General features: G+C 46.8%; 1 protein-coding gene across 1 annotated transcript; it reads left to right on the forward strand.

Moving 5' to 3' along the window:
* Window positions 1-4,593: 4,593 nt before the first annotated feature.
* LOC144790872 (uncharacterized) lies at window positions 4,594-104,588 on the forward strand. The gene is made up of 5 exons (XM_078665528.1): window positions 4,594-5,167; window positions 5,438-5,812; window positions 29,048-29,189; window positions 29,493-29,558; window positions 104,339-104,588. Exons 1-5 carry the CDS (start codon window positions 4,762-4,764, stop codon window positions 104,586-104,588), a joined length of 1,239 nt encoding a protein of 412 aa, XP_078521654.1. The 5' UTR covers window positions 4,594-4,761.
* The last annotated feature ends 39,591 nt before the right edge of the window (window positions 104,589-144,179 follow it).

Here is a 144,179-nt window from a genome sequence, read left to right on the forward strand (position 1 = left end):
AGCAGTCAATGGACACCACCCTTGTGGTAGCTGCGCGGCTTGTCCACAAACCAAGAAAACGCTTACCATTGACATTGGTACCGACAGACCTTGGCAATTGAGGAGGTTCACTAATTGCAATAGCGCGAATCTCATTTACTTAATAACGTGCCCCTGCAAGCTGAATTATGTGGGGATGACCACCAGAAAAATTAAAACCAGAATTTCTGAGCATAAGAGTTCAATCCGTTGTGGCAAGCAAGCAACGAAAATGACAAACCACTTTTTACAAGTTGGTCACCAGCCCACTGACATCTCGTGGACTGTTTTGGACCAACCATGGATACCTCCCTCTGTTACTGACACTTCTAAATTCCTCTTTAAGTGTGAACAGAAATGGGTGTATAGGCTTCGTAGTGATGAATGTGGATTAAACGATGACATTCCGTGGATGTCGTTATAGACATGAGGCATCCTTTCATATACCTTAGAGCTGGATCAACACATCTTTATGAACCTAGTTGGCCAAGTCTGGAGTATGCTCCTGCACTAAAGGAGGAGTGAGCCTGAGTGCATGCGTCATCTGACACATATGTTTGAGCATTTCTCCAAATTACTCCTCAACAAACGTTACGGGGTATCCCCACCTGGAGTACACCTAGCATCCAGTACCATGAAATCCAAGGTGTCACAGTAGCTTTGTTGCTTCACTCCTTGCCCCTAGACGCATTGTGCCCATTTGTACACTCTCTAAAATCGTAGCGGTGCGTTCCTGATAAGCTCAGCCGGGCGTTGATGGGATGCATTCGCAGTGGGGATTACTTGCTCTCCTCCTTCAATCAAGGTGGGCAGACTCACTCCTTTACAATATCACCGTTCAATTTGGGCTAATATGACCACATTATCAGAAATTAATAATATGGTAATGTTACTGATGGCAGACGGTGTTTATAACACTAGCGCTGATCGTTGGGCTAACATGACTAACCATGGAAGACTGCGTCGTCACTCCTTGATAACATCAGCGCTCATGATTGTGCTAATCTGACCATGGTACCAGTAGTTATTAACATAAGGATGGCAGTGTGCGTTTTTACAATATTAGCGCTGAATATTGGGCCAGCATGATTACAGAATTATAATTTACTAATACTGTTACACTGTGTTGTAATAGGGATCCCGGCTGGGATTCGAACCGTGTATTATGCTCTATAACGGGTGTTGAACTACATTTCCCATGCAGACACGCATCACGCTGGGTGTGATGTCATCTCGGCAGGCGGACGCCTGCACACGCCCCCAGCCTCACGCGGAAGCAGTCTGTTTACTTTTAGACCTCCCGGTACACCGAGTCGGTTCCTCCCCCAGATAGAGCTCAGAGGGACGACCGGTGTACCGACGGACAGGTGAGCTGTCCAGCTTTGATTCCTTGTACTGGTTGGTACTTGTCATTTGAAAAAATGAATTAGGCGATTTGGGTGAGCAATGAGAGCGATTGAATTTGGCAGCGCATTCTCGCCGTTGGTTCACAGGAACGGCTGTGGACAGAAACGAGCGCTTGTAGCCCTCATATGTGTCCATATATATTTCAGCATCTCGGCCCTCAGACCTATGGGGAATACGGCTATAGTTGTAAGGTGCAGCATCAGAGATGAGTATAATTACAAAGCCACCTGTGCATATATTAATAAAATGCTTTAATTTGAAAAGGGAAAGTAGTGGATTTTTACAGCCCTTTTGAAGACACTCGTGTTAACACTGAGATGTAATCAGCCAGATTGTTGACTGTTTGGGTTGTGCTGGGTGGTGCTAGAGGTGGCGCACGCCTGGGCTGGTTTGCCTGGGAGTACTAGCAGGTGTTATTTACAATAATGATTATTTATGTTATCTTTTTTATAGTGCGGTGCATCCATCTACCTGAGCTCGCGCCAGGTGAGGTGGGGCTTTTCCTTCCCATCGAGTGGGTGAGTGAACCTTCTTTAAGATACTCAATTGGTTGAGTGGTGACTGATTTAGACAGTCCCTGAGCCGGTCAAGAAGTTCTTGTGACTGGTTTTATACGTCATTGTATGCGTAAATTGCATGCTATGTATATACCTCACACAGTACTCAGTTACATTTTGAATATTTACACGTGTTCTTCTTATATTTAGGATGGGAAGATGGTTACACAGTTACCTACACTACTCAGGTGATATGGTTTATTTAATTTTTATGTAGCAGTAGCATTATTTGGTCCTGAGGAAGCAGCACGAGATCTCGAGACTCTTTTAGTCTGCAGAAACATGTTGACCTTATACAATCATTAAGTGGTTATTTGTTATGCCATTTATTTGCACTGTTTTTATTGATTTAGGAGTGTGACGGTGGTTATTAAATTTGTTGTCCCTGAACACTACCTAATTTTAGAACCCCTTTTCTTATCCTTTCTTTTTCACCCACACCTTTTCACTGCACTGCTATTCAGTATTCCACCAGACACGCCTTTTTCACATCATATACAATTGCTGTGGTTTTTCCTGGTACATGGCGTGTCATCAGGCCAGTACAGGTTTTTTCACCTTTAACAGCAGAAGGCAATAGTGTCCAATGAGATCCCAGATGATGAAGGGCGGTGTCGATGGTGTACTGATGGGAACTCATTTATAAGATAGTTCTCCGTAATATTGTGTAATTGCAGCTGGGTACTTTGTTTGTGTCTGTAGACTCTCTGTTGGTTTATGTTGGTGTCAGTTCTGTTCAGGGGATCCAACATTCAGAGTCTTTAAATAACCCCTGGGACCTCCATTTGTGTTTAGGGGTAATCTCTGTAACCACAGCACCAATCACAACAGTCAATACAGTGTTGGAAAGGGCAGTTGCAGCAGAAGGACATAGGCTATGCAGACGGCTACCATATATATATATTTTTTTGCAGAGTTTTATATAGCGCGAACTTGACCCGAACTGAATCAGGTATCAGAGTGCTTTACATAGCACCAGTTACGTTACATGAGGAAACACATTAATTTTTGTTAGGCACGGGGAGATTAAGTGATTTGCCCAGAATCATAGGATGTTTGTGTGTCGTTACCAAGACTCAAACCCAGATCCCCAGGTCCGAGGTCGAGCACCTTAGCCGTTAGACCAACTCCTCTACACATTTAAAAGGTAAAAGAACCGTGCCAGTAAAGTAGTCCCTGGTGGGCGTGTCTGCGTTGTGCTGGGGGCGTGTGGTACGTCCATCACATCGTAGGCTGTGGGCGTGTGCTGTGGGCGTGACAAACGCTGGGGGCATGACAAACGCTGGGGGCGTGTGTCCGCCCTTCATGCCATGTGAGTCGTACATACAAGCGCCAAATACGTTGCTGCGCAGCATCAAGGAGCACGCTGGGGACGTGACATGCTGGGGGCGTGACATGCTGGGGGCGTGAGAAACACTGGGGGCGTGTGTCCGGCCTTCATGCCATGTGAACGCAATTGCGCCGCATCCAGGGGCACGCTGGGGGCGTGAGAAATGATGGGGTGTGTGCTACGTTCCGCCCTACATGCCATGTGGGTCATACATTAATCAGAAGATCGTCTGCTGTGGCCGTGTGCTGGGGGTGTGACAAACGCGTTCACCTGGAGGCCTGGTAAGTAACAATACTGCAGCCTCTCCTGCGCGCTGTTACTGAACTCCCTCATTCAGCGAAATTACACGCGCCTACTACCATCAACCAGGGCTCTAGCCGGGCTCAGGCGGCGGATCAGTACACTAATTACATGCGCCTGATAACATCAACCAGGGCTGCAGCTGGGTCTCAAGCGGGGGAACACGCGCCTGCTAACATCAAACAGGCCTGCATCTGGGCCTCCTGCGGGGGAACACGCAAATGAGCCTGTCTGCGGGGACAATTACTGCAGCCTCTCCTACTCGCTGTCACTCAACTCTCTCATTAAACGGATTTACCTGCGGCTGATAACTCTCTCATTCAACGACATTACACGCGCCTGCTTACATCAACCAGGGCTGTAGCCGGGCTCAGGCGGCGGATCACTACACCATTTACACGCGCCTGCTAACATCAACCAGGGCTGCAGCTGGGCCTTCTCCGTCCCTATTCTAATGAAACAAAAAATTTTGTCTACCACGAGATTTTAAAATAAATTGCCCTTGCCAAATACACACATTACACACATTCTATTTCGTACCCGGACAACGTCGGGACGGGCTGCTAGTGAGTACTAAAGTGGTAGGATGACCCAGTCCCTATACACCAAGAGCCTATAATCCTGCACATAGGGCCAGATGTAGGTAAATCCATTTTACCGATTTTTAAATACCGAATTTTACCGATTTTTACAGATTCGGTATTTAAAAATCGGAAAATGATATGTAGGTAAAAAATCGGAAAAATATACCGAATCGGTAAAAATCGGTAACGGGTGATCTGTATTTACCGATCGGTATTACCGATCGGTATTTGCCGATCGGTATTACAGATCGGTATTTCAAATGCATTCCTATGGGCCAAAAGTCCCATAGGAATGCATTGGAAATACCGATCTGTAATACCGATCGGCAAATACCGATCGGTAATACCGATCGGTAAATACAGATCGGTATTACAAACAAACGTGCAGCAAACAAAAGTGAAACTGAACACAACAGCCAATCAGGTGCAACCACCCTCCCCCTTCCTCCCAGGAAGTGCCTGCCCAGCCAGGTGCAACTCATTAGAAAGTTCTGGAGACAGGCAGAGCAGAGCACACAGAGAGAGGAGCAGGGAGAGAGTTGTTTGTGTTGAAAACCCAGGAATAATGTCAAGCAGCAGTGAGAGAAAGAGAAAAATTAAGTTCAGCAACACTGAGCTTGAACTCCTAGTCGAGGAGGTGGTCAAGGTGCACACCCAACTATTTGGGAAGCTCTCCCTCACCATGGCTGAGTCAGCTAAGCGAAAGCTGTGGCTGCACATAGTGGAAAGGGTAAATGCAGTGGGAGTCACCAGCAGGAGCATGGAGGATTTAAAGAAAAGATTCTATGACCTCAGGAGCCAAACCAAGAGGAAGCTTGCAGAGCTGCATAAACAGGCTGGTGTCACTGGAGGAGGCAGGAATCCAGCACCCCCCCTGACTGAGCTGGAGGAGTTGGTGGCGTCTACCATCGAGCCAGACAGTGTGGTGGGACTGGGAGCAGTGGACAGCTCAGCCCGAGCCAAATCAAAAGGTAAGATGCATGCGCAGCACAACACCCCATACCAAGCAGCATCCCTTAAACCTCTGAGCACAGGCCAAGCCCAGTCCAGTACTGCTAGCACTATACAGGAGCAATGCATAATGGGAAATGTAGTCTGCTAATATTAGACCATGTATAACTGAACAGACATCAGCAAGGCAGTGAAAGTATTGCAGAATCATGAAAGTTAAATGTGAAAGATTTATTTATAGTCACTGTGACACAGTAACAATCAATGTACATACGCTTATTTACACCTAGGGGCACCATCAGCCAAGCAAGGCACATCGACACCAGGGACTGCAGCAGCGAGGGAGGAGAGTGAGGAGGCAGGGCCAAGCCATGAGCAACCATCGCAAGATGAGGAGGACACAAGTGGCATTGCACAGGAGGAGGAGACAGGCCTCACCCCCGACCTTCCACACTCCCCACACCTGTCACAATCACCTGCATTGGTATTCTCACCGGAGACTTCCCCAGTAATGCAACAGGCTGCACCTGCAACACCACCAGCCAGGAGGCGACTCGTGGCCACACTGCCCTTGATGGAGGCAGCATTAGATCAGGCTGAGCAAACTCCACCTATGCCTCATGCTGCACTGCAGGCAAACACTGATGAAGACACCATGCCAAGACGTCGCCGCATGCACAGCACTGCAGGAGGCACTGGAGAAGGCACTGTCTTCCGGGGGCTGGAGGGAAGCATGGTGCGCATCCAGCGCATGCAGGGCAGATCCATCCAGGCCTGCCACCGGCAATTCCGTGCTCTCAATCAAACTGTAGGAGAGATGGGGAAGGGCATTACTGATATAGCCAATTGCAGCAGGGACATGGTAAAATCAAATGACAACCTAGTTGCTGGTATTACGTCTGCTATCACGCAGCTGTGCGATAAGATGGACCACATAGAGAATACAAGGCGCAGGGACACCCGCGCTACCAACAGGGCGCTGAATCGCCTTGCCACTGCCACTGCACAGCTATGCAGGAGAGGAAACAATATGCAGGAAAGCCTAACACAAAATACAGCAGAGGTCACAAGGGGCATAGCCAAAATAACCAGTGCCCTAGAGGCAATGATGATCAGTAATGCTGCTCACAATCCTGCCCTGGATGTGGCTGAAGGGGAGGACAGTAGTAGCCGCAGCAGCTTGGGTAGTGCTGTGGTGCCTGCTCGTAGGGGCCGGAGGCGCACAGCTGAGCCTTCAAGCCTGGAGGAAGGCAGTGGGGATACTCCCAGTGTGTCTGGGAAGCGGCAGAGAAAGTGACTTTAAAAGTTTGGGTGAAGTAACCCTGGACATGTTGTCCCCACCGTTGTACATGTTAATTTGTTGCACCTAAGTGCTGTAAGTTCGTGCCAACAGATAAATACTTTACTTCCATTCACAACCTGTCTGTGTGTCATTACTTACTCAGAAATAGTTGGCTGTTATTTCCTCACGCCTGTATCTCCCATCACTTGGTGTTGTGACTCCAGCAGGTTGTATGTCAGGCACGGCATTGTCGTCATCATGGTCCTCGTACTCCTCCAACTCCACCTCTGTACCCTTTTTGACAGCCAAGTTGTGCAACATGGCACAGGCAGCTATGATTTTGCAGCATGTTATGGGGGTATACTGCCTTGCGCCTCCACTCTTGTGAAGGCATCTAAATCGGCTCTTCCAGATGCCAAATGTCCGTTCAACCACATTCCTTGTACTTTTATGTGCCCGGTTATACCTCCTTTGGCTGGGTGTGGAGGGGTTGAGGTAGGGAGTGAGAATAAAAGAACGTAGGGCATATGCACTGTCTCCTAAAAGGGAAATGGGAGTACATTAGTCACATGTATACTTGTAAGTCTCACTGCAATATGTGTGAATGCTGTCGCAGACTCTGTCTTACCTAGGAGGTATCCTTCGCCAAATTCCCCTGCTGACAGCCGTTCATAGATGCCGCTGTTCTGAAATATATAGGAGTCATGTGTACTTCCAGGGAATTTAGCTACAAGGTCTGTGATAACGTACTTTGCATTGCAAATCACCTGGACGTTGATGGTGTGGCTTGACTTCCTATTGCGGTAAATGTATTCGGTGGCAGCAGGGGGACAAATGGGGATGTGTGTCCCATCAATGCATCCGATGATATGGGGAAATCTTGCCATCTGGTAAAAGTCTGATTTTGTTTGTACCAGTTCAGCATGGGTGGATGGAAATGAAATATAATGCTCCATCCTGTGCAACATGGCGTCAAGGAATCTGTGGAAGAACCTTGAGAGGCTGCTCTGGGTCACCCCTCCCGCCACAGCAACCACGCTCTGGTAGCTCCCTGACGCCAGCAGGTGGAGGCTGCACAGCACCTGCACATGTGCTGGTATTGCATGTGCCCTTGGGGTGGGGTGCTCCAACAGTGGTTTAAGGTCCCTGATGAGCTCCATGATGGTTACTGGAGCCAACCTGTACCTTTGTACTATCTCCTCCTCTGTCAGCATCAACAGGGTGACCCTCTGCCTGTAGACCTGCTCCTGTCTCAGCCATTCCCTCTCTCCTTCCTCCCGTAGCCGTAGACGTCTTGCTATTACATAGAATGCCGCCATTGTGCAAACTGAATTGCATTTTGGGTCCTTTTTTATAGGCTGCACCTGGTTACCACCTGATTTGAATCCATGGTAAATTCCGACTCTCAAATACCGATTTTGAGGCAAAATCGGTATTTCTGGGCCTCCCTACATCTCGATTTTCAATTTTACCTACTTTTATTTACCGATCTGTAACATTTCCGATCGGTAACAATACCGATCTGTGACATTACCGATCGGTAACATTTCCGATCGGTAACTTTACCGATCGGTGACATTACCGATAGGTAAATTTACCGATAGGTAACATTACCGATCGGTGACATTACCGATAGGTAACATTACCGATAGGTAACATTACCGATAGGTAACATTCAATTATCGGTATTTTACTGCTCGGTAATCATACCGATCGGTATAATTACCGAATCAGCCTATTTTTGGTCACCTACATATCGAACGCTCACTACCGATCGGAAACGGACGGAAATCGGTATTTTCGGCCGATTCCGATCGGTAATAGCCTACCTACATCTGGCCCTTTGTTCTGTTCAGTATGGGTATGTCTGCAGTAAGGAGCTGGACACTGCTTTCTTATCCTAAGAACAGAATTCTCATTGCATCCATATCCTCAATGGGTTACAGATGTATGTATCTGTGCCACAGTTAGCAGCCAAATGCTGCTTGGATTATTTCTTAGTATAAGAAAAAATGCAAACAACATCAAGCTTATCACAGAGATTTCTGTGCCCCAGGAAGAAGCTGGATGTTGTGTGGACTTTTTCTTAGGCTAAAAATAAATCCACACAGCAAATAGTACCTTACTGTTGCACAGACCGATATGTGGGTGCCCCATGACCAAGTGCTCATTGTACTTTTTCTAAGACTAAGCAAAACTATACACACAATCTAGCTCCTCGCTAGAGTGCCAAAATGTGTGCCTGTGCATCAGTAAGGAGGCAGATGCTGTGTGGATTTTTTCTTAAGCTGAGAAAAGACCCAAACAGTGCCAAGATCCTTGCTGGGCAACAAACATGCTTCTGTTAGGTAATCTATCTGTGCTTACGTTTAGTGAGAGGCCTTTGATTCTGTTCACGAAAAAAGTTGTAAACTAAGGGCTGAGATTCAAATCTTCATCTAAACTTAGTTTTACAGGCTTTTCTAACAGATAGGCAATACCAAGGAGTAGGCCTGGAAACACCTCAAATCTCTGTGGCATTTTCAAACTTCCAAAGGAAACCACAACTTGGTACACCCACTTTCCACCCTTTAAATAGGATTTACTACTGTGGATTTCTCTGCAGTCTTGGCGGAGAAATTCACAACAGTAAAATATTTTGTGTATACTTGAAATGCCCTTGAGAATTCTAGGCAGGCATAAGAAAGTTAAATACAGTTGTAAACATATGTTTATGACTAAATTCACTTTTGTGACTTGGTCCAATTCTATGGTTTTCAGTTACCTTCAGGGGATTTGGGGAACTTATATTCGCTTGAGTCACGATTCTGCCATCATTAGAAATGTTTGTCAATAATTTATTTAGGTAGAACAGCTTACTGGTAAACACAACTAGACAATCAATGATTGGTGAGTAAGGAGTGGTGAAGTGACTGAAACATAAATATACACCACAGGAATCGTTCTGTGGCAGTAATTTTGTGAAAGCTTTAAAATATCAAAATAGTGGCTACCTAAATACTGTATGCATTTATCCCTCGGAAAAAATGTTTACTTTTCTTTCATTTTTCATACATGTTGATTTATGTTAAAAATACAGTGCCAGATTATTTCTTAATTATCACATTTCTAACACTAACTGCTATATAAAATAAATAGGTCCTGCCCCTAGAGAAAAACAAAACTGCTGTGTCATCTACAGCAACCATTTTATGATAAAGTTTTACTTTCTCTCATGCCTGCCATACTTTCTTGCCATGCAACATGGACAGAATTACGGATGAACCAGCCACGAGCTGAAATCTTTAACCATAATTACTTTGTGAGGGAATGCGATATTTCTTTTCACAACATCTTACTTGTTCCTATGATTAGTGATATTAAGTGACATTTCTTATAATTTCTCCGTTCCCATTACTGTAACCTTAAATCAACTTACCCCAGTGCTCAATTTCGTCAGCATTACCCATTTCCATTTCCAAAAAGCTTTATTCTACGTATAAAATCATAAAAGCACAAACATACACGTAAGTCCTTTCGCATGGTATCTATGAACAAATCATATATACACTCTAGTCGAATTCGATACATAACCCCTTACTTGAGGGAAAAACAGAAACCTAAAATCTATGTACAAGGCTAAAATGTTGTTAAAAGTTGATATACTAAACGCTTTATAAACATACTACAATACAAGCTACCAATAATACCAATTAGGTGTAAGGGAGCAGAAGGGTATACAAAAAATCATCAATGCCTGAAAATAAAAACGCTAATGGACAGAAACTTCATCAAGGGACCTTGCTCTTATCGCCCACACCAACCCCAGATATTTAGCCATGGCTATAGTGATTGCTTCAGTGGTGTCTCTTCTTAAGATTCTTTCCACCTTGTGCGCCCTTCTTGTTCCCAAGAGTTTGCAAATGGGAGTCAACCAGGCACGGTGAGGAGCTTTATACCCAATGCATTCGAACAGTACATGGGCCGTTGACTCTTTTCCAAACCCGCACACCGGACACAGGTCATTTCTAGGTATAGACCATTTACTAGTAAACACTCTTAGCGGCAGGGTGTCCACCCTGAACTGGAAATATAATTTCCGCTCGAAGGGTGTTGTGATGAAGTTCCAATATTGCTCCAGCCCAGGAGTCAGTTTACAATCCAGGGAAAGCCCTGTAAGGGTAGAGGCCTCACAGCTTCTCTCTATGTTGGTCTGGGCCATTTCCCAATATTAGACTTTCAATACCTTTTTTGTGGGAACATTTTTGTTTTTGGGATCATCCCACAGAGAACTCATGCCCATTTTTGTTACAGTTGTTCTAAGAGGTCTAAGCCATTGTATTTGGTGCAGTGAATCCACCCTTATTACATCTAGGAAGCCAGCCGCGTACTCTGCAAGTTCTGGAGTAGACCAGAGTCTACACCAGTACAAGATGGGACGTAGTTTGGCAATTTCTGCGATTGACTTTCTCCCAAGGTCATTCAATAATGGTTGTGTTGGGGTACTCTCGGGCAGGCTGGTTATGTTTCTGAGGAACTTATTTTCTGAGATAGTAAGTTTAGATAAGTTCCCATAACCCCAGAGTTCAGCACCATATAAGGCTGAGCTGATGACTTTCAGATTGTAAATCTCCATAGCAGGGCTAATTATCTATGTATAGGAAGTAATGTATTCTTTTTGTAGCACCCCAGCCAGTTTTTGATGTTTTAGGGAAGCTATATCGACCTGATGTGACCAATTGAATCCCTCCTGGACACTCACCCCATAATATGTAAACTCCTTGACCTGATGCAGCAAGGCGTTATTTAACCTAATGCCCCCCTTAAAGGCCCTGTGTGGATGAAAGGCCATCAGTTTTGTTTTGGACATGTTGACCTCCATTCCTCGACTAGCACAAAACTTCTCGAAGATTGTTAGTGCCCACTGAAGACCACTTGGTGTTTTGGAAAGGATCAACGTGTCATCCGCAAACATTAATATGGGGACTTTTTCACCTGCTAATATCGGTGCATCTGTGGGGGTTAACCTCATACAGTTCACTATCCCATTGATGTACAAGGAGAATAGGGTTGGGCCAGTACACATCCTTGCCGGACTCCCTTCTCAATTGGAAGAAATTCCGTGACTTCACCCTGCTTTCCCCATCGGATCTTAGCCTTATTATCCTCATGTGGCCTGATGATGAGTGTCAGCAAGTCAAGTGGTAGCCCCATTTCATGTAATGACTGCCAACGTTTGTCAGGCGGTACAAGGTCAAATGCTGACCTAAGGTCTACAAAGACTGAGTACAAACTGCCCTTCCCCAGGTTAACCGTTTTCCAGCACAGCAAAATAAACCTAAACACTTGGTCGATTGTGCTGGTAAGGGCACGGAACCCTGCTTGAAAGGGTGATAAGATGCAGTATTCATTGATCCAATCTTGCACTCTATTGAGCACCAATCTGCCTGTCACCTTTTGTAAAGTGTCAATAAGGCTGATCGGCCTATAATTCCCTGGGCATGATTTGTCCCCTTTCTTAAAAACAGGGATAATCTCTGCCCGTGTCCAGGATTCTGGAACCGGCGCGCCCTGGCCAATAGCATTTGACAGTAAGTGGATGTGTTTGCTCCATCTCACTTTATCATAAATTAATATATCCCCCGGTATTCCATCTAAACCCAGAGCCTTCCCAGCCATAATTGATTTCAGGGCCACCTCAACATCTGCCTTACTGAAGACTGCATCCTTGAAGAATTGCTTTACAATTCTACCCTCAGTTTCGTGCTCACCTACTGCATATTGTGGTTTAAAATGGTTGTCCCACTCCATTTGAGAGACATGGTTTGGGGGCTGGGCCGCCTGCCCTCCTCTATCCCATTTGTGAACATTCCGGAACTGCTTGGGATTCCTGCTAGCCCTCCCTCAGCTCATCCCACCTCTTACTGTCCCAGTCCCTTTTTGCCTTAAACTGCGCCCTCCGGTATATGGCCCTTGCTGCTCGTACTACCGCGAGGACACCTTGTTTTATAGCTACCCCTAGGTCTGCACAAGCCTTTCTGCAATCTAGGTTAAACCATCCCTGTATTATGGGTGTTGCAACAATATTTGATTCACCCCTTTACCTAAACTGCTTAAGCAATCTACCAATAAATTTGTCATGTATGCAGGTGGATCGCTTTAAATCTATCGGATTAGTTACGCTGGCCTGTAAATCACTAGTGGCCTGATCTAACTCTTTATTGATCCTGGCTAGTGATAGCGGTAATTCTTTTACCTTAGCCCATTTTAATAGCCTTAAATATTTCGATGGAACAACATCAGCGGTGATATAACTGTCTGGCTTAACCACTGGGGCTTTGAGGTGTGAAAGGTCCAGATCCACACATAGAGGGTTATGGTCACCCTCTAATCTAGCCTGAATCCTCATTTCCCTCACTTCATGCCAAAGTGATAAGCTAACCAGTACATAATATATCCTGCTGGAGCTATAGCCATTGTTGAATGTGTAAGCTCCCAATTTGTCAGACTCTGTGCGGCCATTGAAAACCCGTAGTCCCTTTTCCATGCATATATAATTCATTTGAATCACAGCGTCTGACCATCTTTTTATTGGGTCTAACTCCAGCTTTGGGATACCCCACTTTAGATCTTCCTCAATAAACGGGTTACCCCCTCACTCAGCAATGGCTCAAATGTCGCATTAAAATCCCCAGCGACAATATTATTTGCGTCTGTATGGCTACCCTCAAGAAGGTCATCAAGAGCCGCTAAAACTCCTGACTTTTTTCCCCTGGAGCCTCGCTCATAAATATTATATATTTGTGTGATCCCACTAGTACCTCTAGACAGTCTAACGGCCTGGATATCCTGACTATGGGTAGGGAGAACTTGAATATTTAACCCTACATCTTGCTTCACCCACATTGTTAGGCCCCCTGATGGTCTCCCTTTAGGGCCTTTAACGGCCCGGATGTAAAAGTGTAGATAACCTAGGCGATAGAGGGGGGCTTCTGCCCAGGTCTCTTGGAACACACAGATCTCAAATTCCTAATTAAAATGGATGTATTTATTTATAAGCGAGTCCTCACTTTCTGGTCTTCTTGTGTCATCTAACTTTGGTACATTTACCATAAGGATTTTTAGAGTATTAAGTATTTCCGTCAGATAGTGGACTGGGAGCATATTTCTATGTTCAGCCTCTTGCTGGGTAGGTTGTGGAGCTATGTTCAAATTATGCCATACCGGGGCCCTCATCTGATCTGCTATAAAAGTGATTTTAATTTGGCTGTTGGGTAAATTTGGAATGGGTCAGAGCTTTGATAACAACCCCGTGTTCCCTGACCCATGTCTTACTAAATTAGATAAGGCCCCATCACCCTGACTTTTTTCTACATGAGGGGCAGTAGTTGGTAAAGCCCTGGGTGTTACCTGCGTGGGTATAATTGCGCCCTGTCGGTGACCCGGGCCTCCTATTTTTCTTGACTCTCCGGAAAGCATGGGGGATAGTGTCAGTGATTTTACCAGCTATATCAATCCCTCTATCTGACCTCTTATTAAGCCCATTTCTTGCCTTAGCAGAGTAACTTGCTGAAGCAACTCTTGATGTTCTTTTATTGGAACTGTCCCCATAGCCTTTCCCTGCTCAAGAGGGGTTGGTAGTTCCTGTGTTACCTGTAGCCCATCTTCTTTACTGCTTTTGGTATCGGCTATGTCCACCAGTGGGAGGAATCTGTTAGTACAATGCACCATTGTGGTAATGTGACCTGTCTTAACTATACCCCCTTCGGCTGTTTCGCCTCCAGCAGTAGTTTTGACCACATTCTTTTTGAGGGTTTTCTGGAACATTACTGAGATGGTGAGAGTAGTTAATTTAACAACAGGGGACAACCTGGGGGAATCGGGTCACCAATAGATTGCAACAAGGGTTCCAGCTCTAGTATGCCCTCACACTCCTCAATCAGGGTGTCTATCCGATCTAGGACGCAGTTGCTTCCTGCATGCAATTGTAACTTCCTCGCCTTCCTGCCCTTTCTACCACGGTTTAAGCTATTTCCTCCAGCCTCCCCACCGCCTTCTTTGCCGTCAGGCAACTTCCTTTTACCCATAGCTATTAGGCAGTATGGCCTCTTCTCACAATCAGTGCTAAGTGCCTGCTAGTTACCTCAAACATATGCTACCATACATACATACACTATCTCCTATAAAACATCACTAAAAGAGAAAGAATTTTTAAAAAAAGGGGAAGAGAACCTTTCACCCTAAATAAAAGGCCAGCTATTACTTCCAGATAAGGACACCAAAGGCTTTACAATCAGTCCCAAACAGGAAAGTATAACTGTACCTTTGGGGTGTAATTTGTCTCTAAGTGTTCTCAAGCACGGGTCACCGTCCCAAACAGCAAACGATAGGGGGGCGGCCGTGCCCTGCCTCTTCCTGGCAATGACAGGCAAGCATGGTCCCGGGCTTTGCCTGGGCATGGCCAGCACTGCGGGTTGCCGGCCGCAGTTTTATACGCCTCCTGGCACGCTGCACTGGCGCTGGTGCTGCTGGACGCTGTAGTCCCCTTCGCGGCAAACAGACTGGTGGGACAGGCTGGAAGTGATGACTCTCCCGCACTGCAGGACGCCGGCTGTAGTTTTATGCGCCTCCTAGCACGCTGCACAGGCACTGGTGCTGCTGGACGCTGTAGTGCCCCTTGCGGCAAACAGACTGGTGGGACAGGCTGGACGTGATGACTATCCCGCGCTGCGGGACGCCAGTCAGTTTTATGCACCTCTTGGCACGCTGCACTGGTGCTGGTGCTGCAGGACGCTGTAGTCCCCCTCGCGGCAAACAGACTGGAGGGACAGGCTGGACGCGCTGCCTCTCAGCTTTACCCAAATTCCTACTCCCTGGCCAGGTTCCATTTGCCCACTACCAATTGGCACAATCCCTCATTTCATCGTGCCCAACTTGAGGAAAAACATGATGATGTTCTCTAAGGCTGGCCAACCCTTTCTACAATTCTGGCTTATTCACAGGCCTATGTAAAATATTCTCTTGCATGGAGATGTCGCGCCACATCTACTCTCCGCTTGTGTCAGCCTACCATTCCTTACATACTCATTCCTGCACAAATGTGTATGCTGAGCTTTGAGTAGTTCTTTGGGGTTCACCAAGTGAAAAATTGGCAAACAGAGTGCAGACATGTTGGTGACATGATTTGGAGGTCTCTCCACATCTTACAAGTGACTACACTTCCTTACCCTAAAAGCTTCTCCTCTTGTAAAATCTTTAATTCACATCTCTGAAACCACCGAGAAAACATGAGAATGGTTGCTTGTTTAGCAAAACCAGTTAGCTTGCATATACAACCAGTGTGCCATTAATTCATCCAAGTAATAAGATAGATTACTAACATTGAAACTATCAAACCAAGACTGCCAGAACTATTCATTCTGCCTGAAGACAACTGGTCATCTGCCCCAAATGTTATCCTCAAGGGGACATCTGTTGTGAAACCATAATTTCTACTTTGATTTGTACTTGGCCAATGCCTAGCCTTCTGGGGGCATGTACACCTCCTCACTGCCTAATTTCCCCACCTTTCTGGGAGCAAATGTGCCTGGTGGCATGGCTGTTTCCTCCTTTGAGAGGCAGCCCGGATGCATATCGGAGGTGGTGTAAACTTTGAAGCTTACTGCCTCGATGTGTCACTTCACTACCCATTCTGTCTGGTAGTGAGGTGTCACCTCCTTCCTGAGAAGGTCTTTGTTTCTGACTCCTAGGGGTGTTCACACCTCCTAGCAGGGGGTCAAATTCCTGTCTTGCTGGCAGCAACTGCAGACTGTCAACAAGGGCAGAGGAAAGGCTGGGGCAAAAAGGTGGGCAACTGCTCTACAAAACTCCCTTGACCCTGTTCCCCCGAAATACTTTAAAGAAATTGAGCACCCCCAGAGAGACCTATTGTGGAATGGTGGACCGTGTATTGCCCTGAATAAACTCTTACTGAAATAGTATGATGGTGGCATCAGTCTCCCAGATATCAAGAAATATTACTGGGCTGCACACCTTGCAGTTATCAATCATTGCACATATTGAGGCATTATCGACCCTGGCTACCAGATGGACAGGTGGCTCCTCCCGGGAGGGAATTTTATTATATCACTTTATTCCAAGACCGCCTGGTCTAGACTGACAGGCCCCACCGGCCACTCAGTCATGGTATGGCATGTTGCAAATAGATCATTTGGATGGGAACATAAGCTGACACTCGCCAACCTCCTGTGTGACTAGGCACAACTGGGTAATCTGTGGACATCAAAGGGATTTCATAAGTGGGATTTAATTGGCATCTCACAAATGAAAGACATTTGGGAAAAGGGAGGGAGTGAAACCCTCTGCCACTCTCCAGAGCCAGCATGACCTAGCCGACACTGAGATTTTCCGCTACAGACAGATTAGTCATGCACTAAATTCCACCATCCCAAAAAACACACCCCTCCCAGAGTCGTCCCCGTTAGAGGATAGAATTCTAGATGGCCACATCCCAGATAAGACTATTGCATTAATTTACAATAAATTGATAAAAAACATGGAAAAACCCCTCACAGTGCTGCGGCAGAGGTGGGTGGCGGATGGCATAGAAATAGATGACGAGGAATGGCAGGAGGTGATATCCTCCCTCCGGGTAGTGGCCATTCCAGCCCGACTACGACTAGTTCAGCTAAAGATGCTACATCGGGTATGCATGACCGGGCCCCGGTCGCTGCTAATGAGGAGAGCAGACTCAGGCGAATGCCGCAGAAGATGTAGACAAATCGGTCCATTTATGGACATTATATGGGAATGTAACCTCATTCATGCATACTAGGGGGAGGTACATACAGTAATGAGCGAGGTCCTTGCTGTTGACATTTTCCCTGAGGCGCACAGATGCTTGTTGAATATTTGGGAGCCGACTGATCTTAACACTCATCTTACGCAGTGGGCTACTTTGGGATTGCTATAAGGAATATTGCGCAGGCCTGGGGAGCAGCAACTCCCCCCACCCTGGAGGTTTGGGAAATAAGTATGGTCTGGTGTATGTTTAGAGAAAAGATAGTGCACACTGCCCGAGTCTGTCCCAAAAAGTGGTCCCGCATATGGTCACCGTGGAACTCATATCGTGGAGAAATCTGTGCCCTCCCACAGAGTCCTGAACTGGAGGGTTTACTACCGCCCTGAATGACCCACACTGTGTACAACGTGAAGAGAAACTGCCTCTATTTCTCATGCCTGTAAAGATTCTAAGCTGATTTGCTGATTGCTTGTATGTCGATGTTTGTTTTTTTGTTTTTTTTTGTTTGAATATGTTTATTGCATTTTGTCATTATACAACAGTACACATATGCAGTGATAGTAAAATAAAAGGTGCTGTTACTTGAGGTATGGAGTCCTAATTCTCGTGGACCATCCCACCCTCATGGAGGTATGGCAGGAGAGAGCAAACTAAACAAGTGCACAGGTAAACAGCATTACAAAGTCGTATAGCACCAGCTGTTGTGTGATACATTCATGGTCAGTAGTGGCCGTGCCCAATGTTGGTGCAAATAACTTCTATAGTGCAACTGCATATCCTAGAAACATTCCTCATAGCGTTCAAAGTATATTATGACCGGAAAAACAGATCAGTTGTTGATATGGGCAATATAGTACACATTCAATTAGCTTTATTTGAAAAAGAAAATCCTACTACTACTAACTATAAAGAACAATTCCAGAAATATGGAAAACCATAAACCAGGTGGTGTCTAACCGTGTGCTCGTGTGTGTGTGTGGAGCCGGTGGTGCGGTGGGGAGCATGAGTCGAATGTGACATGTCATCGGTAATGCAGTAATCGTAGGAGCCTGCACGGGTGCAGTAGGGTGCAACGAAAGGAGGAGAGAAGGAGAGGGGGGGAGGGGAAAGGGGGGGAAGGGTGGGGGAGGTTGGGAGCGAAAAGAGTTCTAGGGGGCGTCGTTAGAGTGTACCGAGGAAACGCTCACGTAATACTATTCTGCAGACACACCTGGTGGTAAGCCACCAGGACACCATCCCACTCCAGCGCAATAGGGTACATCTGGAGCCCTGCCGTTTCCTCCCGGTGCAGTGCTACACTCTCAGCCCTCGCCCAGTTATCCAGTGAGTGCCGCCACTGCACCGTTTGGGGGGGGAGACTATGCTTCCAACGCTTGGTAATGAGACGTTTCGCCGTAATCAGCCCTAGGTCCCAGAATCGTGCCTGGACTCTCGTCTGCTATATGTCGATGTTTGTTAATAAAAAGATTTATAAAAAAAAAAAAAGGTGGCCAACTTCTAAGGTAGCTACCTGTTGCATATCCTATCAAACCGGACATGGTAATCATGGTAGGTTTGATGAGACAAGTGGTTTGATACCAAACATGACCATTTTTAGTGGAACTGTTAGACCTGGCATCCTTGGCATGGTTTCCACTAACTTTTTCCATTCTGACCTCCCGTTTTTGACTGCTTGCTGACATCGTTTTTGCTGGTTTTAGGACTCTGAGCATTTTACCGCTGCTAACCAGTGCTAAAGTGCATGTGCTCTTTATCTTAAACATGGTAACATTAGGTCACCCACAGTTGGTATGTTTAATTTACTTATAAGTCCCTAGTAAAGAACACTACATGTGCCCAGGGCCTACAGCGCTGCTTGTGCCATCCACATAGGCAGCCCTTTAAACATGTCTCAGGATTGCCACTGCAGAGCCTGTGTGTGCAGTTTTAAACTGCAATGGCGTTCTGGCAAGTTAACCTACTTATCAGGTCCAACCCTTCCTTTTTATTATGCATAGGTCACCCCTAAGGTAGTCCCTAGAGGGTTAACATGTTCATACTTAAATCATTTGGTGCCTGCCTGTCTCTGAAATAAACATCTGGGTGGGTTACAGCCAGCTTCCTGCATTCCCCCAGACAACCACACAGGTTGAAGGGTAAGTGTACCTGAGTGGTCATCTGCATGTTGATGGGTCTGCCTGAGCAGAACGAGGGGGAGGAGCTGACACTTCTACCTGAAAAGGTTGTGTCCTGTCCCCACACGAAGGGTTGCATAGCCCCATGTAGTGAATCTGGAGCTAGGCAGGGAAGGGCTGGGTCTTGTGCACTACAAAGGCTTTTCTTCGAATTCTCCCTACTTAAAAGGCTAACAATGGGTAAAAGGACTGGACCTCTGACACCATGTACTCAGAACACTGCTGGAACTAAGGACATTCTGCCAGGAAGAAGAGGTGATGTGCTGTAGGAGGGACTGCCAGTTTGCTAACTGCTTTCTCGTATATGTCCATACCTTTAATATAATGTGCCCTACCTCCTGAGCTCAGGAGGTCTAGCTTAAGGGGGACTGACATATATTGAAAATAATGCTGTGACCTTGCCACGCATAGTGAGGCCAAAGTTGAGTTTGATCAGTTTGCAGTGTTCATGCAGTCTGTAATGCAGGACTGTTGTCATCAGTTTACTTGATTCTCTCAGGGTGGTACAGTCAGTGCTTCAGGCCTTGATGATTCCTTTAACTTCCATGCCACGGGTACCAGTGGTACAACTTACCAGGGACTTAGAAGGGGATAAAGTCCTCGACATTTGGGGTTGCCAATTCACATGAGTCATATTTAGGGAGAGAACACTGGAACTGGGGCCTGGTTAGAAGGCTCCAGTGCACTTTTAGAGTCATAACCATCAGCACTGGGGAAAAACGTGTCGGTATGACATACAAAAAGGGCACTTTCCTACATACTGTATTTATATTGTATTTTCAGTTTAAGAATTCCGTGCATGGATGTTTTTTGTTGATAATAAATCTGACAAGTTTCTGTAAGAGATGCCTGCATCTCTTTTGACGTTCCCGTCTACATTGTTCTTACTCCTTTTCTGGTAAAAACAGTACTTTATAAAAATATTAAGTAAAATGAAGTAAATATTTCTGTCAGAAAGAAGAAAGTATATTGCCTAAAGTTAAATCCACAAACGAGGTGATGTGAAAGCTTGTACCAGTGAAATTTACATGCAGTAGTTGGTCAAAGTTGTACATGAAACGCTTTTTTGAAAGGCGCAAACAATAAAATCAGCAAAATCAGAGTACAGGAGAATTATTAATTAATTTCAGAACGCTTTTGCTTTAACTACATTGTTGATAAGCATGTCTAGCATTCTGCAAAAAAGTACATTGACAAACTCGCAAATCTACAACAGCTTTAGCTGTCTGTCGCAAACAGCTTTGTAAACAATAATTTAGCATATACTTGGGGTTTGATTTGTGTCTGTCTTTTGCCTGTGATTGGATGGATTTCTTGTCTATTTCAATTGACCATTCGTGAGTCAATAGCTCTCCTCCCTAGTCTTGTGCATTCCCCACCTGTGGAGCACTTGGGTTTCACTCTGATTTTTGATTGGTTTTGTGCATCCTTTTTTTGCTGCTGTTACGTAACTACTTTTAGGTCTAGTGTTAGAAAAGATATTTTGATTTTACTATAAATATATGCATTGTATACTTTCTTTGGGGTCTTCCGGCCTGCCTTCTTCATGCATTGGTCTGTTATGGATCACTGACACAACATCGACAGACAAAATATTGAGAGGACAAAATATAGAAGTAAAAATATCAACTGCAAAAATATCGACTTCCTATCTTCAAACAGGTAAGTACAAAAATATCGACTCCAAAATATCGAGTGTAAAAAATTATAGACTGTCAAAATATCGATTTTTTTAAATGTCTTAAAAGTAAATTAAAAGTAATATAATAATAAATTAAATTAATTTAAACATATTTAAAATACTTAAATAAACGTAAAATTTAGAAATAATTAATGTAACTAAAAAATATATATATATTTTAAATACATAAATATATATATACATATTATTTACAAAACATATACAATAATTTTAACGTAGGATAGCGTAGGGGTAAAAATGACTATTCCCACTCCAAAGAGTGCAACAGTAGGGAAAGCATTGGATAGCGTAGGGGTAAAAATTGCTATTCCAACTCCAGCGAGTGCAACAGTAGGGAAAGCGTTGGATAGCGTAGGGGTAAAAATTACTATTCCCACTCCAGCGAGTGCAACAGTAGGGAAAGCGTTGGGTAGCGTAGGGGTAAAAATTACTATTCCACCTCCAGCGAGTGCAACAGTAGGAAAAGTGTTGGATAGCGTAGGGTTAAAAATTACTATTCCCACTCCAGCAAGTGCAACAGTAGGAAAAGCGTTGGATAGCATATGGGTAAAATTTACTATTCCCACTCCAAAGAGTGCAACAGTAGGGAAAGCGTTGGATAGCGTAGTGGTAAAAATTACTATTTCCACTCCAGCGAGTGCAACAGTAGTGAAAGCATTGGATCCCGTTGTGGTAAAAATTACTATTCCAACTCCAGCAAGTGCAATAGTAGGGAAAGTGTTGGATAGCGTAGGGGTAAAAATTACTATTCCCACTCCAGCGAATGCAACAGTAGGGAAAGCGTTGGATAGCGTAGGGGTAAAAATTACTATTCCCACTCCGAAGAGTGCAACAGTAGGGAAAGCGTTGGATAGCGTAGGGGTAAAAATTACTATTCCCAATCCAGCGAGTGCAACAGTAGGGAAAGCGTTGGATAGCGTAGTGGTAAAAATGACTATTCCCACTCCAGCGCGTGCAACAGGAGGGACAGCGTTGGATAGCGTAGGGGTAAAAATTACTATTCCAACTCCAGCAAGTGCAACAGTAGGGAAAGTGTTGGATAGCGTAGGGGTAAAAATTACTATTCCCACTCCACCGAATGCAACAGTAGGGAAAGCGTTGGATAGCGTTGGGGTAAAAATTACTATTTCCTCTCCAAAGAGTGCAACAGTAGGGAAAGCGTTGGATAGCATAGGGGTAAAAATTACTATTTCCACTCCAGCGATTGCAACAGTAGGGAAAGCGTTGGATAGCGTAGGGCTACAAATTACTATTCCCACTCCAGAGAGTGCAACAGTAGGGAAAGCGTTAGATAGCATATGGGTAAAAATTACTATTCCCACTCCAAAGAGTGCAACAGTAGGGAAAGCGTTGGATAGCGTAGGGTTAAAAATTACTATTCCCACTCCAAAGAGTGCAACAGTAGGGAGAGCGTTGGATACCGTAGGGGTAATAATTACTATTCCCACTCCAGCGAATGCAACAGTAGAGAAAGCGTTGGATAGCGTATGTGTAAAAATTACTATTCCCACTCCAGTGAGTGCAACAGTAGGGAAAGCGTTGGATAGCGTAGGGGTAAAAATTACTATTCCAACTCCAGAGAGTGCAACAGTAGGGAAAGCGTTGGATAGCATGGGGCTAAATTTTAATATCCCCACTCTAGTGAAAATAAATCAATATAAATCACATCATTATAAATTAAACAATTAATACATTTTAATTACCTCCTAGTAATTAATTAATTACCAATTAAAAATTAATTAACAATTTATTTAAAATAAATACCAATTACTTAATTATCATGTTTAATTAATTATATTAAATTACTCCCACCCTATTCCCCTATAAACCCGCATCCCGCTACTAAAAATAAAATAATATTATTCACATAATTATCAATTAATCAAATAATAAAATGTAATTATCAATTAACAATTTATTAATTACCAATTAAAAATTAATTGACAATTTATTTAAAATAAATACCAATCAATTAATTAATTAACATATTTAATTACTTATAATTAAATTACTTCCCACCCTATTCCCCTATAAACCCACAACCCGCTAAAGAAAATAAAATATTATTCACATAATTGTGAATTAAACAATTAATTAAAATTAATTCTCAATTAACAATTAATTAATGTTCAATTAAAAATTAATGACCAATGAATTCAAAATAAATACCAATTAATTAATTAACATATTTAATTAATTATACTTAAATTACTTCCCACCCTATTCCCCTATAAACCCACAACCCACTACAGAAATTAAATTACTTAAATTAACAATTAATCAAGTACAATTAATAACAATTACATTTTAATTAATTACCAATTAATAATTAATTACCAATTAATTCTAAATGAATAACAATAAATAAATTAACATATTTAATTAATTATAATTAAATTACTTCCCACCCTATTCCCCATAGACCCACAACCCGCTACAGATTTATATTACACAAAAAATAAAAATTAATATTAACTTACCCTAAATCGATATTTTTGTTGTCTATATTATGTCTAGTCGATATTATGTCCATTCTACATTTTTGATTCAATATTATGTCCATTCTATTCAATATTAAAATTTTCTAGTCGATATTTTGGTAGTCTATATTATGTATAGTCGATATTATGTCCATTCTATATTTTTTACTCGATATTATGTCTAGTCGAAATTAAAAACTCGATATTTTGACTCTACACCATCTGTTATTGAGTCAGTCACAGTTTGCTTGCTCCAACTAAAACATATAGCATGAGGCAGTGGTTTGTCCACTGCAGCCATGGCTAAGTTCACTGTGAGTGATGACATTCTGCCGTTTGACAAACAGCAAATCCACACATAAAGTATTTCTCCTAAGCGAGATGGCAGTGTCTTATTTTTTAGATCAAAATATGTTTACTGTTTGCCAATAATTATTTTGTTTAGATTATTGAGAGCTCAGTTACTTCCTCAACAGCAAAGTTTAGCCAAAAACCATGACAAAACAAACAAATCAAGCATTGCAAAGCCAAAAGGCTGACAGCCTATGCTACACCTATTGGCTTTGTCAATACTTGTTCCATGTCAGAGGTTCCCAGTTCATTAGGGTTTTAGCACTCTATTGAAGCACATGGCTTTCCTCTCTCTTGCCCTGTACTCTAGATCCTTTTATTTTCTAAAGGAAGCAGGATAAAGATGGCTCTCAAAGTTTCCACAGCCTCCTCATCCTTCAGAGATGATTAGTCCACATGTCTGTTGGATCCCCATACACATGCGATGTACTCAACCAAACAAAGAGGAGGGTCTCAGGCTTGCATGCTTGAGATGTCATAGAGGGAGCATGCAGCCAAATAAATTAACAAAACTCACAGTGTAGACTCCCGCTTCAGAATCAATATGGTGTATGTCAGCTTGCAGGAGGATGATATTCAGTTGGCTATTTGCTCCGGGTATACCCACCTTACAATGTACAAAATTATTGATAATGAACTCATACGGGTTTTCAGGCTCATCAATTTGTGTTAAACGGTGAGTCAGTCCAAAGAGTTCAGAATACATATACCTAGGCCATGTTGCAAGCTAGGGAAAAGGCACCACCCACTTCCAACTTCGTTTGTAATACCCGTGTCTATGTACAGGGTGCCTTGTGAAACTTCCTTGCCCAAGGAAAGGTTCTTAGATTGAAAGGTGCCGATAGAAACTATTTGGGTCCTTTCATTAATAATGTTTTATAACCAATGAAGGGCTGTTCCCTGGATACCTATCTTGTGGAGACGTTGAATCATGATGAGACAGTATCAAATGCCACTGACAGGTCAAGAAGTAGTAGTATTGCTGGAGTTCTAGCATCTATAGCTTGTCTGATAGAATCTACTACTGCTAGAAAGGCAGTTTCAGTAATATGGAAAGCTCTGAAGTCAAATTGTGGAGGATCCATAAGATGAAGGTTCTCTTAATAAGAGGAAAGTTGTTTATTCACATATTACTCCAGAACTTTGCCTTACAAAGGAAAAAAAAGAAATAGGGTGGTAGTTATCTGGCTCATTTGAATCTGCATTCGTTTTTTTTTAAATGGGAGTAACCTGTCAGATTTCTACTCCTGAGGAACAGCAACTAGGGTATGTGATCGGTTGCACAATGATGTAATGGTAGGCTTGAGAAGAGTGGGTATCCTGCGTGTCTTTGATGTGTTACAAATCTATCTTCTCTAACTATTCATGAGGCAGTGTTGTTTAAGCACATTGATGATGCTGGCCACCAGTGTCAAGTGACTCCCCCCTTCTATTTAAGTTTGCCCTGACTTTTGATTCAGAGTTTTCCAGAAGTCTGAATCAGAAATCCTTTCTTAGGTTTTGTTTGAGCTAAGATGCCTCCTGAACATAGGGTCACGTTTGCTGTGAATGTGGAGGGCTGCAGCACATTTGCTGTTTGCAGTTTTCTTCTGAGCAGGGTATTTTCCAACAATATTGTTAAAGCAGATATGGTGACAAACATGATCCTATGAGAGGGAAATAGAGACACCAGGTAAGTGTGCAACGAAAGACATTTAAGTGAATGCTGAGAAGACAAGACCGTGCACAGAGGGGAGGTTAGGTAAATAGATTGATGCTGTTAAGAGATAGGCAGAGTTTAGGGTATAATCAGATGGACAGACAGGTAGAATACATATGTTGTCATAGATAGCTGGCAAGGCATGGGAGGCAAATGACTGAGCTCCTACGACAGTGGGCTCCCGAGGAAGGGAGCCCTCCTGCAACACGAGCAACATCCTGCAGCACAGTTACCCCACTGGCATTCAATATAATTAATGAAGTCCTCCATGATGACTCCGAGCAGCAGCAACCCCCTCTGCATGATTAATGGACAACAAACAGCAATCAAGCTAACCTCTGTGAGCTGCTCGTGTGCAGCACCCAACCACTGGCGTAACGAAAATTGAGGGGGCCTCCCTGCAAGGTATGTAGAGGGGCCCCCTCCGGGCTCAATTAGGAGCTCCCTGGACAGAGTGCAGTACCGAGGGGGACTCCTGGAGCTTCAGCCCCCCCCGCACCGCTGCGGGGGCCTGTGTTACACCCCTGTACCCAACATGGATGCGATCAGCAGCCCTGTGTTCGGCATGGTGGCTGTAGTGTCCTGCAGGACACGTTCTAGTGTTTGGCAGGCTTTGATATTCCCAGCCACTCCCTTGAGAGCTGGGCACACTTACACCTCCACCCATCCATCACTAGTGTCACGAGTGACATAGCCCCGCTAATAAAAGGGCCCGGTGCACATGCTCGTGTCCAGTTACTGTACTATACCATCTGGTGTCTGTGTCCTTGATTACCATCATGCGGACCACCCGATAGTGGAGCTGTGGACGGTGACAGGTGCTAGCATTAGCCTCCCCGTGCAGTGACCCTCATTGGGAAACAAGTGCAGCATCTCATGGGAGTCCCTAGAAGGGTGGTGGACCTGGGACCCAAGGTGCTGGGGAAAGGGGGAGAGATGTTAATGTCTGACCCTCCCTGAAGGGGACCCCGACAGTGAGGAGCTGGCTGGGGCCCTGCAGCGGATGTAGCGAGCGGTCAGCACCATTGGATCTCCATGCTCAGTGAGGTAGTGAACCAGAGAAGGAGTTTTTGGCCTTGCCCCCTACCACCATTGGGTGCCTGCAGGGAATAGCAGCCCTCTGCTGAAACATAAGAGTGAGACCTACACCTGCGGCTAAAGCCCCAGCGATGCGGTGCCCAATCAGTGTACTGTGCAGTACAGCCAGAGGCAATAGGGGCCAGTGAGAGGTGCTCCCCTGGAGCGATGGCAGCTGGGGTCTGAAAGTCCATGAGGGAGGACAGATGAAGTGTCCCTGCCTCCCAATGTGATCCTTGTGACTTTATTGGGGGTCGGCATGCCTGCCGGAGGGACACCAGAAGTGACCATTTCCCATTTGGAGCCTGAGGGTTCTGCTAGGGACTGTTGTGAGGCCAACACTACTGATACAGAGGCCCTGGAGCACAAGGTGGTGTGTGCACCAACTTCAACTTCCCCCCTGTACGTTGAACCAAAGCCTCAGGTCTAGGTGCACCCTACGAGATCTGAGTCATAACCTGCCTTGGGGGGTGGGTCGGATACTTGATAACTGCTGAGCCATTGGTGGGAGGATGGACTTCTAACCACTGCAGGAAACCTGGTGCAACATGGAGGTGCCTGCAGTAGGTGCGAGTTTAAAAGAGGAGGTTTAATTTCTGTCTTTTTTTGAGCCATAAGCCGAGACACCAGAGGAAGCAGGCTGAGGGGAGCCCTCACCACCTCCATCTCTCACAGCGATACAGAGGAAGGCCCTTCAGACACCAGCAGGCACTCTACTCCCACATAAGATTCCATTGTCCTGGCTATTAAGGACACTAGGGAGGCTCTGGAGAATAAAATTAGCACAGTGGTGGCAAATCTGAGCATCCTAAGTAATGACCATTGATGGCTGGAAAAGCGCTTCACGAAAACTGAGCAGACTGTTGGTGATGTTCAACCAGCAGTGGGAATCCTCACGTCCCAAATGGTAGAAATGATGGGGAGGATACACACCCTGCAAAATAGTGCAGAGCACATTCAAACAATATCCACATAGTGTGCTTGCTTGGACACCCCCTCGTACTTGTGTCCCCAGCAGGCGCCTTAGGAGTGAGAACTTGGAGGACCAGGTGTTGCACAAGACTATTGTGGATGCAATAGGCAAATATTTCATGGAGAATGCAGGCACCCCAGCATCTACTAATTTTAAGACTGTCATTCCTGGACACTGCATAGCTTAGGCGGGTGGAGTATGGAGATCACTGCTTGTGGAAGTACAGGTTCAGGAAGATGCACTTAGGTCATTGGAGCGCTGCAACCAATCAAAAAAAGGAGGCCCCCTGACTAAAATGAAGGATAGAATAACAGGGGGAATAAACCAGGAAATTCTTCAAAGAAAAATTCTCTACCGATCTTTTTTTAAGTTATGCACATAATCACCGATGTTATCACACAAGAGACAGAGCAAAAAACAAATAATATAAGTACAAATGTAAGTGAACCACAGAGGAAGAAGGAAATATATCAAAATATTTTTATTAAATGGATAAGATAATTAGAGAATCAAAACATAATAAATCAAGATATCAATAGCATCCCACCACTCATTCATTCATATTACAGGGAAACCATCTCAAAAATTCAAATTTTTCTTATGAGATTTCATTGGAGAGCTGCAGACACACCGATCCCTCGGTGCACCGCTCCTTGATGTCAGAGAAGGAGAAGCTTGCTGTCCTTGTGGAGAGGTTCCGCTGCTTTGACTATTGGGAATATGTGGTCAGGGCCCATACTGAGTAAGACAAGGTGGGAGCATTACTAGCTTTCCTTGCCAACCCTGCTAAACAGGGATAGCAGATCCTGGGAATAATGGCTGGAGACAGGGACTAGATTTATGACGCTGTTGGTATTAAGAGCCCGTTCCATGAATATGACTCTGCCCTACATGCACCCCACCTCCTGGCAGATGCCGACTTTGTCACTTAAATCAATGGAGGAGTTGGGTGCAGAGATCTCGCAGGAGGAGATCGTTAATGGGATTGAAATTATGGCCCGAGTAGAGCCCCGGGGTTGGACGAACTACTGGTGGAGTTCTATGCCATGTATGTTGCCCAGCTAGCCCCCCATCTTGGGGAGGTATATCAAAAGGCAAGTGAAACCTGGGTCCTGCTGCCTACTGCAAAGGAGGCACTGATTGTCCCTCCCCTCAAACTAGGTCACCCCATCAGGAGTTGACATCGAACAGGCCAGTGACAATGATCAATTTCAAATACAAGCGGGAAGATTTACAATCCCCTTGCGCCGCTTTTGCGTCACTTTTCCCATGTTCTAAGGGACTCAAAAGTGGCGCAAGGGGATTGTAAATCTGCCCCAAGGTCTTTAGCTGGGTGGTGGCCATGACATTACTGCTCCATATGCATCATCTTATTGATGTAGATCAAATGGGCTTCATCCTGGAACGGAACACAGCGATGAACATCAGTCGTTTGACTATAATAATGCCAGCTGCAGCTCTGGTTAATGAGTTAGCTGCAGTAATGTCCCTGGATATCGAAAAAGCATTCAATAGTCTGGACTGGTAGTATCTGTATGCAGTGCTGTGCTGCGTTGGACTAGGAGAGGGGTTAATGGGTTGGGTTGGACTGTTATACCCAGACCCTACTGCGAGGGTTAAGACGGGGGGCATAATATTGGAATCCTACAGTACAGAATGGGGTACGCTCTAGGGTTGTCCCATGTCCCTGCTTCTCTTTCCCATTGCGGTGGAGACCCTGGTGTGCAGGCCACAGGACGGCACCTGTTACAAACGTTTCACATTCTGGGGAAGTATGCACCATGTCGCATTCTATGCTCATGACTTGTTATTTTTGCTTGACCACAGGGTGGATGTTCCCCGGGCTACCTCCTGGGAAGATTTTGGGGCTCTCTCGGGCCTGAGCATAAACTGGTAAGAAGACTATCATGTTCCCGGTACAGGAGAGGACATTAGGACCGTTTTTCCCATACGGGTCTTCAATGTAAAAATACCCCCTTTCGATATCTTCGTGTCCAGTTCTACCAAACAGAGGCTGCTTTATTGGATGGTTTTCTGGGCAAAGTGATTACAGCACTTCGAGGGTCAGTTATTTTCTGGAAGAATCTCCCCATCTCTGTGAGGGGCATTGTAACAGTAGCCAAAATGATAGCTCTTCCTAGGATACTAAATTATTTCACTAGCCTTCCCATCGGAGTCCATAGTAGCAAATTTGATGAGACCCACTCCATGCTTACAGATCTAATCTGGGAGATGGGTAGATGCTAGGTAGCCTTTGCAAAACTTCAAAACCCCATGCAGGATGGTATCTTAGTGGCTTACGACTTTGAGGCATGGTATCTGGCAGCCGAGCTGCAGTAGGTCAATAGATTGGTGGACAGCAGAGCAAGGAGCGGCCCACTGGAGGTGGGATGCCCTCTCCCACTACTGTATCCGTCACGTCTACTGTTGGAGCGTAAATCAGTTTAGGTTGAACCTTCTACCATACAACCTGTTGCAAAGAATTGCTGGATAAGATATTTGCAGAGAACTGGGGTATCCGCCCCTTATTACCCTGTCATACCCCTTCGATGCTGGCTGGTTTTAGCTGGGCGGATAACACTCATCTGCTGGGGAAATGGGCAGTCCTCGGACTAGAAGCCCTTGGCAATCTATATGAATCTGGTATACTGAAAACCTTTGAGGATCTGTGGGTGGTTTATGACCTACCAGTAGGTAATTTTCTTTTCTATGGCACACTAACTGCACTGATCAGTCAGAGGTGGAGTGTCGTAATTGCATATGCAGCTGATGTCGTGCCATCTGGTAACTTCAAACAGGATCCATTAACCCATAATTCCCCATCTACATTCGAAAGAGGCATATCTTGTAGGTCGATGCGACCCTTTGTCTGTTCCTCAGTAAGGAATATACAATCATGACATTCCTGCGACTGAGACTTAGTAGCTGGGAATGGCAATAAAGTAGCTGGATTAAGAGTCAAACACCTTTTCAAAGTGATATGAGGGGCCAAAAGTGTCAATTCGTATCCTGTCAAGCAAGCACTAGTTAAATGCTGCATTTCTTTTTGGTTCAGAAGGGCATCAACTGCATGGGGTACTTACACCAACAATCTATGTGACAAAACAATATCCTCACTCTGTTGTATAGACACAGCTGCCGCTGCCACAGAGCGAAAACACCCAGGCAACGCGTGAGCAAACGGATCAAGAACAGCTGAAAAATATGCATATGGACGCTGCTTATCACCATGTGTCTGTACTAAAACTGAAAGAGCGCAACTGTCCCTTTCATGTACATAGAGTGTGAAGGCCTTAGTGTAATCTGGAGTTCCTAACACTGGAACAGAGCATATCCTTAATGTAACTGTTGAAAAGCATTCTGGCATTCAGTAGTCCATGGAAGGGGCATTGGAATGTCTTTAGTCAAAAGAGTCAACAAAGGTTTTACAATATGTAAAAAACTAGGAATCCACTGCCAACAGAAAGAGGTAGGACCACTCAACGCACGAACCTCCTTCTGAGTGCAGGGCACAGGAGTGTCTAAAATAGCTTGAATGTGATCTGGTGTGAGTGCACGTCCCTGCTTAGACAGTAGGGGACCTAAATAAGTAACCTGCTGTCTACAATATTCAATCATTCAATCATAGCATTTGTATAGCGCACTACTCACCCGGAGGGTCTCAAGGAGCTTGGGGAGGGGGGGTCCGCTACTGCTCGAACAGCCAGGTCTTGAGCTGCTTCCTGAAGGCGAGGTGGTCTTGGGTCAGGCGGAGGTGGGTCGGGAGGGAGTTCCAAGTCTTGGCGGCCAGGTGGGAGAAGGATCTTCCTCCTGCTGTGGCTCTTCGGATGCGGGGGACGGCGGCGAGGGCGTGGCTGGTCGATCGAAGGTGGCGTGTGGGAGCGTAGAAGTTGAGGCGGCTGTTGAGGTAACTCGGGCCTTGGTTGTGCATGGCTTTGTGTGCGTGGGTGAGGAGGCGGAAGGTGATTCTCTTGTTGACCGGGAGCCAGTGCAGGTCTCTCAGGTGTCTGGAGATGTGGCTTCGTCTGGGGATGTCGAGGATGAGTCTTGCTGAGGCGTTCTGGATTCGCTGGAGTCTCTTCTGGAGCTTGGCGGTGGTTCCGGCGTAGAGGGCGTTGCCGTAGTCCAGACGGCTGGTGACGAGGGCCTGGGTGACCGTCTACCTGGTCTCGGTGGGGATCCACCGGAAGATCTTACGTAGCATGCGCAGGATGTTGAAACAAGACGAGGAGACGGCGTTGACTTGTCTGGTCATGGAGAGGGAGGAGTCCAGGATGAAGCCCAGGTTGCGTGCGTGGTCTGTTGGTTTGGGTGCGGAGCCCAGGGCGGGTGGCCAGCAGGAGTCGTCCCAGGCGGAGGGCGAGGAGCCCAGGATGAGAACTTCCGTCTTGTCTGAGTTCAGTTTCAGGCGGCTAGTCATCATCATCCATTCGGCTACGTGTTTCATCCCTTCGTGTAGGTCGGCTCTGGCGGTGGCGGGGTCGTTGGTCAGGGAGAGGAGCAGCTGTGTGTCGTCGGCGTAGGAGATGATGTTGAGGTTGTGTTGGCGTGCGATGGCCGCAAGGGGGCTCATGTAGACATTGAAGAGGGTGGGGCTGAGCGAGGAGCCTTGAGGAACGCCACAGATGACTTCCGTGGCCTCTGACCTGAACGGGGGTAGGCGGACTCTCTGTGTTCTTCCAGCGAGGAAGAAGATGATCCATTCCAGTGCCTTCTCCTGGATTCCGACGTTCCTGAGGCGTTGCACTAGGGTGCGGTGGCAGACAGTGTCGAATGCCGCGGAGAGGTCTAGGAGGATGAGGGCCGCTGTTTCTCCGTTGTCAAGCAGGGCACGGATGTCATCGGTGGCAGCGATGAGGGCGGTCTCGGTGCTGTGGTTGGCCCTGAAGCCCGACTGTGAGGGGTCGAGGGATCCATTCGTCTCGAGGAAGGCGGCCAGCTGCTTGTTGACTGTCTTCTCGATGACTTTGGCTGGAAACGGGAGGAGCGAGCTGGGGCGGTAATTCTTGAGTTCGGTGTTGTCTGCTGTTGGTTTCTTTAGTAGAGCGCTGAGTTCGGCGTGCTTCCAGCTCTCAGGGAAGGTTGCGGTGTCGTAGGAGGCGTCGATGATGTCCCGTAGCTGGGGTGCGATGGCGGCGTCGGCTTTGTTGAAGACGTGGTGAGGGCAGGGGTCGGTTGGAGATCCGGAGTGGATGGAGTTCATTGTGCGGATGGTGTCTTCGGTGTTGATAGGGGTCCAGGCGCTGAGGGTGGTGGTGGGGGGCGTTGGTGCGGTCGTGGGGAGCGTTGGTTGTGTGCTGAAGCTGTTGTGTATGTCAGCGATCTTGTTGTGGAAGTAGGAGGCGAGGGAGTTGCACAGGTCTTGTGATGGAACGATGTCGTTGATTCCGGCGTTGGGGTTGGAGAGCTCTTTCACGATGTTGAAGAGTTCCTTGCTGTTGTGTGCGTTGTTGTCCAGTCTTTCCTTGAATGCTGTTTTCTTGGTGGCGCGAATCAGTTGATGGTGTTTTCGAGTGGCGAGCTTGAGGGTGGTGCATATTGCAATTTCTTCCAAGAAATCTTGTGATTGTGAGATGCAAGAAAAGAAAGCAAGGACTGTGTTCCTTCTTCACATTGTTGAGGGTTATCCGCTGCCAACAAAATGTCATTGACATATTGTATGAGAGCCACTCCTTTTGGTACAAGAAAAGAATCAAGTTGTCATTTTAATGCCTGACTATAAATGCTAGGACTCTCTGTATACCCCTGAGGAGCTCTACAAAATGTAAAAGATCTATTATTCAAAGTGAAGCTGAACATATAACGGCTGTCAGGATGAATAGGTATCGAAAAGAAAGCATTTTTCAAATCAATTACACTAAATGTGGTGGCAGTGGGCAGGACCATAGTCAGAAGTGTTGTGATTTCAGAGACTACTGGATATTGGGGTACGACGATCTTATTAACCTCTCGTAAATCAATGATAAATCTGTAGATTATGGTATCAGTATCTTTCTTCAAGATAGGAAAGATAGGGCTATTACAAACTTTGTAAGGTACTTCTTCCACAACTCTTACAGCAATCAAATCTTGAACAATGCATATCAGTGCCTATTCACCTTCTCGCGATATTTTGTATCGAGGCAATCGAGGCAATGAAACACCCACCTTCACTTGAATATGGACTGGGTGAATAACCATTTGCCCCACATCAGTGTCCGATATGCCCCACAAAGTAGCAGGCAATGATACTAAAGCAGTATCTTCTTTAAGAAGACAGGACCTCTCAACCACAGGATAGTTGTCATTTAAAATAACACGCACACCATCAGGAGAACAGTGTTTCGTAGTACAAAAATGTTTAAGCATATCAAGAATCACAATGTTATTGGGTGTGTTAGGAGAAAGCAAAAATGGACATGCAACAGAAAAGTTATCAACATGGAACGCAAGTGGTTGTGACAGTGGGCTAAGGGAAGGTGTCCCATCGAACCCTATCGATACTATTGTTAAGCCAGACAGGGGAGCCATAGGAACCAATTGTTTAGACAGGGCGCTACGGGTAGCTCCTGTATCAATCAAAAACCGATCAGTAGAACCCAAAACATAGGGACCCTTCTGATCTACTGGGATTTCAACGTATTCCTTACCCCATCCTAGGCATTCCAATGCATAAGTAGAATCTTTCAAGTCATCAGGCAAATAATCAGACATCTGATACTGATTTCGTCGATCAAAAGAATTCTGAGCATGTTCCACTGTTTCAAACCTAGTTCAATTATCCATACCTCCCCTAGTTCCCAAGTACCCTGGGCGACCTCTCATTGGTACCCTACCACGCTGAAAATTCTGACCACGTAAAAAAGGACAATCAACACGCCAATGTCCAATCTCTTTGCAATAAGCACATTGATCAAAGGACAAAGTTGCATGAGGAAAACAGGGTGCACCGGGACGAAACATCGCACGTCCACCTCTTACGCCCCCCTTTATAAGAGGGGCCATATACCTGAGCTAAAATAACCTTCATCTTTACATCCTTCGTCTTTGTATCCTCTCTAACTTTTTCCTCTAATTCCTGACGTTCATAATACTGAGCCATAGCCAACCGAGAAACGGGGGAAGACGTAGTCCATGAACTCTCTCTGGCCTTTAGGTGACTAGCTTTTCCTGGTAACATGTTTGCGACAAATTTGTCAACAAACAGATGTTTGCCCGTGTCATCTGTCAATGATTGCCCACTAAAGTCATGGAATGTCTCCTCGAAACGAGTAAAGAAATCTGAAACTGACTCATCTGCCTTCTGCCTACACGAGGCCAACATAGTCCAATCTATCTTTTTAGGAGGTATGAGAGTTTTCAATTCAGTTATTATAGCCTTTGGAAGGTCTAATATCTCTTGCTGTGGTTTCTGCGGAGGCTCTCTTTCTGTATCTATTCTCTCTAGTTCCTTCCAAGTATCTCCCAAAAAAGTTCCATCATCTATCTTACAGATAGATCTCCACATATAAGGGGGTAATACAAGCCCAAAAAACATATCTATATCAGGCAAAGTCATAGTGCAAGAACTAATAGCCCCTTCAATTTCTTCATAAAAAGCAGCCGTATTTTTCCACGGATCAGGCAAAACAGCTTTTAGAGCCATGTCATCTGCTCTACTCCAAGGAGTATAAACACAATTATAAATAAAATATCCCTACGCATCAGTTGATAATTTATTGTCATCCGTTCCCACACCCTAGGAGGGACATATAAAGGTGCAGCTTCATGCATTGCTTCCCATGACCCACATTATCCTTATCTATCTCTGAGTCTGTCTCCTGCAACACGGTGGTCTGAGTTGTTTGTACAGGTGCAGCAGCTGCCTTTTTCTCCACTCGCAAACAGAACGCATCATCTCGTAATTTGACCGCGCATTTAATTAAGTCGGCCACCTGGGAAGGGAGAAATAGACTGTCACTCAGTTGTTTATGATCATGTTTTATATTAGGAGGCTCTAATTCATCGGCATATTTTCTAAATTTCGCAATTGTAGCTCCAGTAAATTCCTCTGTAAAGCATAACTGCTCTGGATCCGCCAATCACTTAACATCGGCTATAATTTCCAAAGCAAGAATTTTACCAAAAGCCGCTTTACGAGCAGCAGATCTAAGAGAGACTGATAGGTCAGCAATCAAAAACGAGCGAATATTTAGTTTGGAGCCTCCATCTGCCCCTTTCTGCCCCAAGCCAGATTCATCACCATCCGAATCAACCTCGGGGCAGATGGGAAGTGATATGGAGGGGGGATCGATCTAGTAAAATTAAATCATCCTGGGTTTATATAGCAGAGGATAAAGGGGGCGTCGGACAGGGTATTGGCCATTTACCTGTAAACAACGCTCCCTATCCTCCGTCTCTTTTAAATATTTCATTTCCTTATTTTTCAATTCAAGCACCTTTGCATAAATATTTTTGCGCTGTTCTTTTTCCACTAGTGTTTGTTCTCGTCTCACTCTCTCATGCGCCACTTTCTCCCACATTCGCACACAATCAAACATATCTTGCCTACTTTTTCATTTAAACATACAATGTTCCACATACTGAATTTTTCTAACATCAAATGACCCATGTATTGGCCATAGTAAATCAGGATAATTCCTATTATATTTATTCCATAGCGCACTATACATTATGGAAGAAATACCATGATTATTGTACATATCTCTATTTGGTGTCCCCTCGGGGGGAGCAGGCTGATTTCACTCTATATCCATATTGGTACCTCCAAGAAAGCAACACATCCTTCGGAGCGTGCTTGAAACAGGCATGCCAAAAATATTAAAGTATATATCATATTATATCAAAATGGTGCATAGCTCAATGTTCAAGTTTTAAAGTTTAGAGAAAAATCTCCTCATTACCTGCCTATATAAATTGCAATTGCTTTATTTCCAAATTCCAAAATCTTTGGCCAAACACACAAGTCAAAAGTGTTGCATTCAACAACCTTACCAACCAAGAGTTCTTGGAATACAAAAGCTGTGGTGCCTTTATACCAAAATATCTGCAGTGTAATCATGCAAGCTCAAAAGGAGGCGGTACAAATGTTCAGAAGAATAGTTACATGTACATATATGGTCAAGATAGAATTGCTTGGTCAACAAGATGGGAGGAGCTACAACACTGCTAACTTTAGCTAAAATAGTCTGACAGTTACAATTGAATACTAGCGATTACACATTGTTTTGAGCATGCACAAAGCTCTAACTGAGTGCTGCCTCTACCAGAATAAAAGGGCAAACAACAGTGAAGACGGAAAAGCATTTGGTGAGCACATGGCTAACTAAAATGGCTGCCGTGAACTAAAATGGCTTCAGCTCATGCTAACGACGGCCACTGCCAATTTTCTACATACTTGGGACACCAGGTAGGAAGCTGCCGGGTGGCGCCCCCTACAGCCAAAGATTGATACCATTCTGGCTTAGGAACCCCCCCAAGACCCAGACAGAGGTGAGATCTTTCTAGGCCTCACCGGGTATTACAGGAGATTTGTCAAGGGATATGGCACCATTGTTGCTCTCTTGACTGAGCTGACTTCCAGGAAACAGCCAAGAAAGGTGAACTGGACTGATGCCTGTCAGAAAGCTTTTGATGCCCTGAAATCTTCCATGTGCATGGCACCCGTGCTCCTGGAACCCAACTTCTCACAGGAATGTGTGGTGCAGACAGATACTTCAGAGCATGGTGTGGGAGCTGTGCTCTCACAACTTAAATGAGGAGGGCCTAGACCAATCTGTAGCCTTCATTTGTAGGAGGTTACTTCCCCAGGAACAGAGGTGGAGTGCAATTGAGCGTAAGGCTTTCATTGAGGTCTGGGCGCTGAAGAAGCTGAGGCCCTACATGTTTGCGACTCACTTTCAGGTTCAGACCGACCCCAGGTCCCTTAGATGGCTGATGTAGATGAGGTGTTAGAACCAAAAGTTGTTGAGGTGGTCCATTTCTCTGTAGGGGATGGACTTTACGATGGAACACCGCCCTGGTGCAGAACATGCTGATGTCCAGTCCAGATTTTTCGGCCTTAGTGAAGAGAACTCCCAAGAGGGTGGGTAGTTCTCCCCACATTTCAGCTGGAGGGGACACGTGTTAGACCTGCCATCATTGGCATGGGTTTTCCCTCTTTTTTGCCTTTGCCTCCTGTTATTTTGCTGTGTGTTGGACTTTGTTTTTGCTGATCAAGATGCTTTGGGCACTTTGTCACTGCTGATCTGTGCCAAAGTGAAAGTTCTCCCTCTGTAAATTGTCATTATGTATTGGTGATTCCATGAATTGCATATTTGATTTACTGGTAAGTCCTTAGTACAGTGCACTGTGTGTGACCAGGGCCAGTAAATCAAATGCTGCTAGTGGGCAATGGGAATTGGTAAGAGCAGATCTTCCCAGAAGAGAATTCAAACAAGATTTGTTGTCACAATGGGGAATGAAACCAACTCAAGGGCATCACAAATGTGGGAATTGCATTGCTTGTGATAGCACTATAGAAGGGACGGAATTTGTACATGAGAATATTAATGGAAACACCCAATGTTTACTAACTGCAGGACGAAAAATGTCATATATGCAGTCATTTGTCCCTGCGAAAAGATTTACATAGGGAAAACCAACCAACAAATAAACCAAAGAATAACATAGCACCGTTCACGGATTAAACTGAAAGTAAATACAGCCCCTATGGTTGACCACTTTGTAAAAGAGAGCCACACTGAACACGATTTCAAATGGACAGTATTGCTATCTATGAATGCGTCCAAAATCACTGCTGACATCGATTCAATGTTGTTGGCGAAGGAGGCGTACCTTATAATGAAATTCAACAGTGTTTTAACAGGCCTCAATGAGATGTCAGAGTTGTCAAGAGCTTAAGAACATTTCAGACAATGTCACTTATCTAATAGGCCACACATCAAATAGCCACTAGCCTTTTATTAATTATCAAAATCCCAAGGAACAGAAGTAGCTCCCCAGACATTTCTAGATTATGAGGTGAGGACAAGACGACAAGACGGCAATAGTTTGGCCATTTTTTACGAATAAGATGACATAATGATGATGTAATATATTTTTACTCTTTGCGATTAACAGTAGTCGAGACATTTAAATATGGAAATTTGCGAGGCCACTTTAACACCCTTGCATGTGGATGTTGTATATTTCATCAACTTAAGTGTTTGTGCCCAAAATAGGTTTTTAAACATGGTCCTGTGAATTCTTTGATGAAAAACCACAGGCCCCAGACACCAATGGGGCGCTATACTCTAATGCCAAAGAAATTATTTAACAACTTCCGGGTCATCCCGCCGACGTCTTACAACCACTTGATGGCGGTCGGCGTGGGAGCTAAGGAGTAATACGGCTTTCGCCTTGCTTGATTACGATACCTAAACCGCAGGTGAGACACGCGGCAACGCTTTAATCCATTCTCGTTTGTCCGCATCTATGTCAAAAAAGACACTTACGAGTCTTTTTCTCCTCCACAGTAAATCATTACATGATTACTACAAAAGACTTGCACCATAGGAGACGATATTCCGCCAAGAGACAGGACGGTTTATTCAGGTAGGATTATCCCTACATCGGGCATTCTTTAATTTTTTTAAAAAAGAAACCCCAGTCGCTGCTCTGTAGCCGTGTCTAATAAGCAAAATGCTCCCTTGTTGTAGGACATCATTTTGAAAAATACGCACACCCCCATAAAAAAGGAGAGAGCGAGGTATCCACCCGAAATAAGGTAGGCCCTCGATTGAGTAGATATTTCTGTTTCATCCATCACAAGTGCAGGACAGCTCTTTATGTCGTACAATTGGTTTATTTTTGTAGTTAAGTCCAGGCCCCGCCTCCCCAGGATTGATTCAAATCATTCTGTTGTCTTCCGATAAGAAATCTTCAGAAGGTATGAGTTCTATTCCAACTTACCAAATGGAGAACGTTAAGGGCTAATAGGAGCTAAAACAGTGACGAATATATATATTTTTGTTGTTTTAGATTGCTTCAATATGCTTGCACTAAGGAGCCCTGATGAAAGCCCACAAAGGAATTAACCGTGGCCAGAAACGCGTCGGCATATTCTTTAATTGATAGGCATATTCTTTAATTGATATAAAATAGTTCAAATTGATAAATCAGGATACCTAGATTGAATGTTTCTATGAATGGTTCAGTGTTTCGGTTGTACATAACAATTATTTATCATTTGTATAACCAAATGTGATTTGCTTACTATTTACATTACGCATTGTGCAATTTATTAATGTTTTTGGAGTATTATTGATTTTGTCTATTGTAAAAGTCCTTATGTGTTTAATGTGATTAATGTGATGATAACTTGTGTACTTTGTTCATGTTTCTTTTGGAAATAAGAGAGTTTCCTACTCAAATTAAGAAGTAACTTAAAAAATAAATGGGTAAATAAATAGCCCGTACCACTAAAAGTATATAGAGTGGCTACATTTTTTCATTTTTTCATTAATAGTTTGGATTCCAGGTACTTTTTTCTTTAAACAAATTGATTATTGGCCCTACCTGTTTCCAGTCATTCGGGCCTAACCCCCCTTTTTCAACTACAATTGAGCGGGTGTTTACTCGCGAGGGTCTTTGACGAATTTAAGCAATCAATAACAAATAAGACGTTGCTTCTTCGTCTAGGTGGGTTGGTATACCCACCCACAGTAGAATGTCAGCAAAGGACACTCTCTCGTTCACAGAAAAACATATCCAGAATTTAGTTTCGGCTCCTTCTCCCTTTTCAGCCATATCACTAAGTACAGAGGCAAAACAACAGACCGAAGTGGATAGTCTGGTACGTCTGAGCAAAAAACACATAAGAACTGAGCTGCACGGACATTTTTTATTGCAACATCTTAGAGCAGGCACAATCCCTTGGGGACTACAAGTTAAAAATACTCCGGTTATCTTTATTGATGACCCAGACTACAAAAAAGGCTTCAGTGGCATTAGCACTAAATGCAGAAGGGACCTTATGGTCCACACAATCGAAACAGCAGGAAGATTATGTAAAAAAGAACTAGATGAATTAGAGAAATTGACTGAGGATTTAAGAATAAAACATTCTGACAGTGAGGCAAAGGCGTTGATGGACAAAATTGAAAAGGAGATTACCACTTTTAAAGATAACACCATCAGCTATAAAACATCTAAGTTTGAAAAAGATAGTAAAGCCTTTAGTTTGGAAGGCCAAAGGCCAGGCCAAAAACAAAGTAAGGTTCAAACAGGTCCCTTGGGAAATGCGAACAAGACGGCAGTTTTACAAGTCCTGAAAGAGAGCTCAATTGTAAATTTGTCAACGAAAATATTGACTAATAGTGAACAATCAGTATTGGAATTAGGTTTAAAATTCGTTCCAAATAGACCTACAGATTTCACAAAACTAAAATTGGAGGCGCTTTAGTTTTGTCGAAAAATATGCCTTAAAGCGTTTTTTGCTGATAAAGAATATAAAGGGAACGTTGAAACAACAGGGCTTGCAAATAAGTCTAAATTTGTTCCTCCAACGTACGGTGTTCCAAAGGCAGTCATAGCATTTGAGCAGGCAGTGATGTCTTCACTCACACAGCTAGAAAAACGAGGCAAATATCTAAAAAGGAATGTATCGCCTTCCCAGTTTAAAGCATTGACAGATGTTAAAAATGACAACTCTGTCGTCATCAAACAGGCAGACAAAGGGGGAGCCCTTGTCATTTGGCCCAAGGAGATGTATATGAAAGAAGGTACATCCCAAGTCAACAACATAGAATGTTACAGACCAATTAATGAAGATCCAACCAAGGCAATATAAGAACAGATTAAGGCACTTGTTAACCCCTTCGACGCTCATGACGAGCTGGGCTCGTCATGAGGTAGCCTCCTCGCACGCTCATGACGAGCCCAGCTCGTCATGACACATGCACTTTACAGATTCCCAGCGTACGGGCGGAATTCCGCCCGCACGCATCAGGTTAAGGAAGGTTTTGAGCAAGGATGGGTGGGCCCAAAAGAGTCTGAATATCTAGTCAAGAAGTTTCCTAGAATACCAGTGATATACTTCCTCCCGAAGATCCACAAAAGGATGGAGTCACCCGCGGGACGTCCGATAGTCTCGGGGTGTGACTCTGTCCTTGAGCCAATATCCAAATATGTGGATTTATTCTTGAAACCGTTTCTTGTTGAGGTCCGGTCCTATTTAAGAGACACGACTGATTTTATCCCAAAAATTGAGACAGTTGAATTTGATGAACAAGAACAGTGGATGGTGACCTTGGATGTCACATCCCTATATACAAAAATACCGCAGGATGAGGCCCTTGAAGTTATTGAGTATTACTTGGAAAAAAGAGAAAGACCACACCGGGTCCCAACTGAATTTATACTCAGTTTGGCGGCGATTGCCCTAAGGAAGAATTACTTTAAATTCAATAACTCTTTATACCTCCAAATGAAGGGGACCGCCATGGGATGTCCTTTTGCCTCAGAAATGGCGGTCCTGTTCATGGCTCAATTTGAGGAGAGATACGTTTATGGCAATAACCCATTTCGGAGCCATATCACCCAATGGCTTCGTTATATTGACGATGTCTGGTGCCTTTGGTCTGGAACAAGTGAGCAGTTAGACCGATTTGCAGAGTGGTTGAATTGTAGACACCCAGATATAAAATTTTGCCATGCCCAAAGTCAGAGTAAGTTAACGTTCCTAGATGTAGATGTGATTCCAAATGATGGATTCCTTTCGGTTACATTGCACCGTAAAACAACAGACAAAAACACAATTTTACATTTTGGGAGTTCACACCCCAAAAGCCTTAAAGAGAATCTGCCGTATGGCCAACTGCTCCGCATTCGCAGAAATTGTACATCCAAGGAAGATTTTGAGATGCATGCAGGTACTTTTTGCGACCAGATGCAAGCAAGAGGGTACCCTACAAAGATGCTTAAACATGCCAGGAAAAGAGCGTGGTTTACTCCAAGGGAGACACTTTTACAAAAGAAAGAAAATCCCGCCTTGAACAGATTGGTCTGTGTATCCACTTTTGGACCAGGGACCAATAAATTCAAACGGATAATAATGAGTAACTGGCATCTATTTGAAAACCTAGAAGTAAAATTCACACGACCATTGTTTGCGATGAGAAAAAAACAAAAGTATTGGTCAAGAATTGGTAAGAGCAGATCTTCCCAGAAGAGAATTCAAACAAGATTTGTTGTCACAATGGGGAATGAAACCAACTCAAGGGCATCACAAATGTGGGAATTGCATTGCTTGTGATAGCACTATAGAAGGGACGGAATTTGTACATGAGAATATTAAATGGAAACACCCAATGTTTACTAACTGCAGGACGAAAAATGTCATATATGCAGTCATTTGTCCCTGCGAAAAGATTTACATAGGGAAAACCAACCAACAAATAAACCAAAGAATAACACAGCACCGTTCACAGATTAAACAGAAAGTAAAAACAGCCCCTATGGTTGACCACTTTGTAAAAGAGAGCCACACTGAACACGATTTCAAATGGACAGTATTGCTATCTATGAATGCGTCCAAAATCACTGCTGACATCGATTCAATGTTGTTGGCGAAGGAGGCGTACCTTATAATGAAATTCAACAGTGTTTTAACAGGCCTCAATGAGATGTCAGAGTTGTCAAGAGCTTAAGACCATTTCATACAATGTCACTTATCTAATAGGCCACACATCAAATAGCCACTAGCCTTTTATTAAATATCAAAATCCCAAGGAACAGAAGTAGCTCCCCAGACATTTCTAGATTATGAGGTGAGGACAAGACGACAAGACGGCAATAGTTGGGCCATTTTTTACGAATCAGATGACATAATGATGATGTAATATATTTTTACTCTTTGCGATTAACAGTAGTCGAGACATTTAAATATGGAAATTTGCGAGGCCACTTTAACACCCTTGCATGTGGATGTTGTATATTTCATCAACTTAAGTGTTTGTGCCCAAAATAGGTTTTTAAACATGGTCCTGTGAATACTTTGATGAAAAACTACAGGCCCCAGACACCAATGGGGTGCTATACTCTAATGCCAAAGAAATTATTTAACAACTTCCGGGTCATCCCGCCGACGTCTTACAACCACTTGATGGCGGTCGGCGTGGGAGCTAAGGAGTAATACGGCTTTCGCCTTGCTTGATTACGATACTTAAACAGCAGGTGAGACACGCGGCAACGCTTTAATCCATTCTCGTTTGTCCGCGTCTATGTCAAAAAAGACACTTACGAGTCTTTTTCTCCTCCACAGTAAATCATTACATGATTACTACAAAAGACTTGCACCATAGGAGACGATATTCCGCCAAGAGACAGGACGGTTTATTCAGGTAGGATTATCCCTACATCGGGCATTCTTTAATTTTTTTTAAAAAGAAACCCCGGTCGCAGCTCTGTAGCCGTGTCTAATAAGCAAAATGCTCCCTTGTTGTAGGACATCGTTTTGAAACATACGCACACCCCCATATAAAAGGAGAGAGCGAGTTATCCACCCGAAATAAGGTAGGCCCTCGATTGAGTAGATATTTCTGTTTCATCCATCACAAGTGCAGGACAGCTCTTCATGTCGTACAATTGGTTTATTTTTGTAGTTAACTCCCGGCCCCGCCTCCCCAGGATTGATTCAAATCATTCTGTTGTCTTCCGATAAGAAATCTTCAGAAGGTATGAGTTCTATTCCAACTTACCAAATGGAGAACGTTAAGGGCTAATAGGAGCTAAAACAGTGACGAATATATATATTTTTGTTGTTTTAGATCGCTTCAATATGCTTGTACTAAGGAGCCCTGATGAAAGCCCACAAAGGAATTAACCGTGGCCAGAAACGCGTTGGCATATTCTTTAATTGATAGGCATATTCTTTAATTGATATAAAATAGTTCAAATTGATACATCAGGATACCTAGATTGAATTTTTCTATGAATGGTTCAGTGTTTAGGTTGTACATAACAATTATTTATAATTTGTATAACCAAATGTGATTTGCTTACTATTTACATTACGTATTGTGCAATTTATGAATGTTTTTGGAGTAATTTTGATGTTGTCTATTGTAAAAGTCCTTATGTGTTTAATGTGATTAATGTGATTATAACTTGTGTACTTTGTTCATGTTTCTTTTGGAAATAAGAGAGTTTCCTACTCAAAATAAGAAGTAACTTAAAAAATAAATGGGTAAATAAATAGCCCGTACCACTAAAAGTATATAGAGTGGCTAAATTTTTTCATTTTTTCACTAAATAGTTTGGATTCCAGGTACTTTTTTCTTTAAACAAATTGATTATTGGCCCTACCTGTTTCCAGTCATTCGGGCCTATTCCCCCCTTTTCAACTGCTAGTGGGCCTGCAGCACTGATTGTGCCACCCACATGAGCAGCCTATAAATGTAACTCAGACCGGCCACTGCAGTGTCTGTGCGCAGTTTGATACTGCTATGTCGAACTGGAAAGTGCACCCACTTGCCAGGCCCTAAAGTTCCCTTTTCATACATGTTATTCACCCCTAAGGTACACCTAAGGTACCCCTGTGGGCAGGGTGCAGTGTATGTGAAAGGTAGGACATGCCCTGATGTGTGTGGCATGTCTTGATAGTGAAATACTGCCTATTTTGTTCTTCACTATTGAAAGGCTATCTGTCCCATAGGATAGAATAGGAATTTATTTATAACCTCCCATAAATATACCTTCCCATTGGGACCAGATGAGAAGGGAAAGATTAGTATGCCTTAGCTCAGAAAATAAAGATGCATCTTTTAATAAAGATGATTTTTACATTCTGTGTTTGACAATACTACTTTTAGAAGGTGTTTCTTTTCTTGCTTAGCCATCCTGTGTGCCTCTGCTAGGTTTGTGTATTGACTGTCTGGCTTTGGAGTGACAGGGTCTGGGATATGCATTCTGTTCAGACATCCATCTGATGGTTGAGGGGTGTCCTGCCTTTCCAGGGTGATTCAGGGCTGGGATGAATAGATCTGGGCTGTATTCAGAGTATGAGGGGGAGATTTCTTTCACACCTAGATGGGCCTGGTCTGTTTTGGACAATGCTGTCTCCACCACCTACCAGGAACCTGCGCCAGATAGGACAGAACTGGTTTGGCTGGGCAAAGACCTTATCTGCCACCAGAGAACAAAGGAATTTGTTTTATAAATGTTAGAGCCAAGACCTCAGACTTTTAGACTACTTCTGGAATTCAAGAAGAACCTCTGCCAAGGAGAAGAGTTGGGAAAAGCTGAAGGAGAAGTAATTCTCCTTTGCTGTGTGCTGCCTGGGGTTGGCCTGCAGTGGCGTTTTTTGCCAAGGAGAGGACTGTGTGTATTCTGCTTGTAAAGTGTTTCCAAGTGGAGCTTGCCCCCTGTTCGAGTTCTCAGGAACAACAAAGACCTCACCATCCTTCTGGGCACCATGTGAACAGTTGGTTTCAGTCACCGCAGAAGAAAGGAGCAGCTGACTATGTCACAGAGTCGGTCGCAGGTTTCCATGTCATGAAGACATTGTAGAAGGCCTGCCACACTTTGCACCGCATCCTTGGTCTCACAGATGCCATCCGAAGGATTGTCACCAAGCCATTGGTTGCACTGCGTCATGTGGGCACCACACTCCGCCTCATCCTACCTGGACGTCACCGACTCCATTGCTGCATGATCCGAACATCGACTGGCTCTGTCACCTGCATCACAACCTGCCAGCACTACATTGAGCACCGCCTCACCTGCACCGTAAGCCTTGGGCTAACTGATGCCGTTTGGATGATTGTCACAGAGTCGCTGCCTGCACTGCGACATGAGGGCATGGCACCCTGCACCGCTTCCATTTTTCAACGTTACCGCGACGGTTGCCCTGACTGACTCGCACCCACGTTTTGGCTGCAACAAGAAAGGTACTGTTCATGAGTCTGTCAATGCTTTAGCTGCCCCGTACTGACGCGGTCGGCTGGCACTGTTGGACTCTGTTGTTTTCAGCATCGAAGTAGCCCCAGATGGAGCTACCGACTCAGAAAAACTGTGTTTTATGAATATTTCTAAAATGTTAAGGTTTTCTAGCAAACTGCATATTTTCCAGAACTGAATAGTGGATGTTTGTTGTTTTTGGTCTTGCTTGGTTTAGATAAAGAATTGCTTATTTTTCTAAAGTGGTGTTCATTTGTAGTGTTTTTACTGTGTTACCGTATGCATGCACAAATGCTTTACACACTGCCTCTGAGATAAGCCTGTCTGCTCATGCCAAGCTACCAATGGTGTGAGCAGGGGTTATTTTAGAAGTGTATCTGCCTTACCCTGACCAAGAAGAAGGGTCCCTAATTGGACAAAGGTGCAAACTATTGCCTACTAGCGACCCCCATTTCTATTACAGAATACCACACTCAGGTACTGAGGTAGAAGAGCTGCAGGACATGATGTTTCCCCATCACTGCGAAAATAAGGGGGATCGTTACAAGAACGGGACATCCTGGGCTGCTGGAAGACCAGACCTCCAATGCAGCACCAGCCCATCTACCAAGTCTTAGTCAGATGGCTAAACAATTCCGTGCCATGCAGTGATTTTGATTTTTGTTTGCCCTCTGCATACCTGTGAACTCACCTGCATCTGGAAATTAATGTGGGTGCAAGAGCTAATGAACAGTGCAGTATAGTACTCCATAAAAACTCTACTGAAAGGTAATTCCCTGGATGGATGAAAGCATAAGAGGTTTTCAACAGCTGCCTCTTCAGAGAGGCACCTTTGGAGTCCAAACTCTGTAGGTCACTTGCGTCCAGCATTAGCGATACAGGCAGGTACAGGCAGGGCCAGTGAACTTGATTGTTCATATTTGCAACCACTGGAGTATCATTTTTAGCTCCTTGATTGCATAGCATGCTGACACCACATAATGGTAAATTAGGAGAACTGCCTGTCTGTGCGAAATCTGCACAATCCTTTAGTTTCTGTGTGAACTGCATGCACTCAACTTTTTTTCAAGTAGTACTGTTCTCATCGCACATCATGCAAGGTAACCCAGACAGGCTAGGTTGGGTATTGGGTGCCTGTAAACAAATCTATGGGCTTTCTGCTGTCTATTGCCACTTCATTTCTCAATGACAGATCACCCTAATGCAGAAAAGGGTACTTTATATGTATAAATATAATTGAAACACTTTATCCTGATCCAGATCAGTAGGTTACAATTTCACTGTAAAGGACAGTAACTCAACGTCATGACACAATACTCCTATTGTTTTCAGGATGGCAGGAATTTGGTGGAAAGTTCCATTTTACCTTTACCAGATTGTTACCACTTAATTCACTTGGGGCAAGAATCCCCAAATTCCTCACCCTCCCAAATTCTCCATTGGAAGAATCACAAATCTCTGCAGGTGTTCAGGCTAATGCTTCTCCCCCAAAGTGCTCTTTTTAAAGTCCAAGGGCCTCATTTATGTTTTTTTTGTCTTAGGGCAGAGTGGCAGGCCTTGCTGCCGCGCTGCCCTATAGCAAAAGAAAAGGGCATGACTACGCCTTATGTATTAGATACAGCGCATTCCTGTATTTTTCCCCTGTGCCGGTGCACAATGGGCTGCCGTGTGCCAATGCAGGCACCTTTGCACCGAGGTACAAGGGTGCCTGTGTTACGGGGATGATTTTTTTTTGTACATGAAGGCAAACTTTCCTGCACAAAAACAATCACAAGATGCTTTTTCCTCTGTCCATACATAGAAAGAGGAAAAACAAGGAGAAATATAGATATTTTTCCTAGTTGTGCCTCCCTTACACCTCCCCTGGGGAGGAGTACATTTTTGGCACTGCCTCAGACTTGCAATTACTCTAAATCTGGGGCAGTGTTAAAAAGCCATGGATTTTGCTGGGAATGCCACCAACACATATTTATAAGGCCATGAAAAGCCATGTAACGTGGCTTTATGTGGCCTAATAAATATATGCTAGTAGCACATTCCGCCACCGGAACATCAAAAAGTGAAGCTCGGCAGCGCAATAGTGTCAGTAGGGCCTCATAAATGAAGCCCATAATAGGTTCCAGATAGATATTGCCCTTCAAACCTATCTATAAAGAAATAAAAGCAAAGGGGGAAAGAGCATTTGAGTCCAAAGAGTTTTTTTTAGTAGAAGACGCATAATAGCAGTTTTAAGTATGGTAGAAAAGATCTTAGAATAGAGAGATACATTAAAAAGCGGTTCTAATTAGTAGCAGAAGGGAGAGTGCCCGCTTGGGCAACACCAAAAGTAGAGGGTCGGAGGGAGCAGTTCCATCCTAAGCCAGCAAATCTATCAGATTCAGACGAGGTAAAAAGGACTGAAAACATTTCAGAGTGGGCTAGAGTCCTATAAGGTCCTTGAGACAGCCCTAAGTAGTAGGGTAAGAAATCTGGGAGAATGGAAAAGATAGAATGGAGGCCCGAATGTCATCCAATTTAGTAGTAAAGTATTAGCAAAGCAGCATGCCGAGCAGGATGAAAAGAGTGCTAGATCAGGAGACAGGAGTGGGAGACGGCATCAGGCGAGTATGAATGAATAAATGAATTTATTGTTTTAATTAATTAAAAATGTTATAAGAGGGGGCGTGGCCGGCTGCCAAAAGAACTGGCCACCGCCTTGTAGAGCCCGGACCTCCTGGGGAAAAACAACATAAATCTGACACATTAATCCGCACCTTTCCCACTGAAAATAGCCTGCTGGTATGTCGGAACTCTGCTTGCACCCGAAAAATGACTTGCCAGAGCCAGCATTCCTGCCGCCCGTCACACCATCACTCTGCCCTCCTGTTGGTTCACAGTCCATGGGGGACTGCACCGCTACATTAATCAACAAGGGGACTCCAGCTCCAGAGTCCCCCTGTGGCGACTGTTGCCTGCGTCATCTGCCAGCACCAGGAGGCACGGTTAAACCGGCCCAGGGCTCCCGCAGCGCGGGTTCCGAGCCTGCCTTCCTGCCGCCCGTCACGCCATCACTCTGCCCTCCTGTTGGTTCACAGGCCGTGGGGGACTGCACCGCTACTTTAATTAACCAAGGGACTCCAGCTCCCAGAGTCCCCCTGAGGCGCCTGTTGCCTGCGTCACCTGCCAGCACCAGGAGGCACGGTTAAACCGGCCCAGGGCTCCCGCAGCGCGGGTTCCGAGCCTGCCTTCCTGCCGCCCGTCACACCATCACTCTGCCCTCCTGTTGGTTCACAGGCCGTGGGGGACTGCACCGCTACTTTAATTAACCAGGGGACTCCAGCTCCCAGAGTCCCCCTGAGGCGCCTGTTGCCTGCGTCACCTGCCAGCGCCAGGAGGCACGGCAAAACCGGCCCAGGGTTACCGCAGCGTGGGACGCGAGAGGGCGTGCCCGGGCGCTGCCCGGGCCAAGGGCAGGCCCGTCTGCGCCCGTCCATGCCAGGTTGTGGTAGGACAGGGCCACATTATTTTACGTTTGAACTCCGTGCCCATAGGAACATTTCGTGACACCAAGGACTACGTTTCTCAAGACTCTACAGGAACTTTGGGCAGTCAATACAATACAAACAGTGTGCGTAATCAGCGAGATTTGAGTTACTGATATTTTTGCACTACCCAATGGACATCTACTCCCTGGTGGAACAGAAGAAGTTCTGATCATTTCGACATTTTTATTATAACAAGTTTTATTTGCTTTTAGTTTTGTTTCAGAATGTAAGCAATTATAGCGTATGGTGGTTAGCATATTTTTTTTGCGGCCGTTTTAATATAAAGTATTCATGCCATAGTATTTGAGTTATACAAGATACTTATATAGTTCTGTTATAGTGGCCATTAGGGACAATATCGATAGTATTAGTTTGTCTGGTTTCTGCAGTAGCCTAGTGTTTGGGAGCTCTATATTAAGGCTATGTTTAGGGTCAGGATGTCTAAGCGTAAACATTTGAAGACCCCAATAAATAAGGAAAGCCATGGCCCAACTATAGATGACTATTTAGTTAAGGTTGTTAGTGCCATCAATGTGAAAATTAATCGGGCAGAACGCCGTCTGTCTCTTGGAGTTGTTAATGGTCTAGAGAATCCATCTGCCCCCGTGTTAGATGTTACATCAGTTAATGCCCAAGATTGTATCCCCTTAGTGCATTCTGAAAGCGCTTTTCTTCCCCAAGCCCTACCGATGCAAACTGTGATCCCTCAATCACCTTCTACAAGTGGATCCCCGGCCCTGAAAAGGAAAAGAAATTGTAGGAAAGATCAAACCAAGACAGGGTATACTTGTGAACTAAATAAAGGGGCTTCTTCCCGCAACACAAGTAAGGAACCTGTAAAAGAGAGTTTTCCAAATCCACTGCCGGACGAATAAGCTAATTTTATTATATCCACTCTAACACAAAAAATCGAATCAACCATTAAACCATTGGTTGATAAAAGAAATAGTTTAAACGCTGAGGTGTCCAAACTGGGCAATATCCTTAAAGGTTACCGATGAGTGATTGTCCAGATGGGCGGAATTTAAATTCAATAAATGATGCATCTATCCCATCTACTAGTGGTAGAGCTACATCTCATAGTTCCATTAGGAAGATCCATGATTCAGGGACTATTAATCCTACATCTAAGGCAGGCAATAATTCGATAGCAAGAGTGGACAGGCCGATGGGCTTACAGATTAATGAAGAGGCAATAAATAATAAATATCCAACCCAGAATAAACCTGAAAGGAGGGAAGAACCTGTGGGACCTTCAGTCACATCTATTAAGCTACCGCCAGAATGTAGTCCATATGTGGCAGTAATGGTTAATGTCCCACAACTAGAGGCCGAACAAAAAGAAAGCTATGATAAAATAAGGTGGTGCACTGGTTGCACCAAAAGATTTCCCAGTGGGGCAGGCGGACCAGGTACTTTTTACTAGAAGGGTGAACTGGATAGGGCCCTCTAGAAAGACTCTGCACGGGGACTGCATTATTATCAACTTTGTTGGACCTGGCCCTTTTTGGCAGGTTCACCCCAAAACTTTTTGCTTTTTCCTAGCCTGTTTCTGGAACCTGGTGTTGGTGATTTTAGGCCTCTGTGCACTTTTTCACTGTGGTACAGTGTAAAGTGCGTGAGCTCTCTGTGTATGTGTGGTGAGTGACCTGCCCTCCCATAGGAATGCATGAGGACTATGTGTGACCATGGTAGTTCCTGATGTGTGGGGAGTTCAGGGTCGAGTTTGGTATGTGCGAACTTGTGAGATTGAATGCTGCGTAATGATGTATGCGGCATGAATGTGTCTAGTGTAGAAGTGCCACTTCTAGACATGGGTGTGCGTGTGTAGTGAGTCTGCTGGCACGTTATTGGCTGGAGCCTGGCTCCAGGAGTGGGCCTGGGCCTGCTTGTGGATTGACTGTCTGGTTTTAGGGTGACAGGGGCTGGGGAGCCCCCAGGAGGTTGTCTGAGTCAGCCCGTGGTTGAATGACTGCATCTGCAACTAGAGTGGTGGGAGGAGATAGCACCTGGGAGTGAATAGGGCTGTGCCTGCCTGCCACAATGCTGGCTCCACCTCAGACTGGGCGACTGACACCTCTGCCCCTTACACTGAAAGGAAGAAAGAAGCCAGGAAGCCCAAGCCCAGCAACACCCAGAACTGGTTTAGACCGGGCTCAGGGCCCACTTGCACAAAGACTTCAAAGACTTTTTGGGGTATAAGAGAAGGACCCCTGACAACAGATTTTCAGATTCTACAATCAAGAGGAACCTCTGCCAGAAGAAGGACCGTTGAAGGAACGGAAGGAAGATTGCCTTGCTGTGTGCTCTAAGGGCTGACCTGTTCTGCTTGACCTACAAAGACTTTGCTGTGTGTTGTGTCTCTGAATCTCCAAGGGCCTGAGAAGAGTTGGCCTCCTGTTTTGCAACCCAGTGACAGAAAGGTTGCCAAAGACTGAAAGACTCTGCTGTGTCTCCTGAAAATGCTGTGTGCCGCAGACATCGTGGGCTACGTGACAGAGTTTCTGCCGTTGGCCCCATGTAGCGCGCTGGCTGCTCTCTGACCCGATTGAGAGTGCCGCGCTGACAATTGCCTGCTGTGACAGAGGATCGGCGTGCTCATCGGCACGTGATTATCAGTGGCCGGGAGATCGTGAGCCTTTCCAGCGTGACATATCCCCCTGAGAGAGCGAGTGACTTCAGGAGCGGCATGCTTGCGAGTGGCGCTCTGAGTTAGCCGTGCCACGTATCACCGCCGCTGCCCGGGGGCCTGAGATCGACCAAGAAGGTGCCGTTCCCCTCTCCAGGGCCGCGGACAAAGAACCAAAGGAGCCGCGCTCCGATTGGGCCGTTGCTGAGGGCCTGGCCGTGGAGCCGTGCTCCGATTGGTTGATCCACCCATAGAAGCTGCCGCGTCAAGAAGGGCTCGTCCAGGAGCCGCACTGGGATTGGCTGACTCCTCGAAGAGCCGAAGCGCCACGAAGGGCACGCCGTGCGAGCCGCGCAGGGATTGGTCCAGCGCTCGCGTCTCGTCCTGAGAGGTGCCGCCGCCGCAGAAGTCGTCCATCAAGTCCCGAGGTGCCGCGTGACTGCCCGCCTGCACAGAGGAACACCCGGTGAGTGAGGCCCGTAGTTCAGTATCGGGGAGGAGGGCGTCGGGGCACATTGCCGGTGCCCGCCCCTCCCCTCCAGTGTGGAGAGCCTGTTGAGGCTCCAGGGGCAGTTGGTTCTTCTCGAGTCCCCGTGTGGGACTCCAACAATGCCTCATTTTGTTGCAGAGCCCTGAGAGGCTTGAGGGGGCATTTCTTTGTTTAGAGCCACAAGAGGCTCTAGGGGAATTCTTTGTTGTAGACCCCCGAGGCTCCCTGCCCACATGGTTGCTTTAGAGCCCAGAGAGGCTCCCTGCCCATCATTGTTGTCACAGCTCCCCAGCACTTCGTGGGCAGCTGCCACATTTAGGCCCCTGACTTTTGGACACAGGGCGTCCTAGCCCCATCAAGGCCAGTTGGCCTAGGGACTGCCACAGGTGGTGGTTTATGTAAGTTTTTGCACAATTGTGTGGTTTTTCCTTGCACCTCTGAATGTTTTTAGGTATCATGTGTTTTTGCGCTATTGAGTTGTGTTCTTACACCTCTGAATGTTTTATGCATCATGTGTTCTTCCTTGTTCTTACACCTCTGAATGTTTTATGCATCATGTGTTCTTCCTTGTTCTTACACCTCTGAATGTTTTAGGCATCATGTGTTTTCTTTCCTTACACCTCTGAATGTGTTGTTTATACATCATGTGTTTTGTTCTTACCTACACCCCTAAATGTATTTTTTTCTTAGGTGGTTGTTCTTTCCAGTACAGGTGGTCCTAGTGAGGTCCTGGTCCCCTGCGTGACATTCTCCTAAGGTGGTTAGGTTTGCGTAGGTGGTACTTACCTGTTACCAGTAGTTACTGGTTGTGTGCTATATTTGCTAATTTGTGCTACAGTGATTTTATATCCTACACTTATTCTAAGTTCTAGAAGTGCTATTTCTAAAAGTGTTGATTCTGACAGTGGCCCATATGGCCCTGTCCTGTAAATAATCCCTTGTGAATATTGCCCGTGCCAGTTGGCACAATGTACATGTGTGATTTCTATCTGATGTGTTTTGACAATACAGAAGTTATTTTTATATAACCTTGTGTGGAGTTCCTTTTGTGGTGTGCCTAGGATGTTGTTGCTGTTGTGTGCTGGCGCAAATGCTTTACACATTGCCTCCGGGATAAGCCTGTCTGCTCGTGCCAAGCTACCAAGGGGGTGACCAGGGGTTATCTTGGCGTGTGACTCCCTTGCCCTGACTAGAATGGTGGTTTCTGCCTGGCTTTGGCATCAGCCTTAGCCAACCAGAAATCCCGGTTCTAACAAACTTTAATAACCCGTCCTAAGAGCAAACGTCCCTTGAGAGAGTAGCCTTAAGTCCACATACCGAACGCCGTGTCTCGTTCTACCGCCTTGGTTATTTTTATAGATACCTAAGTCACCTACAGTTTGGTGACAGGAACCCCAGTGATTGTAGTTCTCATTCAGTATCAAATCCACAGAAATACCCCGGTCTGCCCTTACGTAATAGATTCCAACCTCTCAGTTCCCTAGACTGTAATGATTGACTGGATTCAGCTAGTATATATGTAAGGGGGTTGGAAGTTACTAGGTTCTTGGACGTAGATTTGCTCTCAGGAAAGGAGTCCACCAAAGACTCCAATGTCATCATCATGTCGAACTGTGTAGTGAAAAAATTGCACCTACATATCAAGGAGAGCAAAAACCTTCCAAAAGGGGGTTAATATAGATTTGAGTAATGGACACAGTACAATTGTAAATTTCTCCAGTAGTGTACTATTAGACGACAGTACAGAGGTTCTAGGTGGAGCCACCATTAGTGATCCTATCCGCCAAGGAACCTTTTTACCCGTATTACAACAGGGTACTCACCAGGCTGATGGATATTCAATCGTTAATTGGAATATAGCCGGTATTGCAAGTAAGTCTGGTGTGTTAGGATGGAAGGAATCTGTTAGTTCATTTGATATAGTATGTTTACAGGAAACCTGGAGTACCGTTGATGTCTATTTGGTTGTATGACATTACAACAAATGCTTTTACCGTGCATGCCATTACAACGCAGTTTTTACAATGCAAGTCGTTACAACGACTTGCGTTGTGGGGCGCTGGATAGTGGAATAGTTTAATTTTCTATTCCAACTCCAGTCCCCGTGGATAGTAGGGAAGGTGTTGGATAGAAAATTAAGCTATTCCCTATCCTACAGCGCATGTCGTTGTAATGACTTGCGTTGTAATGATTGCGTTGTAATGGTAGTGCGGGGTAAAAGTTGCTTTGTAAAGCATGTTCCCCGTCTATTTTGATGGATATGTAGCATTTAATCTGCCCGCTACTTCTTCCCCCCGTGGAAGGGCAAAGGGAGGTCTGTTAATTTTACTAAAAAATAATTTACCGGTGAAAGTCAGGAGAAGCACCAACATAGAGCATCATTCACAGTTACTTTGGCTGCAGCATAGGGAGGCCCAGGATGTGTTATTGATTTATTTCTCTAATAATATTTTTGATTCCACCCGTTATAATGCAGTTTTAGAACTGAAACTGGCATTAGATAAAATGGCCAATAGGGAAGAATTTTATTCGAATATTGTTTGTCTAGGTGATTTTATTGTTGTTACATGTCCCTTGTGCATGACTTAAGTATGTGGATGTCAAAACGAAGAGGGTAATAATTATCTACACTTTCCACATACTATCTATGGTAATACTTTGAATGCAGTAATGACAGAATTTGACCTGGATATTTTGCAGTGTGCTAAGGATGGGAGCGGACAAGAGATCCCAATCTTTATAGGAAGGTCTGCGCACAGTTGTATTGACCATGTCATAGTTTCTGCCAATATTGTAAATTTATGCTCTACCCCGCAGGTTGTTGAATTGTCTATGAGTGACCATAATTCAATCACTATGTATATGAATATATGGTGGCGCAAGACAGCTGAACCATGTACAGTTGTGAATGACATCTTACCAACACGCCCTAATGGTACAAGATTGAAATGGAGAGGATCCAGCTCCTGTGAGATGCAAAAAAAGATTGTACAGACATGTAGCAATGAAATTGATGATTGTTTATCAATTGTACCGAGCACACAAATGTGATATAATAATGTATTGAGAAACGAATACATGGTTTATTTATACATTTGTAGAGACAAAAGGTATAAAATGTATATAGTATAAGATATACTTACTGCTGATTCATCGTCAGAGGGATACAAAGTCATGTGGAAACTTACTGTGACATTATTATAAGTTTATTTCAGTTTATTTTGGATATAGTGTAAGAGACCCATTACTCAATGTGACGTATTATATTTTCAGGAAAAATTATCCCCTGATGAAGAGCTGTTTTGCTTGAAATGCTTTGGGATTTAGTTAAATGTGAAATAAAACACATAAATTAAAGAAAAACGAAAGACAATGATTGAATAACTCGCTACGCAACAAATATTTGGAAATAAATTTACAAATGGCTAAATAATTGTGGTATAATTGAATGAAAGGAGAGAGGAGTGCAAGGAAGGAGTGGTCCCTGTGCCTACAGGTAACACATGTTCAACAACCATGTGTATCAATTGGAACAGAACCGCTACAGATCATGTCCAATTTCCTTAAAATCACTGCATGTATCACAAAATTATTGACCGTGATACCATCTAGGAATCCAACACAGGCTAGGGGCTGGTTTGATCACTCTTGTACTGTTTCTCTGAACCATCTGAAAATAGCCCTCTCAAACAAACCAAGGGATAGTTCAGTTATCCATTTGCTAAGAGTAGAATACAATCTTAATATAAAACGAAGGAAGAAAGAGCTCCAACAAGAGGCATGGGACAACTTTGCATTCGCAGCAGAAACTTCAAATAATAAGCTATTCTGGGAAATAGTGAATTCAAAATTACTTAAAATCGAATCAGTCCCAGAGCTTTTAACTTATGTAAGCTGTGAAGAATGGATGGCCCATTTTTCTAGTATTTTTAGCCCCAGTTGTATTCCCTTAGTAAATTCAAACATCCAGCAACATTGGCCAATTAACCCGCTTAATATAACTCTGGACGAAGTCCTGATTGGAATAGGAAATAGTAAAGGAGACAAAGCACCAGGTGTTGACAGTGTCCCCATTGATGTGTACAAATCAATACCAGAATTGTGGGGACCCATACTTACTAGAGTTTTTTATGCAGCTGTAACTGAGGGTTGCCCTTCCTCATGGGGGGAATCTGTTATTATTCCTATTTATAAAAAAGGCAACAAATCAGAAGCGAAGAATTACCTCCCAATCTCCCTGCTTGATTCTTCTGTAAAAATCATGAGTAGGGTTTTATTGTTAAGATTGGAGGAGGGGATCTTGGATAATGAAATTATGACACAGGCACAATATGGTTTCAGAAAAGGGTTAGGCACGTTGGAATAGTGAATTAATTTGGAGCTTTTAATTGGTAAATATACTAAAGCCAAACAGGGTCGGCTTTTTTTATGTTTTGTGGATTTAAGTAACGCTTTTGATTTGGTAGATCATGGAGTTTTATGGCCTGTTTTACTTAATCTAGGGGCCCCGAAACCTATAATTTATTTTCTGGCCAGGTTGTATGAAAACCTATCAACCAAAGTTAGATATGGACAGAAGGGTGAGTGCACTCCCAATTTTAACGTTAAACGCCGCATTCGCCAAGGCTGTGTACTAGCCCCACTACTTTGTACTTTATTTATTAACGAAGTTGATGCTATACTTAAGAGGATGCAGGCGGATTCGCCGATAGTGGAGGAAAAGGAAGTACCAGTCCTGCTTTACGCGGACGATGCCGTGCTTTTATCAAGAACACCGGTTGGCCTCCAAAGGTTAATAGATGGGTTTGGAGCTTTTACTAACCAGAGGAAGTTGGTAATAAACAAAACTAAAACCTTCACAATGGTATGCAGCCCAAAATATAAAAGCGTGAAACCGTTTTTTATCGAGGGTAATAGAATAGATAATGTGGATCATTTCTGTTATTTGGGTATCTCTTTCTCATCGGATGGGAAATGGAATCATGAAATATCCCAGGTTCGGGCTAAACTGAGGAAGGGTATATATGGTGTTTTTAAATTTGCCATTAATTTGGGGGATCGCCGTATTAAAGACATGATTGAGATCTTTAAAGCAAGATGTACATCGGTCGCCCTTTACGGGGCTGGGATTTGGGGAAGAGAACCTTGCCATGATCTATAAGTGGAAGAGAACTCCTTTTTAAAAAAGCTTTTATGCCTTCCTGTTTCAGCCCCCTTTGAACTCATCCATTGCAAGGTTGGTCTTAACTTTTTGAGTGATTTAATAGCATTGAGACCGCTTCAGCTTTGGCGTTCGATATGGTCTAAAGACGAGACAACTTTTACTAAGTCTTTCATAAACGATTGTCTACGCCTGGAAAATTACATTAAGATACCTTGGCTGAAATATTTACCTAAAACTTATGGGGACATTTTTGATCAATCTGTTCTGGGAAAGCATAATGAGACATCAGTAACATCTAAACAGGAGTTAAAGAACACCTTCTTGTCACATAAGAATGCATGTAGGAAGGAATTAATTAAGAAACAAACCACGTACCAGTTTTACCATCTATATATGGATACGGCGGGGTTCCAATCCTATCTCTCATTAGTCACAAGATCTTCCCATCGTTATGTATTAACCAGATTGAGGTTAGGCCTTGTGCACCTTCTGGTTGCGTTTCCTGTGATGAATCAGCACCCAGTTATCCCTTGTCCTTGTGACGGGTCCACAAAACAAAGCACTCTGCACTTTTTTTTATATGATCTTTTCCTGCCTTTAAGGATTGTTTATCTCAAGTCCTTGTTTAAAAAGTATGAAACCAACACCATCTATGCTGCTATGATCCTAGTTTTTGCGCTCAATGATCCCGATGTATGTTTTTATACTGCCACATTTATTTTAAGTGCAATTAAGATAAGAACGAGTATGCTGTTCTAAGGTGAACTTTTATCTTCCATTCTGCTAGGGGTAGCCCTATTGCTTCTGAACTTTGCACTTTAGCATTTGCACTTTTTTAAGTCATTGTGAAATGATTCATTGCTACTAATATCATGTTATGCTGCTACAAGTCTATTGTTAACGTCTGGAGTTATGTTTTAAATTATGCACTCTATACTGCATTTTATTTTAGTGCATTTAAGATAGAATGGGTGTGCTGTTCTAAGGTGAAATTTTATACATGGGGATAGTCCTACCAATTCTGCACTTTGCACTTTAGCTTATGCACTTTTTATGCCTTTGCTAATCGATTCTTCACTATCACTATCAAAAACAGGTTATGCTGCTATGAGTCCATTGTTTACACCTGGAGTTATGCTTTAACTTATATATTATATACTGCACTTTGAAGAGCCCTGATGGTCCTCCCTAATTTAAATATGCAATGCTACTCTATGCTCACTGTTTATTTTAAGAGAAGATAAGCATCGTCTGTCGTATAATGTAAAATGATAACCGTATGTGTTTTAAAAATGTATGTTGATTTGTACCATGGTATTTTAGTTTGTTACGAGATTATATTGTGCTTTTATGGTTGTATGTCCCAACCGAATAAAGCTTATTTTGAATTGAAAAATTGAATTGACTTGCCCGGCTCCTGGCGCCTTCTCTGCTACCTGTGGCCGCATGAAACCCCTCGCGGCCTAACTTTGCACCGAGACCGGTGACTGGCGTATGTCCGCGCCACTGTGTGCAGGCGCAGGCCCGGCGGAACTCTGCCCGCACCCTAAAAATGACTTGCCCGGCTCTTGGCACCTTCCCCGCTACCAGTGGCCTGATGAAACCCCTCACAGCGACACTTCATGCCGAGACCGGGGACTGGCATAGGTGAGACATCCGGCACCGCCATGTGCACGCGTGGGCCCGGCGGCGCTCACATACCAAGCGCACCTTGGGATCTTACACACTCATATTCACTTCCTTGAACCGTGGTGCTGCTAAATGGTGGTTGCAAGGGTCCTGCGCTATGATTACACAGGGAGCTGGACTGGTAGTTCTACCCTGAAATCTGAGAGACATTGCCATCTATGTCTGCGACCTGTACCTGGCCGGACCCAGACCTCACGTGTGCATAAATTGAGGCTCAACCCAAGATCAATGTGCTTCATGCTCTGTGCTTGCCCTTACTCCTGCCTTGTACTCCAGCTCCAGTCCAGAAACTACAGTAAAATACACCAGATAGCAGGAAAACCGACAGGCCGCTTGTGCCATTGGGTAACATGGTCAGGCGGCGATTATTGCCTCTGGACAGTTGGTGCCCATGGGAGTGGACGTGGGGGTGAGGCACTTTGCGGGGGCCGGGGTCAATGAGAGACCCAACAGAACAAATTGGAGAAATACGCTTATTCTAAGTCTGACAAAGAGGTGAACGACCGAACCGAGACGGGAATGTCCCCTGTAAACTAGACTACCCCGGAGAAAGAAATCACACTGCAAGGCATCATGTCAAACGTAAATAAAGTCCATGCCTCTCTGGAGTCCCGTATTGATACTGTGTCCACTGAACTCTCACTTATCCACGCCGATTTGCGGAAATTGAGCTCCCATGTACCAGAGGTCGAATCCATAACAGCCAACATGAATGCAGACACAGCCGCACTGAAAAAACAAGTGTAACCTTTGGAACTCTAGAACAAGGCCATGGCAGCAAAGCTGGATGATCATGAAGGCCGCTCCCGTCACAACAATTTGGGCCTGGTGGGAGTGTCGGAGGATGCAGGAGGCCCAGCACTGGATCTCTTTGTGGAGGATACCAAAAAGACTCACCTTCAGCCTTGAGGTTTTTCCAATTACTTCTCGGTCGAGCGAGCCCATCGAGTCCCCGGGGGTATACGCCGACCTGGGGTGCCTCAGCGGCTAATACTTGCATGAATTTAAATTTTTTGCCACCGAGACTTTATCCTTCAGACGGCGACCTTCAGACGGCGAGAGCAACCACACCACTCCGATTTCAACAGAGTACAATTTCCTTTTTTCCAGACTACACCGCGGCGGTGGCCAAAAAATGACGGAATTTCCTGGCGGTGAAACAAGAACTCAGAAACCGTGAGCTTAAATATTCTTTGCTCTTCCCAGCAAAATTGAGGGCGGAGACAGATGGAAAGGCATGGTTCTTTACCACTCCAGAGGAGGCACAAGATTGGCTGGAGGGATGGCGCCCGGTCCAACATCGGGGAAGACCCGGTCCGGACAACGAGCTAGATCACTCAACACAGCAATCAATGACTCAAACAGCGGTCTCGTCGGAAACAGAACACCGGCCAGAGGAGGACTGAACTACTCCTGCTGAACACTTACTTTGGGACAGGTTCTGCACAATTCATTATTCGTTAAAGCCTGTTCGACGTCAACGACAACCAAAGCCACAGGGGCACAACATCAGGACGTAGCCGCTAGCAGCGGTGCACAGACATAATATCGACTCCAAAATATCGACTGGAAAGAATATCGAGTTGTAAATATCGTTTGGAGAAAATATCGACTAGACAGAATATCGACAGTCAAAATATCGTTTTTAAGGTAAGTGAAGTAATATCGACTGTAAATAATATAGACAGTGAAAATATCCAAGTATATAATCTAGATAGTAAAAAATATAGTTTTTTAAATAATATTTAATTATTTATAGTGTTTTATGTTATATTATATGTGAAAAGTGTCATTTTTTTTAATTATTATTTTTAATTAATAATTTTTTTAAATTATTGTGTAATTTTATTCTGTAGCGGGTTGTGGGTTTATAGGGGAATAGGGTGGGAAGTAATTTAATTATAATAAATTAAATATGTAAATTTATTAATTGGTAGTAATAATTAATTAATTGGTAATTAAATAATATATGTTAATTATTTACAATTTAATTGGTAATTAATTTAATTTAATTGATTAATTGCTAATTATGTAAATTAAAATAATGTATTTTCTGTAGCGGGTTGTGGGTTTATAGGGGAATAGGGTGGGAAGTAATTTAATTATAATTAATTAAATATGTAAATTTAATAATTGGTAGTAATATTTAAATAATTGTAAATTAAAAAATATTTTTTAATTAATTAAAATGTCATTGGTAATTACTTTAATTTAATTGATTAATTGCTAATTATGTTAAATTAAAGGGGTATTTTTAGGGTTCAGGGTCAGTTTTCAGTTTTTGGGCAAAGGGGTATTTTTAGGGTTCAGGGTCAGTTTTCAGTTTTTGGGTAAAGGGGTATTTTTAGGGTTCAGGGTCAGTTTTCAGTTTTTGGGCAAAGGGGTATTTTTAGGGTTCAGGGTCAGTTTTCAGTTTTTGGGCAAAGGGGTATTTTTAGGGTTCAGGGTCAGTTTTCAGTTTTTGGGCAAAGGGGTATTTTTAGGGTTCAGGGTCAGTTTTCAGTTTTTGGGCAAAGGGGTATTTTTAGGGTTCAGGGTCAGTTTTCAGTTTTTGGGTAAAGGGGTATTTTTAGGGTTCAGGGTCAGTTTTCAGTTTTTGGGCAAAGGGGTATTTTTAGGGTTCAGGGTCAGTTTTCAGTTTTTGGGCAAAGGGGTATTTTTAGGGTTCAGGGTCAGTTTTCAGTTTTTGGGTAAAGGGGTATTTTTAGGGTTCAGGGTCAGTTTTCAGTTTTTGGGTAAAGGGGTATTTTTAGGGTTCAGGGTCAGTTTTGGGTTTTTGGGGTACATATACAATATTGCCTATTATTTAATTAAATTTTGTTACTATATATATATGTTTTAAGAAATATGATGAAAAAAAAATTATTTTTTTACTTTCATTAATTATTTAATTATTAAAAGTTATTTTAAGTATTGTTAATTATATTTTAGTAATTAATTTTTTATATTAATGTAATTAAACATTGTTTTTAGTAAAGTCGATATTTTTTACAACGATATTTTTGTAAACGATATTTTGTACTCGATATTTTTGTACTTACCTGTTTGTAGATAGAAACTCGATATTTTGACTGTCGATATTTTCTCAACGATATTTTGGGTAGTCGATATTCTTTCAGTCGATATTCTTTCAGTGATCCGCTAGCAGCAAAGACCCATTAACCACCTTGTACGTCTGCTGCAACAGAACACTAAAGATGGGTAAGTGACTATTGATCCTTTTATAAGACTATCTGTGTGCTAGAGAACTATGACATCTCAAGACTTTACTTCCATACTAGTTGAAAGGGTAATTTATCCCATGTTTGACCCCCAGAGGGACACACAGAGGGCTCCATCCCCCCACACATAGGAATCGGTTAATGGGCACTAGGCACTCTGCAAAGTTGGGGTGGCGGGAAATTCAACATCCGTCTTGCAGGGAGGCAGGGTGTGGGGAGGGAGTTGGGATGTTCTGGGACAGTTCATATTTCTTCATTGTTTTCGTTTGTATTCGCTCTTTGGCACATGATCTGACAATGCCTACCATTTATGCAATGTTTGACTGCATTCTAACAGAAACTGCGCAAGCGATACAAGAGCCCCATGCCATAGTCATGTGAACCCATAATCCCCATGACATCCTCCAAACAGCATTGACGGCTCATCTCCTGGAATGTCAATGGTCTTCAGGATAAACTAAAGAGGGGACTAGTTCTACAATATCTGAAACATAAGGCGCCAGCGATTACCCTACTGCAAGAGACCCACCTAACGGGGACTGCAAGGGCCTGGACAGATGGGGTTTTAGATTGGCTGTCCATTCAGAATTCACGTCTGGCTCGAGGGGGGTGGGAATCCTCCTAAAGAAACAATACCCAATGATAATCCAGCGCACATACACAGACGACCAAGGCCATTTTGCCGCGATCTCGTGTCAATGGGAAAGACGAATAATCAACATAGTCTCTGTATACATTCCGCCTGCTTTCCACTCCTCAGCTTTTGCAGCACTTAGCGATTTCCTCCTATGCCTCCCACATGGCTCTTTAATAATAGGTGGCGACTTCAACGCCACTTTGAATGACATTCTAGATCGCACACCCCCATGGCAGCAACACCGCTCACACTCGGCACTGACTGATTTCCTGAATGCGATAGGTATGGTGGACATTTGGCGCACCATTTCCCCTCGATGAAACAATACACTTACTACTCGGGGGTGCACAACAGCCTTTCTAGAATTGACTACTTACTGGCACCTGCAGCCGAACTAGGGAACTTCCAATCAGTAACATACTTGCCAAGAGGCATCTCTGACCACTCCCCGATTAGTACTCTACACTTGGCACTCCACAGCACAGAACCGTATATTCCCCATATATGCTGGATATTTGAAGTCTCCAGAGATAGGGATGGGGCTAACTGACACTACAGAATACTACTTCACCAAAAACGTAGCCTCTGTATCCTCCCCAACCGTCCTCAGGGAGGCATACAAAACAGCGCTTCGCTGGCAAACTACCACGCTAATCACCCACCATAAGAGAGAGAAAGTCAAAACTGTTGGGACACTGGAAAAGGAAGTGGAAGACCTAGAGAGAGCCCACAGTCAGGATCCCTCTGACGTAAATGCCCACTTACTGCAGCTAAAGAAACAGGAGTATAGGGAATTTCTTTGGGAAGCAGCAAGAACACGACACTCCAGAACCTAAAATGCCATTTATGAAAATGAGGATAAGGCCAGAAAGCTTCTGGCCTGGCTTGATAAAAAAGAAAAGGCGGATAGGTGGGTGACAGAACTCCAGCTCCCCATGGGTGGTTCAACTCGAGATCCCCAGTGCATAGTGGACCTGCTAGCGGACCATTTTGAACAGGTCTATGCTTCCATAATAACACTCACGCATAGAGACGCGGAGCAGTTCCTCCGAGATATTAAGCTTCCTCAACTGGATTAAGCTGAGGATCAGACCTTAGAGGTAGAACTCTCCATGAAAGAAATTGCGCTGGCAATCGGCAAATTACAGTCTGGTAAAGCGTTGGGACCCAACGGTATTCCCATCTAATGTTATAAGCATAACACGACAACACTCACACCGAATATGGCAGCAATGTATAAGGTCTGTTTGAAAACCGGGGAATTGCCCCGTGACCAGAGGACGGCGACGATATCAGCCTTCCATAAACCCAGGATACCGGCAGAATACTGTTCCTCCTACAGACCAATATTGTTGATCAACGCTGAGGCCAAGATATTGGCAAAGGCCTAGGCTAAAAGACTTACACCGCACCTAGAAAAATTGATACATACGGATCAATCCTGATTTATACCCAGGAGAAACACGGCGTTAAATCTTTGGCGCCTTCATAATGTGCTTGACCGTAGTCATACTATCCGGATGTACGTTGTTACAATGCATGCTTTTACTACGCATGCCTTTACAACGCAGGTTTTTCAACGCAAGTCATTACAACGACTTGCGTTGGGGGGTGCTGGATAGTGAATAGTTTAATTTACTATTCCAACTCCAGTCCCCGTGGATAGTAGGGAAGGTGTTGGATAGTAAATTAAACTATTATCTATCCAGCACCCCCAGCGCAATTCGTTGTAAAGACTTGAGTTGAAAAACCTGCGTTGTAAAGGCACTGCGTGGTAAAAGTTGCGTCGTAAAGGATGTTTCCCTACTATCCAAGAAGAGGCTATAGTGCTGTCTCTAGGTGCCTGCATGGCTTTTGACACAGTCGAGTGGCGGTTCCTCTTCGCTGTTCTCCAGAAATTAAGCTTCGGATCAAAATGTTGCTCCTGGGTTCGTTTACTATGCACTGATCCAGTGGCCGAGGTAGTGGCCAATAGGAGTAGATCGAGGGATATTTCACTACACCACGGCACAAGAGAGAGCTGCCTGCTTTCGCCCATCCTCTTTGCCTTAGCTCTGCAACCTCTGGCGGCCTGGGTACATCAAGACCCAGTCATCCGGGGACTTAAATGGACTGAGGACCAGGAGGACCGCTTATCAGTATATGCGGACGATATCCTCTTATATATGGCCTCCCTGAGATGCTCACTGTCCTGTCTTTTAGATATTTGTAGCTCCTATGGCTGAAATTCAGGGTATACGATTAACTGGGCAAAGTCAGTGCTATACATCCTGAAGGGACCTCCTCCACTTTTCCCCACTGGCTGCGCAGTAAAAGCGGTGGATGACATTTATAAATATAAATACCTGGGGATTCACATCACCCGAAACCCGGAAATATTCATGACTCTAAATCTTCAAGCTCCTTTTAAACGACTACAAAAAGATACTAAGCACTGGCAATCACTGCCTTTATCGATACTAGGGAAAGTTGCCCTTTTTAAAATGATGCGCTGCCCCGGTTCCTTTACACCCTCCAAAACACGCCCTCCCCAGTCCCACAAACATACTTTTGGGCCATTGAGGCAAAAGTGACTAAATTCTTATAGGAGAATAAACCATCCCGAATAGCTATGGTAAAATTATATCGCTCCTGGTACGAAGGGGGCATTGCACTCCCTAACATGCAATATTACTATTGGGCCCACCCAACTAATAGTGGTGAACCAATGGACTCACCAGCCCTACACAGACCCTGCCTATGCCCTCGATAGGCTACAGCTAGGACCAACAGGGCTACATCGAGCATTTTACAGCAAATCCCGTCGAATGATGGGCCCAACGAACCATATACTCCAGATCAGGGCACAAAAAGTTGGGGTGGCACAACACACTCACACGAGCAAAATCTATATGGGTTACAGACAGGCAGGGAAGACTGGAAAATAGTAAGGGCTTCCACAAATGGGACCTTATCGGGACATCGAAGGTGGGCGACCTCTGGGTTAAGGGAAAAATGATCACTTTTACACAACTCCAGACATGATACAAATTGGCACCTACTGAACACTTTCACTACCAACAGATTAAACATGCTCTTGAACGGTAATCCCCCCTGACACCACCCTGCCATAAGCATCCCCGCTAGAGGACAGATTACTAACAGACTACTTGGACAAACGAGCAATCTACCTAACATATAAAAAACTTGTTAATACCATGTCAGACACGATTATGAAGCTTAAAGACAAGTGGAAGGCAGACGTGGGCGAGCTGGATGACTCAGATTGGCAGGAGGCGCTCGCATCTCCCAGAGAGGTAGCAATCACATCCAAACTGCATTTAATACAACTTAAAATTCTTCATAGAATTTACTACACTAGAACTACCCTCTGCAAAATTGGTAAAATGGACAACCTGCTATGTTTAAGATACATTGGGGAGGTCGGCACATTCTTCCATACCATCTGGGCGTGTCCCGTGGTGGTAGTGTACTGGGAGTCAGTCATGTCCCTGATCACAAGAGTGAGTTGAAACTTAGTTCCCAGAGAGCCCAAATGCTGTCTACTTAATATTTGGGACAGACCTGGGCTACTTTGCGTATCATGATTGCTATGAGAAACATCGCCAGCCACTAGGGTGGAACAGCCACCCCTACACTAGAAGAATGGTGTAAAGATATGGATACAGTTATTGTGGCGGAGAAGACGATGTATGTGCATAGAGGATGCCCCAAAAAGGGGATCAAAAATGGGGAAAATGAAATACCTATAGGGGAGATATTTGCGAACTGCCATCAATGCCTCGAGAATGAGAATCATTAGAGGGGATCAATACTGCTGAAGGTAATGCTGTATAAATCAAAACTCGAGCGGAATTTTTTTTTGCTGTATATATAAGATTGCTAACAGTGTATTAGTATAAATGGAACATATCACGTGTATTGAGATAACTTGATTGTGCCTTTAAAAATAAAAATAATAATAACAAAATTGTTATAAGAGAGACTGGACGGGAATCTCTCCATCCGATTGCTTTCACCAAACACAGTCAATACATAATATTTTCCTTTGACAACAGGCAACAGGAGAGTAAGTATGCCCATCTGAGCACAATCCAGTTTCATAGGAAATACCTACGATACGGGAAAAACACATATTTATGCCGTTATTAAGTGTTTCTAGGAATCATGTTTTATTAATTCTAGGAACACTCTCACTCAACAAATCCGAAAAAAAGTTTTTGCCCTTTTTACTTAGAGATAAAACTGAATACCCAATCACACACAAGCGGCACCTACACACACGCACACACACACACACACACACAGATAGAACAACAGGGTTTTCATAATGCAAAGCTAAATTTGAAGTACTATTTTTTATGAGCGCAAGCTTTTATGTTTTTTTAATCGGATCGTGTCAATTACTATGCTAAATCACGTTTGAACAGTTGGAACCGTTTAAGATATTTCAGAGTTATAGCACGTAAAATAATTTCTTGAAGAACAACAGATGTTACTATAAAATATTGTTTGGATTTTTGCTAGGCATAAAAAAGAATAAATCCTCCCGCTAGCTATGTCTAGAATCAACAAGAGTAACAAAGAAACTTTTTTTTTAATAGAGGAGACCAAATAGGCTGGTAAAGACTGGTTCTTTAATTCGCAGATTTTCTTTTGGGTATTGTAGATCCAAATCCCATTTCGACTCTTAGCAACATTATTTTTTTTAAATGGACAAAACATAGACACAGTGAGCTCCTGTTCTCCTGAGAAACTATTAAATTCACTTAAGTGATTCTTCACCAGTAGTTATTTTGTGAAAATATCTATAACTGTGCATGCACACATGCCCCGAAAGCAAATGTTTGATTCTGTAGTGTCAGAATATTGCATTGCCATCTAAAGGCATCCGGAGGGCACCCTAAATCTACTTTATGCAGTGCCCCGAGCTACTATAGGTACTAATTCCATAACACTAAAAAGCCCAAACCCCAACTCCCCCAAGTACAGTAGCTTCTTGGTTGAATATGCAATGCTTGGGTTCACTGCGTATGAGTATTTCATGTTACTCACTGTTTGAGTAACATGAAATATGAAGTTGTAAAGTGATACGTGCAGTGTGAGTCCAAGTGTAAGAGGAAATGCTACTCATAAATAGTGTCAATACACACATATAAAAATATATTGTGTATGTACTAAAGGTTCCCAGAGCCGACAAGTGCCAATGGAGAAAAGTGAAAGTCTTTAGATTTCACTTCTGACAATTCCATCCTGGTGCAGGTGGGAGCAGAGGGCAGAGCATTGTCTCACTAGATAATAAAGGGACTGCAAGTCTGCAGAGGTGGCGATAAGATAAATGTACATTTTACAGACTGATCCTGAATTTCAAATAGTGCACACTGAAACAGTCAATGAATATGACCAAACAGTAGCCCTGTTTAGCCAGAATTTTCATCAACAAATGAAAGGATATTAGGGGCCTCATAAGAGAAAAGGCCATGTGATGATGCCAAGATACACCGAAGCGAAAAAACACATGGACCCACACGAAGAGACATGACCATGGTCTTATACCAGACCATGGCAAAGATTGGCAAATAAAATAGGTCTGCCTTTAATATGGTACCATAGGAAAACACAGGCATGCGTAGGCTATTTCTGATGTGTCTCTGTGCAACCTTCCTCATTCTGTACCTTTTAAGTCTGTGCCCTAGTTTATTCCCATCGCCTGCAGTCCTCGTTAGCTTTAACACCCAAATATTAAAGAATATAAAACAACAGCACTACAAGCTTGGGAACAAAAACCATGGTACAAAAATAGGAGGAACACAAAGAGATTGGTTAGATAGAGATAATACAAATTGTCCGTGAATATTTGTGCATGCCTGTGTTGTATGCTGTTTTACATAAAGGCCAGACCTGTTCGTTTTACCAATACTTTTTGCCATACTGCAGAACCAGGTTTATGTGGTTGCATTAGGTATTAGATAAAGGAAGAGGTGGAAGTTTCCTTAGAGATCCCCTGTCTGGACGTTTAAGAGCGTATCTTTCATTGGATGAGTAGAAGATGAGTCATTGGACTGGGTGGAGGTGATTCTTGTGTGGTTGCCTTGGGTTATTGATCAGTGATTATATGTAACTGGAAATTGGGAAAATAGGATTGTTGTGTGATCCTACAATATGCAAGTGTGTGAAGTGTGTAGAGCCCACGTTCATTGATGAATGCTCCAAATCCTCAGGTTGGTGTGATTGTTGGGCTCTTCAGGTACTGCTGCATCAAATTAAGTATTTTGTGTGAGGGGGATGAGTGTAGAGAAACTATAGTATAACAAATCACATTTATGTGCAAAAAACATGTATTGGAATAAAATCATCTTTGGCATAACATACAAAACTTTGTTGAATGGCATTTAGAAGATATATCATTTTTAAGTGCAAATCCACGCCAAAATCCAACATCGAGAGAAATGTGAACACATTTTTTATGCACAAATCAAATTTAAGAGGAAAGCACATTTAGGTAAACAATCACATTGAGATGGAAAATCATCCTTTGGGGAAACATCAACCGATGTGTGAGAATTCTTTTAGGTGCAGAAAATGTAATCTCAAAAACATATTTCAGTGCAAAAACACATTTAGATGCATACTTAGCCACATTCGAGCCTCAAGACCAGTGTGGAGACACAGGCATTCTTTAGAGTTTGGTTAGCAGGGTACTCCACCAAAAATGTGGAAGACTCTCCTGTCTGCCAGACTGTTTGCTCTATTTAGAGCCATGATGTTTCTTTCCACTGGCTTGCTCCGTTGGCACAAGCCTTAGACCATTCATTGGCCTAAGCACCACTGACCGCAAGTCCTATTCAGAGCAGACGTTCTGACATAAGTTATTTTCCTGTTCTGGACCCCCAGGAAAGGCTTGGTGGTACCAAACAGAAAAAAATAGAAATGCTCCGCACACCCTATCCTGGAAGGATACTCCAAGGATGGCAGGGCCATGACGTTTTTTTTTTGTGCAAAATAAAACTTATGCTTTGAGAGTTTGTTTTTGAAAATCAAAAATGCTTGCTGAGCAGCTACATAAAGCAAGAGGCACTGCCGAAGGGCTGCCATGGGAGTAGCTAATCTAAAGACACAGAGACCTCTTCCAGAGATCTCTAAATATGGCGGGCGGTCTTTACTGGGATGGTGAGCTGTGCAATAAGCATTAAATAACCCCTACTGCTAGACACATCACCACAGGTGCAAAAGTCACATTTAGGTGCTTAAATACATTTTGTGCAAAATGGTATAGTCTGATGGAATTACATTTAGGTGCAATATCACTCAATATATGTTGCAGTAATATTTAACATTAGAAGTAAAAGGAGTACATCAACAGGAGAACACAATTTGGTAAAGGCACATTTAGCTGGAGCATAACCCTTATTGCAAAATCATCATGAACGTAGTCATTTTTAAAGGATACAAATCATAATTAGGAGCAACATCACGGTTAGGTGCAAAATTACATCTAGATGCAGAGTAATAAGAGGTTCAAAATCAACAGAAGTGTGAGAATACTTTGTAGTGGGGATATCTCGTGCCATTCGCTCATCACCCCTGGCTCACCCCTCCCCAGTAAAACACTTACAAATGATTGATGTCCTCTGCGTAGCTTTATTATTATACCAAACACCATTTTCAGTTGTGGGTAAAACTTCCCACATTGACCATTCATTAATTCACACATAAATTCTGCGCCCCTACATATGCGCTACAGTTTACCATATATATATCGTTGTTGTAAATATCTTTATTCGGCAATTTGATCACCATAAAAGCATAAATATACATAACATTTTAATTCACCAGTAAAACTTTAAAAATACAGATAAAAAGGAAGAATTACTCCGCAGTAATAATTTACTACAGGCTGTTCAAGCATCAGGCCGTTGGCATCTCTAGAGGCGTGTTGTACCAGCAGGACACAACACCACCCCCTTTTCCAAGCCACCAGCTTCTAGGGTAGGGCCAGAGAGTCCAGGACCACCAGCAGGACGGCCCCCTCTCCCGCCTGCCTAGAGCCGCCATAATTGCCTCCCCTGCTCCAGGGTCAACCGTTGTTCCATCCAAAAGGAGTCCCCCAGTCTTTTCTCTTAGAAGGGACCCCGCCACAGGGCAAGGCGCCCCACTGGCGCCCTTGCCCTCCCCCCAAAATTTGCCCTATTACCGAACTTGTTGTGACCGACACTGCCCCATTGCAGACAAAATCAAAAATGAAAATATCCTCGGACCAGTAACTCTTGGGCATGCAGCCCGTGCTCCGCGACTCTCTGCCCCCAAGTGCTTTTGCCATGCCTTCCTCGGCCAGAGCTCTGTTCCGGATAGCGTGCTACTCGCCGTAAGAAAGCGCTTTGACGCCTGGCCCGTGGCAACAAGCGCTATATAACTACAATTATAATATTCATTATTTCCAACATCGGTATGACTTGCTCGTGAATTTACCCCGCTATCTGGCCAAGATCACGGGAGTCTGGGGCTCAGTACGTTATGCCCTTTCAGTTCTAGCAAGTTCGAGCCCCGGGTCGCTGATGTAAAACCTGCGATGGCCGAAGATGACCCTTGCGACCTCTAGGAGCTGGCACCGGCAGTTTAGCACGCTTAAGATCCTCTGTTGCTAAAATACCAATTATCATTGTTAACCCGTTTTAGCATAAAAGTATAGTAGTGCTTTCTATAATTACTTAAAAGTCTATTCTAAAGCAATAAACCTTTTGGACTCTGGGGAAATATATACGTTTGTTGCGCTGCCTTTAGGCGCGAAACCCAGGTCTCCCAGACCATAGTCAACTGCTCTACCAACTAAACCACTCTGCTTGTAGTTAAAAACCATGATCATTACCACGTGACTCACTGGCGTGAGCGTTTCATGCCTTCAGGTCCCATACAGTAGCCTCAGATTCATATAGCGCAAACTCGACCCCGGGTATCGGAGTGCTTTCAAAACGACCTCGGGCTCTGCGCCTCCTTTCCCATTTGCTCCTTTTTATTACCCAGCCATGCCTCAACCAAGTTAAAAACGATGTTAGAGCTGCGCTCCTTAAACGGATGTGTGTATTGCTCCGATGCCGAAAAGCCGCTAATGTGAACACACACAGCCATAACATCCCCCCTTCCCTCAAACGCGATACCTAATTGTTCGTGCACCATCATTATTTTAACTGCACGCACCCTGTATAAGTAATTAACATTTTTTTTTTTTTTTTTTTTTAGAATTTGAACCCTGCTCTCCTCTGCTATAGACCACCATCCAGCCACGCGTGTAGGAAGGAAACGCCCCTCGCTCCATCTAACTACTAACGCCGCCCTCGCTCTGCCCGCGACATCGCTGATCATCTCCTTCATCCCGACTGATAGCAAGCGAGACTCGACAATGCTTTTGTTAAAAAAAAAAAACAAGCTTTTCCGCGTATTCAGTAATCATTGTTCCCACTAGGTCGACAATGCTTTTGGATAAACACCCCAAGCTTTTCTCCGCGTATGTAGTAATCCTTGCTCCCACTAGAAAAATTACCTTACAATTAAAAAGACTTCACCGGGGCCCGAACCCGAGGCTCCCGGCACCGTACATAATATGCCTAATAAGCTACGCTATGGCCTCTCACCTGTTTGCAACCAAAAGCCGCCAGGCCTGACTCGACCGCTCGCAACTATTTCCCGGCTAGCCTTCTCGTCAAACAGGCGAGAGACAAAAGAGGGCTACTCCCAGAGGTGCTGCACCTCTTATTGCCTTGGAGGGAGGGTCCTTAGACGCCCACCAAGCATCTCACATTACGGTGAGACCCTCCCCATGACGTCTGGCTGCAGAAACGAAACTCACCTACTGAGGCGAGCACGGAATGCCCACTAAAGGCCCCCCTCCCCTAGTCGCGGGGGTGGCCTCCCAGGAGCACCATCTATGAACTGCGATTGAAATGAACCTGTATGCAGGAGGACTTAAATACCTAAAAGCCAATAAATATTCATCTGAGTTGATCTCAATGTGAATTGCACTTTTATCAAGCAATGATTGAAGGGTACTGACCCATTGTTAAATTTATAAGGCGCAACAGCTACCCAAAAAGGGTTTCCCGGCGCCAACAATGACCAGAAAGAAGGAGAACTGGTTTATTTAACTACTGGTTGAAAAGACATGTCTTGAGAGATTTGCGAAATAGCATGTAATCCGTTTCTTTCCGGATAGCTACAGGAAGAGTGTTGCACAAGGAAGGGCCTAGAAATGCGAAAGATATACCTCCCATTGAGACAGTCTAATGCTACGCACAGAAAATTTCTCTTGGGTAGATGATTGAAGACACCAGGAGGGCGCATAAGGGCTGACCGGGGACTGGAGGTATTGAGGAGAAACTCCAGCAGCTTCAATTTTAAACACGTGGCTCAGGGCTTTGAACATGACTCTGTTCTCTACCCTGAGCCAGTGGAGGTCCCGCAAATGGCTTGAGACAGAGGAAAATCTGGGGATCCTGCAGAGTAATCTAGCCGCTGTGTTTTGCACCAAATGCTGGCTATGAGTCACTTCCTTGTTAGATCCCAGGTAGAGAATGTTCCTGTAGTCCAGTCTCGAAATAATGAGAGCCTGGACTACTGTTCTTTGAGTAGACTCAGGCAGCATCCAAAGAATCATTTTTTTACCACTTCAAGATGGTAAAGCATGTGGAGGACACTTTGACTGCTTGGTGATGCATCGTAACCGAGTCATCAACAATGACGCCTAGGTTACAAACTTGGCTGGAGGGCAGAGGAAATACTCCCATTTCACAGGGCCAATGTTGTTGGCCCCAGAGGTGTTTATTGTTTCCGAGAATCAAAACCTCCGTCTTCTCTCCATTGAGCTTAAGGTAGTTTTTTTGCATCCATGAAGCAATTTTACCCAAGCCGAGCTGAAGAGGAGAAGGCCTGGCCTCCCTTTCCATGGAGAGAGAGAAAATTATTTTGGGGTCGTCGGCGTAGGAAAACAGGGACAGACCCGCCTCTACTGCGACATCTGCTAAAGGTCTCACATACAAGTTGAAAAAGTAGGGGGCTGAGGATTGAACCTTGGGGTACCATGGGGTGATGGGTGATAGTCAGAGCTGGATGTTGAGGAGAATATTTGAAAGGTGCGATTTGCTAGATAAGAAATTAGCCAGTTCAGGGCCAAACCGCCAATGCCCAAAGCTCTTAGCGGTTTGACCAGTATGGTGTGAGATACTGTGTCAAAAGCCGTGCTCAGATCTAATAAAATGAGCGCAACTATATCTCCAGCGTCTAAATAATGCTGCAGCCATTCTGTTACCCCTAGTAACGTAGTCTCTGTAGAGAAACCAGCTCTAAAGCCAGATTACATTGAGTGAAGGAGCTTTTTGGTTTCGACAAAGATGGAGAGTTGAGTGTGGATATGTTTCTCCAAGATCTTGAAAAAGCCGGTAATAGGGAAATTGGCCGGGTCAGCATTGGCTTTTTTAGGAGAGGGATCACCATAGCATGCTTCCAGTCAGGTGGAACTATGGCTTTCTGCAAAGATGCATTAAGAAGGTACATGATGGCAAGCAAGGATCGTGATTCAAGTCGTTTTAGCACAGAAATTGGAAGGGGGTCCTAGGGAGAACAGGATTTGACACTGTCCAAGAGTTTTTTAAAGGAGGCTGCATTAAGTAGAGAATTCCAAAAGTGGGGAGAGCAACATTCACACTCCACACCCTGGTGCACTGCATTTAATTCGGATACTAGATCCACCATATATTTATCCGTTTGTCTTTTACTCTTTTATCCATATTCAATCCTTAGCTTTATCATATTATCTTCTGAAATTCCGTCTGTTCCATGTGGAAGGGGGCTCTTCATCCCCAACCCCTGCCCAGCACCGAGGGTTAAGAAGTCTCTGAAGGATAGAGAATAGGAGCTGACACGTGAAGAGATATAGCTCTATTCCCCATTGCCTTAGGGGTACAGCAGACTTGGGCCTGTGTGTCCCTGTGGGACCTTACCAGTAACGCAGACGACAGAACTCCACTTCCTCTCAGGAAACAGAGGAAGGAAAGGGGTGCCGGTTTCTATGAGGCAGAGCTGATCTCGCCGTGTACAGGACCCCGGGGGCACCGGCCGCGTTGTTGTGGTGGTGCCACTGATTTGGAGGTAGTCGAGCGCTATCGCGCATGCCCCAGGCGATCCCACTTCTACATGTCAGGAGGGGCCTAGGACCGAGCAGGCCTGTGAGAGAAGCGTCTCATCGTTGGAGCCAGCGCGAGGGACCAGCGTCTCACCATTGGAGCCAGCGCAGCGGAGGCGGAATCGGTAGGAGGGTCTGAAGGCTGAAGTGAGAGGCGGTGTCAGCGTGGACGCCCCACGCATGCCTGGAGGTGTAGTGCTTCCCCTGACCAGAGCGAGGGAGAACTGAGGAGGAGTGCCGGGAATCTTACGGTGGCTGTGGGCGTGTGGTATCACCTCTTCCCTGCTCGAGCGCCACATGGAGGAGCTGGCGTGAGCGGGAGGGGGGAACTGAGGAGCCCGACAGCGGCGGGGGAATACTGCATATTCTGTCCTTCTCCGCTCAAGTGCCTCACAGAGCAGTTGGCTCGAGCGGGGTGGGAAGAGCTGAGGGGCCCTGGAAGCTGGTGAGCCTTGCCAGCGCTTGGCTCCTTCGTCCTGCCAGGTGGTTACCCCCACCCTCTGGCGTGTCAAGACTTCAACTGGAAATCCTACCACAAGTAAGGAGATGATCCAAAGGGGGAAGTGACCTCCTTAAGGAGAATAACACGAGGGCAAGGGGGGCGAGACATAGCAAGTTGTGGGAAAGAGAATCTGTCCCAATGTGTGAAGCGCCCTTGGAGAATCCCTGAAGGGACTTCATGAATTGTTGCTCTAATTGGAATAGTCATATTTTTAGTTGTCAGCAGTGGAGAGGAAGGAAATGAGAACCCTTTCCTAGAGGAGTACAGGCTCCGCTACAAAGGAACCACTGTTCTTTGATGGGAAGGTGACAAGCCAATAAGGGGAATTGTAATGTTAACATTGAAATGGTTATTGCATACCTGACTAAATGTAATGTGCTGATAATTTATTTATTTATTATTTATTTATTTTTTGCATTTATAGTGCGCACAGATACCCACAAAGGGTTTCCCGGCGCCAGGACTAAGAGACCAAACAACACAGAAAGCAACGGAAAACCAAAAGACCATAATTACTTGTTGAAAAGCCAGGTTTTGACGCCTTTCTTAAAGCTGGCAAAATTCTCCTCTTTTCGCAAAACTAGAGGAAGGGAGTTCCAGAGAACTGGACCCAGATGGGAAAATGATTTCCCTCCCACTCTGGCCAGTTTAAATCTGGGGACCACAAAGTTTGCTCCATTTGAAGAGCGAAGATCTCGTACCGGGGAGTAGGGCCTGACTAGGTTTTGCAAATATTTTGGAGCGGTTCCTGCCCTGATCTTGAACATATAGGTCAAGGCTTTGAACCGAATCCGGTTCTCAACCCTGAGCCAGTGTAGGTCTTTAAGGTGCTTGGATATCCTTGCTGTCCTAGGGATTTTACACAGCAGCCTGGCTGCGGAATTCTGGGCTAACTGAAGCCGCCTGGTCACGGCTAAGTTGGAACCCAGGTATAGGATGTTACCGTAGTCAAGCCTAGATGTAATAAGTGCATTGACTACGGTCTTCTGGGTATCAACAGGCAGCATCCAGATAATCTTCCGCAGCCATTTAAGGATGGTGAAACAGGTGCCAGCCACTTTGTTAACCTGCTGTTTCATTGATAGTGAATCATCAATGCACACTCCAAGGTTTCTGACTTGGGTCGCCGGAATAGGAAAAGTGCCCAAAGAAGGCGGCCAGTGAGTATCCTGCCACAGGTCTCTGTTTTTACCAAGGAGAAGAATCTCCGTCTTCTCCCCGTTGAGCTTCAGCTGGTTAGTTGACATCCAGCTGAAGACTTCGTGAAGACCTAATTTCAGCGCAGAGGGGGATGAAGGCTCTGAGTTGGTAAGAGAAAAAATAATCTGCGAATCATCCGCATAGGTCATAAGTTCTAGACCTACTCGCTCTGCTAGATCGGCGAGGGGGCGAAGATACAAGTTAAAAAATAATGGACTCAAAATTGAGCCCTGAGGCACGCCATGGGGCGAGACAAAAATGTTTGACTGAGCCTGAGAGGACGAGATCTGAAACGTCCGGTTGCACAAGTAGGACTCGATCCAATCCAGCGCTGTACCTCCGACACCATCCTCACTCAGCCTGACAAGCAGTCTGTTATGTGAGATGGTGTCGAAGGCTGCGCTTAAATCGAGCAGGACAAGCGCAACCGTTTGCCCCTCATCCAAGAGCTCCCTGATCCTCTCGGTGACTCCCAGGAGGGCGGACTCGGTAGAATGGCCAGCCCTAAAACCCGACTGGGAGAAATGGAGTAAGTTGTTATTCTCCGTGAATGTAGTTAGTACACCGTGGATGTGCTTCTCCAAAATTTTAGAAAAAGCAGGCAACAGGGAGATGGGGCGATAATTGGCCAGCACCTCAGGATCTGCAGATGGTTTTTTCAACAGAGGGCTGACCATGGCATGCTTCCAGGATGCTGGGACTTTTGCCAGGTGGATAGAAGCATTTAGAGTATCCAAAATGATCCTCAAGGCAGAGTCATCAAGTTGGCTCAGGATGCTAATAGGGAGAGGGTCACTAGGGGAACCTGACTTAATAGAAGTAGCCAAGGATTTCAGAGTGTCTAGGGAGATGAGTGGCCAGGAGTCGAGCCGGTATCCTGTTGATCTAACTAAGGGCGGAATTTCTCTGCCATCACTCACCGGGAGATTGATGTTAGCAATGATCGTCTCAATCTTTCCCACAAAGTAGGTGGCAAGATCTTGACATTTTTGGGCGGTGAGGGGACTTGCGACAGCCATAGAGTTTGCTCCAGCGAGATCCTTGACTGTGTTGAAAAGAGTTCGTGCTTTGTTAGTAGCAGTGTTAATAGTCTCTGCTACATAACAGGCTTTGGCTCTCGTGCAGGCCGAGTGATAAAGATTTCTAGCCTTACGGTATACTTCTTTTTTTAAGGGGTCGTAGTGTTTGCGCCATTTCCGTTCGAGCGCTTTGCACTTAGTCTTTTCAATTTTGAGTTCTTCAGTGTACCAGGGAGCCGGTGGACGGTGAACATTCCCTCTACACCTGGAAATAGGTAAGCAAGTATCAACTGCTCTCTCCAACCAAGTGTGGGTTTCTAGTGCATTTTTATCCATATCACAGCCCAAAACAGGGGGGGATATCTTTAATGCATTCTGTAAATCAGCCAAGTCCAGCCTTTTCCAATTCCTCATACGGATCGGGGGCTGTATAGAGCGTGACTGCTTGCGCTCTCTAAGGGTAATACTGAAGCGCGTTAAAAAATGGTCAGACCAACAGATAGGATCAGTATTTAACCATTTTAACTCCTGAATGTTGGATATGATGGGATCCAACAAGTGTCCAGCTTTATGAGTAGGGCCCTCATTTTGCAGTGTCATGTTCAGGGTAGAAAAATCCTCCAGGAGGTTCATTGCTATACTGTTTGATGTATCCTCCAAATGGAGATTTAAATCACCCAATATAGTCAAGTTTTGGGCATTAAGGAAATAGGGCGAGATGATATTAACCAGATTCGCAGGCCAAACACTGCTGTTTCCAGGAGGGCGGTAAATCAAAAAACCAGAAAACATGAAGTTAGGGTTCAGTGCGATTTTAAAAAATGCTGCTTCGCAGCCAGGGATATCAACCGCATTCAGATCACAGTTAAACTTCCTATTAAAAATCACAGCAATACCCCCTCCAATCTGTCTTTCTCTGTCTACTCTAGCGATAGCGTAGTTGGGGGGCAGTGCAGCAGCTACATCGGGACCTGCACTATCATGCAGCCAGGTCTCCGTTAAAAACAACGCACACGGTTTTTCTTCATCTAGAAGATGGTAAATATCTGCTTTGTGTTGAGGCAGAGATCTACAGTTTACAGTATAAAAAATAAAATCACAGGGAGTTTGCCTAAGCGAATGGGTAGGTAACTTGTGAATTTCTGTAGCCTCTGGATAAGGCTGAACATTAGAAAGGGCAAAGGTACAGTAGGGACATGCTTGTGTGCCCGCTAGGGAAGGCTTTAGGACGGGGCATAAGTTAATAGAACTGTGCTCTGACATTATTTGGCAATTTTAAAAGTACTTTACTTCCCCTGACAGAATGTATTATGCTGAACTGTGAATTCTAGAAACAAGAGAGCAAAGATATTATTTTTATAAAGCAGCTCATATTTTTCCATACTTTGGTGTAGTGTCATTTTTGTGTGTTATTGCGTGGATTTACTGCTGGGTGGTTTGCAACCTTCACACTTGTGCCTCTAGTATTTATGTCTTACCCTAGGCCAGGCTACCCTAGGTGACCTGTCATCCCAAGGTTCCAACAAGTTGGTGTCTAGCGGTGGGATCCTGACTGTGGTTGCAGCTACTCAGTAGTAATTGAACGTAATACACTAGCCTACACCAGGAGTTTTCTCCTACCGGCCCTCCCAATTTGTCCTTTTGTTTTTCCAAATTTGTTCCTGGTGGTGGGGTGGAGGTGGCTTTAGGTTGCCCTTGCAACTCTGATTTCCTTGTGTGTATAACTTGGTATTGCCTATTGTAAAATGGAATTTGCACTAGAAAACCTAGATACCTATTCTGTGGCTCAGCTGAAAGATTTCTGCCAGAAAATTGGGGTATTTTTTAAGCACGGTGCCAAGAAGGGGGAACTCCAGACCAGTCTAAGGGCTTGGGTGGAGGCACACAAAGAAGGGAAGGAGGAGGATGAAAGGGCAGACCGGGACCCGGTTGTGGAGATAAATGGATTATTCCACTCGGAGGGGGAAAACCTACTCCCAGGACCAGGGTCCTACTCCAGGAAAGGCAGTAGTGTTTCCGGGGGAAGCTTAACCGAAGCAGAGCTCGCTGACAGGAGGGAAAAGATGCAATTAAAATGGGAGTTGGCTAAGCTGGAGCAGGAGAAGGAAGAGAAGAGGATGGTTCATGAGTTCAGGTTGAAAGAGTTGGAACTCCAGGCCCTGCAACGGGGGCCTTCTCCTGTAATAAATGGTGGCAGCGAATCCAAAGAAACAGCCAGGGAGTCCAGACCCTATTTGCCAAAAGACCTTATTGCTAGCTTTAGTCAGGGAGATGACATAGCCAAATGGTTGGCTGCCTATGAGGTCTCCTTAAGAGCCCATGGGGTGCAGGAGAAGCACTGGGGGGGTGGTTTGTACAGGTACATGCCTCCTACTGGTCGGGACACCTTGCTGCCCTGGAACCAGAGGAGCAAACCAACTACCCCATCATGAAGCTAGCATTGGTAAAGAAGTTTGGGCTTACCCCAGAAAGGTATCGCCAGAAGTTCAGGGGGAGCCACAAGTTGGGTACCCAGAACTGGGTGGACTTCCTTGACTACGCACGTAAGGCATTGGAGGGCTGGGTCAAGGGCAGTGAGGTGAAGGACTATGAGGGGTTGTATGATCTATTTTTGAAAGAGCACCTCCTCGAGAAATGTTTTCCCGAGCTGCGCCAACACCTGGTGGACAGCAAGCTGACCAATCCCCGGAAGCTTGCAGAGGAGGCGGACATCTGGGCAAGTACCCGTGTGTCCTCAAAGGGGACTGGAGGGGATTCCCAAAAGGCCGGACAGGGCGCCCCTCAGAAGAAGGAGGGGGGTGACAAAAAGAGGGAGTTCTCTAAAGGTCCCCAAAACAGTTTCCAAGGGAAGGGAACAGGTTTCACCCCTAAGGCAAATCCGCCCAGGAACCCTAATCCTGGCCAAAGCCAGCAGCCAAGGGTTCTCCACTATTTTGAGTGTGGTGGTGTTGGACATTATAAGGGAGATGTCAGATGCCCAAAGAGACCACCCCCTCCCACCGGAGGAAAACCACCGGGAGTAGCTAGTGTAGCGTTTGGGGAGGAGTTGCCCTTAGATAAGGGGGGTGAGTGGGCGGGTGTTACCTTAGTGTCCCTGGGAGAACGGGAGATGGTTCCAAAGATCCAGGTGCCCCCAAATACTGTTAAGTATGGGCAATGGGTCACCATCAATGGCCAGAGAGGGGAGGCTCTGAGAGATACAGGAGCCAGTATGACTATGGTGAGAAGTCAGCTGGTGTCTCCAGAGCAGGTAATTCCCAATGTACTCCACCCCGCCGCGATGGCTGACGGCAGAATGGGCCACTATCCAGTGGCTGAGGTTCCCTTTGAGTGGGAAGGGGTTGCAGGTTCACTTCGAGTTGCCGTAAGCCCTGCCGTGCCAGTTGATTGTCTGCTGGGGAATGACATGGAGCACAACACTTGGAGAGAGGTGGAATACCGGACGCACTCTGCGATGCTGGGTACACCTGACTGGGCCTGTGTGAGCACACGGTCTGCGACTACCCGAAGAGGGAGTTCGCCTGGGTTGGAGCCTGGAACAATGGCCCAACCTGCTGCCAAAAAGGGACAGACCCGGAGACAGGAAGAGCCTGCTTCGGCTTCCACGCCCCATGTGACAGATCGGCCACCTGCGGTGGTGGACCAGGAGTCCGTGGAGGGGGAAGTAGACTCTCTGGAGGATTTACCCATCCCTGCTGAGTGGCATGTGGAGGGAGGACCTACCAGAGAGGAATTCTGTAAGGGGCAGAGGGAGTGCCCTACCCTTGAGGGACTGAGGCGTCAAGCTGAAGCCCAGGCAGCAGGTGATGCTACGGGGCACCACCATATTTACTGGGAGGATGGACTCCTCTACAGTGAACCCAAGGTACCCTTACCTGGCTCATCAAGGGCCTTGGTAGTCCCGCAGCAATACCGAGCCTTTCTGCTGGAATTGGCTCATGCAATACCCTTGGCAGGACACTTAGGCCAGGACAAGACCTTTGCTCGGCTTGTCCTCCACTTTTACTGGCCTCAGATGAAAGTGGCGTCCAACACTTACTGTCGGACATGTGTATCCTGCCAGGCCAGTGGGAAAACAGGGGTGAAGCTAAAGGCTCCCCTGGAACCACTTCCGGTCGTTAGCACCCCCTTTGAAAAGGTGGGCATCGACATTGTAGGGCCATTGGATCCACCAACAACAGCTGGTCACAGGTTTATCCTGGTTCTGGTGGATCATGCCACACGGTACCCAGAGGCAATTCCTCTGAGGACAGTCACTGCACCTGTGGTGGCTAGAGCCCTAATGGGGATCTTTACCCGAGTGGGATTCCCCAAGGAAGTTGTGTCCGACAGGGGGACCAACTTCATGTCAGCTTACATGCGGGCGATGTGGAAGGAGTGTGGAGTGACTTACCGGTTCACCACTCCTTATCACCCCCAGTCAAATGGACTGGTAGAGAGGTTTAATAAGACCCTGAAGGGCATGATAAGAAGTCTGCCTGAGAGCCTACGGAGGAAATGGGACGTCCTCCTGCCCTGTTTGCTGTTTTCCTACCGAGAAGTGCCGCAGAAGGGAGTGGGCTTCAGCCCTTTTGAACTGTATTACGGGCACCCTGTGCGTGGACCTCTCAGCCTGGTGAAGGATGGCTGGGAAAAGTCTCCCAGGAAGCCTCCTCAGGATGTGGTGAGCTACATGTTGGCCTTCCGGAGCCAAATGGCCAAGTTGTGGAAGCAAGCTTCTGACAACTTGGAGGCCAGCCAGGCAGTAATGAAGGAATGGTACGACCACAATGCTCACCCGGTGGAGTTGGAGCCTGGCCAGAAAGTGTGGGTGATGGAACCCGGAGAGCTAAGTGCCCTTCAAGATCGTTGGACAGGCCCATTTGAGGTGTTGGAAAAAAAGGGTAAGGCCACTTACTTGGTGGATCTTAAGACCCCTCGACAGCCCCTACGGGTGCTGCATGCCAATCGCCTCAAACCCCACCATGAGAGGCCAGAGGTCATCCTGATGATGGTGACTGATGGTGCCGAGGAAGCAGAAAGCGAGCCTCTCCCTGATCTCTTCTTGTCTCAAGAGAAGGATGGGTCGGTGGAGGGAGTGATTCTCTCCCCATCCCTAACTCCTGAGCAGCGGGAGGACTGCCGCCAGATACTGGAGCAGTACTCTGCGTTGTTCTCCCTTGTCCCGGGAAGAACCCACCTGTGTACCCATGGTGTGGACACAGGAGACAGCCCACCAGTGAAGTCAAAGACCTACCGGCTGTCCGACAAGGTGAAGGCTAGCATCCATGGAGAGGTTACCAAGATGCTAGAGCTGGGAGTCATAGAACCTTCTAACAGCCCTTGGTCCAGTCCGGTGGTGCTAGTGCCAAAAGCCGCTCCACCAGGCACCACACCAGAACTGAGGTTCTGTGTGGATTACCGGGGACTGAACTCAGTTACAAAGACTGATGCTCATCCGATCCCTAGGGCGGATGAATTAATTGACCGGCTAGGAGCTGCCCAATATCTAAGTACCTTTGACCTCACTTCAGGGTACTGGCAGATCTCCTTGACAGATGGAGCAAAGGAAAGGTCAGCCTTCTCCATGCCTGAGGGACACTTCCAATTTTGCGTGATGCCCTTTGGGCTCAAAAATGCCCCTGCCACATTTCAGCGACTGGTGAATCAGGTCCTCTCCGGAATGGAGGGTTTCTCCGCTGCTTATCTGGATGACATTGCTGTCTTCAGTAGCAGTTGGGAGGACCATTTGCAACATTTACAGGCAGTTCTCCCGGCCCTGAAACAAGCTGGATTGACCATCAAAGCCAGCAAATGCCAGATTGGGCAAGGGTCGGTTGTGTACCTTGGACACTTGGTGGGTAGGGGGTCAGTGCAGCCCCTGCAGGCAAAGATTGAGGCAATCATGGCCTGGGAACCCCCCAAGACACAGACTGAGGTCCGAGCTTTCCTGGGCCTCACAGGTTACTACCGTCGCTTTGTGAAGGGGTATGGCACTATTGTAGCGCCCCTCACAGAGCTCACCTCAAAGAAACAACCTCGACGGGTAGTTTGGACGAAGGCTTGTCAGCAAGCCTTTGAAAAGTTGAAGCAGGCAATGTGTGCAGCACCGGTCCTGAGGGCCCCAGACTTCTCCAAGGAGTTCATTGTCCAGACAGATGCATCAGAACATGGCATTGGGGCAGTGTTATCGCAACTAAATGAGGAGGGCCTGGATCAGCCTGTGGTCTTCTTATCCAGAAGACTGCTTCCCCGGGAACAGAAGTGGAGTGCAATTGAGAGGGAAGCTTTTGCGGTGGTGTGGGCTCTGAAGAAGCTGCGGCCATACCTGTTTGGCACGCACTTGAGAAGATGAGAAGATGGCCGCCTGAGGAGGAGCCGCTTTACAGAGCTCCAGGTCTAGGGATCACCTTTTGGTGGAAATCCCCAGATAGACTGCCTCACCGTCCCCCCCCTGCCACCCCCCGGGACTGGATATCAACATACATCCGAACTTACCAAATAGTTTGGACTCACGGGGAAAACTCACCGTGTTTTTATTCCTCCACCGAACTCCTGGGATGAGACGACGATCTACGTGGTGCCCGAGGACCCCCACTGCAGCCGCTACCACCGGGAGCGATCTCGCACATGACGCCGCAGAGCTGGCTCCCCTCACTAAACTGCAGCTCCCATCGCTCGATGCCGGAGGAGCCCACAGTCCAGTCCTGATCGGCTGTTCAGCTCCGGGCTGTCTCTCGCTGCGGTCTGCGCCCATGACGGTGCGGGGCTGACCCCCCCCCCCCACTCCGGACTGCTTTCATTTCCCGAGGCTGGAGGATCCCGCGGTCCGTCCCGATCATCTCTGCCTCGGCCCCCCTTTCGCGCTGCACAGGCTGCTCAGAGCCTGAGATGGTCTCTGGCGGTGCCTCCCGGACATCGGAGCTCCCTGTGTTTCCCACTCGGGAGTTGCTGGCTCTCTGCTCCCGTGTCGAGGAGCTTGGTTCTTTGGAGCTCTGGTCCTAATTTGGCTCCTTCGACGATGCCCGGAGCTTGCTTCGATCTGCCGCTGCCGATTTGGAGAGATTGCACGCGGCGGCTTGAGGAGGCACCTTGAGGAGGTGACTGTTGTTCACTGGGCGCCGAACCCCCTGCTGTTGCGCCTCCATCCCAGTCGAGCCTGTGCGCCTGTTGCTTTGGTCCGAAACGCTGCTTTTCTGAGGCTTTGCACTGTGTGCAATCTGTGCCAAGCGCCGCATACCCCTCTCTCCAACCCTATACCGCGAGATGAGTAGGCATCGGTAAGTCTGCGGGATCTCAGCGACAGGAGCTCCAGGATACTTGCAGTTCGCTCCCATATTTACCTTTAAATTGAATCCCGAACTAGAAGCTTATGATCCCACACCCCACTTCCCAGAAATATTTGGTCATAGTTCGATTTTTGCACTATTTTTTACTCTTACTTTTTTTTTTCCCTCCCTCATGACAATCTAATCTAATTGGAACTCATTTTGTCTTGTTTACTCTCGGGCAATCAACATTGTTAACTAAGACTCCATTTTGTCACTCCCCCCTGCCCATCGGAGTTATAGACACTGTGAAAGGACTAACATCACCTACACGAATTCAGCAGCCATCTTGAAAGTAGCCCTGACACCACTTTTTTATCACTAAATCCTTCGTCCCACAACCCTTAACACTCTCTACCTTATTACCTTGTGCACTTTACAAATTTATGCTCAGATTATTATTGCACTGCTGTTCACTTTGGGTACTTTATTAATTTAGATTGATACTACTATGTTTAAATCTATTATTTTCATTGTCGTTCCCCCTCAAACCTACACTGCATATCTCTCTTCGCCTCTAACTCTATAATTGTTATTACTGCTCATTATCACGTGTCCTTACTCCATTTAAATATTGTACTTTGATCATGTTCTCTTAATTTATATGTCACTCCTTTTCAATCTAAATTCTCTATATTAAGCGACTGCATCTTGATATGTCCCTCTCTCCCACATACTTTTTTTTTTAGCATGCGTTACCCCCGCTATCCATAATTATAACTCCCTCTTTCCACTTACTTCCCTTTCTCTTCTTTCCCTCTTTTATTCCACCTTTTAACCATTTCTTCTTCCTACTCAATTACACCACGTATTTCCATTTCCCTACCTCCCTCTATTTTTATCGCCCATCCCACTGACTCTCCTTTTGAACCACCCTACTACCTATACCCCTTCCATAATATTTTCTTCCTCATTCTCTACTTCCCTCTATTCTCCAGCCCCCTCCGGGCTAACAGCTTTTTCTTCTCACTCAGTTTACAATGTTTTTATATTTGCACTTCCTTTTATACCGTTACGATTATGCTTTTTTACTGTGACGCTTTCCATCTTATTTCTTTTTATCCAGGAATGTTCGTTATGCTATATCCCCTTTCTGTTATACACCCTGTTATACTGTTTTTTTTTTATTCTCCTCTGCTTAGTCCACCCCACTGCCGATCATTGCAATATGTCTCACGATACTCTACTGAACGCTCTCAATGTTTAAACCTGTATCACCCAATAACCTTACCTACTGCTCCCTTGGTGACTGACCCCCCGCGCAGCCGAGTCAGGCACTGAAGCGGGTTGAGGACAGCCGCCGTGACCCCCCCCCCGGGCAACGCCCACTGAGTTAGGCCACCCCCCCCCCCACCGCCTACGACATTTAAGAATGTGCTGCTTCCGGAGGCGCAGCGGACGGGCGCAGCGGGCGCGCCGGCGGTGCGCCGAAGACGCGCCAAAGGCAAGCCCATCCGCGCCCGCCCGCGACCTGACAGGACCAGGGGCCACGCCCCCTGCCCCTCACCCCACCCAGGTCAGGACCTACAGCTCGGCTGCCATAAAAAAGATTAGGCCCTCTACCATGGCGCAATGCCCGCTCTCCTTCCTCCCAGTCGAACTTCCCATCCAATGCCCTGGCTGCAAACACTCCTTTGACACCATTGAGACGCCTGCCACGTCCCAGGAATACCAGATGTACCTGTTAAACTGTCGATCCCTTCCTCGGCACAGCACACAAATATGTCTTTTACTAGAAAACTACAACCCAGACGTTATCTTTCTGACCGAGACATGGCTCATGTCTCATTCAGAGCCAGACATAGTCTCAGCCCTACCCCCCGGGTTCCAAATCCACAGACTAGACCGGACCAAGGGAAGAGGCGGAGGCCTGGCTATCATCCTAAAAGATACGTTCGGTTGCCGCACTACTACTGAAGCTATTCCTGAGTGCGAGAGCCTAGCATTCACCATAGACTTCACAGCGAACAGCTCCTTCTCTGGCACCCTGATATATCGCCCCCCAGACCCAGGAAAGCTGTTCCACAGATCTCTCCCAGATATCATCGCTAATCGACTTCTAACCTCGGCCAACTATACGGTTCTAGGAGATCTCAACTTACATTTTAACTCCCCTACAGACCTTGCTGCCAGGGAACTAACAGAGGACCTAGCAGCCTTACAACTGATCCAGTTGGTGAGATCCCCCACCCATGAAAAGGGGAACTTACTTGACCCAATTTTTAGCAACTGCTCCAAGTTAATGGTCGGACAACCTATCTGCCTCCCATGGTCAGACCACTTTCTTGTCCCACTCACCTGGTCTACCACCAAGCCTCCTTCACTGACCCCCCATCCCATTACCAAGAGAAACTGGAAAAAACTTCTCATAGAGCCATGGACAACTAACCTTGAATGCTCTCGCCCACCTCCCTGCACAAACCCCAACCAAGCAAATAACAACTATGAGGGTTGGATCAGGGAATCACTGGACACGATCCTTCCTCTACGGAAATCCATTCCCAAGAGGTCACACAAATCTGCTCCTTGGTTCTCAGATTCCCTGAGAGACCTAAAACGCCTCTGCAGGAAAAAAGAGAGAGCCTGGCGACTAGACTTTCTCCCAGAAAAAAAAACCCAATACAAAGAGGCTATTAAGGCCTACAGAAATGGGGTTAGGGCGGCCCAGGCCTCCTACTTCGCAGACCAAATAATGGCAGCAAAATCAAAACCCAAGGAAATTTTCCACCTGGTCAAAAAATGCATTACCGTCAACACTGCCCCCCCAGTCCCGAAAACGCTAGAACAATGCAATGAACTTGCAGACTTCTTCCATAACAAAGTCACTCAGATCTATTCCGCCTTCCCTACAGCTGCCAACAACTCAATAACACCCAATCAGACCTCTCCGACTAATTCCCCCTCCCCAGGACAGCCAACGCTGGACCACTTCCCCCCACTAAACCTGGAGACATTGCAACAACTGGCACGCCAAGTTAAATCTGGCTCTCCCCTTGACCCTGCCCCACCAGAAATATTGCTCCAAGCAAGCCAAGCCATTCTTCCCGTGGTGCTAGAGCTCCTCAACTCATCCATATCCTCCTGCACAGTACCCAATGGATGGAAGAGAGCTATGGTACGGGCTCTGCTGAAAAAGCCCACCCTCAACCCAGAAGATCACTCCAGCTACCGCCCAATCTCACTACTTCCCTGGGTAAGCAAGGTACTGGAGAAGTACATAAATACCCAACTGACACAATTTCTAGAAAGCCATGCACTCCTTGACCCATCCCAGACAGGATTCAGGCCCAAACACGGTACTGAAACCGCCTTGCTGGCAGTCACCGAAGAGTCCCGAAGGATACTAGACCAGGGAGGATCAGTGGCAGTGATCCTCCTTGATCTAAGCGCAGCCTTCGACACGGTCAGCCATGCCACCTTGCTGAACCGTCTGCGCAACATCGGTGTCGGAGGCGATGCTCTAAGATGGCTTGATTCATTCTTGCACAATAGATCCTTCCAGATCTTTGACGGGGACACAATATCAGCCAGAAAACCCCTGAACTGTGGAGTACCGCAGGGCTCTTCACTAAGCCCCGCGCTCTTCAATGTCTATATGCAACCACTGGCTGGACTCGTCGAACCCTCGGGTATAAAAATCGTATCATATGCTGACGATACCCAGCTAGTGGTTTCAATGACTCAGGAAGGCGCCGGTCACACCTCAGGAAGTCTGACGAACTGCCTAGAGGACATTAAAAAGTGGATGACATGCTCCTCTTTGAAACTTAATGGAGACAAAACCGAGCTCATGCTCTTAGGTCCCGCATCACCCACGTCACTTCCCTCCATGTGGCCTGGGTGTCTGGGCACCCCTCCCACTCCCAAAGAAAGTGTAAAAAGCTTAGGAGTATGGCTGGACAAAAACCTCTCCTTCTCCACCCAGGCTACAAAACTATCCGCCATCTGTTTTGGCTTACTCAGAACTCTAAGGAAAGTCCTCTCCCTCCTCCCAATGGAAGCCAAACAAGTGGCAGTTCAGGGCCTGATTCAGTCCCGGCTGGATTCAAACAACGCCCTGTATGTGGGAGCCCCTGAGACGTCCATGCGAAAGCTACAGGTGGTCCAGAACTGCGCAGCCCGCGCCCTGCTACAGATTCCAAGGACACAGTCTGCTAAACCCGCACTGAGCAGCCTACACTGGCTCCCAGTGAGACAGAGAGTGGCTTTCAAGGCACTATGTATTGCCCACCGAGCTTTCTGGAAGTCAGGTCCAGCGATCATTAACAAACTGGTCACTCAATACCACCCTAATAGACCCCTTCGGTCCACGGAGGCCTTTCTGGCCGTAGTCCCAAGAGTACGGAGAGCTAGGACCGGAGGAAGGATGTTTTCCTTAAAGGCCGCTAAAATGTGGAACTCACTCCCACTACAAATCCGGTCCAACCCTAACCTACTCTCATTCCGCAAACAATTGAAAACCTTTCTGTTTGCCAGGCCCACTTAAATCTCAGTCTCCGCCACCCTCAGCTCGGCTATCCATGCTCTAGCGCTTGGACGCCCATTTGGGCAGAAATCGTGCTTTACAAATCACAATACAATACAATACAATACTTCTTGGTTCAGACTGACCATCGACCCCTTCGTTGGCTAATGCAGATGAAGGGGGAGAATCCCAAGTTGCTGAGATGGTCCATCTCCCTACAGGGAATGGACTTCCGGGTGGAACATCGGCCTGGAGTGGACCACGCCAATGCAGACGGTCTTTCCAGGTATTTCCGCCTTAGTGATGAGGACTCCCAAGGGGTTGGGTAGTTCTCCCCACTTTCAGCTGGGGGGGACGTGTGTTAGACCTGTCTGGCTTTTTGCGTAGTCCCTCCAATATATTATTTATTTTGTCCCCTTTTTGCCCCTCATACCTTTATTAATTTTTGTGTCCACTAGCTTTTCTAGGTGTTGGTCAAGGGGATAGGTGTTCTTCCCCCCCCTCATAATTTTTCACCTAAGGCCTAGAGGCCTGTTCTGACAGGAATAGTTGGAGTCACAAAATGGTGGCTACCAACTGCCCTAACTGACACACCTGGAACCTGTCCCATAGAGAAGTATAGGGCGTTCCAGAACCTTCTGGTCCCTTCTGGACCTTTGAGGGTCAGCCTATAAAAGGCGGAATGCTGGACAGCCATTTTGTCTAACCAGAGAGAGTCAGCTGAAGGACAGGCTGTAGCAAAAGGTGGGGGTAGGATAGTCAGAGGGTTGCCTTACTGATTCACCACCCTTCCTCCCTTGGGTTATTTGTCCTGACCCTGCTGTTTTGGATGGCTGGAGACCCTGGGCGCCTGACCAACCCCTAGCTTAGAAATAGCGGGGTGTCAAAAGGAGAAGGAGGCTGCAGCGCTGCGGAGCGCAGTCCTCTGCCCAGTGGCAGAGACTTTTGAAAGGGGGCTCTTCATCCCCAACCCCTGCCCAGCACCGAGGGTTAAGAAGTCTCTGAAGGATAGAGAATAGGAGCTGACACGTGAAGAGATATAGCTCTATTCCCCATTGCCTTAGGGGTACAGCAGACTTGGGCCTGTGTGTCCCTGTGGGACCTTACCAGTAACGCAGACGACAGAACTCCACTTCCTCTCAGGAAACAGAGGAACGAAAGGGGTGCCGGTTTCTATGAGGCAGCGCTGATCTCGCCGTGTACAGGACCCCGGGGGCACCGGCCGCGTTGTTGTGGTGGTGCCACTGATTTGGAGGTAGTCGAGCGCTATCGCGCATGCCCCAGGCGATCCCACTTCTACATGTCAGGAGGGGCCTAGGACCGAGCAGGCCTGTGAGAGAAGCGTCTCATCGTTGGAGCCAGCGCGAGGGAGCAGCGTCTCACCATTGGAGCCAGCGCAGCGGAGGCGGAATCGGTAGGAGGGTCTGAAGGCTGAAGTGAGAGGCGGTGTCAGCGTGGACGCCCCGCGCATGCCTGGAGGTGTAGTGCTTCCCCTGACCAGAGCGAGGGAGAACTGAGGAGGAGTGCCGGGAACCTTACGGTGGCTGTGGGCGTGTGGTATCACCTCTTCCCTGCTCGAGCGCCACATGGAGGAGCTGGCGTGAGCGGGAGGGGGGAACTGAGGAGCCCGACAGCGGCGGGGGAATACTGCATATTCTGTCCTTCTCCGCTCAAGTGCCTCACAGAGCAGTTGGCTCGAGCGGGGTGGGAAGAGCTGAGGGGCCCTGGAAGCTGGTGAGCCTTGCCAGCGCTTGGCTCCTTCGTCCTGCCAGGTGGTTACCCCCACCCTCTGGCGTGTCAAGACTTCAACTGGAAATCCTACCACAAGTAAGGAGGTGATCCAAAGGGGGAAGTGACCTCCTTAAGGAGAATAACACGAGGGCAAGGGGGGCGAGACATAGCAAGTTGTGGGAAAGAGAATCTGTCCCAATGTGTGAAGCGCCCTTGGAGAATCCCTGAAGGGACTTCATGAATTGTTGCTCTAATTGGAATAGTCATATTTTTAGTTGTCAGCAGTGGAGAGGAAGGAAATGAGAACCCTTTCCTAGAGGAGTACAGGCTCCGCTACAAAGGAACCACTGTTCTTTGATGGGAATGTGACAAGCCAATAAGGGGAATTGTAATGTTAACATTGAAATGGTTATTGCATACCTGACTAAATGTAATGTGCTGATAAGTTAATAGAACTGTGCTCTGACATTATTTGGCAATTTTAAAAGTACTTTACTTCCCCTGACAGAATGTATTATGCTGAACTGTGAATTCTAGAAACAAGAGAGCAAATATATTATTTTTATAAAGCAGCTCATATTTTTCCATGCTTTGGTGTAGTGTCATTTTTGTGTGTTATTGCGTGGATTTACTGCTGGGTGGTTTGCAACCTTCACACTTGTGCCTCTAGTATTTATGTCTTACCCTAGGCCAGGCTACCCTAGGTGACCTGTCATCCCAGGTTCCAACAGAGGCCATGTATCCAGATTGTTTGGATAAGCACCAGATGATATGTCCTGCTCGGGATGCATAGTCTCAGCTCTAGATGGAACGTGAGCAATTAGTAAGGAGTTGGCAGGTGGCAAAGGAAGGGTGTTGTTGCCCTGCACACTAGCAATATCCAGATAGATGTTTTCAACTTTCTTGGTGAAAAAAGACGCCAGATCTTTGCATTGTTGTTTGTTGAGAGGGGGGCCTGGCTAAGGTGACAGAGCCAGCAAGCTCCTTTACCATATTAAAAAGAGTTTTAGAGCAATTTAGGGCAGCCGAAATAGTTGTAGAGACATATTTGGCACAAGCTGATTTATTAGGCTGAAGCGGATAATAAAGTGGTCCGACCAGCATAAGGGAAGTGCGAGGAAGCAGTGAATATTAGATACATTTGAGAGGATGGGGTCTAACCACTGGCCTGCCTCGTGTGTAGGGCTAGAATTCTGTAAAATTACATTCAAGCCTATCAAATCACAAATAAAAGTTGTACTGATATTGCATGTAGGATAGTCCAAATGGATGTTTAAATCTCCCAGAATTGAGAAATTAGCTGAGCTCAAAAGTAAGGGGGTTATTAAATTGGGAAAGGAGGAAGCCCAAGAAGCCGAGGGCCCAGTAGAATGATATACAAGTACTCCAGAAAAAGTCAACGTCGGGGTTAATGCCAATTTGAAGAAAGATGCTTTACAATTTGTGAGTGTTAGGGACTCAAAATTACACTGAAAATCCTTCTTAAGAATAATAGCTATGCCCCCACCTATTTTAGGGCCCCTGTCCCTCCTAACTATAGCATAATTAGGAGGCAGAGCGGCAGCAACATCTGCGCCAGAGCTCTCATGCAGCCATGTTTCTGTAAGGAAAAAGGCATCTGGTTGGTCATTGATCAGAAGGTCAAAAATGTCCATTTTGGGCTTAGAACGAGAACGACAGTTAGTGCTGAGGGAGAAGAATTCCTTTGTAGCTTGCGCTGCAAGTTTGTTATTTTTTTTATTACCCTTAGAAGTTGTCCCCGGTCTCTGGAACGTGTCATAGCTGCAAAAGCTTGCAGTCATGGAGGTGGAGGGGACGCTAAGTCAATAAATGACTTGCGGAATACACTAGTCTATGCGTCCCAGATGGTCCAGGGGTCATGGCCCCAGGGCGCTGAAGGGCGAGAACAGACGCAGACAAGCTTGCCTTTGCGCGCTGCCGGCACACCCGCAGCGTGCGTCCGCTGTGCAGATGGCCATCCATGTATTTTAAATAGTATAACCCACCCGGAAGTATCGAGGGCAAGGGGAGGAGCTGCGTCCCTCCACACAAGTGGCACACAAAAGCCGAGGTGGACCGGGGATTGCAGGGGCTCACAATGCTAAACTGCAAAATATGGTCAATCGATGAACAGAGCCCAGGAAACAGCTACACTTGTCTCTAGCCTGAAGTAAAATGGACTGTATGGTCACAGATGAAGTATGAGCCCCTCTACTGTGTGGATAACATAATGCCAATACACATATGTTGAAATCGGGATTAAAGACAAATCTAGAGACACAATAATTCATTGGTGTATATACACCCAGATCCCCATGGTGAAGGACGTGTATGTCAGTGCTTAAAGTTAATATCAGGTACATGGATCGCTGGCAGTAATTTCGCCTTTGCTTTCATTGTAGTTGACAGAGAGCTGAACTTCATCCTTTGTAACAAGACTTTTATCCTCCCTACTCAAAATTCATCCGCCCTTCAAACATTTGTCCTCTTTTCTCCTAATGCCAAACAGAGAATAACAAGGAAATGGTTTGAAAGTTATATACTCCCCACAACTAAATATTGTAATTTCCTACCACATTGGCATTCGCAAATTCATATCAAACATGTGATAATGCTCACCCCTGTGTCTTAAATATATTCCAGATTCTGTGTCGATGAACATTACCCTTGTGCAACATGTATTCTCTAATGAACCTGAATTAGCCACAGGTTGGAAGGAAATGTTTAAAATTAATCTCGTCAAATCAACCTTCTGTGCTCACAGTGTCTTGCAACATAGCTTCACCATGAAAGCCTTAAAGGCATTGCTCCCCCCAACATATACGCTCCAAAAACTGACATGTCCACACCTGAATCCTACATCAACCATGTCATCCATTTATGCAGCATGTGACTAGACACTGGACTTAATAGTTTTTCAATTGATATTACCTGTTGATTCCTCTGCAATCCCTTATCTCTCTGGTCATAGCCTCATATTCCTTTTAACGCTTAACTATTGTCATGCCTTCCCCTTAATTACCACAGGAGCCGGAGAGTATATTCGATGCCTCTTTATTCATTCATGCTCTGCTCATAACTGCCCCTTCAGTCCTTGTCCCTCCTATTCCTGTTCCTCCTTCCTAGCTCCGCCCCCCAACCACTAGACTGCATCACGACACGACATCTCCCCCCTTTTTAACAAAACAAAGTTGATTCTCAAAGCGTCTATAGTTCCTTGATCAGCTGCACAGGGCTGCGGCCCGCCTGTTTGAGTCATGAAACACATCTCCATTACAAACTCAAACTCGGTCTGTTTCTCAGGTGTCGGCAGGGTGCAGTCTGTTGGAGATACTTCATTGTGTCTTTCCGGCTGTCTTGACAGGAGTGTCGCTTCTTGTGATGTGGCTGTTGATTGCTCTGCTAGATGTCGGCTGTCCGTTTTCTTTTGTAGTTCTTGTTTGAGTGGCAATTGATCTCTTACACATGTGTCCGTTGTTTTAGTTTTATTCCGAGCGTCTGCATGCACTTCTATTTCTTGTTGTCTTATTCGGTCACGGGTCTCCCTGTCCTCCTGTCTGTGGACAGGCATACCAGATAACCCAGGTGCACGTTTCCCTTCTGACTGATGATAGTGACCTCTCTTTCCCAACGGGTTGGCCCCTCTGGGTAGGGTGACTGGGTGGTCCCTTCCCGCCCAGTGGGTACAGTCACCGGCATCTGTGCTTCTTTTGTGTCCCTTTTGTGTAAGCCTTGCTGACCCCTTCAGCGGTGACGGTATATTCTTCACGTCATGATGTTCCTGGGGCTGGCATGGCATGTTGTCTTGTGGAGAGTTCAGGCATTGCAGGTTGTTGGCCTGAGGTGTGTTGTTTCGGACAGGGACGACGGTTTTTGCTTCCCCTGTGTTTTCAAGTGGTGGACACCGTGACCGTTGTCGGTACCAGGATTCTGTTGATTTAAGTGATTGTCCGGACATGCTTTCTGAATCGGTCGATGACGCACTCCTAGAGTTGACGCTGTCGAGGAGACACCAGGATTCTGTTGATTTAAGTGATTGTCCGGACATGCTTTCTGAATCGGTCGATGACGCACTCCTAGAGTCGACGCTGTCGAGGAGGTACTCCTCTGGGTGCATCTCTTGAAGCGATGACACACTCTTGGAGTCGATGCTATCGAGGAGGCACTCCTCTGGGTGCATCTTTTGTGTTATTGCTGTGACGGGTTTGTTTTCTAGCCCCATATTTACTTCCTTGGTTTGGTCTTGGGATAATATTCGACTCTTCTCTGTTTTCTCACAGATGGCTTGAGCGTATGCGTCTTGAATCATTCGAGTGTATGTGTATATCGGTTTCTGGGGATGGCGTGGCTTGTCCCCTCGCCTGTGTTTGGTCCTTTCCTCATAACCGTTGAGTCGACTGTCGTCGGTCTCCTCTGTGTGATCTGTGTTTCTGCTTGATGGTTCTCCAGAGTAGTATGTTAGTTTCCGAATATAACGTGACTTGTCCCCTCGCCGGTGTTTGGTATTTTCATCATGACCATTGAGTAGGCCGGTCTCGGCCTCCTCTGTGTGGTCTGTGTCACTGCTTGATATGTCTCCAGAGTAGTGTGGTGAGTGACTTCTCGGCGTTATGTCAATCCGGTTGTTCCTGGCTGTCTCAGTCTTTCGTACACCCTTATCCATTGTCCTTTGTGTTGGTGACTCAGGGAGTTCCCTGTCACTTCGTCTTTCATGGTGTCTTGTCTCTGGTCCGCCTTTGCCCTCCCTCTCTCGGGTTTTGTTTGTCTCCTGGGCCTTCCTCGCGGACATGGGGGATGTCTCCTTTCTTCTCTTTTTGTTTCCTGCTTCCCTGTCACTTTGTCTCTCATGACATCTTGCCTCTAGTCCGCTTTCGCTCTCCGTCTCTCGGGTTTTGTTTGTCTCCTGGGCCTTCCTCGCGGACATGGGGGATGTCTCCTTTCTTCTCTTTTTGTTTCCTGCTTCCCTGTCACTTTGTCTCTCATGACATCTTGCCTCTAGTCCACTTTCGCCCTCCCTCTCTCTGGTTTTGTTTGACTCCTGAGCTTTCCTCGCGGACATGGAGAATGACTCTTTTATTCTCTTATTGTTTCCTGCGTCCTGGTGGAATTCTTTGGACGCTTCCCTCGCTGTGACCCGCTCGCCAATTTCAGCTCTCCTGATGATCTCTTTTAGCGAGAACCGCCCTTGAATGATCTTGCGCTTGGTGTCGGGTTTTGAACAGCCTTCAATCACCCGCAGTCGGATAGCATCTTCATTTGTGAAGGTGTCGAAGTGGCAACATTTCACTAGACGTTGCAGCCGGGTAATAAAGCTTGGTAAGGATTCTAATGGTTCCTGCCGTGCTGCGTTGAAAACAGTGCGTTCATGATCCACGTCTTCCTTCGCGTAAAAATGAGCGAGCAGCGTCTCTCTGAGTCCTCTATATGTCTCTGTGTCTTTTGCTAAAAATGTTTTGATTAAACGTCGGCCTTCGTGACCCACCAGCTGAAGCAGTAGTAGTCGACGTCTGCTATCCCTCTGCTCACCGGTCGTTGTGAGGAATTCGTCCAATGATTCCAGCCACCTTGACCATTCAGGACCTAAACAGTGGGCGTTGGTCTGTGCCACTGGAGGAGGTACTCCAATGCAGGAGTTGGGTTTATGCGTGTCTTTCCTCACAAGCATGATGGTGTAGTACGCAGGCTTCAGGTAGACGGACTTGATTTCTTGAGATCAACTTGGTCGTCACTCAGCCGTTGGCGTAGTTGTTGCGCGTGGTTGTTCGTGTTTGCTTATATTTGTTGTGTGCGCTCACCAGGCTTGTTCTCTTGTGTTTGCCAGCGCCTCTTGTGGTTTCCTCTCGTCTTCACCGCTGTTTGTTTCTTTATTCTATTTCTTGTGTTTATGCAGTCTCGTATGTGTGTCGGTCTTATTCCGTCTCTTGCACCTTGCTTATTGTTCTTTCTTGCACTTGCCTGTGCTTGTTTCTTTGTTAAGCCTCTTGCCTTTACTTGTGTTTTTCTGTTGACTTCAGAGGGTTGTATTTTCTCACACTTGTTGGCAGGTTCCACAACTGCCTGACTCTAGCATGGCCGACACATACAATTCAATGGGGGCCTATGGCTGGCGCCTGACTCTAAGATGGCCGCCGCTCGAGACAGACTGTGCTTATATTTACTCAAGATTTTCTTCATGTGAGTGCCAAATCTAAAGTCTCTGGTTTTCTGACTCATCACTTGGGAGCGTGATCACTCAGGACTCACCTCACGCCTCTTTGGTGCTCTCGGCAGGCGGTCTTGAGTCCGGTCTTCGCTTTCTCTCTTTCAGAGCCTTCCACGTTTCCAGCCGGGTCAACCTTCACGCGGCTGGGCTTGGGGAGAGTGACGGTTCTCGGCAGCTTTTCTTTGGCTCACAGGGTGCTCTGCGATATTTCCGCGCTCTTTCCGAGCATCGCGTCGGAACCCCTGCAGGCTCTCCGGTGTCGGGCCACTCTCCGGAGGCACACAGGTCAGCGGGCAATACCTCCGCTATGTTGATCGGTGGGTCTGGGGCACGGGCAGCAGTGTCTTTGACACAGCGCTTTGGGCGGCATACGCAGGCACTGCGAGGGGTGATCCTGATTCCAAACCCCCGTAGGCTATGCCGACACAGGCTGCAGACTCACCGGGTCGGCTGGCTATTCCTCCCGAATTAGGGACACTCCGGTGGCCCTCTGACAGTGCAGGCACCTCTATTGAATTCTGGGCAGCATTCAGGCACGGCATGTGGAGCCTTCCGTTTTCGCGCTCCTCACGCGCTGCGCTGACACAGGCTGCAGGCTCTCTGTTTTCTTGGACGTCCACGGGCAGCAGGGGTCTTGGCAATGTGGGCTTCAGTTACCATCCCATCCTCGTCGCCATTGTCATGCCTTCCCCTTAATTACCACAGGAGCCGGAGAGTATATTCGATGCCTCTTTATTCATTCATGCTCTGCTCATAACTGCCCCTTCAGTCCTTGTCCCTCCTATTCCTGTTCCTCCTTCCTAGCTCCGCCCCCCAACCACTAGACTGCATCACGACACGACAACTATGAACAACTCAAAATCTCAGAACTCATGTTTGACGCAGGCTTAGTAAAGAGGTTGGAAAACAGTCTTTCCAGTGAAGCCCTACCATCCTCTGCTTATAAAGAGGTGATGTAGTTCTCTTTCTGGATCCTCAAAGGGATTTTGAGTAAGAATGGCTAGGGAGTCTAAAAATAACACCAAATATGTCAGTAACCATCACTGTGCAGTCACAAATGGCTTGTTCCCCCAATTTAAACCAATTGATTCCTGACCTGAGAATTCATTCTTGGTATCAGGATGAAAAGAGAAAAGCATAGCTAAAAACTGTGCTTCACATATGTAGGAATGCATCTATTGCCTAGATATGTGGAAGTGAATGACAATAAAAAAATCAGCAGACACATGTTATGGCATAGAATCGGATGTATGATGTTACAACGCACACTTTTACAACGCATACCTTTACAACACATTTTTTACAACGCAACATCCATTACAACGCATTCCATTACAACGCATGCCATTACAACGAAATTTTAAAAACTACATTTACAACGCATTCCATTACAACGCATAATACCTTTACAATGCACACCATTACAACGCATAACATTACATTGCATTTTGTGGTAAGTATTGGATAGTGTAGGGTTAAAATTACTATTCTAACTCCAGGGGGTGCAACAGTAGGGTAAGTGTTGGATAGTGTAGGGGTAAAATTACTATTCTAACTCCAGGGGATGCAACAGCAGGGTAAGTGTTGGATAGTGTAGGGGTAAAATCACTATTCTAACTCCAGGGGGTGCAACAGTAGGGTAAGTGTTGGATGGTAATGTTATGCGTTGTAATGGTATGCGTTGTAATGACTGAGTTGTAATGACATGCGTTGTAGTGGTTTGCGTTGTAGTGTCATGCGTTGTAATGGTTGCGTTGTAATTGCATGCGTTGTAATGGATGTTGCGTTGTAAATGTTTCGTTGTAATGGTAGTGCGTTATAAAAGTTGCGTTGTAAAGGTTGTTTCCCCATAGAATCACTACTGATTTCAATCCCGTGTGTGTCATAGTTGGCAGGATAAAGGCCAGACAGGATGGCTTCTGTGAGAGGATGTATCAGCAGTGTTTAATACTGTTAACCACACACTTTTGTAAGCTTGCCTCAAAGCCGTCTGATGATGTTACTGTCTTCATTTTTTTTTTATACAATACCTGTCTGTCTCTCCATTCATTTCACTCTTTTGCAATAGTGACCTCCCTGCTGATTCTCACAGGGGGCTGCACTCTTTTTGTCACATCTGTTTATTGGAAGCACGGTCGACAATGTACAGCAAATATCAGAAGAACTCTGCATAGTATAGTTTTGAACAGTGTGATTGTAAAGTTGGTATCGAGTAGGAGTCTGTCAAAGCCATCATTAAAGTTACAAAAGGAAGTATAGGATGCACTGTGCAGTCTTCAATCAGTTGAACAAAGAGGGGATGGGAATACGAACTGGGGAATAAGGCAGAAGATGAGAAATATCAAAAGAAAGGGGTTACGTTACTTCGTCTCGAGTGCTCTATGAATCCTGGATGACAAATTACAATATACAGAGCCAGTGCTCCCATGTCTCGGCCACGTAATAAAGCCCATCATAGCATTCTAGCGAGCGTGTGTATTGCCAGTCAAGAATGTCATGTGTACGGCTTCAGTACCTGCCAGGCATGCCACTGTGGGGGTATAAATAGGGCATTGGATTACTATAGGTGGGTGTGAGGGTGGGTTATCGCGCATGCAGGAGGGTCGGCAAGAGCAAAATATGTATTGGGGTCACAAAGAGGATGCAAGCTATCGTGTGGGTGGAGTATTGACATATACATCATGTCGTAATGTATTCATGTATCATGAGTGGGAGCATAGCACCACGCGTTCAGGGTGGCAGGTTGCCAGTTTTGACTTCACCTTCTAATAAATAGATTTCCCAACAGTCGCCTCTGTGCGATCGTCACCCCTCATTTTGAGTAGTCTGAGAGTGAGTGCTGTAGTGTTGGTGCCCATGCACTTGCGCCATCTTGAAGTGTTCTATGTATGGCTCGAGTGCATGCACTACGTGGTTGTGGGTTGGGGTGTTCTAGAGTGTGGGATGCGGGTTGAGAGAAAGTGCTACTGGCGATTAACCTCTGCTGCGCCGGTGGCTGTACCTGCATACTTTTGCTGTCAAGGGGTTTAGGATCGAATAAAGGAATTCGCTTCATCTCTTGTCCGGAGTCTCTTTAAATGAAGTCAACAATGGCGATGATGGAAGCTTAAACCACGCGAAACCATGCATAATTGATGAAGATCGGAAAGGAAAAAAACCAGAAATTATTATTATCCTTTCATCCTTGTTGAATTTTAAACGACAGCAACTTGTTAAAAGAGGAACATTCATTTCTATAACATCCTGTAGGGTATAGTGAATCTTTTGTCAAGCTATGTTATCCTACACTTCTGGGAAATACTACCACATTGACTGTGTCTCAAAGGGTAGAGGTTTGAAACTATTTAATTAGTTCTCCCCCAATTTAAAGTACGGTGGCTTGTAGCAAATTTGTATTATTTTTTACCGGCATTGGATGCCTTCAAGGGTGTCTACCCGCTGTTGGTATAACCGCCACCGGCCGCATTATACGAGTTGCAGCGGTATTCCAAGCGCCAACATTCTTGTTCTCCTGACGTCAGACGGTTTCTTCAACTCTGACTCACATTGACGTTTGACGTGACATGCGAGGTCACGTCACGTGTGGCCATCTTGGATTGATCGTTAGCGGGGTGCTGTAATTCGCATTCATCATCGGCACAATCTGGAAGGAGGAGTGCCAAGCTCTATATTATGCTCCTTTGTTGAGTATTTGAATGTTTTTACCTCCTGATTACCTTATCTTTCATACCGACACGCTCACTAACGTGTGTCATTTCAGGTGTGGTCTACCAAATTCTGTGACACACACACACACCTTGCCTCATCCTGCACAACCTTTCACCACTGTGACACGCACACTAGCATTGTGTGTCATCCAAGGTACTGTCATTGTTTTTACAGCATACTGCATTTAGCTTGTGCATTGTTAAATCATGGCTATGGCAAGCTCTATGAAATGAAATGAAAAAAGAAATTTATTAAGCGCACGTACACCAACGGCTTCTTGGCGCTTTGAATGGCAATGGGGCAGCTGTTCATTGGTGATACAAACAGAAAACAGGAAACCAACAAAAAGAGGGCTCAGGAAACTAAAATAAGTTATACAGGACTCTCTAAAGTTGGAGGGAAAGGGCTGAGAACCAAACTAATCAAACGCTTGGGAGAATAACCAAGTCTTCAGAGCCTTTCTGAAATTAAGATAAGAAGGAATAAGACGAAGATCAGGAGGCAGAGAGTTCCAAAAGAGGGGAGCCTGAAAAGAGAATCTCAGTCCACCCAGTCTTTTCCGCTTAAACGGGCATGATGCTAAAAGATTAGAGCTCGAAGAGCGAAGGACTCGAGATGGGATGTATCGATCCAGACGACAAAAGATGAAGGCTGGGCCTTGTTGAGCCAAGGCCTGATGTGTAAGGCAACCCAACTTGAAGAGACAGCGCTGGATCACAGGGAGCCAGTGCAAACTCCTCAGGAGGGGCTTCGCTGAGCTTGTCCTGGGCTGACGAAAAACCAGCCTGTCTGCTTGGTTCTGGATCAGCTGGAGCTGGTGGGATTGATAGAGAGGAATCCCCACATAAAGCGCATTTCCGTAATCAATACGGGACATGACCAGTCCAAGCATGATCTGAACCAGGGCCTCATGAGTGAGGAACCTGCTGATCTTCCTAATACGGCGAAGATGGAAAAAACAGGCTGAAAGCACCGATTTAATTTGTGGTTTCATAGTCAGGTCCTCACTGATGGTAACTCCAAGGCTCTTAACCGAGCTTGCAGGACGTGGAGCACTGCCCAGCGAGGTCGGCCAGAAGTTGGAACTCCAAGGATTGGCCGAAGGCCCAGTCAGTATAATCTCGGTCTTTCCAGGGTTCAATTTGAGTTGGTTAACGTTCATCCAATTAACGATGAACAACATGGTGGATTGGAACCTTTCGATAGAAGTGGGGGAGGGATCAATATCAAAAATGAGCTGGAGGTCATCTGCATAATTGAAGATGACCCCCGGTAGCTCTCGCAACTTAGAAATAAGGGGGGTTATATAGAGATTAAATAATAACGGGGAAAGGGAAGAACCCTGCGGGACCCCACAGGTCAGATTCTTGGGTTTAGATGTAAATGAGCCCAAGCGAACAGCTTGCTCACGATCCTGTAAAAAGGAGGAGAGCCAACTCAGTGAGGTGCCCTATTCTGATACATTCTGTTTTTGCGACCAACCTTTATTTGAAAATATCGAAAATATAAACACAGTGTGTGGTCGTATATACAAAAAGATATGTCTAATTTGGCACGTTTTCATTTAGATGTATAGCCCTTGTCTTAAAATTTGAGCAGAAATTCTGCAATAGGCCTTACCTTGTAGAGTTAGAATCTACAGAGTGGCTTTAGTTAGCCCCATTACCTTTATATGTTGTCTATTGTCTAATTGTTGTCTAAATGTGCCATTGATGTTGTATTGGTGAACTGTGTTTTGGGTTCTCACCCTGTTGTCTTTGGCTTTTGTTACCATTTAGAAATGTACCTATAAAAGAGTGTTGTTTACATGTTGAGCGTTCTGCGAACACTCTTTTTGAAATTAATTTCTTGTTCAATTTGATTGGTTATACCTTTCGTTCATGAGAAAAAAAAGAAACAAGTTAAAAAATAAAAAATAAATCTATTTTCATAAAGATTCAAGACTGAATTGGTGGTCTTTGGGTTGAGTAAACTTTTTCGCTCAACACCTGGTTAAATAAATATAAATAATTGCACAGTACTGGCAATCTTTTTGTTCATTCAGTATCTGGCACAGCCTTACTGTGCTTTTGCCAAAACCCTCTTTGTTACATAGTGCCCTTGATGCCGGCGCTCTCGACCCGTTGAAGAAGGATGGTATGGTCAACGATGTCGAAAGCAGCCGACAGATCAAGGAGCACCAGAGCTTGAGAGATGTTGTTGTCCGCCCCCCTTCTCAGTTCATCATGGACTGCCACCATTACGGCTTCGGTGGAATGGCGTGGCCTAAAACCAGCTTGATGTTGATCAAGGAACTGAGAATTTTCAACAAAAGAGCCAAGACAGCCCGTTACATAAGTTTCTAAGAGTTTACCCAAGAAAGGGAGTAAGGATATTGGGCGGAAATTACTCAGAACTAGTGGATCAGCCCCGGGTTTTTTGAGGATCGGTGAAACCACAGCAGATTTAAAAGCGTTAGGAACCGTTCCCGTAGCAAGGGAGTTATTGAGAAGTGAGAGAGGAGCCTCAGGGAGGCTGAGAAAATTTTTGCGAGCGATGTGAGCAGGGCAGCAGTCGGCGGGGGAACCAGAGCGGACTTTCCTGAGAAGAGACATAAATATTTCCAATGTAATTGGAGGAAAAGTTACAAATGAGGCCGTATTTTTTGGCACACTACCTGTATCAAAGCCTGCATCGGGTAGAGGAATACTTGCCTTAATTAAGGCAATCTTTTTCCAGGAAATAGTCATTCAAGGAATCACAGTGGGGCTGTGAAAGAAGGAGGGGTCATAGTGATCCGATCAGGTTTTGCCAGCTCATCAACGATGGAGAATATTTCCCTAGACTTGTTAGTGGCATTCAGTATTTTATCAGAAAAATGTTTTGTTTTGGCCTCGAGAATAGCCAGCTTATACTCTTTGAGTGCCGCAAGGAATGCAAGATTCCTAATGGGACAGTAATCTGTTCTCCACTTGCGCTCAGTTTGCCGAAGTGAGAGTTTTAAGTCAAGTAATGATTTACAGAACCACCGCTGAGAATCGTGCTTGCGCTTGGTCCTGAGTTTCTTGAGGGGGGCCACAGTGTCCCGGGCATCTGTAACCCAAGTGTGAATTCTGTCGGCCTGAGTATGAACAGACAAGGGGAAGCCTGCCTCGTCTAACAGGGAAGGGGTAGTGGACGCTAATGAGAGACAAAGTGAAGGGACGTCTACCTTGCCCCAATTACGAATGAGCGGACACTTAGTAGGACAGCGTGTGGTGGGGGGAGCTTTAAGTATAAGAAAGGAAATAAAAAAGTGATCCGACCAGGCGCAGGGAGAGACCTGTAGATTTAATACTTCTTGGTTAAGAGTCCAAAGCTGGTCAAGGGTGTTTCCCTTATTATGAGTGGCAACATGAACGTGCTGAACAAAGTTTAGACTAGCTAAAAGATCCGTAAACTCCCTCGAGGGGGCACTTTCTTGTTGGGACTGCGGCCAATAGTTAAAGTCGCCAATGATAAGAGTCCTTGCATGGTTAATAGCTAGTTCGGCTGCTATATCGCCAAAGGAAAGCAAGAAGCTAGATGATGGGCCTGGGGGGCGATAAAAGACAGCAACAGAGAGGGGGAAGCTGTCAAGATCGAATTTAAAAATGACATAGTCCACCGATTGTATGGGGCGCATGCTAAGAGATTTAATTTTGTGAGCGTGGGAGATTATGGCAGCAGCCCCGCCCCCAGTCTTACCCTGCTGCCGATTTGCCTGAAGGATATAATACCCGTCAGGAATGGCAGCTAGGATGTCAGGAGTAGTGTCAGCTGTAAGCCACGTTTCAGATAATAGTAGTATGTCTGGCCTATTTGTTTCAAGAAAATAAAACAACTCTGCTTGGTGCTTAACTAAAGAGCGGGTATTTAAATACCAGAAGGAAAGACAAGTCTGGTCATTGCTGGGACGATCAGTAAGGTCACCAGTGGCAGAGCTTAGGCTGACAGAGGACACAGTGGCCGGTGCAGACTGAGGACGTCGTGGAGTATGTAACAGGGTAACACAGGCATCGGGAGCTAAGCGATGCTCGGTGAAAAGATCCTGGCCGCACAGGGATAATAGTTGTTGGGGGGAGTATACCCTGGCGGGAGGCCGACCGGCAGGGGGGGTAGCCCCTAGGCCCAGACTGGCGCGGACGGGCGCAGACGGGCTTGCCTTTGGCGCGCCTTCGGCGCGCCGCCGCCGGCGCGTCCGCTGCCCGTCGTCATCTGTCTCTGATTTTAAGAAGAGGGGGCGTGAGCGCTAGACCGCTCACCTCCTCCAACCGGAAGTAGAGGGGTGTTGCAAAGTGTTGCACCGATGGGCTCCCTCCACAACAATCGAGCGCAGACTGCTCGCGGTGGAACGGGGAGTCCAGCACTGAAGGCAAAGAGAGGAAAGTGAGGTATTTTAAAACACAGCAGAGCTAGTAGTCAGCTCTAAACACAAATTAACAAAATAAACAAAAAAGCTTGATTAAAAATAGCTGTTCGCTTTACCAGCAGGCACAGTGCCTCAGCGCATCCAACGCGCGTCGCTCTCCCCACTCGGTTTTAAGGAGAGGGGGGCGTGAGCGCTAGACCGCTCACCTCCTCCAACCGGAAGTAGAGGGGTGTTGCAAAGTGTTGCACCGATGGGCTCCCTCCACAACAATCGAGCGCAGACTGCTCGCGGTGGAACGGGGAGTCCAGCAGTGAAGGCAAAGAGAGGAAAGTGAGGTATTTTAAAACACAGCAGAGCTAGTAGTCAGCTCTAAACACAAATTAACAAAATAAACAAAAAAGCTTGATTAAAAATAGCTGTTCGCTTTACCAGCAGGCACAGTGCCTCAGCGCATCCAACGCGCGTCGCTCTCCCCACTCGGTTTTAAGGAGAGGGGGGCGTGAGCGCTAGACCGCTCACCTCCTCCAACCGGAAGTAGAGGGGTGTTGCAAAGTGTTGCACCGATGGGCTCCCTCCACAACAATCGAGCGCAGACTGCTCGCGGTGGAACGGGGAGTCCAGCAGTGAAGGCAAAGAGAGGAAAGTGAGGTATTTTAAAACACAGCTGATTACCTTATCTTTCATAGCGACACGCTCACTAACGTGTGTCATTTCAGGTGTGGTCTACCAAATTCTGTGACACACACACACACCTTGCCTCATCCTGCACAACCTTTCACCACTGTGACACGCACACTAGCATTGTGTGTCATCCAAGGTACTGTCATTGTTTTTACAGCATACTGCATTTAGCTTGTGCATCATTAAATCATGGCTATGGCAACTATGAACTTACCTGCCCACAACAGTTCATGGTAAAGGGTTGTGAGGTTACAAGCCAGAGATGGGAAGAATGGAGGGACGACCTCATCAATTACCTTGAGACATTCAATAGTAAAGAATTACCTCCTGAGAGGAAAAAACAAATATGCTACATTGTTTAGGCCCTGAGGGTTTGAGAGTTTATAACAGAATTCAAAAGAGAGCTGAGGGTGACGGTAATGTATTTTCACAAGCCATTTCAGACCGTAACACTTATTTCATACTGACTGTTTTTAAAGCTGTACATAGAGTTAATTTTTATCACCAGAAACAAGAAGCTGGTGAGAAGGTGGAATATTACATTGCCTCTCTCAGAAGGTTAGCTTTGTCTTGCAATTTTGGTGTCATTGAAGACTAATTAATCCGCGACCTACTGGTCATGCATTGCAGTAACCAGAACTTGCAAGACAAATTGTGGATTAATGGTGATGCTACCTTACGCAAAATTTCTGCAATCATTAGTAAGGCTGAATTAACTTCACGTTGCACAAAAACAGATGTTGCTAAAGCTAAATTGGAAGGTAATGAGGATAATGTGAAAATTGTTAGGTCTACTAGCCACACTAGTCTTGATATAATCAAAAATAAAAATGATTTTCAACCCTCAAGAGAAAAATTTAAAAACAAAGAATGTGCAGATAAATTACCTGACATCAAAGGACTATGTTACCATTGTGGTAGCACGTCTTATCCTGCTAATGACAAAAGATGCCCTTCCCTTGGGGAAAGATGTGCTTACTGTAAGACGTCGGGGTATTTTGCACGTGCTTTCTGCAAATCCAAAACAGTAAAGTGTATAGTTGATGAGTATGAACACAATATTGACGGTGTGAATTCAGATGATGATGCAAACAAAGGGGTCCATTCCGATTCGGGATTAAAATCCGTGTTACAATTCGAAATCCGCTAATACGTACGAAAATCTGCGACCCGTACGAACCTCAATCGAAAACCCGTACGAAAAGTCGTCGGAACTTCAACCTTACGATTTGTAAACATGCCGTACGAACTAACAAGTACGATCCGGACCAGGAAAAAAGTACGCGATTTGTACGGGCAAACGGTGTCCCGCATGAAGCACGATTCGTACGGAAAACATCACGTATGAGCGAGCCGCACTAAAAAATACGAGGCACACACCCCACTATCAAGCGTGCACGTACCCCCGGTGACGATATTGTGTTTTTATCTAGGAGCCTAAATCGATATTTCTATTTTATGCCCTTGTCCGGTTATAATCAATAATATCCCTACAACGGCATAGTAATCATATCCATATTCAGTCGTCGCACATGCTGTCACATTAAGCAAGGCTACTTCCCCTGCCTCCTAGAAAGCACGAGTTCTCTAAACAAACCAAAAACTCCAGCAACCTGGGAAATCCCCCTTGCTTTTGTTTTGATTTCATCCTAGGACTCCTGTAAAGCACTGTAAGAATGGCCAGTTCTTAGTGACATCTTTATTGACGTCTTATGTCCAGCCTTACATCAAACCCGGCACCTTTCAGGTATAAATATACCAACGTTGCCTTAAGCAAACACACGGTGGTGATTTTGGAGCAGAGCAGCTATCTACTTGCCCGAGAGCCCAGCTGATGCGAGAGCCCACGGACGCTGCCCCTCCTCTTTGACGCACTGAGAGAGACGCTGTCTTTTCTCCTGCCGAGAAATCCAGCTCCGGTGTTTCCAGATACCTTCGCGGGTTACTGGGATATCGAGTCCTGAGACAGAGATGCAAGTCCTCCTGCTTTCTAATTACCCAGGTACGGAGCTGACTAAACCCCTAAAGAGAATTCTTGAGTCAGATTCTTGGCAAAAACAAACTTAACTTAAACTGCTACTTACTTACTCCTTCCCACGTATTAGGCTTAGGTCAGGTACACAGGGGTAGGCGTATTTAGAAGCACCAGTTGAGTACGTTAGTCAATGTATATATGTATATATATTTTATCTATTTTAAAGTATCATATGGCTAAGAAACCATATCAATGCTTTTACAGTATTTTATAATCCTCCTTTTACTGTACGCACTTTACTTTACTATGAGTATTGCAACTGTGGCAATTCATTTCTCTTGTATGAGGAAGAAGACTGCTCAATAAATTACACCTTTTATTCAAAACGCCCGTCTCTCTTTTCTCTGCATTCTGGTGAAACTAAGTACGGACATTTGACTGAGTGAAATAGCTGTCTATTGTTTTCACACGACTCTAGAGATACACTCTTATTCTGAGGAAGCAAAGTTGTCATGTTATATGGTTGTCAGAAGCTAATCCCTTCTTGTCTAATCAGGAAAGTTAATTCCTTCTTGAACATTCGAGAAAGCTTCTAGTGACTTCTGAGCTAGCTGGCAAACCTTAAGTCTAATATAGTAAGTAGAGACCTAGTTAACCTCAGTCCTATGTCTACACTACTGAATATATAATTCCAATGCGCAGAGCCTATTGGGAATATAGGAACTACACTACAACAATACACGAGCCTAACTGACAGACGCAATAACAAATACGAGGCGCACACCCCACTATCAAGCGTACACATACCCCCGGTGACGAAACAGGAGCCTAACTGACAGACGCAATAACAAATATGAGGCGCACACCCCACTATCAAGCGTACACGTACCCCCGGTGACAAAACACGAGCCTAACTGACAGATGCAATAACAAATATGAGCCGCACACCCCACTATCAAGCGTACACGTACCCCCGGTGACGATACACAAGCCTAACTGACAGACGCACTAACAAATACGAGGCGCACACCCCACTATCAAGCGTACACGTACCCCCGGTGACAAAACACAAGCCTAACTGACAGACGCAATAACAAATACGAGGCGCACACCCCACTATCAAGCGTACCCATACCCCCGGTGACGAAACATGAGCCTAACTGACAGACGCAATAACAAATATGAGGCGCACACCCCACTATCAAGCGTACACGTACCCCCGGTGACGATACACGAGCCTAACTGACAGACGCACTAACAAATACGAGGCGCACACCCCACTATCAAGTGTACACGTACCCCCGGTGACGAAACATGAGCCTAACTGACAGACGCAATAACAAATACGAGGCGCACACCCCACTATCAAGCGTACACGTACCCCCGGTGACGATACACAAGCCTAACTGACAGACGCACTAACAAATACGAGGCACACACCCCACTATCAAGCGTACACATACCCCCGGTGACGAAACACGAGCCTAACTGACAGACGCAACAACAAATACGAGGCGCACACCCCACTATCAAGCGTACACGTACCCCCGGTGACGAAACACAAGCCTAACTGACAGACGCAATAACAAATACGAGGCGCACACCCCACTATCAAGCGTACACTTACCCCCGGTGACGATACACGAGCCTAACTGACAGATGCAATAACAAATACGAGGCGCACACCCCACTATCAAGCGTACACGTACTCCCGGTGACGATACACGAGCCTAACTGATAGATGCACTAACAAATACGAGGTGCACACCCCACTATCAAGCGTACACGTACCCCCGGTGACGATACACGAGCCTAACTGACAGACGCACTAACAAAAATGAGGTGCACAGCCCAATAAAGAAAGCTACAGTCTGCACAGCATAGGAAAACAATGTCCTTGGAATATACAAACAAACAAACAGAGTGCCCAGCTCACAAACACCCTTTATGACACACCCAACAGAAATTCAAAAAAAGCCACACCCACAAATAGACCAATAAAAGGGCCCACACATACAACCCATCATCCTTTCCAACATACCTATCCTTGCGAAGACACAACCATCCCACCAACAACTGCAGCCACACACCTTCACACATACACCCTATCATATTCACACACACCACCCCCTTCACAATCAGACCCACAAACCCTCATCTATACACACCATCACCCCCCCAATCACATACACCCCACACCATGACCACACCAAAGGGTCCAAAGTTCACTAACCTGGAGATGGAGATCCTTACAGATGAGGTCATGCGAGTGTATCCACAGCTGTTTGGTGCATTGGTCAGACAGACCAGCATAGCTGATAAGACATGCTTGTGGGAGAGGATAGTTGAGAAGGTGAATGCTGTTGCACCCATCAGGCGCAACAAGGCGGTTTGCCAGAACAGGTGGTACGATCTGCGGTGGATGGTGAAGCGCAAGATGGATGAGGACTATGCCAGCGCTCATCACAATGGAGGTGGACCTCCCCGCAGACCTGCACAATACCAGCCCTGGGAGGAGAAAGTCGTGGCCATGCTACCACCGGTGGGATTTCACGGAATTGAAGGAGCAGTTGAGCCTGGTGAGTATCCAAACAACTCATGTAACATGTGTGGACTCCCAGCAGTGCGGGGGTGTTGGGGGGTGGGGCCATGACTCCCAGCAGTGCCTACCAGTAGGGGGGTGTTGGGGGTGGGGGGGTGTTGGGGGGTGGGGCCATGACTCTCAGCAGTGCCCACCAGTAGGGGGGTGTGGGGGTGTGTGGGGGGCATGACTCCCAGCAGTGCCCACCAGTAGGGGGGTTGGGGGGGCCATGACTCCCAGCAGTGCCCACCAGTAGGGGGTGTGGGGGGGCATGACTCCCAGCAGTGCCCACCAGTAGGTGGGTGTGGGGGGGATGGGGCCACGACTCCCAGCAGTGCCCACCAGTAGGGGGGTGTGGGGGAGGTGGGGCCATGACTCCCAGCAGTGCCCACCAGTAGGGGGTGTGGGGGGGCATGACTCCCAGCAGTGCCCACCAGTAGGGGGATGTGGGGGGGTGTTGGGGGGTGGGGCCATGACTCCCAGCAGTGCCCACCAGTAGGGGGTGTGGGGAGGGTGTGGGGGGGGATGTTGGGGGGGTGGAGCCATGACTCCCTGCAGTGGCCAAGAGTAGGGGGGTGTAAGGGGAGTTGCAGAAGGCTGCAAGGGGGAGGGGGAGAGAGTGCAAGAAGTATGGTAGGAGGCAGCACTTAACCCATATGGGCCAGGTACACACCCATGCACCATGTTCAATGCACAGGGAGTGTGAAAGTACTGACAAGATAGCTGACCCTTGGCCCTGTTGTAGGCAGCACATGGGCCTCCTGTGACCAGTGCAAACACTAACACAGGACAAGTGAAGATATCTTGCACAGGAACTCACAAACACCATAATGGCAGCATGCTACATGGGGGGACAGACACACCACGAGGGAGGCCCACTTGTCAATCACAGTCAAACTACTACCATGGCCTGTCAAACACACCCCTTACAGAAACTGAGTCCTTGGGGACAGACAATGGAGTGCACCACTGACACAATTGTCATATGACAAAACCCCAAAAATACTGATCTGATGACGTATGCCAACAAAAAAAGCACAGTGCAGAATCACAAGTCCATTGTGCCTCTCACACATTGCTGTTGCCATAGCTTGGTGATGCTGTGGATGCCTCCAAGTAGCACCATGCACATGGGTATTGACAAGGTAATGCGTCATAGAGAAGTGGCACGTTCTAAAGCCCTGTGCCTGAAGAGGGTGTACTGCTCCTAGGGGGTTGGCAGTGGGTGTCTGTCTTGGCCCTGCAAACCCTCTCTAAAGTAGCATGATGACATCAGCTAAAATCAACTCATTTGCCATCATAAACATGCAGCACAAAAACACTGTGCATGCTTGCACCAGCAGAAATTATTCAGACTGCATTGTGCAGATTGGGCCACACAGAGCACATCTTGAACTGTGTGGTGCTGGGCACACAAGCCACAGCAATGTCTGTGACATTCATCAAAAGACAGTACACAACACGTCAAGCACCCCTGATCACATGTCAATCTCAGCCCACAACATACATACACTAGTGAACAATTACGATAATACAAAGCAGGGGGAACACTGATAACTACTATGTATATTACATTTGGATGTTGCATGATAGTGCATTAACACTGTTCCTCTCTCACACCCACAGGGGAGCGTGCGGAAAATACCCCCAACCAGGGGGGAGAAGGATCCCAGTCCCAGGCTCAGCATGGCAGTGACCCCACCGTAACAGAAGCCTCTCAACACACCGTGGATGAGCCAAACCAACCAGGCCCCTCTGGATCCCAAACCCCTGCAGCAGCTGGAACAGATACACCGGTGCCAACCACCACACCCATTCCCGCCACATCCCAGCAGACAGCTCTGATGATACACAACAGAGCCTGTCTGACAATGAGGGACATCGTTCGCCGGGCACCCATGAGGTGGCAGACGACACCTCCACTGCCAGCGCTCATGGGTCCCGTCGACATGATGTGCCCACAAGCGCGGACCGGCTCGTGTGGGCAGGGGTGGTGGGAGTGGCGCGAGGCGGAGGCGAGAACCTGACCAGCCAGCTGCAGGGCCGGGTATGTCCGAACTACAAGACATCATGGATGAATACCGGTGGGACACCAGGGAGTTCAGTCTGGTAGTGGAGGCCCTCAACAAAATGACAGAGCAGTAGGCCCAGCTACATGCCAGTCAAGAACGACACCAGGGACGGATGGAGGCAAGACTGGATCAGCTAGTGACGGCGCATCGGGAAATTAACCAATCGCTCCGTCTGATCGCTGGCAACATGCAGCACCCTCCCTGTGTCACCAGGCCAGAAACATCTAGGCAAAGACCAAGAACAGGCACAGGGAGGGAGGAGGAGGCGGAATTGTCAGACGGAAATTTCCATGCGTCGCCAAGGCCTGCACGTGAGGGTCCCCCAAGGAAGGTTGGTCGTCCCCGGTCAAGGCGTTGAGAGGCATAGGGCCATGAACAACTCCCACGTCACCTGGTCTGGCATGTAGCCTTTGTGTGCAACAGCATCACTCTATTGACTTTAACTCTCTCCCACATGGACTTGCTGGTCGCAGTGTGGCCAATGATGCCAAGCATTGTGGCCTGGACTCTGTTGACCCATACTGTAAGCATCACATCTCCCGCTGTGAACTTTGGATTCCCCCCTTCTTGTACAGCACCTACTCACGTTACACGCACAGGTCCAAAAAATAAATCTCACTTGCACTAAAAGCATTGATGTCTTTGTATGTACTCTGATACTAATACATTTTTGAGGTGAAATGTCTTCAAATGCCACCCTCTCCTGCAAACTATTGCCATCAACACTCATGGATTTTAGTTAGGCAGTGGAAATACATAGGTCACAAAATAGCCGAAATTGCATACATGGATAGCAAGACTCACCCATGATGGTTACTAACTGCAGAAGATGGGGTCAGCTTGAAATACTGCAATGACAAACAGTCATACAAGAGGGTGTGAGGTGTCCAGAGCATGGCAAATATGCTAGGTCTCCACAGAGGGGGCACCAGGATCTGTCTAATGAGGATTGAGAACTAGCAGCCACATGCTGTTGTACTGTGGATGTGAAGATTGACGGCCTGGCCGAGGATGCCAACAGGGACTCTGGCCAATAGGTTGTTAGATGACAGACGTCCATATAATTTATTTTGCATGGATCTGTGGAGTGCCGACTGAGTGTGGCTGATGAGTATGAAGGTGAAAGTGCATTTGACTGTGGGACCATTGTAGGTATCTCATGCGGATGGTCATGTGGCAGCAACTGGGGATGTTGGGGATGAGGTGTGTGCATGCACCCTGCATTTTCACAAGTACTCTGTAAGTCACGTTCTTGGTCCTGTGAAGAGGTAGCTGCTGTAGTAGGGCTGGCTGGCATTGTGGACGGTAACCAGGCAGAACACCACCTTGCCAACATACATCACCATAGACATACCTGAAGGAAATTACAAATCCCGCTAACACCACACCGACAGAGTGGTAGGAAGACTTCCCATCATCCACATTAATAATCCCAGACTCACAACCAACAACGACGACACCCTCCACATCGCATTAAACATGCTTTTACAGATCCACACAAACAACACCCTCTGAGGAACACTCATCTAAAGAACACCGGGAGTCCCAACACTATTCACCAACTCCATCGCTCACCTCATAAGCACGCAAGCCCTCGCATACACGGACTACATCCTCCTTGTGGAAATTTACTGTTACCATAATGACAACTATGACGTAAACTCCACCGCCCTGATGGACAACCTTGCCAAGCTTGGATTGCAACAACAAGTGACAACCCACACCCACAACGCTAGACACACACAGGACCCCATCTTAGCTGAAACTCCACACATTTAATCCAACAACAACACCTCACAACACTGGAAAGACCACAGAAGCCTACACCTACACTTCACCTTCAGGAGAGCAACCACAATCCCCCTGCACACAGACCATGCCACGTAGCTGCAGGTGCAAGCTCAACAAGGACTAAGTGACAGCCACCCTTACCCTGGGCCCACAAGCCAACTCCACCAACCCCCACACCGCTTGTATCTTCCTCAAACAGTGGGTCACCGACTGCGCATACACCTTCATCCCAATCAAGTCCTCTGCCACCAAACACAACAACCAAACTCTGGAGCCTGCTGCAACGTACCTGTAACACATCGGCACGTATGATCCTCCTTTACCACAACTCGGCCACATCCACAACACCCCAGAGACCTGCACAGACTCCCTGACAACAACCAAATCAGCTTCTAAATCCACATCCACGCACACAGATCTCTACACCACGCAGGACCACCATACCACTACCACACATTCTCCTACACACCCACCCGCAGCCTCTGCTCTACCAACCATGCTCTTGCCATTGTCCCTCACATCCCGAATAACACGGACAGTGACAGATCAATCTCCTACCTCGACTCCAAGACCTGGTACACCCTCCCTAAAAGTCAACTACAGAACCAGGACCTGCTGCCTTTAACAACAATTCTCCAGGCCACTGTCTTTAGATCAGTACCAGCACCCCCCAGCGCATTGAGACCGTCATGGGTAGGTAGTGCATCAAACTAACCAATCTACTGATTGTAGATGGCTGAGGCAAAATCTGTGTGTAGTGTGGGCGAGCTGGAGATGATAGTTACAATTATGCTGGTCAGGATGCTGGTGTGAAACAGACTGTGCAGATGTTTGACAATGCAGAGTGTGACCATGATGTTGGATGTGACTCGGAGGGTGTAGGGCGTTAAGTCTGACCAATCATAATCCTGGATCCTGGTGTGTGATCCCTGTGGGGTTTAGAAAAAGCGTCTGTGATCTCCCGGCATGAGTGGCGCTATCAGGTTGCGTACAACCACGTTACAGCATTTTAGTCGGTGTGTGGTGGTGTTGTGCCAACAAGGTAATACACCACAATGTGGTGCTGCTGGAAGTAGTGTGTGTGCAGTACGAGGCACATGACCTGGTTGTACGGACATGCACTGTTAAGTGTGTCTGCGTTGAGTTGTCAGTATGAGTTGCACACACAGCCTGAGAGCCTGTCATGGTTGTGTTTGTGTTAGGGTGTGACCAGATTGATGATTGTCAGTTGTTCACTGTGTGGAGGTTGGCTTGGGCATGAGTCTGTTGTGTCACATGTGTCATTCAATCAAAATAAGCCTAAGTGGATACAAAGGCAAAATGCAGAAACCCATTCAGACACTGTTCAACCACAAAAAGGCCAAACCCACCTCTCAAGAAATCCCTAACAAGCAATGTCAGAGTTACATGGCCAATCAAAAATACTGCTTCAGGGGTCTACCTTTACACTAATCGTTAGGGTCATGTTGTTTTACGTTTACACAACATTGACACCAAGGTCTGAAACCACTCACTAACGTTAAAATGAAGACAGATAAGAGAGAGTGCCTCACGGTAGCAGCACCCGAGGGGGTTCCTGACAGACAATTGCCAGTTTACCCACTTCTCATCATCTGCCACTCTGTCTTCGTCTGAGCAAGGTACAAAGAGCCAAATACAAACATTGATTCACTAACTAATAGTAATAGTGTGATAACATAATCAACCACTATGTCCCCTCATGTTAATTATGGTTAATATCATGTGTGTCTGCACCTGGTACCCCTATGAGAGCCAAGGACAATCAACCACCACTATTGAGAAGGGGGGGACTTGCTAGCTACACAACTTCCTACAGATGTGGTCACGTGTCATGAAATGAGCTGGGTGTCTAGCAGTGTGCATGTTGCAGGTGCTGAGGGACGGGCCTTTGTCATGGCGGTTGTGCAACAGTGGCACAGACAAGATGCGGCATGCTCCAATGATGGCTTGATGGATGAGTATCTCATAGGTGTGTGTGGCTTGATTGGGGCATGCGGTGCAGCGTTGTGGCTGTGGATGCTGCAGCCAGGAGGAGTGAACACATGAGGGCAGAAGGGGCATTTGAACATGCCAACCAGCCACACAACCCAAGGCTTCCTGCTAGGCAAAAATTGAATATTGTCTGTGAGCCTGGAGTGGCTGGTTACCCATGGGTCAGTCCCAGCAAATGTGTGAACATTGAATACACATCACGGCCACAGGACCAGGCACAACAATGCCAATCAGGGCACACGACACACTGCGTCAGCATCAGTAGCCTGCACGTTGTGTGTATCAAACAACAGAACACATACGCAACCATGTTCATCATGCACAATATGATCCATCAGCCATTAAGAACAGCATGCTTGTTGTGAGTGTACACATACCCACATATGATCACTCACTGTAAAGAACGACATATTCAATGCATGCAGTCTGGAAAGATACTGGCGGTGACAGCAATGAGGCACAATGTACATTTTGAAACACAGTTCCTACACATTAGTTTGAACTTACTTGCAAGGACATGCTGCATCTGCCTAATTACATGTCCAGTGGCATTACTCAGACGACTATAACACTCATGCAATGATGTTACCTGTAATGCTGTTGATACACTCTCCACACAACTGCCAGGGACTGTCCGTACCTGTGACCATCAGAGTAGTGTGATGCTGGAAGGTTTCCATCTCCCAATATCCCCTTGGTCTGACTACTAATCACAGACACATTAGGGCGATCAGGCGAGGGAAGGTGAGGATGGGAACTGCAGGGAGGGAGATCTGAAATAGAGCAAAACATGCATGAGTATTCCATACTTTGAGTTACAGAATCTCAGAGTATCTTGGCATCTACACTGTACCTCTCACACCTGTGTAGTGCAAACAATGCCACTGTGTCTTATTAGTGATCATAGATCTTGCAATAGCCCAAGATCTGATCCCTCTACAGGGACACATGAGAGTTGGTAGGGGTTCTCACCATAATGGAGCATGTATGAGGCTCACTAGGCTGCTACAATGGAATTAGATCCATGCAGTCATGAACGACGTCCCAGTGTAAGATTGATGCACACAATCTTGGTAATTGTAACGTATATCAGTGCAAATGACACAAAGCCAACTATACGTACTCAGCCCTGTGAATAAGTGAGGGTCATGACAGGAAAGTTGACATCACCCGCATGAGCCGTAAGCAGCTCCTCAAATTAGAACAGAAATACACAAAACATCATTAATGCCCATAGGGCCCACTCATTACCTCTTACAACTGTGCCTTACTATGCTAGACAGGAAAAGCATGTGTAAACAAACTCAACTGTGAGTACATAGGCAGAATGCTAGTAGATACAACCCTACCGTGACCAGGATATGCTGCATGGCAGAAGAGATTCCAGACATTTACCTCAACGGACTGTTCCCATGTACGTGTGAACATTAGGCCCAGGCCAACGTTGTGATGTAATCTGCGCAACATACCTGGCATCATAAGAAAGGAAAGTTAACATCAACCTACTGAGAAGGCTAGCGATGGAGTGTTGTCCACCGGAACTGAGGTAACGATCTGACAGTGACATGACAAACTGCCACACGGGGCAATGCATCCATGCTAAAAGACTCACAAGAGAATTGACAGAAAATGTGGAACATACACTGGCCCACACCGGCACTACATGGTTCACAGGAAAACAAACTGTACTGGCCCACAAGGTTGAGTGGATGATTTGGACACATCCTGCTGCACACAGTGAGGCAGCAATTCTCCAAAGTGCCTGTGTTTGTGATGTCACACACAATGGCAAGCCGTGGCATCTGCAATGTGTCAGGGTCAATGTAAACACACATTGATGCATTCACCAAATTATGAACTCTACTACAGATGACTGTCAGGTTAGGTGACTGTCTTGTCATGGGAGTGGCGCTACATGCAATTTGATACATGGCAATGTGACATCTATTTATGGGCCTACAACATGCGCAGGAACAGTTGCTACCCAAAAAAAAAACATTACACCAATGAAATGCCGGTTTGGAATCCTTACCCAAAATGAGATTTCGACATGTCTGTGCAGGGTACGCTGATTCAGCCACGGTTGCTATCATCAAGAGGGATTGCAGGAGGACCAAGATGACACAAACGGACAACAGGCCGGGCAACCTGGAAAGGACAGGCACACAAGTGGTCACGTACTGTATAGATCCATTTAGACATGGTCACGTACAATACACTGACAACATAGTACACTTGTACATTTGAACTAGAATCATTGTGCTCATGTGTGTGGCATTACATCTTGACTTGTGTGACACAGCACCACCAACCACAAAGTGATATTGTGTAAAGTCTGCTGGACACACATTATGCTACAAATGTCACTCTACGGTGGAAGATTGCACACCATCATACAGGTACTCACTGTTATGCGAAGAAGTTGCATATGAGTTGACTCCGGATATCCCCGTCCTCCTCCTCATCGCTAGCATCCTGGCCAAGGCCTTCGTCCTCAACGGGCGGATGGTCCTCTTCATCAGGATCCAAGATGAGTGGCACCTCCCCCTCCACTGCCATGTTGTGCAGCATGCAGCATACGGTGAAGATGTCACACACCTTGAGCGGGGAGTATGGTAGTGATCCGCCTGTCTTGTCAAGACACCTGAATCGGCCCTTCAGGAGTCCAAACGTACGCTCTATCACATGCCGTGTCTGGCCATGTGCATTATTGTAACGCTGGTCTGCGGCAGTTCAGGGGTTGCGTAGTGGAGTCATGAGCCACGGCATGTTTGGGTATTCCGGCATCTCCTACAACAATACATCATGTCAATGACTGCGCAATGAGTAGCCATGAGAGAGATGCTTAACATAGAAACATACATGAGTAACAGTATATACCCACCAACTAGACATGCCCGATGGTTGCGCAGCTGCAGCATCGTCTGTGGTACCCTGCTCCGCCTCATGATGAATGCATCGTGGCATGATCCTGGAAAACGTGCACAAACATGGGAAATCATCATGTTAGCAAGACACACCTCCAGGGCATTTATGGAGTGGTAATGTTTCCGGTTGCGGAAGGCCTTCTCCTGAGCCTGTGGTGGCACCAGTCCAACATGTGTCCCATCAATGGACCCAATTACATGTGGCATGCGTCCCAGGGCATGGAATGCACCCTTGACATTGTTCAACTCTTGTGGAGTGGGGAACTTAATGAAATGATCAATGTGCAGCAACATAGCCGCTAAGACATCACGGAGGACCAGACTAAACATGGTCTGGGACATCCCCCCACATCACCTATGGTGAATTGGAACGTACCTGTGGCAAAGAAATGTAGGGCTGCCATCACCTTTACCTTGGGCGTCAGCGCAGTTGGATACCTGTGCCGCGGTTGTAGGTGTGGTTCCAGTCTGTCAGTCAAATCCTCTATCATTTTCTGTGGAAATCTGTAGCGCCGGATGCAATCCCGCTCCCTCATGGCATCCAAGTCAGGCAACTGACTTGGCAGAGGGGTTGCCCTGCACGACATGTGTGGAGAGAAAAGTGTACCACTATCAGGCAAGACATTATACAATGTACATATCACAATCAACAGTGATTACACACATGAAATCACTTATGAACATGCGATGGGCTATACGTCATGGACAGTTAAGTAAGCTACTTGGCTCTCTTGACACATAACTGATTGCCCTGTTGTCTGTGAAATGTACATCACATGCACACAAAAGATAATCTGGCCATGTCAGAGTTGGCAGAGTAATGTATAGCGTCAGTGACACATCACGTGACCTGCATGAGAAGGTGGTCGACACATCCAGACAGCTGACTTCACGGAACACACACATGTCACATGTGCTCCATATATTGCTTTTCAGTTATATTGTGCATGGGTTTAGCATTTTACAATACTAGACCACAGACATCCTCTGAATGCAGATGTGTATGTCTGTGGCCAAATGCTCTAGGATGCGATCACACACATGAGCTTTAGAAATGCCCCTGTGGCATGGTGTGCGCAGTCTAACCCTGGGCGTAGTTCGCGGAGCCGCACTCCGCGGAGCTACGCGAAGACGCAGTTGCACTCCGCGACCTTCGCGTAGCTCCGCGGACATGCGTAGTAGCTTGCTAGACCCGTTCGCGCGCCGTTTTTCGTCTTCGGGAGCGCGGTGCGCGTGTTCGGGGCGCTGCCTGCATGCTCGAGATAGCTAGCGCGCTAAGTTACTCAAGAGGTTTGTCCCGCCCGCTTGCGTTCCCTTATTTCCAAAGTGCGTGATCGCGTCAAATATCGCGCGAACTTACCCCCGGCGCACGCGATAATGTTATTCAGCGCGCGAGAACTACGCTACGCACCGGATCGCGGAGTAATCGACAGCTTCGCGTTCTCCGTAGAACGCGGAGTTGCCAAAACTCCGCAAGCTCCGCGAACGGAGTGTAGTTCTTCGCCCAGGGTTAGTGCGCACATGACCCATCATAGATACACCTATAGAGGCTGACGTATACCCATTACAAACAGCATGTACAATGGATTACATGGCACACACATTACATTGTCACACAGGGTCATGCATATCCCAAATTGGTACTGTGAGACAGTGCCCCTGTCCCTGGCATCATGTGACAGATGTCCGTAATGAAGAGTGTTCCATCACAGTGTTAATGTGAATGACTACATGCCCATTATGTTACTCATGTGGCAAGTGTGAAGGTAATGTAAACCACATAGTGGCCCGTCACATATGTCATGTCTCCACAGCCCATCAGTCATCATTTATGCCACTAGTTCACATGCCCTCTGCTATTACAGTGTGTGCCACACCGGGGTCGTGCTAATGTAGGTCAGCCATGTAACTACATACATGGACATCCTCATGATGAACTCACACCCACATCCCTGCCAAGTGTTTTCCTGTTGTCACTATAGTAATGGTGCCATGCGTGTGCCTGTGGAACGCACTGAAAACATGCATTGACTGGAGCATGTGATATGCACACTAGCCCACTGGTGCGTGCGGGTGTACGGGTCGTCCCACCAATGCATTGTGCCTATACTTGATACACGTCAGTAGCGTACCCCACTGGTGCGTACGGGTGTACGGGTCGTCTCACCAATGCATTGTGTCTATACGCGTGTGCAGCATACCCCACTGGTGCGTGTGGGTGTACGGGTCGTCCCACCAATGCATTGTGCCTATACGCGATACACGTCAGGAGCGTACCCCACTGGTGCGTGCGGGTGTACGGGTCGTCTCACCAATGCATTGTGTCTATACCCGTGTGCAGCGTACCCCACTGGTGCGTGCGGGTGTACGGGTCGTCCCATCAATGCATTGTGCCTATACGCGATACACATCAGGAGCGTACCCCACTGGTGCGTGCGGGTGTACGGGTCGGATCACTGTCGAAACATGGCGTATGCAACGATTAACGCACCGTACTTGTGCGTGGATGCCTGAAAATACATAGGGAACACCTAGGGGACGAGTTGGATGCACTGAATGCAAGCTGGTTGTCAAGGAAACTGATGTTTGAATGTGCTACAGGTGTCCTGCAAAATTCAGTTGGCCAAAAGTATACAATGGCGCTATGTTTGTTGTGTAGCTGGAGCTAAAAATTCAAACCATGCAAATGTCAGGAGTGAGGGGGGGGGCTCGCAGTAAGCTGAGTAACATCAGGAAGAGGTGGCAGGACATCCGGTGCTGGACCCGCCGCATCGCCAGGGTGCAGCTGAAGCTGGAAGTTCCACGCCGGCATGGCGGCAGCCGCCACCTCACCTCCCACATGCTCCGGGTCCTGGAAGTGGTGTTCCCAGACCTCCATAGGCAGTTGCAGGAGGGACAGCAGCAAGAAAGGGGTAGGTACATGTCTGTTTGTTGTCATGTGTGTCACATTCTGCCTACAGTGCTCCGAGGCATGCTTACACTCCCACAGTTGGAGTGGTGTGGTCAGACAGGCACTTCATGCATTGGCATAAGTATGGCCCAGTTTCAGCAGATGCTTGTTTACATCCCTTGCCCTACTCCACATTTTTGCAGTGATTTGACTATTGATCTTTTTAAACATATACTCCTATGGTGCAATGTCTTATTATGCATATTCCTTCAAACATCATCATGTTGGAGGGGGGGTCTGTGGCACCTGTTGGTACCTTCCATGTGTCACCACATGTGCACTGTGTCTGGCCTTCTTCATATTTTGGCACTGATCTTGAGTCTCAACATGTGTTTTGCACGATTCTGCCTCAGTGGCCTTTGTCCATGGTACACTTTGTAATTGTCATGTGTTAGCTACAGGTGCACACTGTACATGTGCAATAATTTGGGCTTGTGCATACTCACCCTAGCCAGTGCGTGTGTGCATATCTTCAAATTATGTGGCATGTTCTTTGTAAATATTATTGATGGTGAGCCACACAATGTGAGTTTGGCTGTAGCCAGCTGTGATGGCAGTGTGAGGTGATGGAACAATAGTTTCCGGTCCCAGGATGGCATCACATGGCACTTTGGCCTGGACTTTTCCTATGTGGCACATGGTGTTAGCAAAACAAACATGACCAGGTCTGGATTTGGGTGGCAGGGTGGGCTAATGAACTGTGATTCATCATCAGCTATCCTGTTGTCAGGCAGTGGCTCATGATTGTGTCTCTCATACAAGTGTTTGCCTTGCCTGTTGCTTGTATCCTACTATAGATTTTGCATTGTGTCTCTTACAATTGCCCAAGACTAGACTTAGCATTGTGCATAGTTCTGTGCAATGTGACTCATTATGCATGCCATGTTTAGAAAGGTCCCCAAATGATTTGTATGTGGTATGTCTGATGTGTACAGGTGACTGATATGTTTTTCTTCTTCTCCTTGCCAACAGCATCATCATCACAATCTGAAGGAGACACAGGCGCGGACCAGGCAGAGGGACCCAGCGACAGTGCCACCTGCTTTGAGGAGTCAGAGGGAGGCAGTGGCACGGAGGGTGAGGAGAGTCAGACAGCCGTCCATCATGTGCATGACACCTTCTACAATGCGGACGGCTCAGAATCAGACTCTCGGGCGGAGGGGGAATATGCAGCGATGCCATCTTCAACATCTTTGGCTGTCCCCTCCTCCTCCATTACCATCTCCACCCTCCCAGTTGTTAGGGTCCCCAGGGTCCGTGCTGGCCTTTGTGTCTCCTTTGTTCCTGGCACCGCAGCCCCTGCCCCTGTCTCCCCTGCTGTCCTCAGTGCTGAGTCTGTGGACCTACTCCGGCAGATTACAGTTGGTCAGACATCCATGTTGACTGTCCTCCATGAACATACACGAATAATGACACAGTTGTTGTCGTTCATGGAGGGCATGTCATCTGCCATGTCTGATCTACGTCGGAGTGTGGCTACCATAGGGTCATCACTGATGGCAGCAATGTCCACCCAGCAGCATCTCCCCCCCCACCCTCATTCAGACCCATCCACCTCAGCCTCTCCCATACCTACCCAACATACACGCAGACTCTACAGATCAGGCACAACAACAGACACACCCAGCACACCCACACGCCAGAAGAAGTGCAAATCTCCACGCACCCAATCTCAAGGGGATGTAGGCACACCCACAGGGAGAGGGGACACACGTCACACACGCATCCACAAACCCACGAGAACAGACTCACAGCCCTCTACCTCCACCCCCAATGTGTCCCCGGGTTCAGGTGGTAGTTTGTGTGAACTGGCTGCAGTGTGCAGCGAAGTCTATGAAGCCACATTCGGCGACGCACAGGCCAGTGTGGAGGGATCCACACCACCTGCACCCACTACACCTGTGCTTCCCTCTCCTGTCCCTGCTGTGCCAGTGGATTCCACAGATGATGCCCCCACTGCTCCCAAAGACAATTGAACTGTATGTGCAGGCAAGTGTGGGTGTGACAACATCCAGGATGCCACAACCTTGTTTGGACTTTATTTGGACTGGCAATTGGCCTACTATGAAAATGGACTTCAATTTATTTTTTTCTCTTTGGATGCGGCTGAATAAAGCTTTTTATTTTTGGTTCATGACTTTTGGTTTCTGATAATGGCTTTGACTGCTGTGTGCCTGGGAGCTGGTGTGATGTTCACATTTGTGTATTGTTGCATGGGTCTATTTCCTGATGGTAATAAGGTCAAGCATGGTATGTTTCTACTTACACTGCTGGGCACTGCTGGAGGTCTTAGCCACACACACCCTATGCTGGTGGGAACTGCTGGGGGTCTTAGCTACACACACCCTCTAATGCTGGATACTTATGGGGGTCTTAGCCACACACACCCTCTAATGCTGGGCACTGCTGGCGGTCTTAGCCACACAAACCGTAATGCTGGGCACAGCTGGGCACTGCTGGGGGTCTTAGCCACACACACCCTCTAATGCTGGGCACTTCTGGGGGTCTTAGCCTCACACACCCTCTAATGCTGGGCACTGCTGGGGGTCTTAGCCACACAAACTGTAATGCTAGGCACTGCTGGGCACTGCTGGGGGTCTTAGCCACACACACCCTCTAATGCTGGGCACTGCTGGGGGTCTTAGCCACACACACCCTCTAATGCTGGGCACTGCTGGGGGTCTTAGCCACACAAACTGTAATGCTGGGCACTGCTGGGCACTGCTGGGGGTCTTAGCCACACACACCCTCTAATGCTGGGCACTGCTGGGGGTCTTAGCCACACACACCCTCTAATGCAGGGCAATGCTGGGGGTCTTAGCCACACACACCCTCTAATGCTGGGCACTGCTGGGGGTCTTAGCCACACAAACTGTAATGCTGGGCACTTCTGGGCACTGCTGGGGGTCTTAGCCACACACACCCTCTAGTGCTGGGCACTGCTGGGGGTCTTAGCCACACACACCCTCTAATGCTGGGCACTGATGGGGGTCTTAGCCACACAAACTGTAATGCTGGGCACTGCTGGGGGTCTTAGCCACACACACACCCTAATGCTGGGCACTGCTGGGGGTCTTAGCCACACACACCCTATGCTGGTGGGCACTGCTGGGGGTCTTTACCAACCACACCTCAGATGTCACGCACCGTACCCCGGGCATTCTGAGGTGTGTGCGGCGCGTATCACTATTGCAATGGTGATATGAGCTAGCGTGTGACGCACTGTACCCCGAGATTAATGACGTGTGTACAGCACGTACAATTTAAATGGTGATATGCGCTAGCGTGTGACGCACCGTACCCCGAGATTAATGACGTGTGTGCGGCACGTATCACAATTGCAATGGTGATATGCGCTACCATGTGACGCAGCGTACCCCGAGATTAATGACGTGAGTGCGGCACGTATCACAATTGCAATGGTGATATGCGCTAGCGTGTGACGCACCGTACCCCGGGCTTTCTGAGGTGTGTGCGGCGCGTATCACAATTGCAATGGTGATATGCGCTAGCGTGTGACGCACTGTACCCCGAGATTAATGACGTGTGTGCAGCACGTATCACAATTTCAATGGTGATATGCGCTAGCGTGTGACGCACCGTACCCCGAGATTAATGACGTGTGTGCGGCACGTATCACAATTGCAATGGTGATATGCGCTAGCGTGTGACGCACCGTACCCCACGATTAATGACGTGTTTTGCGACACGTATCACAATTGCAATGGTGATATGCGCTAGCGTGTGACGCACCGTACCCCGAGATTAATGACGTGTGTGCGGCGCGTATCACAATTGCAATGGTGATATGCGCGTGGATAAAAACATTATTGAAAGTATAGAGTCATCTGATTGGATTGCCCCCTTTGTCGTTGCTCGTAAGGCCAACGGCAAAATCTGCTTATGTGTGGACTTGAGGGAGTGAAACAAAAAATATCTTCATTGATGTGTTCTCTCTTCCCAAGATAACTGAATTACTATCAGCCACTAAATATATGGTATGGTTCTCAACTATAGATTTTACGTCTGCTTATCACCAAGTGTCTTTACATAAAGACAGCAGACATCTCACAGCTTTTGTCACTCAGATTGGTATCTTCCAATTAAAACGTTTTCCCTTTGGACTGACATCTGCTGCGGCTATGTTCCAATGCATTATGTATCATTTGTTTAAAGACATGAAAAACATACTGGTTTTTCAAGATGACATCCTCTTCATGGGGAAGGATTTAGAGGAACATAACATGATCTTAACCAAAGTTTTACAAATCCTGGAATCTAATGAGTTTACTGCGGAAAAATCTAAATGTAAAATTGCATTGAAGAGTGTAACATACCTTGGTCACGAAATCAGTGCTTGTGGCATCTGACCTAAATCATTGCTTAATGACGTTATCAATAAGGCTCCTCCTCCCCAAAACAAAGAATAAGTCAGATCCTTCCTTGGGTTAGCGGAATTGTATTTGAAATTTGTGTATCATTTTGCTGACAAAACGTTTTGCATTAGACAATTATTAAAAAAGGGTGTTTCATTTTGTTGGTCGGATGAATGTCAAAAATGCATGGACAGTATAAAGAAGGACATTTGCTCTGCTCGAGCACTTCAAGGTTTTGATCCCAAACTTAAGAGTTATATTACTTTTGATGCTAGCGGGAGAGGTTTGGGAGCAGTACTATCCCAGTTACAATGTGATGTCTCTGAATGTGTAATTGCATTTGCATCAAGAGCCCTTACCCCGACAGAAGAAAATAATTCTGTTATAGAGAGAGAAGCTCTTGGGTGTTTATAGGGACTCAAACATTTCAGTCAATTTGTTTGTGGTACTTGTGTCACCTTATGGACAGATCACAAACCCCTTACGAAAGTTCTTACATTTCAGGGGCTTAACAACGTTTCCCCGAGAATTTCTCGTTTTTCTGCACAACTTTTAGATTTTGTTTATGAAGTTGTTTACGCCCCTGGCATTCGTAATAGGATTGCGGAATTTTGGAGTAGGTGTCCCTTACCTGTTGGTAAAGATACTAGTGATGATTGGGACCAGTGGTTTGTTGCTAGCGAGTTTAATGAGGAATTAGCTAGTATATCTCACAATGATTGGGTGAGTAATACATCTCAAGACGAAGATCTTCATACTGTTTGTGAATTTGTACACAAGGGGTGGCCTGACAAGTCTTCCCTAGCTAACTCTATCAATCCATTTTGGGAAATTAATTAACAAATTATCCTTTGAAAATGATTTGTTGCTTAGGGGTGGTAGACTTGTTCCACCCAAGATTTTCTGGGATAGAAATATCAACTTATGTCACAAAGGTCATTTAGGAACCGTCAAAGCCAAAACCAAAAGCAGAACGAAGCAGTCATATTGGTGGTCAGGTGTTGACAGGGACATTGAAAAGATTGTCCGGGAGTGTTGTGAGTGTTCTAATTCTGATAAAAGTTTAACCACATTCAAACCTAATCTACATCCCATTGTCGTTACTGATATGCCTTGTGATAGCATTTTTGGCCTGGTAAGATCCATGGACAGGTCACAGAAATACATCTTTGTTGCTATTGATCATTTTTCGAAGTGGCCTGGCCGATACTGAAAACTTGCTACTCTTCTTGGGTGATGTGTTTGCTAGAGAAGGTTTACCTAAGGATCTTATTTCAGATAATGGAGGGCAGTTTACTGGTGAGTGTTTCAAAAACGTCATATAGGAGACAGGAATTGTACATAGGACCACATCTAACTATCACCCAGAAGGTTATTAAAGGCATTATTGAACTTTCGAACAGTAATGTAAAAGATTGGGAAGTTGAGTTACAGAAAAAAGTAGGAGCCTAAAGAGTTACCAAATGTCAATCTACAGGTCACTCACCATTTGAGTTGATGAGAGGACGTTCTCCCCGCACCAAAGATAACATGGGTTGGCTAAGTTGCACCAAAATTGTTCCTTGTTCTTTTGAGTGTGTCAAGTAGTCTCTGCAAGCCAACCAGGGGCGTTTGGCTGAGAAACACACAAATGTTGGTAATAGAAAGTAGGTCAACTTGCAGATGGGAGATATTGTTAAGGTTAAGAAGGGAAGAATCGTACGTAAGGGTGAGAGCTCATTGTTAGCCCCCCTGACGGTGGTTAAGATTCTGTGTAACTCTGCACTTTTGAGTGATGGTAAAGTCTGGAATGCCAACAGAATAACCTATATAAAGAACGGATAGATGTAGAGCACACCAATGTTTATAAAATGGTCAAGTATGATTGCATTCATGACATAGAGGGTAGTGCTCTTAATGCTAATCTCAATCACATTAATGACACTGCTCGTACAGGATGTTCCACCCACTTTGAACCTGTGGTGAATAATGATGGAGAACAATATTCAGAACTCATCACACCAAGAAGGGTTGTAGCGCATCCAAGGATGTAATAGTAATTTCTCAATTCAAATGCATATGCTCCAAGCCTAAGTGATTGGAGGACTATGCCACACATATCGAGTTCTAATTGAAATGTGTTTCTTTTACTCCTTTTTTATTTTTGTTTTAGTTATTGTATAGGGGGGAGGAGTGTAGTGTTGGTGCCCATTCACTCGAGCCATCTTGGAGTGTTCTATGTATGGCTCGACTGCATGCACAACGTGGTTGTGGGTTGGTGTGTTCTAGAGTGTGGGATGCGGGTTGCGAGAAAATACTACTGGAGGTTGTGCCGCATTGGCCTCTGCTGCGCCAGTGGCTGTGCCCGCATACTTTTGCTCTCAAGGGGTTTAAGATTGAATAAAGGAGTTCACTTCATCTCTTGTCCGGAGTCTCTTTAAATGAACTCAACAAGTGCTTCAACTCTGGTCCATATCAGTAGCTGATGAAGACCTCCTCGGATCTCCGCGGGGACTGGGGATTTCCAAGCCATGGCTATGTTGTGCTTAAACAGGACAAAGACCAGGTAAATAAAGCAGTCGAATTGATTGTCGCCTTTCGCCTGAGGTCTCAGTCCCAGTAGGCAGGATTTGGGGGTGGTTGTGAGAGGGTGAGTTTATAGTTCTATTACTATTGCAGTGACCTCAGACCACAGCTGCACCAGTGGTGCACATGCCCATACCATGTGGATGAAGTCAGCAGTTTGCAGTTTACATAGTGGGGAACTTAGGCGGTAGTGCTGGGAACATTCGTTGTATGCGAGCAGAGTAAAGATAAGTGTGGTGAATATAATTGAACTGAGTAAAGCGAAACTGTGGGTTATGGGAAATGCTCTTAGTTGTCTGCAAGGCATGGGACCAGGCAGTGTCAGAGAGTGGGAATTGTAGCATGGCTTCCCACCTAATACGTGCCCCCCTAGCGAGATCGGGTAGAGTGGCGTGGAGAGCCAGGCGTGTCGTGTGCCATTAAATGTCAACAGTACAGTCAAGGCCTGGGATGTGGGCAACTCGTCCTCCCCCACACCGCATGTCTCGCAGATCGCCCGCTGTAGGTTAGAAAATGCCCAAAGCTCAGTCCTTAAGTCCCGGTCATTTCTTGGAATGACATGAGGGTACTTTCATGGTACAAGTCACTCATTTGTGTGAGGGCCACATCAGTCCATGAGGTTGGGCCAATATAATGTGATGCCCGTTGCAGTAGTGGTAGGTTCCAGGTGGGAACGGATGAAGAATATGGGAGATTAGGGCCCTTGGGGTGTAAGTACCTGCACCAGCAGGAGTGTGCTATTGCTATTTGCCGAGATTCATGTGTGAGGCAGATGGTAGGGTTGGATAACCAAGTGTAGACGACAGCACCTTGCAATGCCGTGTGCATCATCTGCAACTCTGGGCTATCAGGGGCGCCAGGCCCCCCCAAACAATCCACCATTGTAATTGCGCTATGGTGGAGTAGAGCTCAAAATTGGGTACTCCTAGTCAGCCCTCAGTGAGTGGACGTTGCAGTATGGTCAACGCCACTCGTAGGCAGCCTTTGATTCAAATCCGTTCCAGGAGCAGACCATGGAGTTTGCAAAAAAAACTCCTAGGGAGCAAGTTTGGCAGGACTGTGAAGAAATATAACAGGCAGGGAAGTACAAGCATTTTAGAGATCGCTGCCCTACCTGGAGGGGATAGCGAAAGCGAGCACCAGGATGTGGAACGGATGACCTTATCCAGGTTACCCTCTCTAAGGTCACGTTCTGTTTGATATAGCTTAATTCCCAAGTATTTAAGGGTGTCATAACAACATTGCTACCAGGAATCCGGGGATGTATGACAGTCTACAGCCAGGTTGTGCAACATGGGGAACACATTATGACTTGGACCAGTTCATCTTTATACCCCACAATGCGCTGAAGCCAGCCAAGATCCTCAGAAGTCTTGGGAGAAACTTTCCCACATCTCGCAGGAACACCCTTGGCATCTTTGGCGTACAGCGAGATTATATTGTACGTGTCCCGCTTACGAATGCCCCAGGTTGTTGCTTGCTGACGGAGCTCGCAGGAAAAGGATTCCATAGCAAGAGTGAAAATGAGGGGGGATGGGGACAACCTTGCCACGTGCCTCTATGAATGGGGAACTCGGCTGATATCACCTGTCCTGTCTTAACATGGGCTACTAAGTCCGTATAATAGCACATACCCATCTCAAGATTCCCGGGCTGAACCCCATATTGGTGTGTCACGGTTCGTCATATAAAACCCAAGAGAGTGTGGTTTGAATGATTGAATCAGGGTTAATTTTTTTTTTTTTAAACAATTTTTATTGCAGAAACATGTAGTGCATAATCCTTCTTATCCACAGTCCTGCTTTTGCAGCAACAAGGCATAGGTCATAAAATAAGACATTACACAGCCGTCAGGCCCTTATCCCAGAGGATGGGCGGCGTTATTCGTAAAAGCGATATAAGCATAGTAAGAAAGAACAAACGCATCTATGCAGCAGGAAGTCCTTGCATCTGCATTTCTATTTTTACCCCCCCTCCCAACCCCCCTCCACCCAATCCCCAACTCACAAACCGTTACAACCCCCGGAGGCCACATCACAGTACCAATCCAGGTCTTCTAGCATTGTTGTATCCCTTACCCTACAAGGCATTATCCCACCCATGTACGCCATCATCCGTTAGCGACCGTATGTTCCATACCCCTTATCCCGTCCTCTCCCGTCGAAGTGTACAGCATCAATTTACAGTCAAAGTGTGCCTCCATTACAGGTCTCTCCGTTCACCCCATCCACCATCTCAGGTCCCTCCGCTTTCCCCATGTCCACTGGCCCGCTCACAATCGCTTTGGTCCTCTTAGAGACCCCCGTCTAAGCCATGATAGTGTCTCCATTTACCCCACACTCTGCGGAATTTCCTCGGACAGCCTCTCGCCTTATACGTAACTCTTTCTGCCGCCATATAGGTATCCAAACCCTTCCTCCATTCCCCCACCCGTGGCGTGTCAGCCGCTCCCCACTTCCTGGCTACGTCTCTTTTGGCCACCACCAAGGCCAGCACCAGAAATATTAGCTGTGGGCGGGGCAGATCTATGTCGTTGGTCATTCCCAGCAGGATCAGCTTCGGGTCTAGTGGATTGTCTATCTCCAGTAGTGCACTCAATTCAGTAGTGATTGCACTCCAGTAGGCCTGTATATGCGTGCATGACCGGATTATGTGTAGGAAAGTCCCGTTCTCATGTCTGCATCTTACGCAACTAGGGTCAGACACCCTCCCCATTTTACATAGTCTTATCCTGTCGTAATACCCCCTGTGCAAGATCTTAAACTGGATCAACCGTAGGCGCGATTTGATTGCTACTTCTCTAGGTTGCATCAACACTCCCCCCAGTCCACCTCATCCATTTCACCCACTTCCCGCTCCCACGTGTCTCTGAGGTGTACCAGTGTGTTCGGTCTATTATTCATGATTGTTTTGTAGATTAAGGAAATCGCCCTCTCTGGGATCCTTTCTTGTAGCAAACGGCCCTCTAGCGGTGCGTATTCGGGGAGTGGTTCTCGCAATGTCCCCTCCGCCATATAGGCGTGTCTGACTTGTACGTATTTAAAAAGTTGAGAGTGTCGCAGCCCAAATTCGGCCTGCAGGGAGGCAAAGGGTTTCAAGGCGCCGTTTTTAACGACGTCCCCTAGTGTGGAGATGCCTATATCGTCCCCCCCCCCCCGGAATCCCTTCAGCCTGTGTAGTTCCTTAAGCCATGCGCATTCCCACAATGGCGTCTGCTTCGTAGCCCTGTGTGTCCATCCGGTTACCTTCGTGGCTCTATACCACGCCTCTAATGTAATCCTTGTGGCCGCCAACAGTGTAGACTGTCTCTTCCCCTCATATATGTAGTGTAGGCTGTGGGGTGAGTGGCAGGCGCGTGGATCCAGTCATTAATGGGAGCTAGGTGTTCCGCCCAATAATAGGTCTCCAGGTCAGGAAGGGAGATCCCCCCTCATATTGGTGTCTCCGCAACGTTCTCAGTGCGACTCTAGGGTGTTTCCCCAGCCATAGAAAGGACCGGAGGTCCGCATGTATGGTTTGGAGCGATTTGGACGGTATCTGGTAATATTCATTTTGAAGGGCGTAGAGGAACTTTGGGAGCGATATAATTTTGAACATCGCTGCCCTACCAAGTAGTGTCAGCGGAAGAGATTGCCACCTGTCTGCATCAGCTTTGGCGTTACGCACGATCCGCACAATATTACGCTCATAGGAGAGGTCTCTGTCAGCTGTGATGAACACCCCCAGGTACTGGAAGCCTATGTCTGTCATCTGTAGGTTTTGTGGCAGCCTAGGCCATTCCTCCCGTCCTCGGGGGTCATAGAGTACCGATTTGTGCCAATTAATCTGATATCCTGACCTCGCACCATATTTTGCCAGCTCATCGAACAGTGCCGGTATTGAGCTCTCAGGACTTGTGATGTAGAGGAGGACGTCATCTGCGTAAAGGGACAGTTTTTCACTACCTGTGTCTGCTTGGCTGATATAGAACCCAGTGATCTCCTCGTTTTGTCTGACCGCAGAGGCCATCACCTCGATTGTTAGGGCAAACAGAAGGGGAGACAGGGGGCATCCCTGTCGGGTTCCCCGCTGTATGGAAAAAGACCTCGACGTCACCCCATTTACCCTTACTCGGGCCTCAGGGCCTGCATAAAGTAGGCCGATTTTCCTCCTGTACTTGGGCCCAAACCCCAGCCGAACTAATACTCCCTTCAGGAAGGGCCAGTGTACGGCGCCAAACGCCTTTTCAGCGTCAAGGGATAAGAACCAATGTGGGTCGGTCCTATCTTTTACTACGTGTAACCAGTTATGCGTCCTCCTCAAATTAAATCTGGTGGCCCTTTCTGGGATAAACCCCGTCTGATCCATGTGTATCAGATCTGGGATGACCCTTCTCTTCTTTTTCCTAGCCTCCGCCAGTCGACTATGGGCCCTATCCCGTAGCACTACCTTGAGCGTCTCCCATAGGATTACACGAGAATCCACAGATCCCTCGTTTTCCCTCAGAAACACCTTCACGTCAGCTCTGAGTCCCTTCCTAATGTCCGGGTTGTGTAAATCCCATACCGAAAGTCTCAGGGTCCCGGGACCCCTCTTCCTTCGTCTACCCTTGTGAATCACCAAGGGGGAGTGGTCAGACACCCCACGGGCGCAATAGTTCGCCAAGTTCGTAGCTTGTAACGCCTGTCGCGCCATGAAGATGTAATCCAGGCGAGAGTAAACTTTGTGCACCCCTGCGAAGAAAGAGTATGCCCTATCGTCCGGGTGCAGCCAGCGCCAGACGTCCAGGAGGCCCAGTGTCTCCATATATTTGGCTAGAGGGGTCTTGTTTTGAGATCTATCTCGTTCACCTGTCCGGTCTGCAGGGGAGTTCATCACATCATTAAAGTCCCCCCCAAGGATTTGAATCGTGTCTGAAGTATTGAGAATTATGTCCGCTATGCCCTTCATAGTCGCCACCTGTAGTTTGGGCGGGGCGTAGGCCGATATGAGTGTGTAGTCCTGTCGTCGCCAAGACCCCCGGACCCCTACATATGTGCCCTGTTGATCAGTCCAGACTTGTGTCACTCTCATTGGCGTTTTTTTTTAATGAGTATTGCAGTCCCCCTGGACCCCGAAGAGAACCCTGCGTGTGCTAAAATTTTGTATTGTCCCCTAGCCACAAAGGTGCACCTATTACCTTGTAGGTGTGTTTCCTGCAGGAGTACAATATCAGCCCCAGACCTCTTGATGTAATTGTTCACTAATCCTCGTTTAATCTTGCAGCCTAGCCCATTGACATTCCATGTCATCACCTTAATGCCCTCTGCGTGGGCAACTCCCCTCTCACAGTCACCCATAGTCATGCTGGCGGGGAATGAATGGCTGGCCCTGTAGCATCCGCGACAGAGTCTGGCGTGGAACAGGGGTTGCTAATTCACAAAGCATGCTAGGCAACGTTGGGTGGTCTCTGAATGTGTGTGGTTGGATGTGTCGCCTTTTGTGCGTGTCCTCTCGGTATACATTTGCAAGACTGAGATAATGTGCCTCACCCCCCCTACCCCTCCAATTCCCCCCAACTCCCTCATCCTCCCCCCGCATACTAACCCCAACTTTCAGCTTTAACATACCAGACCCCTCCCTGCCTCCCCCCACCCCACCTCCCTCACCTTCCAGTCCCGTCCCAAGGTAAGACAGAACTGTTAGTAGAAGAAGGTCTATTGCCCTCCCATAAGTCTCCCTCCCTGTAACCTACTCTGGTAGACTCAGTGCAAAAAACACCAATATCACATGTCCCATGAAAGAGTCTGAAAAGTCAAGTTCAAGAAACGTGCCCCAAGGGGTCTGTACCCAACAGAGCCAACAGGTATAAGGGGGTTAACAACTTGCGTGTCTTCTCAACGGCGAGCTGCAATCTCGGCTGCCCAGCCTGTCCTTGGTCAAGAGAGTGAGTCCTGCGTATCTGGATGAGGGTCCGTCTGTCGCCCAGAGGCATCCTGTTCCAGGTCGAGTATCGCCTTTTCCAGTGGATGGATGGAGTGTGCCTCTCCCTCTTCCTCTCCCGATGAGCGGGCTTCGGAATCTTCTCTCTCTTCTCCTTCCGAACGGGAGGTCTTGTTTAGACGATTGGATCCATGTTCCGTCGTGTTTCTCCCTCCGGGTGATGCTGAACGTCCTTTCCGCCTGTCCATCTGTGTACGTCCCGGATAAGGCGTAGTTTGTGTCTTTCTCCTATTCCTCTGTGCCTCCGGCCGCTGGGTCTTCGGGCGTTCCCATTGCTGCTGTCGTGGGGTAGGTCCATTTGGGCCGCCCCTCTCATCATTTTCCTGCCTGTGGAAAATTGGTCGCTCCTCCAGCCACTGCCAGGCATCCTCTGGATGATTAAAGAAGTGTGCTTTGTCCTTGTAAATCACTTTCAATTTCGCTGGGAATAGCAGCCTATAGGTAATGTTCATGCCCCTCAGTTTAGCCTTGACTGCATCAAAGGATCGGCGTTGCTTTTGCACTTCCTGGCTATAATCGGGGAAGATCATGATAGTTGCGTTCTCCAAGCGGATTTCCCCAAGTTTCCTGGATTCACGCAGAATCAGGTCCCGATCCGCAAAGTTGAGGAAACGTGCTATGACGGGCCTGGGTCTTGCTCCCTCCGGCGGCCGCGCCAATAGGGCCCTATGCGCCCGTTCGATGATGAAACAGTTTGAGAACTGCACCGCCTGGAAGGTCTTTGTGAGCCAGGAGTGGAGGTAGGCCACCATGTCCGTCTCTTCAATTCCTTCCCTAAATCCAACAAAGCGCAGGTTGTTGCGTCTCGCCCTATTTTCCGCATCATCGACCTTCCATAACAGCTGACGATGCGAGGCCTGGAGTTCTGCCATGTCCTTCCTCAACGTGGAGATCGAGTCTTCCGCCTCCCCTATGCGCGTCTCCGCCGTGGTCACCCGGTCTGACAGCTTCCGAAAGTCCTGTCGTAGCAGTGTCACCTCCGACCCCATCTCGCCGATTTTAACCTCCAACGCTGCCCTGGATTCCTGAATGTCGGCCCTGGACGCCTGGATAGCCACCATCAAGATGTCCGTGTCTGTTCGTGCGCCGTTAGTTGGAGGCGCGGCTTCTGCATTTGGCCACGGCGCAGCAAAATTGTCCATGGGGCCCTGCTTGGTAGCCCTAGGGGGCAGCTCTTTCTTTCCCATCGCTGGCGATGCCACACAGTGCCCTCTGCGCGAGGCCCGAGCCCTCCCCCACCCGTGTTATGGATCTGCGAGCTTGTAATTCGCGACCCCCAGGTCGTGTCCTGAGCCCCGACCTGGGCCCCGGTTCCTTTCTGCCGTTCACGGTCTTCTTGACTCCCTCCTCAGAGAATCTGGTTGCACAGTACACATACACACTCCCCCGGGCGATGCGCCGCGCGTGTGCCCCGTGGTCTGTTATAGTCTGCCTCGACCCCGTCGCAGCCCGGCCCTCCTCGGCGGCCTCAGATCGCTCCGCGGCCAAGGCAGTCCGTTAGAAGGATGCCGCGTATTTATCGTTGCCCCCAGGGACCCGCTGACCCGCACTCCGCCTCCGCCGCGGGTAGGTCGACTCACCTCCAAAAGTTTGGTCCGTGGCTCAGGACGTGTTTCTCACATTTGTTGCCATCTAGAGCCAGTCACCGCCGCCAGGGAGAGAGCGGGGAAACGAGGCTGGACTCGCACCACAGGAGGGCGGGCTGGGGGGGTCGCTCGTAGCAGCAGACTTTGTCCGTTCCGCCGGGGTTTGTAGAGGGGTGCTCGCGCCGGCCTTATTCCAGGCGGCCGGGTGTTCGCGCCAAGAGAGTGAGCTGGGGAGGACTCTCTGTCTGTCGGGAGCCGGTGGTGTTGTCTGCGGGTGCCTTACCGGGCCTCTTGGCTGCACTGCCGATGATGCCGTGAGTACCTCTCTCCGTTTCGGGTTCCGGACTGGTGCGGCCCGGCGTTGGAGCCTCTATCGCTCCGTAGGGGGCGGGGGAGGGACCGCCCGGCGTCCTGCCCAGGACCTTCCGCCAGATACCGTAGCTTCAATTCGCTTCCCTGCTGCAGCCGCCTGCCACTGCCCCCCCCGCCGCAGGGGTCTCGCCGGTCATCGAAGGCACCCAGCAGTTGTTCCGGCTCCTCTGCCGGATTCCGTCCAGCTATCAGCCTCCGGGTAGAGGTCGGGGAATCAGCGTGACGCCATCTTGGGTCCCGCGGCCAGGCGCGCGCTCGTCCCTATCTTGCCGGTCTCTGCCGATTCTTCCTCCAAGGCGGCGAATTGCAGGTCACAGGGAGTCTCCGTGGCCAAAGGACGTTGTGGAAAGCTGTTTCAGGCTGTGTGGTGTAATGAATTCGACGAATTAATAGCAGCTCGCCCGGAGCGATGTGAAGACACGTCCTAGCTGGCCATGCTGCTGGCCACGCCGAATCAGGGTTAATTTTAACAACAGAAACAATTAGGGATTGGTCCGGATCTCTTGAGATGTCTTCTTCAGGGCCCATCTTCCCTCATCACCTTCTGGGATACACAACTCCGGGCAACTCAAAGAAAAAGAAATAAGCAGTACCGTTAGCGCAAGACTTGATGTCAGTAGAACGGGAAGGGAGTGAGAGGCACAACACCACCTACAGTATACCGTGTGGAATGGGATAACCGTCACCAGGGAGGGGGAACGGGAGATATCGGAGTATACACCCAGCCGGTCTAAAGGTCTCACAGACTCCGCGTGGTTCGTTTAACCTCCGGTTGAACTGGTACCGGCGTACCCACCCGAATCCCTGAAAGCGGTCACGCACCTGTTGAAGCCACGACCCTCCTGGGCCATGGCGGGGCGCTGCGTCTTCCTCAAAATCCCGGGCTTCCTTCTGTAGGCAAATGTCCTGCTTTCCGCTTCTCTGATCTGTCAGCTGTCATCCTCTGGCGTCTTCAGGGGTCACGCTGAAGGCTTGTTCTCCCTTCCGGTATTGGACACTCCCCTCTGCGTTGTCGCGGGTGATATTGCTCTCGGTGTAGAGCTCGCCCGGCCTCCAGGAGGTGTGCCCGCATTCTCTGGTGGATCCTTAAAGGGCCAGCTGTAGGCTTGAACACGCTCCTGCACATCCACAGAGCCCAGCAGCTGTAGGGGAGAGAAGAGACCACTAGGTGGAAGTGTCTCTATTCCCGGGTCCGGGGGCCTTGGTATCCGACATGGTGAGAGCGGAAAACAGGTATTCATATCCCAGGGTGTTAAAGGCTTTCTTGATTTCCAAGGAAACTGCGACCCAGGGCCGAGCATCTGTTGTGGAGGAGGCGCAGGAGACAGCGCATGTTCAAGAACGTGCTGCGGCCTGGGATGAATCTGGATTGATCCGTATGTATCAGCCTGTGTATGATCGGTAAAAGACGATTTACCAGACTCTTGTTGAGGATTTAACAATCCAGATTAAGCAGGGACAAAGGACTGTAAGAGCAAACATAGAAGGGATCCCTGTCAGGTTTAGGCAGTACAACTATGAGGGCCCTTTATGCAGTGAGTCCGGCATGTGGCTGTCATCTTTAGCTTCGTTAAAGACAGTTAAGAGACATCGGGTGGTCTGGGTGAGAAAAGTTGCATTGTAGTTTATGGGTAAGTCATCAGCACCCGCTATCTTGTTGAGGGTAATTTGGGATATAGCTTTTTGCACCTCATTGAGCCTCAATGGTTTTTCCAGTTCACTCCACTGTGAGGCAGTCAGGCGTTTTAGGTGAAGAGCAGCAAAAAATCAGATAAGTTGCGCGGGGAGGGGGCGGCCGGGGCAGATTAGAGCTTACTGTAATCGTCCCGAAAGGCCCCTATAATGCCCAGTTGCATAGTCAACAGCGAATGTGGCGAATTGTGCTGAGAGGTGTGTGTTGTTTGTCATCACTATGCACCAACCATGCAAGCAGCTTTCCTGATCAGTTTCCTTCGGTGTGCTGCAGAGCTGTGCAGCGTCTGTAGTCGTGTTTGCTCAAAATCTGTTTTGGCTTCATTCCTCTACCTGTGCAGACTTGGAAGCTGTTCTGGTGTGGTTATCCGGTTGGCCACGTATAGCTCCATGGAGCAAAGTTCCTGTTGAATGGTCAGGAGGTCTTCAGATAGCCTCCTGCAGACCCCACAGGAGGATGACAGGCAGTGGCCATACACCACACCTTTTGAGCCTCCCATTCGACAGCCAGAGAAGTTGTGGTGCTGGCATTGAGCTCAAAGTGGAGTTCCATGCACTGCGCGAGTTCAGCATGACATGGCAGGTCAGATAGTGCCTCCACCTGCAGGCCGCAGGTGGGTATAAGGGGGAATGAATTGCCTGACCACACAGTGGTCAGCAGCAGCGGGCAGTGATCTGACAAGGTGCGTGCCAGGAATTCTAAACCAACCAGTTGTATGCTGAGGCTGGGCATGCAAAGAAGGAGATCAATTCTGGTGTGTACATCATGCACATGAGAGCAAAAGGAGTATTTGTGTCACCCTGGGTGCTGAAACCGCTGTGTGTCTAAGAGATGCTTGTGGGTCATCCATTGAGAAAGATGGAGAGCCAGACTCGTAGAAGGGGATGGAGTTGCCAAGCACCACATCTGTAAAGCAATTAAAGTCACCTCCCCAGAGGCCGGGGTAGGTCAGGTCATGCAGAAGTGCCAGATTGAGAACATCAAAAAATTATTCCTGTTAGGTATTAGGGGCATATATATCAAGCAGCGACAAGGGCAACCCGCAAATTGGCCCTCCAGTGCCATGTATCTGCCCACTGCATCTATATTGAGTGCAGCTACAGTATAAGGAACACCCAGCATGATGGAAATGAGCACCCAGTGAGCAAAGGAAGAGGCCACTGTGCCATGCACCTGTCCTCTACATTTGTGAAGTTTGGTGGTGGTGAGGTGTGTCTCTTGAAGCATGGCAATATGGACATGGCGCCATTTGAGATAAGCATGTACACAGTAATGTTTTGACTGTGTGGCCATGCCCCACACATTCCAGGTCATGATGTGATATTGGGAGAGTAATGTGTCAGAGTGCGCCTCAGCCATTTTCTCCATACCCAGTAATAAAGCAGTTAGACATGCGCATTCCCATCCAACCCCCAGGCCATCCCAAGAAATAACAGAAAATGTAGTGTTGCTTTACAGCATGGGGGCAGGGATAAAGCACTGTCTCGATCTGTAGTAGAGCAACTTTTACAATTATACCAAAGAGAGTAATAAGCATAATACCACCCAGGGCTGTTGCCCTGCCAGAAAAACATCCCCGAATTTAGCAACAAAGGTAACATTAAGAAAGAAATAATGAATAACAAGGCTATTAAACAGAGAGTCCATGTGGGATCATGTGGGTGGTGTGGCATCCTGGTGGCAGTTCCCGTGAGTCAGTAGTGTGGGCCCAGCATGTAGGAGCGCCTCCCAGTTCCATACCCATTGCAACTTACCTGGAGGGTTTGCTTAGAGCGGGTCAACCAGCCTAGGACCACGGCTGTTGCTCCTGTCATCTACTCACAAATCATCTGCAGATCGAGGGCTAACCATCAGTCCGTGGTGTTCCCCAGTTGAGGAGGGCCAGAAACTACTGAGTCTGAGCCCAATTCGGATGGGTGTTTGCCCTGTAAAGGAGTTCATGCTATGAAGCAAAGCCCCTGCCACTGTGTGGGCCTGCCCCTCTGCCACCTGGTCTTTAGTACGTCACAGTCCAGGTGGACATCATCTGCTGCATCGCGGTTTGGGCCCTAGCCAGTCGTCCGCAGAGGGTTATGGGGGGTTTAATGGCAGCAGGTACTTTGCATGGCGCTAGGCCCAGGTGTCCTCTGGAAATTGAAAAAAGTGGATTTTGTCCCCATCGATAACACAAAGCTTGGCACGAAACAGGTGTGCATTCTTGAGGTTCGGGTCCTGGAGGCATAGCTTGACCTGGGTATATGAACCCCGGTGACGCTGCAGGTCCATGGTGAAGTCTGGGTAAGCCTATATCCAAGCATTTTCTTGGGAAAAAGGGCCCTTGGTGCAGAAGCGTTGCAGGATCAGATCGAGGTTTTGGTAGTTGCGCTATGGTAGGTCAAGGGTGCACCCCTGGGGGAGGGGGATGACCCGATGTTGCCATCGGCCCATTAGGTTGAGAAGAAATTTTGAGCTTTGCCTTCCAGGACGTTCTGTCCCAGCCATTCCTCCAGGAACAGTTTAACGCTAGGACCCTATGATCAATCTAGAAACCCCACCAGGCGGATGTTATTACATTTGGACCTGCCTTCAGCATCATCTGCTCTGCGGTGTAGCATGAGAACATCCGCTTCTACCTACTCCAGGCAGTCCTGTAATCCCTTGATCGAGGGGTGCAAGACCATCAGCGTTGATTCAGCTTCCCCCAAGCAATCCGATAACTTGCTCTGGTCGGCCCTCAATAAGTTTACTTCCAGAGAGATCCTGGTGTCCAGTATGGCCTGTAGCACCTTGTCAAACTGTATGGATAGGGTTTTGAGGGCCATTTCAAGATGTTGAAGATCGCTGAGGGCCCGTCTCCCTACGCCGGGTCCACATTAGCATCTCGACAGCTCGACTTTGGCAGTCTGGTGCCTTTGGACCTTTACCATGTCAACGATGGGGAGTAGGTGTGTGCGTCTCGCCCCCGCTGGAGCCAAACTTCTCTTGCATCTCATGGGCCCTGCAGAACAACTGGGAAGTGCGTACGTCAGGAAGGAGACAGGGGCATACATGGATGACCTCCACACGGGAATTAAGTTCAGCATGAAAGGGGGAAAGTACAGTCCCTTACGTGGGGGCAAAGTGCAGGGACGTGTAGCCCAGTGGGTGTGGCAGTGGTGCCCACTCCCTGGTGTCACTGCTGCCCGTGCGGGTGTGCTGCCATGAGCTTCACAAGTGGGAGTCTCAGTGGATTATTGGTGAAGTGGTGATCATTGTGGGCTTCAGGGCCTCCTGTCCTCAATGGAGAATAAAGCAGTGCCAGCTGGTCAGGGCATGACAGTGCGCATGGAATGGAAAGCCCTGTAATCTGTGCAAGACAGCTGATGCCCCGATGGGCCAGGAGTCAGGCCTGCTGTGGCCCCTGAAGGCCCCTGCTACAGCCAGGGACAGCCGCCTCAGGCACCTGCTCACCTTAGGTGCGCGCCGAGGCAGCACCATGTTCTGTGGTGGAGAGGCTACCCAACATCTACAGCTGTCTGATGTCAGGTGAAGGGGGCACATTCAGCACTTGAGGAGCATTTCAGGAATCAGACACCTACAGATGTCAGTCACAGCCTCTGGCTCAGGGGTGCCCAGCTGCCCCTCGGGCCATACCACAGGAGCACCCTCGGACGCAGACCACATGGCATGTGAACCAAAAACTCCACCCTCAGGCTCCAGCCAGCAGTGGCACCCCCCTCACACCTTAGTGCCCACTACCAGTGAGGGCTGCGATCCAGCGCTCCTCATTCCTTCTCCCCACTGCTTCCACAAGAGGGCGGCAGCATCTTGTGCCTCCACCTTCGGCTGACCTGCAGGGGACACCTTGGTCCTGGGTCCGGTGCAGTCAGGACGATCAGCACGCCCAATGTTCTTTCATCATTTCCGATACGTAAGCAGGAGCGGTTGGAGTGAGTGGTGCCTGAGGGGCACTCTAGTGCCGTCGGATGGGGCATACAAGTGCTAGAAAAATGTTGAGCCCAACATGAAGCTCCCCCTCACACATCCGTTTTTCGTGCCTCCTTGG

Source organism: Lissotriton helveticus, chromosome 11, assembly GCF_964261635.1.
Source record: "Lissotriton helveticus chromosome 11, aLisHel1.1, whole genome shotgun sequence".
Classification (NCBI taxonomy): domain Eukaryota; kingdom Metazoa; phylum Chordata; class Amphibia; order Caudata; family Salamandridae; genus Lissotriton; species Lissotriton helveticus.

What these genes read in the sequence shown, in the direction of transcription:
- LOC144790872 (XM_078665528.1), top strand. Translation starts at nt 4,762, where the DNA reads ATGTCAAGCAGCAGTGAGAGAAAGAGAAAAATTAAGTTCAGCAACACT. An exon ending in TGAAGACACCATGCCAAGAC is followed by an intron (nt 5,813 to 29,047) that starts GTCGCCGCATGC and finishes TTATTGATGTAG; the next exon opens with ATCAAATGGGCTTCATCCTG. An exon ending in TCGGGCCTGAGCATAAACTG is followed by an intron (nt 29,559 to 104,338) that starts GTAAGAAGACTA and finishes TTTGTTACATAG; the next exon opens with TGCCCTTGATGCCGGCGCTC.